This window comes from Hemibagrus wyckioides, linkage group LG13 (genome assembly GCF_019097595.1).
Source record: "Hemibagrus wyckioides isolate EC202008001 linkage group LG13, SWU_Hwy_1.0, whole genome shotgun sequence".
Taxonomy (NCBI): Eukaryota; Metazoa; Chordata; class Actinopteri; order Siluriformes; family Bagridae; genus Hemibagrus; species Hemibagrus wyckioides.
In genome coordinates, this window is record NC_080722.1 from 20,898,630 (window position 1) to 21,023,629 (window position 125,000).

General features: G+C 39.6%; 10 protein-coding genes across 13 annotated transcripts; 5 read left to right on the forward strand and 5 right to left on the reverse strand.

Moving 5' to 3' along the window:
• Window positions 1-24,082: 24,082 nt before the first annotated feature.
• On the forward strand, window positions 24,083-38,219 carry LOC131363815 (cadherin-20-like). Of its 2 annotated transcripts, XM_058406719.1 has the most exons (13): window positions 24,083-24,346; window positions 32,464-32,557; window positions 32,673-32,873; window positions 33,282-33,401; window positions 34,280-34,447; window positions 35,292-35,479; window positions 35,567-35,820; window positions 35,976-36,112; window positions 36,247-36,368; window positions 36,461-36,578; window positions 36,682-36,930; window positions 37,556-37,724; window positions 37,794-38,219. In XM_058406719.1, exons 1-13 carry the CDS (start codon window positions 24,143-24,145, stop codon window positions 38,125-38,127), a joined length of 2,358 nt encoding a protein of 785 aa, XP_058262702.1. In that variant the 5' UTR covers window positions 24,083-24,142; the 3' UTR covers window positions 38,128-38,219. The 2 variants fall into 2 exon arrangements, with proteins under 2 accessions (XP_058262702.1, XP_058262701.1); XM_058406718.1 differs by having other exon boundaries at window positions 37,556-38,219.
• A 2,121-nt stretch (window positions 38,220-40,340) lies between these two features.
• On the reverse strand, window positions 40,341-43,620 carry buc2l (bucky ball 2-like). The gene is made up of 4 exons (XM_058407117.1): window positions 43,339-43,620; window positions 40,886-42,790; window positions 40,701-40,802; window positions 40,341-40,503 (listed from the first exon to the last, which is right to left on the reverse strand). Exons 1-4 carry the CDS (start codon window positions 43,589-43,591, stop codon window positions 40,475-40,477), a joined length of 2,289 nt encoding a protein of 762 aa, XP_058263100.1. The 5' UTR covers window positions 43,592-43,620; the 3' UTR covers window positions 40,341-40,474.
• Window positions 43,621-47,135: 3,515 nt separating this feature from the next.
• LOC131363658 (bucky ball-like) lies at window positions 47,136-51,343 on the reverse strand. The gene is made up of 5 exons (XM_058406394.1): window positions 51,043-51,343; window positions 49,557-49,706; window positions 48,001-49,311; window positions 47,482-47,571; window positions 47,136-47,320 (listed from the first exon to the last, which is right to left on the reverse strand). The coding sequence occupies exons 1-5, from the start codon at window positions 51,047-51,049 to the stop codon at window positions 47,136-47,138; spliced, it is 1,743 nt and encodes a 580-aa protein (XP_058262377.1). The 5' UTR covers window positions 51,050-51,343.
• Window positions 51,344-55,049: 3,706 nt separating this feature from the next.
• kbtbd2 (kelch repeat and BTB (POZ) domain containing 2) lies at window positions 55,050-64,464 on the forward strand. Its single transcript, XM_058407042.1, has 4 exons — window positions 55,050-55,659; window positions 56,641-57,030; window positions 57,180-57,345; window positions 58,971-64,464. Exons 2-4 carry the CDS (start codon window positions 56,858-56,860, stop codon window positions 60,585-60,587), a joined length of 1,956 nt encoding a protein of 651 aa, XP_058263025.1. The 5' UTR covers window positions 55,050-55,659; window positions 56,641-56,857; the 3' UTR covers window positions 60,588-64,464.
• Window positions 64,465-66,252: 1,788 nt separating this feature from the next.
• avl9 (AVL9 homolog (S. cerevisiase)) lies at window positions 66,253-76,303 on the forward strand. Its single transcript, XM_058405813.1, has 16 exons — window positions 66,253-66,465; window positions 67,269-67,386; window positions 67,489-67,574; window positions 67,723-67,794; window positions 67,903-67,992; window positions 68,158-68,224; window positions 69,061-69,101; window positions 69,231-69,269; window positions 69,367-69,436; window positions 69,653-70,113; window positions 70,431-70,565; window positions 70,657-70,876; window positions 70,968-71,085; window positions 73,978-74,031; window positions 74,485-74,573; window positions 74,745-76,303. Exons 1-16 carry the CDS (start codon window positions 66,382-66,384, stop codon window positions 74,858-74,860), a joined length of 1,860 nt encoding a protein of 619 aa, XP_058261796.1. The 5' UTR covers window positions 66,253-66,381; the 3' UTR covers window positions 74,861-76,303.
• Window positions 76,304-77,524: 1,221 nt separating this feature from the next.
• On the forward strand, window positions 77,525-80,437 carry lsm5 (LSM5 homolog, U6 small nuclear RNA and mRNA degradation associated). The gene is made up of 5 exons (XM_058405820.1): window positions 77,525-77,631; window positions 78,490-78,585; window positions 78,713-78,740; window positions 78,823-78,895; window positions 80,176-80,437. The coding sequence occupies exons 1-5, from the start codon at window positions 77,586-77,588 to the stop codon at window positions 80,206-80,208; spliced, it is 276 nt and encodes a 91-aa protein (XP_058261803.1). The 5' UTR covers window positions 77,525-77,585; the 3' UTR covers window positions 80,209-80,437.
• Window positions 80,438-81,041: 604 nt separating this feature from the next.
• Window positions 81,042-85,949, reverse strand: psme2 (proteasome activator subunit 2). Its single transcript, XM_058405818.1, has 11 exons — window positions 85,804-85,949; window positions 84,259-84,291; window positions 84,063-84,125; window positions 83,031-83,117; window positions 82,903-82,948; window positions 82,727-82,824; window positions 82,499-82,567; window positions 81,701-81,768; window positions 81,529-81,583; window positions 81,357-81,443; window positions 81,042-81,264 (listed from the first exon to the last, which is right to left on the reverse strand). Exons 1-11 carry the CDS (start codon window positions 85,840-85,842, stop codon window positions 81,184-81,186), a joined length of 726 nt encoding a protein of 241 aa, XP_058261801.1. The 5' UTR covers window positions 85,843-85,949; the 3' UTR covers window positions 81,042-81,183.
• Window positions 85,950-86,257: 308 nt separating this feature from the next.
• Window positions 86,258-95,477, forward strand: irf9 (interferon regulatory factor 9). Of its 2 annotated transcripts, XM_058405815.1 has the most exons (12): window positions 86,258-86,415; window positions 87,780-87,937; window positions 91,537-91,642; window positions 91,856-91,912; window positions 92,211-92,333; window positions 92,563-92,743; window positions 93,010-93,161; window positions 93,273-93,357; window positions 93,465-93,524; window positions 93,650-94,030; window positions 94,759-94,871; window positions 95,088-95,477. In XM_058405815.1, the coding sequence occupies exons 4-12, from the start codon at window positions 91,856-91,858 to the stop codon at window positions 95,235-95,237; spliced, it is 1,302 nt and encodes a 433-aa protein (XP_058261798.1). In that variant the 5' UTR covers window positions 86,258-86,415; window positions 87,780-87,937; window positions 91,537-91,642; the 3' UTR covers window positions 95,238-95,477. The 2 variants fall into 2 exon arrangements, with proteins under 2 accessions (XP_058261798.1, XP_058261797.1); XM_058405814.1 differs by lacking the exon at window positions 86,258-86,415 and having other exon boundaries at window positions 87,707-87,937.
• A 711-nt stretch (window positions 95,478-96,188) lies between these two features.
• emc9 (ER membrane protein complex subunit 9) lies at window positions 96,189-102,298 on the reverse strand. Its single transcript, XM_058405819.1, has 6 exons — window positions 102,140-102,298; window positions 101,242-101,446; window positions 100,625-100,701; window positions 99,676-99,745; window positions 99,492-99,586; window positions 96,189-96,482 (listed from the first exon to the last, which is right to left on the reverse strand). Exons 2-6 carry the CDS (start codon window positions 101,443-101,445, stop codon window positions 96,302-96,304), a joined length of 627 nt encoding a protein of 208 aa, XP_058261802.1. The 5' UTR covers window position 101,446; window positions 102,140-102,298; the 3' UTR covers window positions 96,189-96,301.
• Window positions 102,299-103,974: 1,676 nt separating this feature from the next.
• LOC131363364 (putative C-type lectin domain family 20 member A) lies at window positions 103,975-107,510 on the reverse strand. 2 transcript variants are annotated; one of them, XM_058405817.1, is made up of 6 exons: window positions 107,292-107,510; window positions 107,081-107,185; window positions 106,359-106,721; window positions 105,379-105,711; window positions 105,147-105,238; window positions 103,975-104,537 (listed from the first exon to the last, which is right to left on the reverse strand). In XM_058405817.1, the coding sequence occupies exons 2-6, from the start codon at window positions 107,115-107,117 to the stop codon at window positions 104,442-104,444; spliced, it is 921 nt and encodes a 306-aa protein (XP_058261800.1). In that variant the 5' UTR covers window positions 107,118-107,185; window positions 107,292-107,510; the 3' UTR covers window positions 103,975-104,441. The 2 variants fall into 2 exon arrangements, with proteins under 2 accessions (XP_058261800.1, XP_058261799.1); XM_058405816.1 differs by having other exon boundaries at window positions 103,976-104,537; window positions 107,081-107,168; window positions 107,292-107,508.
• Between the last annotated feature and the right edge of the window lie 17,490 nt (window positions 107,511-125,000).

Here is a 125,000-nt window from a genome sequence, read left to right on the forward strand (position 1 = left end):
GTGTCCGAAACCACATCCACAGTACCACTGCTAATATGATTGTAGTGTGACAGCATTTCAGCTCTGGAAACTCTGATCAGCCCGATGCATCTCAGGTGTGGGCTGTGTTCCAAATTGAGATCATCAAGTGCTTTTGCACTGAACATCGAGAACAATGGGCCCTGAAAGCACTTCATCATGCATTTATAAGTGGAACAGAGCGTGTTTAATCAGGGAAACTCTGAACACTACCGAGCCCCGTGTGCAGCCGACATCTTGCTCTTTTGTTGGATTGATATGCAAATACCTTCTGGATAAACTTCCTAATGTGTGCTGGTTCTAATGAGCTAAGTGAAGTGTGTGTGTGTGTGTGTATGAGATGAAAAGCCTCACAGTATAAGCTATTGTGTGAATAAAGAAAAGTGCAGTTTAGCGATGGATACAAAGCAATCTGCGTCGCTTTGTTCAAAGTGTTATTTCAATTAATTAAGTGAAAAGAGAAAGATGTTGGGAGTGCAGCCATAAAATAAGAAAGAACACTAAATAGTCCATGAAAATTAGTGAGTTAGAGCTGAATTGATGACACACCGTATCACCGTGTTAGAGCCATTTGCAGCTACACCTCCACCAGCGCTGCTGTTACAGACAATGAATCAACACCTTCTGACCAAAGTGTCTTTCCTCACACTGGCTCTGTGTGAAAAAGCAACTGCTTCCTTCACTCATTATCCGAACCAAGCTGCTGAAAGGAGAAATAATAAAAGTTTACTTTCAGAACTTTCCTTGTGTAATAATTTCAAATGAAATGACAAATCCGACTTTGTCCCTATCGTCTTTATCTCCATGCTGGGTGAGTAATGGCTTTTTTCCTCCACCTCTCTGGTGAATACGTCATTATGTAACATGCACAGAGGAAGGAAAAGTGGCACAGATTGGCGGAAATGAGAGACAGATCGATAACTCAATCACAGAAAGGAATAATGTGATCTGTGAAAGAGGTTTTAAAATGCAGCCCAGGCTGCTGCGGCTGCAAAAAGATAATTTAAAAAAAAAAAAAATGTGAAGAAAAGGTATCTGTCTGGAATTATTTAGCAAACGTGGAACAAAATTGTATATCACCGATAAATCAGTCTGTGATTAGTCACTCGTGTCACAAGTAGTTTGTTTCTTGTGGGCGTGGCTTGTCCATAGTAGTAGCTATATATAGCAGTATTAAAGCTAACTAGCTAAATTTAAGTGCACTTAAAAATACCAGGCTTATGTAGCTTTTCCTTGTTCTTAGAATGTCTATGGTACTGCAACAAATTTTATCAATTTCGTTCATTCTGTAAATTTCGTAAACGTTTTTCTATTTAGCAATTCAGACATAACCCTGTCATCATGTATACTATTGCCAAAAGTTTTGGGACTTCTGCCTTTACATGCACATGAATGTAATATGGAGTTGGCCCACCTTTTGCAGCTATAACAGCTTCAACTCTTCTGGGAAGGCTTTCCACAAGGTTTAGAAGTGTGTTTATGGGAATTTTTGACCATTCCTCTAGAAGTGCATTTGTGAGGTCGGGCACTGATGTTGGACGAGAAGGTCTGGCTCACAGTCTCCACTCTAATTCATCCCAAAGGTGTTCTATCAGGTTGAGGTCAGGACCAGTCAAGTTCCTCCACACCAAACTCGCTCATCCTTGTCTTTATGGACCTTGCTTTGTGCACTGGTGTGCAGTCATGTTGGCACAGGAAGTGGTCATCCCCAAACTGTTCCCATCCCAAAACTCCCACAAAGTCTTCCCGCTCTGCTGTTCTGTCATTTCTTCAACTCCTTCAACACACCTCAGATGATCTTCTTTGGATTTCTGTTTTTTTTTTTTCTGGTAGATTTTTTGGACATGTTTATTTACATGCATTGTCTGCCACATGTTGCTAAAAACATCTCAGATATTAGCTACCTAGGTTATGTTTTTCATTAATTAATGAATATTCTCACAGATCATCTCTCTTGTGAAAAGCTGTTTATTCAAGTTATTGTTTAAGAGTGGACCAAATGCTCATGATTGTTTGGAAGAAAGCTGCTGTGTTGCGTGGACAAAGTCTGTACCTGCACAAAACTGAGGAGATATTGACAGAACATCCTTTTTTTTATTTTTACCTTTATTTGTTCTGAGGCACATATACAGTAATTGGGTTTATTCTTCTAAGCCTGAGTGACAGAGTGAAATGACGATGAAATTTAATATGGAATTTGTTACTACTGTCTGTTATTTTGTGAAGCACATAAAAACCCTCCATTGTCCTCCACAGAGACTGCATGTGCCTGAGAGTCTAGTTCAGTGAAGACAGTGAGGCGTTCTTCAGGTTCTCTCACTGTGAGTGGTGCTGGTCATGGGGATGTGTATGATAAAAATATATAGAAGAAAAATTACAATTACAATGATTCATTATTTTATATTTATCCCTTATGAGCAAGCCTGAGGCAACAGAGGTAAGAAAAAAACACCCTGAGGCAATATGAGGAGGAAACCTTGAGAGGAACCAGACTCAAAAGGAATTTATCCTCATCTGGGTTAGACCAAAGAGTTATAAATCATTATAATCACCAGAGATTGGGATTATAAATCATTATAAACACCAGAGATTGGGATTATAAATCATTATTAACATGATAGATGGATTAAAAATCATTATAAACACTGTAGAGTGGAATTATAAATCATTATAAACACCAGAGAGTAGGGATATAATTCATAATAAACACCCAAGAGTAGAATAATAAACCATTATAAACACTGGACAATGGTTATATACGTCATTATAAACACCAGAGAGTGGGATTAGATACAGTCAGTTAGATTATGTCATTATAAACACCAGAAAGTGGGATTATAAATCATTATAAACACTGTTGAGTGGAATTATAAATCATTATAAACATTAGGTACAGTCATTATAAACACCAGAGAGTGGGATTATAAATCATTATAAACACTGTTGAGTGGAATTATAAATCATTATAAACACTGTAGAGTGGAATTATAAATCATTATAAACACTGTAGAGTGGAATTATAAATCATTATAAACATTAGGTACAGTCATTATAAACACCAGAGAGTGGGATTATAAATCATTATAAACACTGTAGAGTGGAATTATAAATCATTATAAACATTAGGTACAGTCATTATAAACACCAGAGAGTGGGATTATAAATCATTATAAACACTGTTGAGTGGAATTATAAATCATTATAAACACTGTTGAGTGGAATTATAAATCATTATAAACACTGTAGAGTGGAATTATAAATCATTATAAACATCAGAGAGTGAGGTTCTAAATCATTATAAAACCATAGAGTGGGACTATAAGCATTATAAAACACTGTAGAGTGAAATTATAAATCATTATAAATATTGTAGAGTGGAATTATAAATCATTATAAACCCCTGTAGAGTGGAATTATAAATCATTATAAACCCCTGTAGAGTGGAATTATAAATCATTATAAACATTGTAGAGTGGAATTATAAATCATTATAAACCCCTGTAGAGTGGAATTATAAATCATTATAAATATTGTAGAGTGGAATTATAAATCATTATAAACATTGTAGAGTGGAATTATAAATCATTATAAACACTGTAGAGTGGAATTATAAATCATTATAAAACCGTAGAGTGGAATTATAAATCATTATAAATACTGGAGAGTGGAATTATAAATCATTATAAACACTGTAGAGTGGAATTATAAATCATTATAAACACTGTAGAGTGGAATTATAAATCATTATAAAACCGTAGAGTGGAATTATAAATCATTATAAACACTGTAGAGTGGAATTATAAATCATTATAAACACTGTAGAATGGAATTATAAATCATTATAAACACTGTAGAGTGGAATTATAAATCATTATAAACACTGTAGAGTGGAATTATAAATCATTATAAACATTGTAGAGTGGAATTATAAATCATTATAAACACTGTAGAATGGAATTATAAATCATTATAAACACTGTAGAGTGGAATTATAAATCATTATAAACACTGTAGAGTGGAATTATAAATCATTATAAACACTGTAGAGTGGAATTATAAATCATTATAAACACTGTAGAGTGGAATTATAAATCATTATAAAACCGTAGAGTGGGACTATAAGCATTATAAAACACCACAGAGTGGAATTATAAATCATTATAAACACAGAAGAGTGCGATTCTAAATCATTTATACTGTACATTTCAGTTCTTCCTGAAGATTCTGATGGACACAAGCTGACCCGAGAGCACTGACTGTAGTTTAAGACAATGTGTGTTGTTGCATTTTGTGAAGTTAAGAGAAAAGTCTTAGTGTGAAACGGTTGAGTTTGGCATTAATCTTTTACCTCGAGGTATATTTTCAGGACTGATTCAGAGCGGTGACTTTGAACCTCATCGTATTTGTCAGTTATTGATTCTGCCTTATTTCAAGGAGGCACAAACAAGGCAACAGCAATAAGGCAAAGTATTTCACAGAATGTTATTTCTTGGTACTTCTCTTTTTCAGACTTACAGTAAATCTATTACAAAAGCATTATCTCCTGTCTTTATTTGACACTGTTGTTGCAATAGTTGAAGCAAGAATCATGAGAAAGGGATAAGTATTTGGTAGAATAGGGATTCAGGCATCGATCCTGCCCCCCCCCTCACTTTTATATGAATGTTTGACATTCTGTACATGATTGATCCTTTGAAACATGCTACTGGACTGGTGTTTACTCTGAAGACGGACGATACAATTAAAATGTGTGCATCCCAAATGGATGAAATGTGATACAATAAAAATTAAGTGAAAGAATCTGTCATTTGCAGCATATGGCAGTTGGTTGTGATCATAGAGATCCACATCTGTTGCTGTGTTGCTGTTGTGAACCAGAAGAGGGCATGTGTTTTTGGTCTCAAATGACATATACTATCATGCTAATACACATTTTTGAGGGTACAAAGCTACAAGTCTTGGGATCTCCTCCCATTTGTCTCTAGAGAACCTTCCAGATTCTGTTAGGTTAGAAAGAAGCCCTCCCCGAAACATGGTGACAGTAGTACCAAGGAACTAGGTGGCTCATCAAAGATGCACTGATCAAACCAGAAAGCAAGATGTAAGGAAAACCTTCTCAACAGCAATCAAGACATTTCATGTACATTTTATACTGATTAGTGGTTTCTATCTGGCTACTTTAAGATAAAGCCTTGATGCAATGCTAAGTGTTCTTTTGGCAGATTGTCCAGTACCTCTGAAAATCTTCAGTCATGTCCATGTTCTGGCTGGACCACTCTAGGTCTTGCCTTGAAGCCTCTCCAGCATTGTTTTGGTTCATTGAGCAGATTTCCTTCATTCACTCTTCCACAACAAGCTTCCCAGTTCTCCACAGCATACTACCACCACCAGGTTTCAAGTACAATATATTGCCAAAAGTTTTGGGACACCCCTCCAAATCACTGAATTCAGGTGTTGTTTTTCAGGGATTGGGCTCGACCCCTTAGACCCAGTGAAAGGAACTCTTAATGCTTCAGCATACCAAGACATTTTGGACAAGTTCATGCTCCCAGCTTTGTGGGAACAGTTTGGGGATGACCCCTTCCTGTTCCAACATGACTGCACACCAGTGCACAAAGCAAGGTCCGTAAAGACATGGATGAGCGAGTTTGGTGTGGAAGAACTTCTCAGAGTCACCTCAACCTGATAGAACACCTTTGGGATGAATTAGAGTGGACTGTGAGCCAGACCTTCTCCTCCAACATCACTGCCTCACCTCACAAAATTGCTTCAAGAGGAATGGTCAAAAATTCCCATAAAGACACTTCTAAACCTTGTGGAAAGAGGTTCACAGAAAAGTTGGAGCTGTTACAGCTGCAAAGGGCGGGACAACTCCATATTAAATTCATGTGCATGTAAAGGCAGACGTCTCAAAACTTTTGGGAATATAGTGTATGTGCTTGTCCAGATCATAGGTCACTAGGTTGTCTATTAGGTTGATTATTCACCATGAGATTTTGGTGAACTTTATAACTTTTACTTGCTTTATCATAAAGGTCTAATGCAGTGCTGCCTCTCTATCTTCAGATTCTTCAGAGTGATCATCAGGTTCCAGGCCTCTCTCCTGCTTAAAACCCAGCCCCTTCACCACCAGGACTCAGAAGGACTTCTGCTGCTTCTGAAGTTTTGTTCCATTTATGTATGATGGAAGCTTTCTTCAGCAAGCTGCTGAAGATGAGTTTCAGTTCTCTTTTACAAACCTGTCTCAGCGGTCTACAGACAATTCCTTCAAAGGGTTGTAATCTATGACTAAACAAGTTTAATATAATAATCCTATTGATTCCACCAATAATATTAAAGTAATTCAATCAGCGCTGTGGGGATGTTGACCTGTCAGTGCCACCTGAAGTCACTGAGACAGAAAAGGTGAATAAAATGTTTCCATGATGTAAAACGTACAGAGACAGACACTGAAGGATTTCCAATAACCCGCATTATATACTGAACAGAAGCACACAGCGGGATGTGAACCATGACACATTTCCATATCTTAATCTTATATTTACAGCTCGCAAATCCTTGGACAAATAAATATTGCCATCTGTCTAATATCGATTGTGAGTCTGTCTAAGAAGAGAAACACATTTCTGGGGATTGCAGATGGTAATTCGCTGAATAAGAGAACAAAGAGATGATGATGCGAGACTGCTGATTGGACATTCTGTTTAGTAACTGATGGAGTTTGCTTGATAAGCTTTATGATATCATTATAAATGCGTGACATTTCAGCCTTCAAGCATCTTGAGCAATACAAAAGAGAAATGAAAGGGAGATTTGGCTCACCAAAGAGGCTTGTTTACTGCAGGCTGTAAATTCTTACAGTCTTAAAATCTTTGTTTAGTGCACATGTGGAGCAAATCAGGCAGGTGCCTAAAAATATGGGATTTTAGAATAAGACATTGATGTAACAAAACAAAATGAAGGAGACAGTAATTGGAGGAAGTAGGGGTAAATATTTCTGAATGCACTGTAGATGTTTATTTCGAAAAATATCTGGCTAGAATGTTATAAATATATAATTTATTTATAAGTGAGAAGGTGGGAGTCTAATATACTGTCTCTATATTGCTGCATGAGCAGTCCTTTGTTGTGATCGTCACATTAATCACAAGTTTAACGATGCCACAGGATGTTAAACTGCGCTAATGAATTCTTAACATGTGCGTGGGATGTAGACACTTTTATCATGCTTTTAATTCACTAGTTTGATTGTGTTGAATTTATTTAAATCTTTGTTAATTAAATTTGTTCTTCCGTAAAGAGACGTGGCAACGGTTCGAAGGATAAGCTGATCTAGTGCTCATGTGCTACAGTTGCAGAGAATCTTTATGTTTATTCTCAGTTGTATCCATTAAACATGTCAGCGCTCAGGACTTAGGCAAAGTCTCTAACCTTAGTGCAGAAAAAGGGCTTTTATGAGACTATTCATTCGTTCATTCATTCATTCATTCATTCATTTGTCATTTATTTATTTAATATTGGTCTTGACATGACCTGTCCACGGTGTACCCCTGCCTTTCGCCCAATGTGTGCTGGGATATTCAATTCAATTCAATTCAATTCAAATTGAATATCTCAGCAGACATTGGGTGAAATATATGTGATAGGCTCCAGAAGATCCCCATGACCATAATTAGGAAAAAAGCGGGTATAGAAAATGGATGGATGGTCTTGACATTGGATCTGTGTTTTGATGCAAAACTCAGCAGGATATACTGTGATTACATCAAACTGTCAGGTGGTGGCAGTAACCCCTCCAGCCAGTGTAAGAAAATGTACGATACGTAGGTGTTTTTGAATTTCTGTTCATTTTCATTCTCTTACATGGATTTGCCAAAGAAATTCATCATCTGACTTCAATAAAATAAAATAAAATAAAAAACCCAGATGGCTGGAGACAACACCACAGCGCACCAGGCCATGATCATGATCCAACATGGTGAAAGGAGCACGATGGCTCCATGTGAGCACTGTGGGGTTGCATCAGCATCCATAAAGACATCTTGAGGTACACTATTCATATTTAATGACCCAGAGACGACATGTTAAACCTGTAGAAATGAACACCTCAAGAGACAGAAGCATACAGCCTCAGGGCCTCCCGGAGGACTGAGAAAAGCCTGAAAGTCTGAGACTCCATGAGACTTCACCCACGTAACCTAGAGACACTTGCTCAGGCTTTGGAGACAGAGAATACAATTAATAAGAGTCTGTGTGATTTAACAGAATTGAATTGTGTAGCATTGCTAGCATTTGATGATATACGTCAAACCAACGGGCAGTGAAGAAAAACCCTTCCAGACTGACATCCGTAGGTTAGTTCATGTAACATCACTACTAGCTTTTCTTTTCCTGTTTTTAACAGAAAATCCTGCTATTAAATAACTTTCTATGACAATATAAAACATGACCTAACCTAATCTGCTTGTTGGCTAAAATAGTAAGCTAGTAAGTAGCAAATATACACAGTAGATTAATATTACAGTACATTTCCAAAGAATTCTAGCTAGCTAATATTTGACATTATTTCCAAAAACAACCTCTCTAGCTACGTAAATTTAACAATAATGTCCAAGCTAGCTAAAATTCGAGAAACACTGCAAAAGAAACCTAGCTCTATAAAACTCTATAAAAACTCTATAAAAACGTTTGGATCATACTGTCATATATGTTACACATTAAACAACTTTTTTTTCCATACCTTTATTTCTATATAAAAGGAAATACAGTGCAATGGAACTGTATTTGAAATTGTTATCATTATAGTATGCTTGTTAGATGAATTTCTAGATCAAGCAACCATTATATCATGTAGGCCACAACAGAACATACTTGGTAAAGTGCCGGCTTTTATACTTTGCACATAATTTACAAACTCTAGAAATTAAGATAATTTGAGCCAAAGAGTGAATAAATATATATATACATATATAAAACCATCACATACCACCGTTCTGCTTCCTCTTTTCCATTTCCTTTTTGATTTCTTTCAAAATAAGTCCTACGGGGTATCATGATGAAGTAATATGGAGAACATTCAGTCTTGGCCTTCAGGAAGCCCCGTAAAAATAAAAGACAGAGAGAGAACCCATAGAGGATAAAAATGTAGCTGTGAAAGTGATCAATTTCTTATTTTTTCTTTCTTAACTGCCAAACTGTTATCCTAGTGAAATGAATGGAAACAAGCCACTATATGGAGTGAATATCTTTACTGTGTATATTTCTGAGGCTGTGGTAGATGAAGCGTGAGCTCAAGTTTCTTCACGAGTGGGTGATTATTTCATATCTGATCATTTATATATTTCTGTAAAGCTGCTTCGTGACAGTGTCCATTATTATCAGCACTATACAAAAAAAAATGGAATTGAATTATGAATAAAGTTTCATTCTGAAATAGTTTAGAAAGTATACAGTTTCTAAACTCCACAGTGCAGCTCTGACTGAAATCCTCCACAGAGCACATGTGAGAATGGAGTTCAAGCAAAAAAAAAAAAAGCCCACTTCAGACTGCACTCAGCACAGAAAAGTGTAGAAGTTTCCGAAGTTATTTTTTATTCCGTTTTCTGTTTCCATTAATGGACAAATAAACTTCTGCGATCCGGACTAATTTAATACAACACAGCGGATTTGATTCAATTAACCTCTCCCAACTGATCTCTGCTGCGTCTCTCCTTACACCTCCTCAGCCTAACAGCCGAACCTGAGCCGACGCGAGCACGCAGTGTGTGTTACACACTCCAGATCGGACAAGAAAATCGTCATCATTTACAGAAAATATGGTCGAAATAAGCCGCTGGAAGAGACGATGCTCTAAAGCAGAGGGAAATTGGGTGAGGAAAGGCGTATTAGAGGCGCTTCAGTGCCATTACACGCTCACGTGATGGAATAAAATGTGAAAGAGAAGATGGTGAAGTGGGAATGATAAGAATAATAAAGCTCTGAGACGATGCTGGGCCTCTCAGTGTCAATCAATCTGTCTAAAAATGACCATTTGCCATCGATCTCTCTTCAGCTCAGCTCAGCACAGCACAGGCAGTTTCTGCTGTTACACACTGCATGGCCACCACACACACACACACACACACACACACACACACACACACAGACTCGCTAAGCTGTTGCACTTTAACATTCCTTTTCTCCTACTATTTTCTTAGATATCATTCTTTCTAATTTTGACATTAATTTCAATTCTTTTTCCATTCTTTTTTTAAAGTATTGCTTATGAAGTATAAACCTTTGCTTTACTAGATAAGTTCTCAACCTTAATGTCACCCGAGATACGGATCGGGATCGGGTGACAGGAGACCAAGCTTTATTTATAATGTAGTGCTAAGCTTAGAAACTGGATTTCTGTAATATTTAATAATATCACTATCTAATTATTCTAATTTAGTTTAGCTTTCACTCTGTTTGCCTTCATCTGCTCTCACGCCCATTGTAGAACAGCTATTTAAACTAAAACTAAGCCTATTTCATATATAAAGCTCTGGAAAAAAAGAAGAGAGCCCTGCCCAATCTCCAGATTTGAACCCTATTGAAACCCTCTGGAATGTCATCAAGAGGAAGACCATGTAGAGGTCATCCAGCTGTTTGCTTTATTTTGCAGAAAGAGGGATATAAAGTTCCCCAACAGCAATGTGAAAAACTGGTGGAGAGCATGGAGCCAAAACTCATGCAAATCAGGGTTATTCCACCAAATACTGATTTCTTAATGTTATTTAGCCGAAGCATTATCACAATTTGTTTACAAATTATTTGCATTTTGTTTTATTTGAGTTATTAAAGCTCTGCAAATACTGCATGATCTTGGGTTATTTTGATGTGTTGTCATTTCCTTTAAATATACACGCTAAATAAATTGAATTTAGGAGAAATATTGTCAGCAGTTCACAAAAAATGAAACAAAACTGTTCATCTCACCAAAACATGCACCTGTAAGAAAAAAACACAAGAAACTCATTATTTTGCAGTGCTCTCTTATTTTTTTTCCCAGAGCTGTATATATATATATATATATATGTATATATATATATATATATATATATACACTATATGCTGAAGACGGCCGAAATCCACAATAATGTCCTTTGAACAGTTGATATTGAGATATGTCTGCTACTGATGCTCTGTAAAGCCTTCATAACGGCTCTAATCTGAGGTGCTGTTAATTGGTGATTTCTGAGGCTGGTAACTCTAAATGAACTTCTCCTCTGCAGCAGAGGTCAGTTTTGGTCTTGCTTTACTGGGATGGTCTTCATGTGAGCCAGTTTCATCATGGTGCTTGATGGGTTTTGCAAATGCACTTGACAATACTGTTCTTGCAAGAACTATTCCAGAACATCTGACCTTCGTGTCTTAAAATAACAACTGACTGATTTTGGTTGTCATTACATATGGATTACTTAAGTCCATGTGTTGTTATTTCATAGTTTTGAAATCTCCGGTATTGTTCTAGAATGTAGAAAATAAATCCCTAAACAAAAAACACTAAATTAAAAGGTGTGATTGATTCATCACAGAGTACAGAATGATATATCTCTCAGGATTAACAAATGTTATTGGATCCAATGCATGTGTGTGTTTACAGATTTTTGCATATTATATTCACTGCAAGAAAGCTGTGCGTAGGCTGTGATGCTTTTGTTGTAAAATGTTTTATTTTTATTTTTTTTGGTTGTGAAAAGGGCAGCATGGTGGGTTAGTGGTTAGTACTGTTGCCTCACAGCAAGAAGGTTCTGGGTCTTGGGTTCGAATTTCCTTTCTGTGTAGAGTTTGCATGTTCTCCCCGTGACTGTGTGGGTTTACTCCGGGTACTCCAGTTTCCTCCCACAGTCCAAAAACATGTACATTAGGTTGATTGGTAATTCTAAATTGCCCATAGGAGTGAGTGTGAGTGTGTGTGGTTGTCTGTCTATATGTGTGGCCCTGTGATGGACTGGTGACCTGTCCAGGGTGTACCCCTGCCTTTCAACCCAATGTGTGCTGGGATAGGCTCCAGCAGACCGACGTGACCCTAATTAGGAATAAAGTGTGTATAGAAAATGGATGGTTGTGAAAATATTATAATTCACCAGCTCATATTAAAGGGATGCATGCTTGTTGGATGCAACACTGAAGATGCTTGATTTTGAAGATGTGCACTCTCCATCACTGTGATGACTTACAAATAAAATCTGATATTTTCTTTCCATTTTTATTTGCTTATTGAGTTTTAAAATTATAAAGTTTCATAGCATCTGTCATGTATCCTCCTTCTGTGTGAAGTGTTTCTTCACAGTCCTGTCTCAGCTGCTGTCTTGTCTTGTCGAGTGTTACCTGCTTGTATTCACCTGTTCTGTGCTAGCTCATTAATTACCCTACTGTTTCTTAGTTTCTTCACAGCGTCTTATTGGAAATTTGCCTCTTTAATGTCATGTCTTGGTTTTTCCTGCATTCACTGACCTTTGTTTCTCATCTGATGTTCTGATTTTGACCTTTTATACACTTACGTTCTGCTTTCACTAACTTGCATCATTCAGTGGATTTGTGCACTTATGCACTGTGAATTTTTAAAGCATTAGGTCTATACATTAGGGGGAATTATTTAGAAATACAAATAGGATCAATACTAAATATTGTGTCCATTTATAGCAAATAAAAGCTGGAGGAATAGTGTGAGGAGGAGTCATATGTCTCTGTCATATATTCAATCGTTGTGGTGACATTTTATCAATAAACAGGGATAAACACACACACGCACACACACACACACCAATATGACAAATTCATACACTTGTTTGTGTGCACTTTGTGGTTTCTTGTAACATGACAAGCTGCTCTGTTTTGGTCTTACTCTGATCAAGAAAGAGAAAAAAGAGAGAGGCTGGTGAGAGAAAAATGCTATGCTATAACAACCCCATATCATTAAATGTAACTATAAATGGACAAAAAGTTATGTCATTCTTTAATCATGTTTTTTTTTCTCTTTTAGATTTTTTTATTCCATTTATAAATGGTCCATTACTTAAAAATCACATTTGTATTCTCTGTAATATTGATTTTAAACAGCATGTGAGACAAACTTTATATAAATTGCTATAAGAAAATACACATTAATAAATTAAAGTATAAAAAATACTCATTAATAAACTCCAAAGGTACTGTACTTTTTTTTGTGTGTGTGTGTGTGTGTGTGTGTGTGTGTGGTTGCAGTTAACAAACGCTGTGAGATGAAAGAGCACTTGAATAGTTCAGGTATATGCTGCCATCTAGTGTCTTACACATTCATGCACACACACACACACACACACACACACACACACACACGCACACACACACACTATAATGCAGGTGTGGAGTTTTGTTGTTTTAGCTAGGCAAAGGAAGACAGATGCACTTGTATATAACTGTATTATTATTATTATTATTATTATTATTATTATTAGAAATTTCCTGTCTCTGCGGCACGGTGGCTTAGCGGTTAGCTAGCACATTTGCCTCACACCTCCAGCATCCTGGGTTTGTGTCTCACTCCCACTCACTGTGTGTGTGGAGTTTGCCTGTTCTCCCTGTGCTTGGTGGGTTTCCTCCGGGTGCTCCGGATTCCTCCCACAGCCCAAAGACATGCTGCTAGGCTAATTGGAGTCTCTAAATTGCCCGTAGTGTGTGATTGTGTGAGTGAATGAGTGTGTGTGTGTGCCCTGCGATGGGTTGGCACTCCGTCCAGGGTGTATCCTGCCTTGATGCCCAATGATGCCTGAGATAGGCACAGGCTCCCCATGACCCGAGGATAGATCGGATAAGCGGTACAGACAATGAAATGAAATGAAAAAAAATTTCCTGTCTCACTGGAGGTCCAGCAGCAGGATTCCGCGGTCTAACCGCTGTGGCCCGGTCTCAATTCCCAGGTAGGGAACCAACCCAGGCACTAAGGGGTTGACTATTAGTGTCAGCCACAAGCTCAATCAGCGTAATAGTCTACCTTTAGAGAACATAATAATCCTATATTTAATACTGTAGCAAAAACAGGTACACCATAACTTCATAAATCATTTCAATGACAAACCTTTAAATATCTGTCAAGTATTTCAGACTAATAATTTAAAGCCCAATCGCTTGATAGCTACCTACATGCTGATGACAATAATACCAGATCAGATAAGCAGTTTGAATGTTTTACTCGCCTTCAAGAGATTTCCTCAAAAAACAGTCCACTACTAGATAAATGTTGTTTTTAAAAAGAATGAATGTAAATCTTTTAAACTAGGAGTCATCAAACCACTGATTTAAAAAACCTGACCACGACCCCTCTCAGCTATCCAAATATAGACCAATATCAAGTACTGGCCTCTGATCAGTGTTGTGTTGGAGCTTGTATTGTATGATCTTGGCGCAGCTTTTCACACCATTGATCACAAAATGTTGCTGGAGTGAAAGGAACAGCCATATTCTGGTTTTATTTGTCTGTTCATTTTAGTAGACGTAGATACACATGATGACTTCATAAATACTATGGAAAAGTTCCACAAAAGTCTGTTTTATGCCTCTTTTTAAATGTTGCCTCTGTGTAAAATTATTCATAAAAATAGTATTAGCTTTCACTGTTATGATAACGACATACTTCAGTGGTGTGTGTTCAAATCCTATTTTTGCTTAAGCTGTATGAGTTTTTGTCTCCAAAAGGCTTTGCACAGGTTGTGGCTTTCATGCTGTACCTAAGCATGAAACCTAAGACAGTGATCCAACATGTAGCATGCTGCTTCCCAAACATCTTAATTCATATGATCATATCCCACATATTTTCTATATATCCAGTTAAGAAAAAGGGTTAGATTTTTCCAAAAGAATTTGCCTTGCTTGTTTGAACACCGTAGCCCTATTAAGAACCTAGCTACCTAAGAAATAGATTGGTCCATCTGGCTTAGGAATAGTCCGATTCTACACTAAACGTTTTGAGACACCCCTCCAAATCATTGAAATGAATTAGAGCAGAGACTGTGATCCAGGCCTTCTCATCCTACATCAGTGCCTGACCTCACAAACGCGCTTCTAGAGGAATGGTCAGAAATTCCCATAAATACACTCCTAAAACTTGTGGGTTGAAGCTGTTATAGCTGCAAAGGGCGGGACAACTCCATATTACATTCATGTGCATGTAAAGGCAGACGTCCCAGTTTTGACCTGGCTCACAGTCTCCACTCTAATTCATCCCAAAGGTGTTCTATCAGGTTGAGGTCAGTTCCTCCACACCAAACTCACTCATCCATGTCTTTATGGACCTTGCTTTGTGCACTGGTGTGCAGTCATGTTGGAACAGGAAGGGGTCATCCCCAAACTGTTCCCACAAAGTTGGGAGCATGAAATTGTCCAAAATGTCTTGGTATGCTGAAGCATTAAGAGTTCCTTTCACTGGAACTAAAGAGCCAAACCCAACTTCTGAAAAACAACACCTGAATTCAATAATTTGGAGGGGTGTCCCAAAACTTTTGCAAATATAGTGTAGGTGTCTCCCTTCAATTTCTATGACAGCACACCACATGCCTCAAGACATGCCTACAATAAACAAGAGAAGTAGCCATAGTTTGCTCATGAAAAAAACAACTTCTTTTTGTAACCTTCGATGCACCAGACAGAGTAGAGAAATACAATTGTCCCATTCCCTGTGACTTTGGCCATCTCACCACCTTTAAAAACTTCTGCCAGAGGGTAGTTTGCTCAAAATACTTACGGCCAGTGATCTTTCAAGAGCAAAGGCCATGCCTTAGCTCTCTAATCAGCTGGAAATGCCAGCTAATTTCTTTTCCATCACGTCACATCTGCTCTCTTCAATTTCTATGACAGAACACAGCATGCCTACATACCTACACTAAGCAGCAAACTAGTTTAATCGCGGAAAGAAAATGACTTCCCTTCATAATCTGTGTAGAAAATGGAAAACCCAGGACATGGGGAGAACGTGGTCTGAGGGACCCCCAGTACTGCAAATAACACAGGGTCGAGCCTCCTTAGGGAACAAACTCAGTCATGTTTTTACAGGATTGATTACTTTGTACAACCAGCCCTGCCATCTGCAGATGGTAAACAGTGGTGCAAATCAAATTTATCCCTAATAATTCATATAGTTCACTAAAAGTGCATGACATATTGTCAGTCAGGATCTCTATAAGAGACCTGATTCATAACATGGAAGAGAGCAAATTTCCAATCATTGAAAATGGACCATGTAGAGGTTTTTTGTGTTAAAGCATAACCATGGGATTATAATGAACCGTATGGAATGCCATTTCTCTGCAGCTCCTCAGTACCAAAAATTGGTTGTTTCTTCCTTATGTCTTTCTTCGTTTGAGTGTTTTGCATCACACAATATACCCAATCATTTATAAACTAAAAATACAGGTGAGCAGACCAGACATGCCTCATCGTCTCATCACCATGTGACTGGAAATCCCTGAATGGAATCCTAACAAAGGGTGGTGAACACTGGCACCACCTCCCCTGCATATATTCTACACCGTGCCTAGCTTACAGCAGGACCCATCCACAAACACTTCTCATACTAACACCCAGAACCTTGGCCAAATTTTTCCCAAGAAATAGTGGATGGGTGAGACAAGGACTAACCATTTTTAAACTAAAGACTTTTTATAAGCAACTTGCATTTAAGGACACTTGGGAGCATCCACATGTACACGCCTGCACTTCACCATTCATTTGATGGATGATTGAATACTAGAGATGTTCCTTCTTACTCCACTGACAACAACCCTCTGCCTCCTTGCTCTACTGATCACTCCTCCCCTTTTGGCATTGTGAAGGATGTTGATCCCCCTTCTGTCTCATTGGACTTTGCTTCTTGTGCTACACTTTGGCTGTAACACCACCCCTTAGCTATGCAAAAGAGAATGCTCTACCTCACTGTTTTGTGGAGGATGAACTCTGTTGGCCCATGGTCCCTTATCAGCTAAGAGACATGCTGGGATGTGGTACGCTATGTTGCCAAAAGTTTTGGGTACGTCTGACTTTACATGCACATTTAATGACATACTGTACTTAATCCGTAGGGTTTAATATGGAGTTGGCCTGCCCTTTGCAGCTATAACAGCTTCAACTCATTTTGGGAAGGCTTTCCACAAGGTTTAGGAGTGTGTTTATGAGAATTCTTTACAATTCCTCTGAAATCACATTTGTGAGGTCAGGCACTGATGTTGGACGAGAAGGCTCCTCTCTAATTCATCCCAAAGGTGTTCTATTGGGTTGAAGTCAGGACTCTGTGCAGGCCAGTCAAGTTCCTCCACACCAAACTCACTCATCCATGTCTTTATAGACCTTGATTTGTGCACTGGTGTGCAGTCATGTTGGAACAGGAAGGGGTCATCCCCAAACTGTTCCCACAAAGTTGGGAGCATAAAATTGTTCAAAAGGTCTTGGTTTGCTGAAGCATTAAGAGTTCCTTTCTTCAACTAAGGGGCCAAGCCCAACCCCTGAAAAACAACCCCATACCATAATGCCCCCTCCACCAAACTTTACACTTGGCAATTCTCCTGGCAATCGCCAAACCCAGACTCGTCTATCGGATTGCCATTCCAGAGAACCATGGCTCCACTGGTCTAGAGTCCAGTGGCAGCATGCTTTCCACCACTGCTTCCAATGTTTTGTATTGTACTTGGTGATGTAAAGCTTGGTTGCAGCTACTCGGCCATCAAAACCCATTCCATCTACGCACTGTTTTTGAGCTCATCTGAAGGCCACACAAAGTTTAGAGGTATTTACTTATTGACTCTGCAGAAAGTTGGTGACTTCTGCACACTGCGCTTACCCCATTCTGTGATTTTACATGGCCTACCACTTTGTGGACTGAATTGCTGTTGTTCCCAATTGCTTCCAGTTTGTTATAATACCACTATAATACCACTAACTAGCAGAAATTTCACGAATGGACTTATTGCACAGGTGGCAACCTATCATGATAGGTGATAGCTTTCACAAATGTTTGTAGAAGCAGTTTGCATGCCTAGGTGCTTGATTTTATATACCTGTGACCAGGGAAGTGATTGGAAGACCTGAATTTAATGATTTGGAGGGGTGTTCCAAAACTTTCAGCAATATAGTGGTTAAAGTGTTGGCCCACTGATTGGAAGGATGTGAGTTCAAACCCACCAAGCTGTGGATGTCCACCAAGCACCCACCCCTGGACCCCTGAGCAAACCCTTTAACCCTCGATTTCTCAAAGATAAAAAATGTAAGTTGCTCTGGATAAGGGTTTCTGACAAATGCCATTGATGTTGCCTGGCTGTCCAAGACCCCCTCTTAAATTTATTTTGCGTGTCCAGAGCCACACATTAAGGGGTTTTCCTGTCAGGGTAGCACCAATAGACACAGTATTACCCTGCCTATCAGCCCCAGCACATTGCTGATTTCACTAATCATTCTCACCTGTGTCTCTTATGTCTTGCTAGCACCACAGTTTTAGCTTCAGTCTTTCAGCATCTCAGCATCAAGCTTTTGTGAGCTTTTCTGACATATCCTGCACGAAGCATGTACATAGCTGCACAGTAAAATGAAAATGTTGGTTGCCAACGTAGCTGTATTGTGACCTTATTTTTCTTTATTAAAACTTTATCCTAGCTATTTTGAGTAGCTTGTAGAGTTACATGTATCAAAGTAGCTTCCACAACACTGGCTACGAAACACGATGTGACGCAACGTGTAAAGGACCAAAAACCATACAGAGAGCTATATTTAATTTTAATAACATGGCTAATCAAGCTTTACCGTGCTTGTCGCATCAGAAAAATTTAGATTCATTGCATCACATTATGAAGCTAAGAGTGAAAAATGAAGCACAGAAAAATAAATGAATGTTTTATATATTACGGATCACAGCATCATACAGTGTTATTCATCTTAATGACAGCTTCATAAGGCACATGTAAAGTAGGTTCAGAGGCAAGACCCTCGACGTAGCACCATTAAAGCTGTGTGAAGTTCAGGAGCTGGAATTTTTTTGTTTGCTTTCTGTCAGGAAGAGCTCGTTTAGTGCAACTGTTCAACCTTTCAGAAGTTCAGTTACGCTTCATCAGACTAAGAGAAGCCTCGTTTAGCTCACTAGCAAGAGAAAGCTGAGAGAGAGTGAGAGAGAGAGAGAGAGAGAGAGAGAGAGAGGAGGAATAAAATCTAACCCCAATCTCCACAGAAGAAGAGTTCAGCCTGGTTCGTCTCAAGGTTTCTTCATCACATCATATAATTTTTCCTTGCCACCATTGCCACCACAGGCTTGCTCATTAGGAATAAAATAGCATAATAATTTAATTTAATAATTTTTCCCCCTCCTTTCTCTGTTCTCTTCTTTTGTAAAGCTGCTTTGAGACAATGTCCATTGTGAAAGTAAAATTGAATTGAATGATATGTAAATATTCATCAATAAATAAGGTAAGAAGTGATTTCATTCACATTCTTTACATCTCTTTTTAAAAATGAATGTATGATCTTGAATGTATTACTAATACAGTGAGCTAAATACAATACACGCAAAGTTAATACACAAAAACTAATCAAAAATGTTTACTTTAAAATTGTTTAAATGATTTAAAAAATGTTTACTTTTAAACCTCATTTCAGAATAACACCATGTACAATAAAAAAAAAAGAAATAATAAATCGATAAAGCGATAATAAATAATGAATATTAATAATTAATGACGTATAGAATTTAGCATAATTTAGGTACAGTTTACAGAAATTATTAAATAAATTTAAAAAAAAAAGTTGCAAAAACGTTTCAAATGTATGCTACAAAAGTTTAAAGATTGCTTATAGAAATGTCATCTATAAACATTTTTTCCATGATATATCTAAAATTTAACCTGGGTTCACATGAAGCATTTACATTAACAGTTGTTTCTGATGATAGAATAAGCAGCAGGATTGCTGACGGTTATTATGGCCACTTTAAGACAATTAAGAGAATAAATTGCTTCTTGTTTCCTTATTTTATTGGGTTCCTGTGTGCTTGAGCTGCTCTTTAAAGGGAATTGAAGTGAACAAAGTGCCTTCTTTATGAGTTAAGTGTGTGTGTGTGTGTGTGTGTTATGGGCCTTATGAAGAAATATTAATGAGCTGCTTTCTCTACATTTACCTGCTGCTAACAAGAGAACTTTAAAATCGTGTTTCAGTGCAATGTGCAAAAAGAAAAAAGTGTCTCAGATAAAAATAAAATCAGAATTCTGACATAAGTGGAAAACCATACTAACCATACTGTTAACCATACTAACTAGTTAGCTAGCTCAGCTAACGTATGAAGTAAAACAGCACTCCTGCACAACGTGTGAATATTAACAATATTTTATTTTTATTTTTAACTGATGACACTCAAACACTTCTGTGTGGAATATTTTCATGCTTTAAGTTCAGAAAATTGATGATGGTGTAGCTCTAAAATCCGTATCCTCACAGCCTCGTACGGATTACACCGCGTAGCTAATCTATTTTTACGCTAGCTAGCGCTGCTTTGTCGCCGTCGTGTTGTTGCACACTCCTTGACCTTCGACCCTGGGAGCGAGCTAAGGCATTAGTTATGCTAGTTAGCGCTTTCCCTCAGGATCTGGATTCCTGTGGACGGTTTGCTTCTTTTTTCTGAGAGTAATGGAGCGTGCTGTGACAGATCGCGACAAGGCGCTAAGCAGCCGCACTGAGGAGAATAAAGGACACAAAGACGGAGGAATTATAGCGTCAAAAGGCAGGGAGCGAACGAGGGAGGGAGCAAGGGGCACTGACTGAGGGAGAAAAACATCTGCTCTAACTTCTGCTTGTAACACTTGTGTAAAATTTAAAGTGAAGTTAATCACCATTCGCCAGTGACACACTCTGAGCGTCCACATTGTCACACCCAATTTCACGATTAATCGGCGATTTTACATTTTAATAAAGCACACTGCACTCGAAGACTTGCCCTAAACTGAGGGGAAGACGGAAGGAAAATAATGGGGTGCACACAAAATGAGTACAAGAAATGTCTATGATTTCTTTCTTTTTTTTTCTTTTTTTTTTTATCACCCAAGGCATTTATTTTCGAACTTTATTTTCACAAATGAAACAAAAGAGAGTAAGCAAAAAATGTCTGCATACAACTCCGGAGAATTTTGGGTCGAATTAAAAATTATAATTACATGTAATGTGTAATTTAGTGTAAGAGGAAGTACATTAAAGAAATTAAAGAAAAAGAAAAAAGAAATCACCTGCTTGTTTTAAACCTAAAAACAATTTAACCCCAATTTGACAGAATGTATTTTCTTTATTTAATAAATAAGTAAATAAATAAAATAATAATAATTATTATTATAATAATAAAAACAGTTATTATTATTGTTGTTGTTGTTATTATTATTATGATTATACCAGATTTTCTTAAATGTAACAATTTACACAGTAGCCTGTTTTCATTATTTAAATCTACTTTATAAAATAAAGAGATTCAAGATTCAAGAAGCTTTACTGTCATTTCAACCACATATAGCTGACGCAGTCCATAGTGAAATGAAACAACGTTTCTCCAGGACCTTTTTCAAGAAAAATGTTGAATTCTAATTCAAGAGAATTAATATTATAAAAAGGTTTTGTTCTGCATAGTTTCCCAAAGAAGACATGTGTACTGTGTTAGATAGATAGATAGATAGATAGATAGATAGATAGATAGATAGATAGATAGATTTTCCCAAACACAAGTTTCTTTTCAACGCAGGGCATCAAAATTATTTCATGTATTCATGCAGACTGCACACAGTCACGCTGTGTTTTACAATTTAACGCTTAAATGTAGCATTAGTGAAGAGCTACATGCATCACATCAGTCTGTGTGTGTGTGTGTGTGTTCCCAAGTCGTTACACTAAGTTAAAATAATTTCCATGCTAATTGAACTGAGTGTTACCTCTTTGCCCACACACACACATGAACAGACACACACACACCATTTTGTCACAGGGCCCACTTATTGACTTGCAAATTAAAAATGAAGTGAGCAGCCTGCCCCCCCCTCTTTCTCTCTCTCTCTCTCTCTCCCTCTCTCTCTCTCCCTCTCTCCTCATTGGTCCTCGGAGACTCCGTAAAGGCAGTACGTAGAGAATAAGTGGAAGTGAAATGATGCAGTGAGTCATTAGGGACGATGCAGGAGGTCCTGCTCACCATCAAGTGACCTTTAAGAGGAAGAGGAAGAACACAGAAAGAGAGAGAGAGAGCGCAAAAGGTAAGGAGAACTAATTTTCAGAAATGGTGTGTTTTCTTTTAATAAAAATAAGAGTTCTTACTTATTATCTAGCAGTAGGAAAGTAGTGCACACTCACACAAACTCTGCTGAGAGCAGCAACGTTTACAAATAAATTCTAATTTAATTATTTTAATCAAAAAGTTATAATATTTATACAAAAATGTTCCGAAATTTAGCAATTCACTGTGTGTCTGAGTCTGTGTGTGTGTGTGTGTGAGAGAGAGAGAGAGAGAGAGAGAGAGAGAGAGGTGGAGATTACCGTGAAAAGACTTGATTAACACACACAATAATGCAGCATGTCAACTCATTAGCCGTGACAAAATGGTGTGTGTGTGTGTTTGGGGGTGCAGAGGTTCTTGAGGTTTGACCTTTGACCCTTGGATCTCATTGAGGTCATTTAGGATGCTGTGGTTTTCTGGAGAATGGGGCCCATGGGAAAGTGTATTTTTATTTATTTTTTTATTTAACTAGAAATTGGGGGTGGGAGGTGGGGGGTTGGGGGTCATTTGCAATGTAGGTTTTAATTATTGATTTATTTTTCATTAAAATGTCATGTAAACCAGTAAAAAGTCTGAGTGAGTGGTCATGTGACTAATAGGTGGTCATACAAAACACATCTTAAACATCATCTTTTAGCTGCATGTTTATACTGACTGTAATGGAGCAGAAATGGAGCTAAAACCAGTCTAAAACGGCTGTGGTGTTTGGGGTTGTTAGAAAGCTACTAAAGAGCTCTGTTTAACCGTTAAAACGTGTAACTCGTGTTAGTTTTTGCAGTCTAGAGTGCAGATCTGGGAAAGTTTCAATGGTAGAATGTGATCATGTGACCAGCTCGCTCCCATGGGTTGTGCAGACTGGGACGTCTGGTATTCAATCAGTGCAATAACATTCAGTAATAAAACACTAGTCTAACATCAACCTTCTATTATTAACTTAGTGGAACTTCTGCCTTTATTTTAAATAAGTTGATCCATGATCTATTACGTTCAGCGTTTTAAATCAAGACATGCCATGTTTTATTCCTTACTAGTTAAGTAGTAAAACCTACTTAACTAGTTACTTGTGCCCTGCTACCGAGGAGCAAGAGGCGCCGGAATGTGCCGCGTAAAATGCTCCAGTCATTGAATTTGTAAACCGCACGGCTCTGTAGGACACCTACGAAGGGTTAAGAGTCAAACGGCGCTGAACAGAAGCACTGGAGTGTGTGAAAGAGCGGCTGTTCCCTCTGTAGTGAAGATGAAGTGCACACTAAAGCGCTGATGGAGTGTGAGACTCGGAGATGAACTGATGAATGGTGGGAGGAGATGTTTCTCTCCCTCACTGCTGCTCTTTTGTTTAAGTGCATTATTCTCCTGCTCTCTTTGAAACACACACACACACACACTGTGTTTTGCTATGTGTTAACTCCACAGTGAGCAGATGGTGTGTGTGGTGTGAGTTAAAATAGAGAGAACGAGTCTAAAAGGTCATGAGGTCTAGTTTAGAGATGAAGAGAGAGAGAGAAGAGAGACAGGGAGAAAGGGAAAAGGGAAAAAAATGGAAGACCAGACATTAAGGAGAGAGAAAAGGAGAGAGAGAATGTAAAATAATAGAGAAGAAATATAAAGAAAGAGGAAAAAAATGAGAGAAACAGAGAGAATGAATGAAGAAATCTTGAAAAAGACGAGGGAAAGTGGACACAGGGAACAGAAAATGGGAAGTGGATTGGATTCTTGTCAAATGTTACTTCCTGTTGTGTTCCACGTACCTCTTTTGTGTGTGTTTAAACAGGTAACCGGTGGCGGCAGTGGACGAAGGACAACTACCGAGTGAACGAGAGGAGTGAGAGATCTATCTGCCCTGCCATGGCACTCTGGTACCTGAAGCAAAGTGCACCCTTCTTCAGTGCCATGATCACAGTTATGAGCTTAGTGACAGTGACTCACGGGGACGCAGGGGACATGGGGATGAGCGTGAGGCCCCTGAGGAGAGAGAAGAGAGGATGGGTGTGGAATCAGTTCTTTGTGCTGGAGGAGTACGCTGAGGACAAACCACTCTATGTGGGAAAGGTGTTAACGACTAATATACCATCACTGTATACCACTAATGATAACATACTAGCACTATTATATACTATATACTAACACTTCAACCACTACCACATCTACATTAATTATACCAGTATACTACACTACCACTACCACATCTACTACATCTATATCAATTATACACATATACTACACTACCACATCTACTACATCTATATCAATTATACACATATACTACACTACCACATCTACTACATCTATATCAATTATACACATATACTACACTACCACATCTACTACATCTATATCAATTATACACATATACTACACTACCACATCTACTACATCTATATCTATTATACCCGTATACTACACTACCACATCTACTACATCTATATCAATTATACACATATACTACACTACCACATCTACTACATCTATATCTATTATACCCGTATACTACACTACCACATCTACTACATCTATATCAATTATACCCATATACTACACTACCACATCTACTACATCTATATCAATTATACCCATATACTACACTACCACATCTACTACATCTATATCAATTATACCCGTATACTACACTACCACATCTACTACATCTATATCAATTATACCCGTATACTACACTACCACATCTACTACATCTATATCTATTATATTAGTATACTACACTACCACATCTACTACATCTATATCTATTATACCCGTATACTACACTACCACATCTACTACATCTATATCTATTATACCAGTATACTACACTACCACATCTACTACATCTACATTAATTTTACCAGTATACTACACTACCACATCTACTACATCTATATCTATTATACCCGTATACTACACTACCACATCTACTACATCTATATCTCTTATATTAGTATACTACACTACCACATCTACTACATCTATATCTATTATACCAGTATACTACACTACCACATCTACTACATCTACATTAATTTTACCAGTATACTACACTACCACATCTACTACATCTATATCTATTATACCCGTATACTACACTACCACATCTACTACATCTATATCAATTATACCTGTATACTACACTACCACATCTACTACATCTATATCTATTATATCAGTATACTACACTACCACATCTACTACATCTATATCTATTATACCAGTATACTACACTACCACATCTACTACATCTACATTAATTTTACCAGTATACTACACTACCACATCTACTACATCTATATCTATTATACCCGTATACTACACTACCACATCTACTACATCTATATCAATTATACCCGTATACTACACTACCACATCTACTACATCTATATCTATTATATTAGTATACTACACTACCACATCTACTACATCTATATCTATTATACCAGTATACTACACTACCACATCTACTACATCTACATTAATTTTACCAGTATACTACACTACCACATCTACTACATCTATATCTATTATACCCGTATACTACACTACCACATCTACTACATCTATATCTCTTATATTAGTATACTACACTACCACATCTACTACATCTATATCTATTATACCAGTATACTACACTACCACATCTACTACATCTACATTAATTTTACCAGTATACTACACTACCACATCTACTACATCTATATCTATTATACCCGTATACTACACTACCACATCTACTACATCTATATCAATTATACCTGTATACTACACTACCACATCTACTACATCTATATCTATTATATCAGTATACTACACTACCACATCTACTACATCTATATCTATTATACCAGTATACTACACTACCACATCTACTACATCTACATTAATTTTACCAGTATACTACACTACCACATCTACTACATCTATATCTATTATACCCGTATACTACACTACCACATCTACTACATCTATATCAATTATACCCGTATACTACACTACCACATCTACTACATCTATATCTATTATATCAGTATACTACACTACCACATCTACTACATCTATATCTATTATACCCGTATACTACACTACCACATCTACTACATCTATATCTATTATATCAGTATACTACACTACCACATCTACTACATCTATATCTATTATACCAGTATACTACACTACCACATCTATTACATCTATATCTATTATACCCGTATACTACACTACCACATCTACTACATCTATATCTATTATACCCGTATACTACACTACCACATCTACTACATCTATATCTATTATATCAGTATACTACACTACCACATCTACTACATCTATATCTATTATATCAGTATACTACACTACCACATCTACTACATCTATATCAATTATACCCGTATACTACACTACCACATCTACTACATCTATATCTATTATATCAGTATACTACACTACCACATCTACTACATCTATATCTATTATACCCGTATACTACACTACCACATCTACTACATCTATATCTATTATATCAGTATACTACACTACCACATCTACTACATCTATATCTATTATATCAGTATACTACACTACCACATCTACTACATCTATATCTATTATATCAGTATACTACACTACCACATCTACTACATCTATATCTATTATATCAGTATACTACACTACCACATCTACTACATCTATATCTATTATATCAGTATACTACACTACCACATCTACTACATCTATATCTATTATATCAGTATACTACACTACCACATCTACTACATCTATATCTATTATATCAGTATACTACACTACCACATCTACTACATCTATATCTATTATACCAGTATACTACACTACCACATCTACTACATCTATATCTATTATATCAGTATACTACACTACCACATCTACTACATCTATATCTATTATACCAGTATACTACACTACCACATCTACTACATCTACATTAATTTTACCAGTATACTACACTACCACATCTACTACATCTATATCTATTATACCCGTATACTACACTACCACATCTACTACATCTATATCTCTTATATTAGTATACTACACTACCACATCTACTACATCTATATCTATTATACCCGTATACTACACTACCACATCTACTACATCTATATCTATTATACCCCTATACTACACTACCACATCTACTACATCTATATCTATTATATCAGTATACTACACTACCACATCTACTACATCTATATCTATTATACCAGTATACTACACTACCACTACCACATCTACTACATCTATATCTATTATACCCGTATACTACACTACCACATCTACTACATCTATATCTATTATACCCGTATACTACACTACCACATCTACTACATCTATATCTATTATACCCGTATACTACACTACCACATCTACTACATCTATATCTATTATATCAGTATACTACACTACCACATCTACTACATCTATATCTATTATACCAGTATACTACACTACCACTACCACATCTACTACATCTATATCTATTATACCCGTATACTACACTACCACATCTACTACATCTATATCTATTATACCCGTATACTACACTACCACATCTACTACATCTATATCTATTATACCAGTATACTACACTACCACATCTACTACATCTATATCTATTATACCAGTATACTACACTACCACATCTACTACATCTATATCTATTATATCAGTATACTACACTACCACATCTACTACATCTATATCTATTATATCAGTATACTACACTACCACATCTACTACATCTATATCTATTATACTCGTATACTACACTACCACATCTACTACATCTATATCTATTATACCAGTATACTACACTACCACATCTACTACATCTATATCTATTATATCAGTATACTACACTACCACATCTACTACATCTATATCTATTATACTCGTATACTACACTACCACATCTACTACATCTATATCTATTATATCAGTATACTACACTACCACATCTACTACATCTATATCTATTATACCAGTATACTACACTACCACATCTACTACATCTATATCTATTATATCAGTATACTACACTACCACATCTACTACATCTATATCTATTATATCAGTATACTACACTACCACATCTACTACATCTATATCTATTATACCAGTATACTACACTACCACATCTACTACATCTATATCTATTATATCAGTATACTACACTACCACATCTACTACATCTATATCTATTATACCAGTATACTACACTACCACATCTACTACATCTATATCTATTATATCAGTATACTACACTACCACATCTACTACATCTATATCTATTATACTCGTATACTACACTACCACATCTACTACATCTATATCTATTATATCAGTATACTACACTACCACATCTACTACATCTATATCTATTATACCAGTATACTACACTACCACATCTACTACATCTATATCTATTATATCAGTATACTACACTACCACATCTACTACATCTATATCTATTATACCAGTATACTACACTACCACATCTACTACATCTATATCTATTATATCAGTATACTACACTACCACATCTACTACATCTATATCTATTATACCAGTATACTACACTACCACATCTACTACATCTATATCTATTATACCAGTATACTACACTACCACATCTACTACATCTATATCTATTATACCAGTATACTACACTACCACATCTACTACATCTATATCTATTATACCAGTATACTACACTACCACATCTACTACATCTATATCTATTATACCAGTATACTACACTACCACATCTACTACATCTATATCTATTATACCAGTATACTACACTACCACATCTACTACATCTATATCTATTATACCAGTATACTACACTACCACATCTACTACATCTATATCTATTATACCAGTATACTACACTACCACATCTACTACATCTATATCTATTATACCAGTATACTACACTACCACTACCACATCTACTACATCTATATCTATTATATCAGTATACTACACTACCACATCTACTACATCTATATCTATTATACCAGTATACTACACTACCACATCTACTACATCTATATCTATTATATCAGTATACTACACTACCACATCTACTACATCTATATCTATTATATCAGTATACTACACTACCACATCTACTACATCTATATCTATTATACCCGTATACTACACTACCACATCTACTACATCTATATCTATTATATCAGTATACTACACTACCACATCTACTACATCTATATCTATTATACCAGTATACTACACTACCACATCTACTACATCTATATCTATTTTACCAGTATACTACACTACCACATCTACTACATCTATATCTATTATACCAGTATACTACACTACCACATCTACTACATCTATATCTATTATATCAGTATACTACACTACCACATCTACTACATCTATATCTATTATATCAGTATACTACACTACCACATCTACTACATCTATATCTATTATATCAGTATACTACACTACCACATCTACTACATCTATATCTATTATACCCGTATACTACACTACCACATCTACTACATCTATATCTATTATATCAGTATACTACACTACCACATCTACTACATCTATATCTATTATACCAGTATACTACACTACCACTACCACATCTACTACATCTATATCTATTATACCCGTATACTACACTACCACATCTACTACATCTATATCTATTATACCAGTATACTACACTACCACATCTACTACATCTATATCAATTATACCCGTATACTACACTACCACATCTACTACATCTATATCTATTATATCAGTATACTACACTACCACATCTACTACATCTATATCTATTATATCAGTATACTACACTACCACATCTACTACATCTATATCTATTATACCCGTATACTACACTACCACATCTACTACATCTATATCTATTATATCAGTATACTACACTACCAAATCTACTACATCTATATCTATTATACCCGTATACTACACTACCACATCTACTACATCTATATCTATTATATCAGTATACTACACTACCACATCTACTACATCTATATCTATTATACCAGTATACTACACTACCACATCTACTACATCTATATCTATTATACCAGTATACTACACTACCACATCTACTACATCTATATCTATTATATCAGTATACTACACTACCACATCTACTACATCTATATCTATTATATCAGTATACTACACTACCACATCTACTACATCTATATCTATTATATCAGTATACTACACTACCACATCTACTACATCTATATCTATTATACCCGTATACTACACTACCACATCTACTACATCTATATCTATTATACCAGTATACTACACTACCACATCTACTACATCTATATCTATTATACCCGTATACTACACTACCACATCTACTACATCTATATCTATTATACCAGTATACTACACTACCACATCTACTACATCTATATCTATTATACCAGTATACTACACTACCACATCTACTACATCTATATCTATTATATCAGTATACTACACTACCACATCTACTACATCTATATCTATTATACCCGTATACTACACTACCACATCTACTACATCTATATCTATTATACCAGTATACTACACTACCACTACCACATCTACTACATCTACATTAATTATACCAGTGTACTACACTACCAATACCACATCTACTACATCTATATCTATTATATCAGTATACTTCACTACCACTACCACATCTACTACATCTATATCTATTATACCAGTATACTACACTACCACTACCACATCTACTACATCTATATCTATTATACCAGTATACTACACTACCACATCTACTACATCTATATCTATTATACCAGTATACTACACTACCACTACCACATCTACTACATCTATATCTATTATATCAGTATACTACACTACCACATCTACTACATCTATATCTATTATACCCGTATACTACACTACCACATCTACTACATCTATATCTATTATATCAGTATACTACACTACCACATCTACTACATCTATATCTATTATACCAGTATACTACACTACCACATCTACTACATCTATATCTATTATACCAGTATACTACACTACCACTACCACATCTACTACATCTACATTAATTATACCAGTGTACTACACTACCAATACCACATCTACTACATCTATATCTATTATATCAGTATACTACACTACCACTACCACATCTACTACATCTATATCTATTATACCAGTATACTACACTACCACTACCACATCTACTACATCTATATCTATTATACCAGTATACTACACTACCACTACCACATCTACTACATCTATATCTATTATACCAGTATACTACACTACCAATACCACATCTACTACATCTATATCTATTATACCAGTATACTACACTACCACTACCACATCTACTACATCTATATCTATTATACCAGTATACTACACTACCACATCTACTACATCTATATCAATTATACCAGTATACTACACTACCACTCTATACTATTGTTACCAGTCGAACAATAATAAAATACTCTGTACTAATCTGCTTTTATTAATACTACATGTACTATATTATACTATACCACTACTAATACTTGTGATGGTAATACTATAATATGTACTAATATATAAGTATATATTATTGATATTCACTGTATACTATACACTCTGCTATTTAAGATAAGATAAGATAAGATAAGATAAGATAAGATAAGATAAGATAAGATAAGGAAATCCATTTGCCAGAGACTGCTTCAGATTACATAAACCAAATTATATATTATACTACTAATACTAAAGTGTATTCATTCCACCACTGCTTATGCACCATAACACTATTACTCATAAACTACATTTGCATTTCTGGCATTTGGCAGACACTCTTATCCAGAGCAAATTAGAATTTATCTCATTTTATACAACTGAGCAATTAAGGGCCTTGCTCAGGGGCCCAGTACACACAGCTTGGTGGACGTGTGATTCAAACTCACAAACTACTGATCAGGAATCCAACACCTTAACCACTAAGCTACCACATCCCCCTAAATCTAATAAGTATATTACTGTATATTAGTGTATGAAGACAGTGAGAATAAAATGCTATGTGTTTGTATGTGTGTTTGTGTGTGTTTCAGCTTCACTCAGATTTGGATAAAGGAGATGGATCTGTTAAATATATTCTATCAGGAGAAGGTGCAGGAACCACGTTCACACTGGATGACAGCACTGGTGAGGAAACACACAGAGAATTTATTTTCTCTGACCTAATAATTATTGCTAATAATAATAATAATAATAATAATAATAATAATAATAATAATAATAATAGCATATGTGTGTGTAGGTGATATCCACGCTGTACAGAGGTTGGACCGTGAGATGAAAGAGCAGTACACCCTGCGTGCTCAGGCCACTCATCGCCACACAGGCCGTGCCCTCGAACCCGAGTCCCGCTTCATAGTCAAGATCCAGGATATTAATGATAACGAGCCCAAGTTCCTGGATGGACCCTACCAGGCCACCGTACCTGAGATGTCTGCTGTTGGTAGGTTTTACTCTACTTTCAGTGTGTGGGTGTGCATGTATATGACAACATACTATATACACTGGGAGGAAACAAGAATTAATAACATTGCAGCTCAGAGCAATTACAAGACTAAAGCCTAAACAAAAGTTTAAAAGAATTACGTTTTCTTCATCAATGTGTTTTCTTTGAATTCATTTATTTCTATCCTTTAGTTTTATTTATACTATCTATCTACCTGCTAAATGAGCACACATTCAAGTCTCAGGTGAAACCTCTGGACAAAAACTATAGTGTTCATTGGCCTGTTTATGAGACATCTCTTTTAAAGAGCTTGAAAATTTGATTTAATTTAATTAAAGATTTGTATTTATATTTGAAGGTTTTTTGCAAATTGCAACCGTTTGTGTTTATGTTCTCTGATTATAGGTACGCCTGTGATTCGGGTGACGGCTACAGACGCTGATGATCCGTCATACGGTAACAGCGCTCGAGTGGTGTACAGTGTTGTGAAGGGGCAGCCGTATTTCTCTGTGGACCGACACACAGGCAAGACAGACACTAAAATATTACATTTTTATGTCATTTTATGTCAAAAAAAACAAAAACAAAAAAAAAACAGGACGATAGCTAACCTTTTGCTAAAGATAAATAAGTAAATATACAACATATTAGCTGATAAGCCCATGTAATTGGTTATTATATTATAAAAAAAGACGTCTATTGTGGAGCCATCAAGTATGTAGCTTAGCTAGCTTAGCTAACTCGCTAGAACAGAATTGTCTCAGAGTTGATTACATTACTTTTTCTTCAACACTGTTGTTTTACAATGTCATGGGTTGTGTTAAAAACCGTCAATACAGAGGGGTAAAAACAGCATAAAGATTTATTTTAGTCAGTCAGCTTCAGGAAAACAGGAAAAAAAGTCACTTTGATAATGACCACTTGATGGCGGCGTGCTTCACGTTTCCTGAAAAAATGGCTTCTTAGTTCTGTTAGCATTTAGCATTATTACATGATTCCCTGCTGTAGAAAATGTGTATGATATCAAATATTTTGAATTCTTTTACTATAATCAGTGAGTATTATAAGATAACTATTTTTTTTTTTTTTACTTTTTTGTGTTTAAATGTGTTTAGCATTAGAAGCTTAATGCTACCAAATTTACCAGCATGTTAAATGATGTTTTTGTGCTTGTGAGTAAAATCTCATTTAGATCAATAAGAAAGTAAAGTGTAATAATCTGACCTAGTTATTATTATTATTATTATTATTATTATTATTATTATTATTATTATTATTATTATAAGCGTTAGCATATAGGTAATGATGTAATGGAAAGAGAACAGAAATAATAATATCAGTGATGATGAAATCTGCCATACGGTGCTTGTTACACTCCTGTTTTCCTCTCTGTCTGACTGTAGGTGAGGTGCGTGTGTCATTGCCTGATATGGATCGAGAAGTCAAGGGTCAATATGAGGTCGTCATTCAGGCTAAAGACATGGCGGGTCAGCTGGGAGGTTTGGCCGGAACGACAACGGTCAACATCACTCTGAGCGACGTCAATGACAATCCTCCACACTTCCCTCAGAGTGAGAACTTTACCACTAGTAACTCTAATAATCAGAGGCACTCTTACCACCCTGATGTTGATTGTTTTCCTCTAACAGCATGACCCCAAGTGTTCTTACTAGTCTTATGCCATCACAGTTTGTCAACTGTTCATAAAATGGCTGTATTATACATTTACAGTTATATCTGCAAAACACCTTCGTTCATGTTCTCACTTGTGTTATAGCAACAATCATTCCCTCAGCAGTCTCCTTTTTCTGTCTCTCTTCTTTGAGGTTAATAAGACCAAAAAACACATCTTTTCCTCTTTCTGGAAGTTATCGGTAAACTTTAACAGCTTTATATCTGATTGTTATAATGCCCTGAAAAGCACTGAAGACTCCTTCATAAACGTTTAATAAACACACTTCTTACTTTGCTTAATTTCACCATATCAACAATTAGACATGTTTTATGTGTATTGTCAGTCATACACGCCCCTGTAAGGAAGTCGTTGCTATAGAAACACTAATGTATTAGAACAAGCACATGAATATCAGAGCTACTGTTATAGAAAATTAATCGACACTTTTTGACCAATCAGAATCCAGAATCCAACAGCATTGTGGTGTAAATAGTAGCTAGCTTGCTAACATTTAGTTTCTTTCAAAAAGAGGTGTAGCAAATAGCAATTCAACACACACCTAATTTAAATATAAATCTGAGGACAGTGTTGGTTCCAAACTCAAGGCAGTTTTTTCAGAGTAATCCTAGATGTAAAATCAAGTAAAGAATGGTTTGATTAAGGGGCACTGTTGATTTTTGTTTGTTGTGGATTTAACATGCTATTTAACTGCTATCCTCTTTAATCTCCCCTTCTCTCAGAGCTGTATCAGATAAGCATCCCAGAATCCGCTCCCATCGGTTCTGTCGTGGGACACATCGAAGCTCAAGATCACGATCTAGGCATCAACGCAGAAATGCGCTACAGAGTGGTGGACGGGGATGGACTGGACATGTTCGACATCAGCACCGACTCCACCAGCACGTATGGGGTCATCACTGTCAAGCAGGTACACAGGAAGCACTATCTTTGACTTGTTCTAACTGCTAACGTTAAATCGACTCTCCTCAGTTCTCATCATGTGTCTGTGTTTCAGCGTCTGGACTTTGAGACGAAACGTATCTACACTCTGAAAGTGGAGGCCGCTAACACACACACTGACAAACGTTTCTCTGCTAACGGGCCATATAGTGACATCACCACGGTGCAGGTGAGCGTTGAGGACGTGGACGAACCACCCCAGTTCAGCTCCACGCTTTATTACGCTGAGGTTCGTGAAGACGCTAAAATCGGCACCGCGCTGATCACCATCTCAGCCCGAGACCCCGACGCTGCTAACAACTCCGTACGGTAAGAAACGCTACAGCAGCATTCCAAACGCTCAGTGTTTGTAATAAAAGTATGATTGTGCCAGATATGCTAATGAGCTAATTTATATCACTCTGTGTGAACATTTTGAGATCTCTAAATATAGTGTCTTTCTGTCTGTCTGTGTTTGTGTGCAGGTATATGATCGATCGCCTCAGTGATCCGGATCAGTATTTCTCAGTGGGCGTGTCCAGTGGTTCTGTGACGACTGTCCTTCCTCTGGACAGAGAAGAAATCAGCTGGCATAATCTCACTGTGGTAGCCATGGAGACAAGTGAGTGCACACAAACACACACAAATCATGAATCACTAAATTTGACTCTCTAATCACTGATTTTGAGTCTCTCTGTAGTTGTGCTTTAACTGCTATATAAAATGGACTAATGTGAAGTGTGTGTGTCGTGTTAGAGAACCCACTGAAGACAGCGAGTGTGTTCTTGACTATAAGAGTTCTAGACGTCAACGATAATCCTCCATCAATATCTCACTATCACGAAGTTTTCCTGTGTGCCAGCGCAAGAGCAGGGCAGGTATACATTTTTGGACGTAAATACACCAACATGAATATGTAATGTGTTTTGAATTTCTGTACCTGAGGTGTGTGTGTGTGTGTGTATCTCAGCTGGTCCAATCAATAAGAGCCAAAGATGCGGACGAGCCAATAGGAGGACAGCGTTTCCGGTACACACTTTCTCCTGAAGCGAAGAAAAATCCCAACTTCACCCTCATAGATAACCACGGTAACTGTCTCACTCTCTATAAGTCTCACTCTGTTTTGCTCTCACATTCCACCTGTCTGTCTGTCAGCTTGTCTCACTATTTGTCTGCCTGTCTGTCTCACAGATAACTCAGCGAGAGTCCTGACACGGCGGAGTAGCTGGGTGTCTCCGAGTGTGTACCATCTTCCCATCACTGTGTCTGATGGAGGAGAGCCAATGCAGTCCAGCACACACGCCCTGACCATCCGAGTGTGTGAGTGTGATGCAGACGGGGATGTTTCATCCTGTCGTCATGCTGAACCTCACACACTCCCAGCTAACCTTAGCACAGCAGCGCTAACCACCATGCTCACCTGCGGCTTCATCGTGCTTGGTACTGATTGGAATATGTATTTAGGGTTTAGGGTTTAGAGTGTAGATCAGGGGCATCAAATCTTATCTGCAAAGGGCCGATGTGGGTGTAGGTTTTCATTCCAACTGAGCAGAAGCCACACCTGAGTCTACTGAAAGCCAAAATCAGTTGATTAAACAGGTGGAATTAGGTGTGGTTCCTAAAAAACCTGGCTGAAAACCTGCACCCACACTGGCCCTTTGCTGATAAGATTTGACACCCCTGGTGTAGAGGGTTTTGGGGTGTGGGGTTTGTTTTTTTTTAGAATGCAGGGTTTAGAGTTAAGTGTTTAGTTTGTGGTGTAGGTTTCAGAGTGCAGTATTAGGCAGCAGAGTTTAGGGTGTACGGTTTAGACTGTAGAGTTTGGGGCAGTATTGTAAAGGGTGTAGAGTTTGGGGCAGTTTTGTGAAGGGTGTAGAGTTTGGGGCAGTGTTGTGAAGGGTGTAGAGTTTGGGGCAGTGTTGTGAAGGGTGTAGAGTTTGGGGCAGTGTTGTGAAGGGTGTAGAGTTTGGGGCAGTGTTGTGAAGGGTGTAGAGTTTGGGGCAGTTTTGTATAGGTTTCAGAATGAAGACTGTAATGTAGTAATGATGGTGTTTCCTCTCTGCAGTGATGCTGGTGCTCATGCTGTTCCTCAGCAGCAACAGCAGTAAAAAACCTTTTCCTCGTGATGAGGAGGAAAACGTGCGGGAAAACATTGTCCATTACGATGATGAAGGTGGCGGGGAGGAAGACACAGTGGCATTCGACATCACCAAACTGTGGAAGACGCACACAGAGCCGCTAAGCTACGCTGAACTAGTGCTTAATGGCAATAAACCACGACATGTTGATGATGTAAAACCTAGCAATGTTAAACTACGACAGGAAAAGCAGCCTGAGATCCAGAGTTTGTCGTGCTACGTGTCTCAGACAGACACTAAGTACAGCACTCATGCTAACAGCAGTAACGTGTACGGCTACATGCTGGCCAAGCTCTGCGACGTGGACCTGGATGAGGAAGCACCGCCGTATGATTCAGTGCAGACGTATGCCTATGAAGGCGAGGGGTCTGTGGCGGAGTCGCTCAGCTCACTGCAGTCCGACGACGATAACGAACACGATTATGATTATTTAGACAAGTGGGGGCCGAGATTTCACACGCTCGCGCAGCTGTATGGCACTAGCGAGAGTAACGTTTAGCAGAAATGTGCAGAAGCATTCTGTTGCCAAGGAGAAATGGCGAATAATAATTTTGACATTCGTAAACATCTGTAACGTTGTTTACGGATTCAGTATAGTTTTAATCGATTTATTGATTACTTCAGTACATCATGAAATCTCAGACTTTACAATCATGAGATTCAATTATTGCGATTCAATTACCATCATGTGATTCAATTCTGATTCTTTTGAATCAACTTAAAGTGGAGCATTACCTTTACAACTTCACCCGAATCTGAATTGAGTTATTTGGAAGCATCTGTAAAAATGAAGAAAAATCCCATCCCACTTTTCCAAATTCTGTTATTCGTTTAGAAACGTAGAATTAAATCTGTCATTGATTCAGCTACCATTTGATTCAATTGAGTCGATTCAGAATCATTTAAAAACATAAAACAGATCAAGAGATCAGTTTAGCTTTAGGAGAAAAATAGAATACATAAATTGTTAGATATAAGAAGTTAGCCTCAATGAAAGAATGCAGATCTGGAAAGAGATTTAATTTGTGTTATTTATTATTTTTGTTTAAAGTTTTAATAAATTATTTCATTGTAAATGTGCTCACCTGAACTGTGAGACTGAATGAAGGTGTGTATCTACAGTTTCTATCTGTATAGGCAGTGGTTGATATTCAATGTATTATGGATTTTTAGCATTAGCATCACTGAAAGTGATTTTTGATGCAGCATGCCAATATATATTTTAACGTAGATGTATTTTTGTATGCTTCATAATAAAAGACTTCCCTCACCTGGGATTCATCACTTGTGTCATTACTTTAGAGCAGATTTGAAAACTTGGTCTCAGCTGAACACAGTAATGTGATGGACAATGTCATGTACTTAGTTTTTTTTTTTTTGCACGCACACTAGCTTGCTGCCTCATCCAGGGAGTGCCCCTAGCTTGTGCCCTGAGTCCCCTGGGATGGGTTCCAGGCTCTGTGTGTAATACAAGCAGTTCAGATAACACTATAAAACACCATTTTTGTTCCTGGGTAGTGAATGACAATTTCCAAATACTCTTGATGGAAAATGATAAACAGCCATTAAGCCCCTTAAAGCACAAGCTAATAAATCTACGATTCACTCACTACTAGTTACATCGGTTGAACAAATGACATTCTACAGTCACATTAAGAAATGAATGGTGCAACTACCCTGGGGCAGCAGGAGAGTGTTGGGGGCATTGCTCAGGGGCCCAGCAGCTTGAAGGTGCTGGGGCTTGAACCCTTATCTTCTAATCAACAACCCAGAGTTTTAACCACCTGAGCCACCACTGTCTTAACTGTTCAACATGTACTTTAGGACTGTACACTCACTGACTAATTGAACACATCAACCACCAACAAGCTGCTGGAATATATACATATAGCAATCCTGCAGCTCTCTAACCTCACTTGAGCGAAGGGAAAGGAACTGTCTGCAAGTAGTTAGGAGTTATTGGAAATAAACAGGGTAAGACAATGAACATGCTGGACAGAGCTGAAATAGGACCCCTGGCTACCACAACATTTTGAAGAGATTTCTAGGCCTAGATCAGGTTCTAGTAACCTGAAGTTAACAAAAATAATTATTCAGCTACCACTAAATTGCCAATAGCCATAAATCCAACAAAAGGCAAGTGGCTTACAGTCTTAAACAATTCATTTAACTTTCCACCATGGCACCATGAGACATCCTATTTGTATCCCCTTACACCCCCAATCAAGTTAGTCCTCATGTTACACACTACATGTTCAAGTAAGCATTCTACATTACAACAGCCTAAACCACGGGGACAGACAACTCAAGCTCTCCATTTGTTGCTGGAAACCATAACCAGTATCTTGTGTACAAGAACTTTAAGAATCAAACTAAAAACCCAAACAAAACACATTTCAAAGTTACTACATCATAAATGCACATTTACAGCTACTGCACAATACTTCAAGCAACCAGATGGTTCATATAGCTCAAGAGGTCAACAGGGAAGTGTCTAGAAATAAATTAGCCTTAAGCTTAAAGTGTAACCTAAAACTAATTTAGTTTAGTCTTGGCTTTAATCACAGCAAGTTTAGGAGCTTGTAAATAGCAATATAATGCTAATTTTTTTATGCCTCAAGAGTCAATCACACTAATAAACACAGTTTAAACAGGATGTGATGTGTGCAAGAACCACACGAAGCCAAAGAATAAGGAAAATGTGGTTTATTTAAAAGTGCTGTATTCACTGTATAAAACTGTGCAGTGCTTTTTCTTAAAGGAAGTGGGAAAAATTACTTGTGATGTTTAAAACGTGATCTTAAAAACGTGCCCTTGTCCATTCGGTCATTGTGCAAATAGTGTCTTCAGTATCTTGTGTCTCTTCTGTGAACTTCTGGAAGAGGGGGAAGAAAAGAGTGCATGTTGACACCCCAACATGAGACTCCTTCCACAAATTTTAAAACATTTCCTTACAAAAAAGTAAGGTTTGTGCAAAATGTTCAACATCCCCAGGATCAAGCACAACAAGTCTGATTCAAGGTTACAAGGATCCAGAATGATCTCCCAGGTTATCACACAATCTTTACTTACCTAGTGATTGTGTGCGTTTTGGTTTATTGTGGGTCCTCATCTTTCCTCCACTTTTGGTACTCTCACTATCTGACCCATGCGTACTTCCTCTCCATGACTTCTCTAAGGAAAGAACAGCAAATTAGATTAGCAAAAGGACAAAAATTCCCACAATTAGTATGTAGGTCAACTTGAAACCTTCCTACCACCAGTGAATCTCTGCTCGCCATCCGTCCATCTGTTCATTGCTGAAAGAGCCAGGTTTTCCTCATTTCTTTCCCAAGTGAGGTCGTTATGCTGGCCATGTCCATTCTTGTTCCATGCTGAAGTGGAATGTAAAGCTTTCATATCCTCACACAAGCAATTCTGCTCCCTCAGCTTGGACTGGTGAGACATGGGGCATTTCTCCAAATGTTTACCCAAATGGGGATTTTGAACCTTGTACAAATTTTTTGAGCACATTTTTGAAGGATATACATCATTTTCAGAGATTTCATTGTTTGTGATGTTTGACTCTGTATTAACAGCAGCCACCTTGCACCTAGGTTTTCTCTCAGGAGCGCACACACATGTGGCACACAACGGAACCTTGACCTTATCTCCCGCTAAAAGAGCACGAGAAACTTTGTGCCGCTTGAGGCAGGCAGCCTTGCTGCTTGGACTACCAGAGCAGATGTCTGCACTGCGTTTCACCGAACAGCTTTTACACATACGCATTTTGTTTTTGAGAGGTGACTCTGGAAACATAGTCACTGCACAATCCTCCCGATCATTAAGACCAACCTCGGATATCGCAACACTCTGGTTGATGGTCTCCTCTTTCAGTTTCTTAGGAGCAGCATTAGGACTTTGGTGTCCCGTCTGGACTCTGGTGTTCTGATGGGCTTCAGATTGTCCCTTTGCCATGTTATCAGGGTTGCTGACCTTCTGAACATTAGTGGATAATTTATTGAAATACGCATTACCAAACTCTGCTAGTCTACTGGCCGAAGGAAGGAATGGTGGAAGGGATTCGAGTGAGGTCATCGAGTCATGTCCATCAAATTCAATCACTGTTCCAGCTTCCAGCAAAGATGGTGTTGCATCTGCTGGTGACTGAGTTGAGTGTATAGCACTCTCAGCAGGAACCTCCATTACTGTGGGAAGGGATGGTTTCCCAGGAGTCATCAGGCTATTTTGCATCATCCACTCTGATGTAGGCACATAAGGCATCAAAGACTCTACAGACCAAACAGAGGCCTCCATCTGCTGCAACTCTTCCAGACACTGCAGCTCAAGGGGTAATCGCAAGATTTTGAAGTGAATGTTCTTGGGGTTTCCACACATATCCTGGGCATTTTTTACCAAGCTGGGATCCCCTTGAACCAGTGTACTGTTGACCGGTTCTACAGGCGCAACAATTGAGCCTTCTAGTGTGCTCACAGAACCATTTGAGGGACAAGAAACCATTAGAATATCAGGGCAAGGGTCCTCCAAATGGCTGAGGTTTTTTGTACCTTTCCTTTCCTCATCCCCAAAAGGCACAGGCTGGAAACACCTCAGGACAACATCTTCTGCAGATCCCACATTACACTGCAAGAGCTCACCATCAACATTGCTGGCTAGCTCAGTGGTCTCCTTGGAATGTGTGATCTTCACTGCAGAAGGGGAACCACTACATTCAATCCGAACCTCCTCTGCTTGGAAGAGGATACCGCCATTATGAACAGTAGAAATTTTGGCTGTATCGCCACCCATTTTACTTGACATCACTGCACAGCCCTTTTCAGGACAAGCAGCTTGGTCTTCATTTGGTATAGATGAGAGAACACTAGTGTCAGTACTTCTTCCAGATTCAGAGATGCTTTCGGTACTTGTTACAACATTGCAGCCCTGTCGTGAAGAGTTGACAGAAACAGGTTCAGTTTGAACTTCTGAACTAACCATGACTCGACCAGATGGCGTTGTGTGCTGGTAGCGGAACCTGCGTGCCTGGTATGCCATCGCAGGCGCCAAATGAGGGGCCATCATGCGTCTGTAGTCGACCATGTGCAGCTGGGTGTGGGGAAGAATGTAGCCAGGAGCTTCAACATAAGAAGCAGGAGGGAAAGGTGGCAACACCATGCCATACCCTAGGACAAAGAGAGAACAGATTAAAATGTTTTCAGGCAAAATAATCCACTAGATTTAAGGTTACATTTGGCCATATTCACAAGGCCACTACAGGAATCGAAAGTTTTCCTACCCGAACATGTAATCTTGTTACAAATCACTTTAAGGGTACTACTATGCATTTGACTTTTTTTTTTTAAACCCTGTAGGTGTAAACAATTTTGCATGCAACCCTAAAAAGACATTAAGCCAAAAAGACAGTATTTGCAAAATATAAGTGACTTAATTTCCAGAGCCAATCAAAAAGCACCAAAATTCTTTATTCAGCTGGTAAGAGAAATATCCCTGGATTATTTTCCCAGGATAATCTGCAAGTTATGCAAGACAAAGCAGAGAAATATCAGCAAATAGCAGCACACCAACCACTTCATGAAAGCATATACAAGTAGCCTTTAACTAGCTGAAGGAAGCTAGGCAAGCTAGCCAGACCTTTTACAGTATAAAAGCACCATAACACTCTTGCAAAATGCAGAAAACCACACAGTAACCAAAACAGCAGTGCACCTACCCAACCCAGGGAAGCCTCCATAGGGAACATAAGGCATCGGCATGGGCCACTGGCATGTTACATAAGGCTGTGAGGGTTGAACATAGAAAAAAGGCCAGTTGCCTTGCTGTTGACGGTCCAGGTGACTTGGATTGGGGCCTCTGTAAGGATTTGGGCCAGCATGTCGAGTCCCCTGAGCTGAAGCCATCCCAGAAGGAATGCCTTGAGCATGAGGTTCAAAACCAGGTGGGTGCTGGGAAGCTGCAACAACCATATCTTCAGCTTTTGAACAAGAGACAAGCAGGAAAACTGAGGAAAAACCAAACAAACTGTTAGTCGTTATTAGCTTGCAAAGCTACTAGAACAAACAGCTGCATAAAGTATAGGAAAGTAAATGTGAAAACAGGAAACCAACAAACAGGTCATACTCACTCAAATAGTTTGCGTCTTGAACAAAGAAAAACACCCAAAAAGGCTTCGTCACCCAAGTTTAAATAAATAAGGCTGTGTCAGTGATTGGCCCAAAGCAAGCCGTGTGATTGGTTGAGCTCTGGATTGAATGGAGCCATATTCCAGCCAATCAACAAGGCCTAAATTTTCTTTGTCGTCTTCAAAAGGAAGTCTTCTTGACTTTAACAGGAAGTCTACAAATTTTCACAAAAAGATTCACTTTTTCACACATGCACTATATTGCCAAAAATTTTGGGACACCCCTCCAAATCATTGAATTCAGTTGCTGTTTTTCAGGGGTTGGGCTCGGCCCCTTAGTTCCAGTGAAAGGAACTCTTAATGCTTCAGCATACCAAGACATTTTGGACAATTCCCAACTTGTAGGAACAGTTTGGGGATGACCCCTTCCTGTTCCAACATGACTGCACACCAGTGCACAAAGCAAGGTCCATAAAGACATGGATAAGTGAGTCCTGACCTTCGGGAACACCTTTGAGATGAATTAGAGTGGACACTGTGAGCCAGACCTTCTTGTGCAACATAAGTGTCTGACCTCACAAATGCGCAGTCAAGTTCCTCCACACTAAACTCACTCATCCATGTTTTTATGGACCTTGCTTTGTGCAATGGAGCGCAGTCATGTTGGAACAGGAAGGGGTCATCCCTAAATTTATCAGTGTCTTGGTATGCTGAGGCATTAAGACTTCCTTTCACTGGAACTAAGGGGCCAAGTCCAACCCCTGAAACACAAAACCTTAATTCAATGATTTGGAGGGGTGTCCCAAAACCGAGATACATTTTTGTTGATTTGTCACAAAATTAGCTTCTCAAATTCTCAGTGAAACTCTTAGTGATTATTCTTTTAGATAGATTTCAAGTTCTGTTAAATTTGAACTTATACCACTGATGTATTGAACTATTTTAAATGAGAGTGAAGTGTAATTTTGTCTAGACAAATAATCTCAGGTGGATGAAATCACCTGGAAACTGTAGATTTTTTACCTAAGAGCTGCTGTTGTGATCATAATCATGAAGACTGACCTGTACTCATCCCTGGACTCTACTACTATCTGTTCATACTGAACATCCCGTAAACACAGTCTTAACCACTTCTACTTCAGTATACTGTAATGATTTATATTCACACTATCCGGTGTCATCCAGATAAGGACAGGTTCCTCTCAGGATTTCTTCACTGTCTCAGGGAGTTTTTCCTTTCCAGTGTCACCATTCTCTTGCTCATTAGGAATCTAGATTTCTGTTAAGATACTGATGTTATTAAGGACTGAACGATTACAGATATTTCTGTTGCAGCAATATGGAGCTCACATGGATAAAGATATTCCTACCCAGTTGATAAGGCTCTCCTGTTCCTTGTTGTTGCATGGCGCAGCTTTTGTACCTTAAGTGGTATAATACCTTATACCTTCATTAATATTATACCTTAAAATAACAAAATATGGTATAGAATTAGTTCTTAGGGACTGATGCACCTTCTCAGGTAAAAGATATTACAATTTGGTACCTTTATGCCTGAATGTAAAATGGATCTGTTGCATTTTTAATTGTTTCATTTGTTCAGTTTTGTCTTTTTTCTGTTCTTCTCCACATAATATATTTAGCTTTATTTAACACAAATTACAAGTGAAACTCAGGAGCATCACCCATATAAATGCTTTATTGTACAGAGAATCCAGACATCATTATAATCAATATTATTATTAGCTGTGATGAAGATTTGGAAGCACTTCACCTGCAGGGACAGTGACGAAATAAAGCGGCTGAGAAAAGAAAGAGGTTTAATATGAACACAGAAGGTGCAGGTCGTATTGATGCGGTGAACTGTAACCATAGCGACTGTGCAACCCAAAACTCACTTTATTCAATTCCAAACACAAACATAACACGTGCGTTTACTGCCTCTCTGGAAGATGATGTGAACTTTTAGTGATGTTTAGCATCGTGCTCCGCCTCTTTTAGTGGTTCCTGTAAAAGGAGGAGAAAAACATTCCATCAGAATGTAAAGGATTACAAATTACATTAGTGTACTTTTGCGTGAGAGAGAGAGACAGTGATAGTAAGATAGAGAGAGACAGAGGCAGTAATAGTGAGAGAGAGTGATAGTGAGAGAGACAGACAGAAATAGTGAGAGAGAGAGACAGTGATAGTGAGAGAGAGAGACATAATAGTGAGAGAGTAGTGAGAGAGACAGCGATAGAGAGAGAGCTCTGAGAGAGAAAGACAGATTGAGAGAGACAAGATTCAAGAAGCTTTATTGTCATCTCAACCACATATAGCTGACAGTACATAGTGAAATGAAAACGTTTCTCCAGGACCTGGTGCTACATAAACAAACAACAAAGATCAAAACACAAAAAAACACCACAGCTAGGACCAAAGTTTTTTTGTCCTAGCCACATAAAGTGCAAAGTGGCACTTTAGTAAGATAGTAAGAGACAGAGAGGGACAGAGAAAGAGAGAGTAGAACTTCTGACAAGGAGACAAACAGAAAACAAAATAAAAATGAAATTGGAAAAATATAAAGTAAATAAAGAAAAGGCTACAAGGGGGAAAAATCCTCAAATAAAGAAATGATTTTGCTAATTAATAAAGAGTAAAGAACAGCAGCAAGAAAGAAATGTGTAGACTGTAGCTTTCACTAATTCTACACAATCCGGTCTCTATGTAACTCTAGGAAGAAGAAACAATATAATGAATATTAAAGAATTTTTATTCGTTTTTTTTTTTTTTTTTTTTTTAAAGAAAAAGCCTATAAATGAGCACAAAAATAATACAGAATTTGTTGGAAAGAAATTTAATGTGCATCCTGTCTAGAAAATACTAAAACAGTAACATACCAGGCATAACATTATGACCATGTGCCCAGTATTGTGTTGGTCCCCCTGTGTATTCTGACACCTTTCTATCAGAACCAGCATTAACTTCTTCAGCAATTTGAGCAACAGTAACTCATCTGTAGGATCGGATCACACGGGCCAGCCTTCGCTCTCCACGTGCATCAATGAGCCTTGGCCACCCATGACCCTGTCTCCGGTTCACCACTGTTCCTTTCTTGGACCACTTTTGATAGATACTGACCGCTGCAGACCGGGAACACCCCACAAGAGCTGCAGTTTTGGAGAGTCTCTGATCCAGTCATCACAATTTGGCCCTTGTCAAACTCGCTCAAATCCTTACGCTTGTCCATTTTTCCTGCTTCTAACACATCAACTTTGAGGAAAAAATGTTCACTTGCTGCCTAATATATCCCACCCACTAACAGGTGCCATGATGAGGAAATCATCAGTGTTATTCACGTCACCTGTCACTGCTCATAATGTTATGGCCGATCGATGTATACAAGTTATTCAGCATATCTTTTTGTCCATAGCTGGTGCTATATGAGAATCACACTTGCCTTTTGTCCTGTGGTACTGAAGCACTTCCTGCTCTTCCTCTTCATCCTCATGCTCATCATTATCATCATCTTCCTCATTTCTGGAGCCCTGACACCCTGGTGGTTTGCAGCGAGCTTTTCTCTGCCCAGGTTTTTCTGCAGAAATAAAACAGTGTTAAACATTAAAGCACATTTTCTCATTAACCAGCATAACAGTCACATGACCTATATTATTCATAACTAATATACAAGACTATTAGTATATGTGGGTGTGTGAGTTAAATCGAAGATAAAGTAAAGGAGTAAGCATCGTTTACGTGGTCGTTGTGGTAAGGGTTGAGCTCTACATGCTTTTGCTCTCAGTCCGTCCCTCAGCAGCTGATCCGAGGTCGCCCTGCACCGCCGTTCTGCAAAACAATCGATCGTTAGCAAGACGCTATAAGCTAAATTGCTGGATTTTAATCCATCAGTGGTCAGACTAGAATTTATATATTTCCTGTACTACAAAGTCCGAGGTTGTGCATAATTAGGAGCAAAGAGAGGATCGGTTCAGACGATGTGCTGCTGTTCTCTCAAATATTAACTGCAAAGGTACCAATAATTTTGAAAATCAGCATTTATTTACTTAAATATACAAAAAAATATTTAAAATATATCTAAATTTGCATAAGTTAATTAAAATTTATATACATTTTAATACCATCTTTCAATATTATTCTAATGCTACCTGAAATTTCAGATATAAAATCATTGTGAAGCCCAAGATTTATAAGTCTGTTTCAGGACTAAGTGTGAGTGAGCTATGTACTGCTTAGTTAGCATTCCCTCAGCTTTACCTAGGCGAGCGTTAGCTGCTCTGGGGGTCTTCTCTGTTGAGCAGACGCATGTCTCACAGCATAAATGCTCAGAACGGGACGATTCGTGCTGACTTTCTGCCTTCTCTCTGTGATGCTCAGCTCGGAGTTTGTGTTTTAACAGCGAGTGCGTTTTCCTGCTTGTGTGACCTTTTCCCGCTGCATTTCTGAGACGGCGTTCAACCTCGACCTCGTCTGAATCTTCCATGTCTTCATACCGGCATGTTTTGGCCCTGCTCAGCTCTTTGAAGGTGTGTGAACCGCACATGGCACAAGTCAGTCTCTTGGGATAGAGCAAGCACAGATCGGCACTGTGGCATCTCCTGGACGCGACCTCGGCAAGTTTCCCTCTGGTGTAGATTCGACTTGGGAACAGGTCAATGTCGTCTAAATCGGTGGAGAGCAGCTCATCGTGAGACGAAAGCTCGTCCAGGGATGGACTTAGGACGCTGACGCGCTCGTGAGCTAGCTGAGGAGGATAAGTGTAATTTAACGGTGAGCCAAGGGATGGAGGAGTAATGCTGGCTCCATAAACGCCAGAAGAAATCACCTTCTCAAACGGTAAGTGGAGGATGCAGCACGAAATATTTTGCGGTTTTTGGATTACACTTTGATCTTCAGTCTTTCTGGTTAAAGAAGAGCGTACAGGAGAGGACTGGGATGAAGGTCGACTGGCGATGCATCCATTCCACTCCATCTCTTCGTTGGTTTGTTCCACCTCTCCATCTTGGTCCTTCTCATCCTGGTTTTTCTCTTGACAGCTACCACTGGGTGAGTGACTCTGAGACAAGTCTGAGTGGCTCTCTGAGCAGTCGTGATACACTACCTCCTCCTTTTCTTCTTCTTCCCTTCCTGAAGTCAGAGATGAATCCTCGTCTTGAGTGGCTTGTTCGCCACAACTCGTATTTCTATCGTCATCAGCCATGTTGGATTTGCTAATCAGCTCCTCTCCCATGGCTCCACTTTCTTCCCCACACTTTGGTTCCTTGGTTAAAGGTGACACACTTCCAGACGTTTGGGAACTGTCACTGGCACGCAGTTGATCCAGACATTCAATGAGTTTATTTAAGGCTTCGCTCGGATCCGTTTGTGCTCCTACACACGCCATCTCTCTCGGGGCAGCTTGGCCGTGTTGGTACTGTCGAAGTGAAGCGTCACATCCGGGGGCGTGCGGAAAGCTTCGCTCGTGTACCCTGCGGTAATCCACGGGATGCATGGCAGCGTGAGGCATAACGTAACCGGGATATTGCAGGTAGGAATAAGGGAGCATGTAGGGGCGACCAAAATGAAAGGCTGGGGAAGTAAATGACAGCATTCACTAAAAAACACGTCTTATGTGATACTAAATGTATTTAGTATTTAACATGCAAGTGGATCTTTCCTTTGTAACATGTAGCAATGTGTTCTATTTGTATTGCATAAAATGTAAGGAACCTTCAACTCATCATCACCAGTACGTTAATGGTGAACAGCTGCTAATAAACTCTGTGTTTCCTTACTAAATATCTTCACGGCTCTCATGGTTTGCTGTGTCTTACCAGATCCGGGGAAGCCATGCTGGCCATAAGGGTGATTCATCTGCCATTGATAGGTATAAAATGGCTGCACCGCTGGTTGAACATAGAAGAATGGCCTGGGATGACTGCCGGAGCGTTCACCAGCTGCGGGCTGCGAGGGTTTACTTGGTTCTGTTGTACAAACACATTTTTTTGCATTATTTTTAAAATAATTCCATTAATTTTTATAATACAAAACACCACATCTGAATAAAAAAATGGAAAACAATGATTGCATGGTTTCAGCGATCTCTTTCAACTCTGTAGTAACAACTTGTTTGGCACTAACCAGAGAAATGTTTCATTATCTAGCAAAATAATCTGTTATACAAGTACTACAAATACCTGTGGTCTTTTTTTTTTTTTTTTACAAAAGCATATTAAGATGTAACTTATTCTATGTCATCATAGACTCTCAGCCTGACAGAGATTAGTTGGTCTTCCAGGTACAGCCAGGCAGTAACTGTCCAAACCTCTCTAAAGATCAAATCAAACCAGCCTGATAAGCAGACTAGACAAGTGGACCAGCAAGAATAACCCTCTAATACCATTAAACCAAAGAAGCCAGAACCAGCCCTCACCAACCAGGCTAACCAACCAGACCAGCTTGGTCCAGCACCTCTAAGACCAAACACACCTGACCAACCAGATGCAGCCTGACCATCCAAAACCAGCCTTCATGTGTTCAAACCCCAAAAAAATAAAACAAGCCTGACTTGCTAGAAGGAGCCTGAGCAACTGGACCTGCAACAACTAGTCTAACCTGCAAGTGTTTAAGTCCCTCTCCAATATCATTACACTAAACACCCTGACCAGCCAGGATGAGCCTGACCAGCTAGAACTAGCCTTACCAAACAGGGCAGTTAGTACCCATAGCCTCTAATCAAACAACCTTTTGCAAACAAACATATGCGTACCCCCAAATAGTCCACTAACCAGTCTGACTAGCTTAACCCAGCCTGTGTCACAAACCCCTCTAAAACCAGAGCAGGAAACTGTCTCACAATGTATTTTTCACAAGGGTTTTCCTACAATTAGGCTAAGCAGCTAGTATTTAATTCACTACTTTCATACATTAAATTGCTATTAACTATTAGAACACAAAACACCCACATTGTTTTTATATGATTTTTTTTTTTCAAACACTTAACTCAAGTAACTTTTATTTACTTCAACTTATAATAAATGTTGGCTAAATAAGTGTGTTAGCAACGTGCTAAATAAAAGGCAATCTCTATGCAGACATATCGCGAGATTCCACGGGACCACCGGTTGAGCTCCTTCACAATGAAATATTTAACACAGAAAGGATGGTTTTGTTCTGTAAATGCTACAAATCGTCATCGCCAGCTGAAAAATCTTTACTTAAATAGATCATCTCTCAAAAAAGGATAAGTGAGAAGCTAGGAAAGCGGTGTGGTCAGTATTAGCCGCTCCGTTAATTGAAGTAACAAACTGTAGTATTTACCGTCCATGACTCTGGAAAAATAAGTTCCTTTCAGAGCAGTATAAAGTTACAGATGCCACATAGGAACGAATGTTTTCCCCACCATGCCCAAACCAATCCAAAAAGTGAAATTATTTTGCTAAGCAGCGTGGAAGAAACGCGCCCACAGGCACCGAGACCGAGGTGTGTAGACTTTATGATTTCCACCTGTGAGTACTAATGAATACACCGAGCTTCGTTTAACTAATAGCAATAACTCTTATATTTGTGCGTTATTTTTCATCCAGGTGAAGTTCGACATGAAAAGATAAACTAATTATTAATCCCAAAACTAATAATACATGTAGAAAGTCCTATTTTCTTTGCTGCCCTAGACTAAATATGGGTAAGGTATCGTTCGTGAAGGAGTCGGCTCTATGAGTCGGTTCTCTTAGGTGAACGTTGAAAGCCGACTAAAACGCAGACGGAAAGTAATGTTTTGTTAATAAGAATAAATGTTCTACGTTAACAGCCAGGTTTGCAACCACTGGTGGAAAATATCGCGTATTTTGGATTTGGTTTTAAGGAAGAATAAAAAGAAGCTGAATGAGAGAGTCAAAAGAGTCGATTTGTGAGGCTGAGCCAAGTGATATGAACCACTGAAAAGAGCTGAAATTGCCCACCACCTACTGTTCTCCCTTCTAAAGCATGGAGAAAAGAAGCCGATCATAGTTAAAAATGCATGTAAAGGATGTCTAGATATATAGCTGGGTGAGTGGCGCCCCATGGTGGGGGAATATGTACAGTCTTTTTTTCTTTTTGTTTAATTCTTGCTCTAACAAGCATCTCAAGTCGCACACTACGACCCAACACATAAACCTACTCTCAGTATAGAAATATGTCCAAGATTAAGTGGGTTCTTTCACAACCTTATTTTATTAAGTTTATTAACATCTAAACTTGTGGCTTGGTCCAGTTTGAGCACGCGGAGGAAGCCACAGCAGGTAGCACATGATTTTCACCTGTGTGTGAGATCACAGAGAGTTGTCTTGTTTTATTTATTCATTTTTTTCCCCTGAGTTTTTGTCTTTCCAGAATGCATGTGCAGAATAGATTAAAATAAAAGGAGCATGGAAGAGTGAATACTTGAAACCTTTGTGCAATTCTAATACTTCACATTTTTGTGTAAACATGACGTTGTTGTTTTTAAGTCACATTAACTGAACTGCTTGAATCACTTTTCAGTACAAACTAAGCAAATGATATGATGTCTGCCAAAACTAATATGATGGATGCTTTGAGCTAGCATAGTTACGTCATTATAAACAGTTTACTAGGCAACCCATGTACACTTATCAGGCATACCATTATGAGCAGTGAGAGGTGAACTCTGATTATCTCCTCATCATGGCCGCTGTTAGTGGGTGGGATATATTAGGCAGCAAGTGAACATTTCGTCCACAAAGTTGATGTGTTAGAAGCAGGAAAAATGGACGTAAGGATTTGAGCGAGTTTGATGAAGGGCCAAATTGTGATGGCTAGATGACTGGATCAGAGCATCTCCAAAACTGCAGCTCTTGTGGGGTGTTCCCGGTCTGCAGTGGTCAGTATCTATCAAAAGTGGTCCAAGGAAGGAACAGTGGTGAACTGGAGACAGGGTCATGGGTGGCCAAGGCTCACTGATGCATGTGGGGAGCGAAGGCTGGCCCGTGTGATCCGATCCAACAGACGAGCAACTGTTGCTCAGATTGCTGAAGGAGTTAATGCTGGTTCTGATAGAAAGGGGTCAGAATACACAGTGCATCACAGTTTGTTGCATATGGAGCCGCATAGCCGCAGACCAGTCAGGGTGCCCATGCTGACCCCTGTGCACTGCTGAAAGCACCAACAATGGGCACGTGAGCATCAGAACTGGACCATGGAGCAGTGGAAGAAGGTGGCCTGGTCTGATGAATCACGTTTTCTTTTACATCACGTGGATGGACGGGTGTATGTACATTGCTTACCTGGGGAACACATGGTACCAGGATGCACTATGGGAAGAAGGCAAGTGTCATGCTTTGGGCAAAGTTCTGCTGGGAAACCTTGGGTCCTGCCATCCATGTGGATGTTACTTTGACATGTACCACCTACCTAAGCATTGTTGCAGACCATGTACACCCTTTCATGGAAACGGTATTCCCCGATGACTGTGGTCTCTTTCAGCAGGATAATGCGCCGTGCCACAAAGCAGAAATGGTTCAGGAATGGTTTGATGAACACAACAATGAGTTTGAGGTGTTGACTTGGCCTCCAAATTCCCCAGATCTGCTGGACAAACAAGTCAGATCCATGGAGGCCCCACCTCACAACTTACAGGACTTAAAGGATCTGCTGCTAACATCTTGGTGCCAGATACCACAGCACAACTTCTGGGATCTAGTGGAGTCCATGCCTCAATGGGTCAGGGTTTTGGCAGCAAAAGGGGAACAACACAATATTAGGCAGGTGGTCATAATGTTATGGATAATCAGTGTATGTCAAATGTGCTTAGTGACATGTAACTTCTAATTTAATTTTATGGAACTTCACATGCACTAAATGCTAATGAATGAAAAACAGTATTAGTTATATAAGGAATAGCAAACAGCAGACCATGCTGTTAAACTTGGGTTGTGGGGAGGGAATATATTACACTATATATCACACTTCCTGAGGGGTGAAACAAAAAATAAATGTTTCCTGTATATTTTGTGATTATTGTTTACATTACATGTTCACATTGTTGTTGGAAGTTTAGTTCTTCCCAAATTGGTTTTCTCTACAACCGATTCGACACCATGTTGTGAATGAAGTGTGATCTGATGAAGGAGTGAGTGACAAATTTAGTTTCCATAGAACAGGGGTGTCCAATCTACAAAGGGTCGTTGTGGGTGTAGGTTTTCATTCCAACCGAGCAGAAGCCACACCTGAGTCTACTGAAAGCCAAGATCAGTTGATTAAACAGTTGGAATCAGGTGTAGCTTCTGCTCAGTTGGAATGAAAGCCTGCACCCACACCCCTGCCGTAGAAACTCACTGCGATTATTTTATTGCTAGCATCACCCTGATAAACTAATCGATCCGAATAGTGGTTTTGATTGTGTGAATTGTCTGCCACACCAGGCCCTGTGTTTGAGTGGTTACTATGGAAACATAAACTTTATTGCAAAAAGTTTTGGAACATCTGCCTTTACATACACATGAATGTAATATGGAGTTGTCCCACCCTTTGCAACTATAACAGCTTCAACTCTTTTGGGAAGGATTTCCACAAGGCTTAGGAGTATGTTTATGGGGATTTTTGACCATTCCTCTAGAAGCACATTTGTGAGGTCAGGCACTGATGATGGACGAGAAGGCCTGGCTCACAGTCTCTGCTCTAATTCATCTCAAAGGTGTTCTATCAGGTTGAGGTCAGGACTCTGTGAAGTTCCTCCACACCAAACTCGCTCATCCCTGTCTTTATGGACCTTGCTTTGTGCACTGGTGTGCAGTCATGTTAGAACACAAAGGAGCCATCCCCAAACTGTTCCCACAAAGCTGGGAGCATGAAATTATCCAAAATGTCTTGGTATGCTGAAGCATTAAGAGTTCCTTTCACTGGAACTAAGGGGCCGAGCCCAACCCCTGAAAAACAACACCTGAATTCAAACATTTGGAGGGGTGTCCCAAAACTTTTGGCAATATAGTGTATACTAGAACAAGAGCATTAAATAAAATAAAACCAGAACTAGTGCACCATGCTCAGCGGTATAAAAGTACAATAATGTGTGTCTTTGTAGTGTAATGAACTAAATTTCTACCATGACGACTGTATTTATATGAAATTGTATGACATTCTGTGACTTGAAAGTCTTAGTATGCGTACATACTAAGTATCGGGAAAACACTGAGCTTCTCAAACCATATGTATACACACCTGACTATTCCTATTATGCTTCTATTATTTTTATTATTATAGGAACTGTTCGAAAAAAACTGCAGTGTTTGCGCACCCTCCTTTTCCCCGACGCATGCGCACTACTCCAGCACGGCAGGAACCGACTCGTTTTGCTCGACTCCTTGAGTCACCTCGTTCTAGCTCAATATTATTACTGTTATTATTAATAATCGTTCTGTTCATTTAGCTCACTTCATCGGCATACTTTCGTCCCGACTCGTGGAAAGTTTACATTCTGTAACGTAAATATAAATACAATACAAACAAAACGCAGAATATTTCACCGGATCACGTTATCGTTTATGGGGTTACATCTTTTCTTTTTTTTTCGAACTAAACCGAGTTAGCTACATTTCTAGCGTTAGCACTTCCTGAAAGAATAAAAATAAACAAACCGACTCTGTTTGCGGTTTAGTAAATCACAGTTTATAAGCATGAATCGTTTAAGGTTACTGTTATTAGCTGAAACTCGTATATATGCACGGTTTGCCTTTAGCTAGCATTAGTTTATTTTTGCAATTGACAAAATTGTTTGCTAGCAAACAGCTAGCGCGCTAACTGTTGTGCATTAGCTGTTATTGCTAGCTTGTGCGCTCCGATTGGATGACAAAACAGTAAAAATAGATTTTATAGATTGATGTTTTTGGTTTGAAACGCTATTTGTTTAAAGGATTTGGACCGCTTTTGTGGATCACTGAGGTAAGATAACGCGGTGTGTGCGTGAATGTGTGTGGGTTTATGAAACTAAGCTAACCGACTAGCATGCTAATATTCCTGTACCGCATAGGATGTGTATAATAACCACGCTTTATGTCTCAGCTACGTTGAGCCCGGGTTACACTAACATTCGCTTTATTTTGGTTAGGAAATCTGTGTTTTTCTGTGTATTTATTTTATAATTTCGTCTAAAATGACATTTTCCGAGAACGTTTTTATTTCTAACTCGTTTAGCTGTCTCAGGGCGAGCCGCACCTACTGAAGCTAATTCTGGCGATTTGGGGGGAAAAACTGCTGAAAAAGACGAGTTCAGTATATTTAATCTCTTCACCCTGTAGGTGTTTAGATGACATGTTGGATTTTGGAGTATTAAATCAGAGAAAATGGCGGTTTTTCAGTCACATATTTACTGACTCACTTAAAGCAGCGGTTTGTTTTTAGCTTTAGGGTCACAGAGCTACCGAGTTTTCTAACGGGGCTTGAATAAATTGATTGAATAATTTAGTGAAAAGCCCCGTTTTAATGATTCCACTGTCCCTGAATATCATAAATGAATATTTTATTCGTGTCACGTGCTGATGGACTTCTGCGGTTAAAGGCTGAAAACATGTTTTTAATATCAGGGCATCACTTAATGTGTCGCCCTGTCTTCTCTCTTTCTCTCCTCTTTTTCTTCTATTTGTCTTTTGTATTGCTTTTTCAGACTAGTGTCCTCTGTCTCTTGCCTCTTCTTTCTGTCTGTCTGTCTGTTTCCTGACCCTTCACATACCTGGTCAGGTGAATCAGGTGTGTGTTGGGCAGTTTAGTGATGGTTATAATGTTCGCTTTATCTACGGAAGTTCCATAAAGGTTCATTTGACAAAACTCTGAGCTGTGCAGTGTTCATGTGCTACTGATAAAGAATGATTTGTGTGCGCAATCATTGTTCTGATTTTTTTTTTCTTTTTCCATTTCTATTTGCAGACACACCGGCCCTCACACAGCACTGATGTAGTGGTTGTCTCGCCCCCTACCTCACACACATTCTGCAAAGAAGACAAATAGACCAACTTCCCACCTTTTGTTTTTTTTTTTTTTACCTCCCTTTATTTCCCTGATCAGTGACTGTTGAAGAATTTTTCCTCTGGTTAAAAGTTGAATTGTGAAGTTTTTCTGGGTTTTTGACTGATGGGACGTGAGGATGTCGGAGGAAGGGGAAGCCCGCTCAGCGAACTCGCAGTTCGCTGTCTCTGTTCTCGACCAACTGAAATTGTTCTATGAGGAAAAGTTACTAACTGACATTACGTTGCTGGTGGAGGACCATGAGTTCCACTGCCATAAAATCATTCTGGCTACATGCAGCTCTTACTTCAGGTAGGATAGTAAGGAAATGTGTGTCTGGGGGAAAACACTGGTAAATTGTGTCTCTGAATGTCTGGATCTTTCCTGATGTTTAGAACAGTAGAAGCTCTTTCCAGTGAGGCAGAGTGCTGTAAAATATCTTTCTCCTTTGTGTGTTTCAGGGCAATGTTTATGAGTGGACTGAGTGAAAGCAAACAGTCGCATGTCCACTTGAGGAATGTGGATCCCATAACACTGCAAACCATCATCGCATATGCTTACACAGGAAACCTGGAAATTACACCCAGTACAGTGGAGTTACTGTATGAAACAGCTTGTTTTTTACAGGTACAACACACACACACATTTACTTACCCAATGACTGACTAACCTGGTTAGTTAACTTAGTAACAGACTGTCTTTGTTACTTAGCAAGTGGCTCCTATTAAGATAATTTGTGGCTGACTGACTTGAGGGAGGTCCAGTTTCTCATTTGCTATGTACTCTTAATGAGAAATGTAATCTTAAAAGTGCTAGAATAAATAATAGCTTAAACTGCACTGGACAGATGAAATTGTGCTGAGAATGAGATGTTTGGTTACCAGTCATATTTCCAGTGCTGGTGATATCCATATTCCCTCTGCAAAGCTGCCAAATCTAAGAAGTTAGAAACTAGTCTCTCAGTTATGCTTATAATAGACATTAAGCGTTATAGAAACCCCACACAGTTTACCTGGTTATTTGCTTTAGCGGCTGTCTGGTTATTTCCCTAGAGACTGTCTGACCTGGTTTCTTGTCTAGGGACTGTCTGTTTTATGTTGTGGTGGTGGTGGTTGTTTAAATTGTCTGTCTGAAATGTTTAGCCATTAGTGACAATCTACTCTGCTTACTTGCTTGGGGACTGTCTGATCTGGTTACTTGCCTGGGGACTGCTTGTTCTGGTTACTTCTGTAGGGACTGGATTGGGAACACACCAAGTGACTGTCTGCTCTGGTTACCTGCTTTAGTGACTGTCTACTCTGGTTACCTGCTTTAGGGACTGTCTGTTCTGGTTACCTGCTTAGGGACTGTCTGCTCTGTTTAACTGCCTAGGTGCTATCTGTTCTGGTTACCCGCCAAGAGACAGTGTGCTCTGGGTAGCTGACTAGGGATTGTCTGGTTATTTGCCTAATAACTGTCTGCTCTGGGCACTTGGATAGGGATTGTCTGCTCTGGGTGCATGACTAGGGATTGTCTGCTCTGGGTACTTGGCTAGGATTTTGTCTGCTCTGGTTACCTGCTTAGGAACTGTCTGCTCTGGTTACCTGCTTAGGGACTGTTTGTTCTGATTGCCTGTCTGGTTTAGTACCTGTGGACTGTTTGGGTTGGTTACTTATCTAGTGGATATGAGTTATTACTTGGCTAGGGACTGTGTGACCTAGTTTCTTGACTTGGGGCTATCTGCTCTGGTTACTTGCCTAGGGATTGTCTTTTCTGGGTACTCACCTAGGATATGTGTGGCCAAATTACTTCCTTATGGTCTGTCTGGTACTTTTTTTTTTATTTTTTATTACTCGCCTGTGTGACTGTCTGTTGTGATTACATGGGATCATTCTGAGTTGGTTAATGGCCTAAGGACAACCTGACATGGTCACTTACCTAAGAACTGTCTGACCTGATTGCTTCCCTAGGGTACTGTCTGTCCTGGCTACTCATCTAGGTACAGTCCAACCTGATTACTTGTCTAGGGACTGCCTGGCTTGGTTACTTTTCTAGAAACTGTTTGAATAGGTTACTACCTAGTGACTACCTGGCTTGGTTATTTACCTAGTTATTGTCACTCTGGTTACTATCTATGGTTTGTCTTTTTTTTGTGCACTGAGCTGCTTTTTTAAGTTAATGAATTTCAGTGTTTCTTGTTAAACTAATTGTTACATAAATGCCATATACATGAATTAAGAATGCTTTCTCTGTTTCTTGTTTCTGTCTCTAAGGTGGATGGTGTGGTGTGTGCTTGCCGAGATTTTCTCCTGCGCTCACTCTCTGTGGAGAACTGTGTACGTATTCTAAGTTTGGCTGATGCTTTTGGCTGTGCAGAGCTGAAGCGCAGTGCCCAACGTGTGGTGGAATTGAACTTTCGCCATGTGTGTCGAGACGAAGCCTTCTTGCAACTCCCTCACACTCTGCTGTTGGAACTTCTGGGCAGTGATGCACTGGATGTAGAACGCGAAGAGACCGTGCGACAGGCAGCCGCGCTGTGGCTTGAGCATGATGCTGCACACCGAGAGCGTCATCTGTCGGCTGTTCTTAGCCTTGTGCGTGTTGATGCCTTGGCTGAGATCACGCAGCGTGCCTGGTTCCGTGGCTTACCCCAAAATCACAAGTCAATCGTCATACAGGGGCTATACAAATCAATGCCCAAGTTCTTCAAGCCACGATTGGGCATGACAAAGGAGGAAATGCTCATTTTTGTGGACACCGATTCATCAAGCGATTACAACAATCATGATTTGCATCACCCTGCTAGTGAATTTAACAATCTGCATTTGCGCCACTCACCTAGCAATAATAATGATGATGATTTACCTTTACATCACTTGCCTAGCAGTAACGATGATTCACAACGCTCGATTACATGCTACAGCCCCCAAGCTGAGAAAGTTTACAAGCTAACCAGCCCTCCGGATGACTTGCGCAGATTTGGAATCCTCGTCACACCCGATAATGACGTGTTTATTGCTGGAGGTGAACAGCCAGCCAAAAATGGCAAATGGAAGGCAGTCCAAAGTTTCTACTGGTTGGACGCACAGCAGAACGCATGGGTGGCAAAAGCAGCCATGCTAAGTGCACGTACACGCCCTACACTCGTCTTCTGTCACGGATGTGTCTATGCCATTGGAGGAGGTGGCTATGATGACATGGGTGGAAGCCATGATGTCACAATGGAATGTTACGATCGCAGAAGAGACGAATGGAGTGCGACAAGCCCAGTGCCGACTCATAGCTCGTTGAGCCAAAACAATATGGCTGCTGTAGCTGCTAACGACCACATTTATATCGTTATCCATGATGCCATGTTTTGCTACTCGCCTCGTAATGACGTCTGGACAGAAATAATGGCACAGAGAAGAAGAAGCTGTTTAGGTTCCGCTTCCTTTTTCTCAGGCGCTGCCACTGCTGCTGTTCTTGGTGACCTCATTTTCTATGTTAGCGGAGGAGGAGACAGTACTATGGAGATTTATGATACGAGTAGGGATGAATGGCGCACAATTGCTGCGGTGCCTATTGCTGATGGTGATGGTGCAGCTGTATCAGACGTGTGTGTGCGGGCTGTAGTTCTGCTCGATACATTATGCGCATTTGTGCGGGAGCGTCATGGAGGATATGCACTCGTACGGTATGATTCAACACGAGAGCGGTGGCTCCGTCCACAGCCCATTCCCCACCGTGCCCTAGGTCGCCTCGGCAATCGCTTCCGCCTTGCCGTTGCCAAGCTCTATCCGTCCTGCCTCACTGAGTTGCCGTGGAAACCACCAGCATGCCCATTCCCAACTGACGATGAAGAAGAGTTTAACACGGATGGAGAAACTCTAGAGTTGCCAGATTTATAAAGAAACAGTGGCCATTTTTAAATCTGGACAAAAAGATGATTGATGTGCTCTAAATGGTGGCCATCTTCAATCTGAACAGTGGCCATTTTGAAACGTTTGGATGTTTACCTTTTAGTAAAGGTTATCTTCATATCGGAGCCTTTGTTTTTGAGGTGACTTTCTGATTGAAATGAAAACCTTTAATGATGTCCTAAGTAATCAGCGTGCATCTGTCTTAGTGAGCATGTTGGAGGAGAAACACTCACTGGCTGAGACCCGGAAAAGCCAGCCAAGGTGTTTTAGCGAATAGTGATCATCATTTTATTAAGTTCTGAGGTGTCCTGTATTACAAGGAGCGAGTACTCACGGCATCCATCTTTTAATCCATCCCATGATGTTTAACTTATTTGTGAGGTGAGGAGAAAACATCTAAGATGACCCACACATGTAGCATAAAACGTAACGTGTTTTGTTTAACAGGTTTGCTGAGGGATAAAAACTATGAGAAAGGGGGGAAAAAAATCCGAGGTAGCAAACGGTCGGACTGTTACTGTGCAGCGAACTATGTCCATCTTGAATCCACAATGAGGCGAAAAGACTGCGAGGTTCTAAAGATGGCACCTGACACCTAGACCTGAAACCTCTTTAAGAGGACTACGGTGTTAAGCAGATGGAGATCAAGCAGCCATTTTGGATTAAAACTATTAACATTACACAGGTAGAGGAAATGTATAAATTTCAACGATTTGGAGACTTTACTGTGGAACTGGCTGTCCTCTGCGATGGCCCCTCCCCCCACCTGTGATGTCACCACTGACTGTGTGTGTGATGAGGCAATCAATGGTGTAGAGCCGAGCTCATCATCGCTCCACATGCTGATTTCTACTGTTCATTAATGCATTATTACTATTTCTCTCAATGGTTATGTTGATGCACTTGCTTTTGAATCTTCCATAATATGGCTGCCGTGTACAGGTGTGTGTGTGTGTGTGTGTGTGTGTGTGTGTGTGTGTGTGTGTGGCTCTTTTTCTTTTTAAATGAGCAGAGTGTGACTGCAGGTTCGGTCATGTAAATTTTTTTTTTTTTTTTTTTAAGATAAACCGGTCAGCTCTGATCCTCATGGTGTGTATGCATGTGTGTTTGAATCTAATGACCTGAGTGGACTTACATACTTCGTCTCATGCTATCGTATTTCCATCAAATGCTTATTACCAAAACATTTTAGTGTGAGGGGGATTTTAAGAAGTTTACATTGAATCAACCAGTAACAAAGTTGTGACATCACAACTAGCCTTTCTTTTCATGTCTGTGGCTACATGTTAAAATAGCGTAATTTGTACAAGTGAATGGTTTATCAGCATTAGTGCACACATTACCTAGATGCCGCACTAATGTTAGCCTGCTATCAAACTTGCTTTGCTGAGTTTACGGCTTCTTCTCCAGCTTGGCCTCAGCAGGAAGACACAGTGACATGTCAGGCTTTTCTGATCATAGTGTACTTGCTGTTTAGAGACGTTTTTTTTTTTTAAACAATGGGTAAACGTGATTGCGTGATCTCACTGCATGAAAGTACGTGGCCATGTTTAGTGACCAAAAGTACCAGGTTCTCCAGCAACTGCCTGAAAACTGACCTCTGCCATTCCCGCAAAGTCATGTACCCTGGCCTCCTAGCCATTCTCTAACATACAAGCTATCTCTAAGCTAACATATGATGAAGTTACAGTCGGTGCCTAGCTGATGAGCTGAAAAGCTAGCCGTGATGTCACTTCAATTTGAATTGAAGCCTAGCCCCCTCTACACATTAGGAGACTTGTCACTTGACCAATTTGGGATATGCTGAGTGTTGGTAGAGTGTTATAAAGTGTAACAACATGACATGTCTCCTGGCTTTGCTGAAGGACGTGTCCTAAACCAGTGATATAGCTGAGTAGTGCATACACTACAGTAAGTTAATTACAAAAGTTACAGTAGCGGTACTACTGAATCTACTACAATTCAATCTAGTATCCTGTTTTAGATGATGAGCATTTTCTTACAGTTCCATTGATTAACTTTTGAGCATTACACTTTAAGCATTGCATTGATTAATCAGGTCATTTCACCCAGAGTAACCGGGGAAGAGCTTGGTGTCAGATGTGGGTTTGTTAGCTGATGCTTGTCCTCAGGCCTCAGGTACTCTAAACGCATTTCTGTTATCAAGTAGCTAGTTGGTTGGCCAACATCCATAACCAATAGCAAAGTGTTTTTGTTTATGTAACACAAGATGAGAAGCTTTGTTGTGTCTTTTTAGTGGAGGCGTTTTAGCCACTTACACATTTTCACAAGTGTTTTGACACACCATTTAACCTTTGTTTACTTGATACACCAAGTAAAGCAGGATGCAATTTGGGATCCAACTCAAACCTGCCCAATGGTAGAGCTGTCCCGGATCATGTCTTTAGTGATATGAAATGCCACCACAATGGAGAAGACTACTTGTGCATCAGATATGAGCTATACTCCATATGAAAGTAATAGCTTTAGATTAACCATTGTATATTTCTTTGTAAAATTTATTACACTCACTACACACCATGCTGTTTGAGATAAAATGTCCATCACTCATTTGAGTTCTATTTCCGAGTTGCTAACAAAAATGAACGTTGGGATGTCGGTTTTCCCACTTCATCAGCAACACAATTCAGTCTGGAGAATTACTGTTGAGGATTTAATGCAGCATTGTATTTTCTTTACTAACTATATCTGATCAGTTCCATGTCTCAGAATTGATCTTTGAACCTTTCTTTGCTAGGAGTTCAGTCTTATTATTATTATTATTATTATTATTATTATTATTATTAATCAAGCATTAATTCTTCTTACTTGTTCAGCACTTCTGCATGGCCAAGCCAAAAACTAAACAGATCATCATAGTAACCAAATGGCTAATCTGTAGCTAGCTGGACGGCCGACTTCGGTAATCAAAGAACAGTGGAGTTTCATGGTTGGTTAGCTGCAAACTAGCTTTGCAAATAGTCTTGTTTTTAGTGGTCAGTTGTTTTAAACAACAGTTTGGGACACAGCCCATGTCTGAGTCTTCAGGGTATTCAGAAATTTATTTTTCTTTCTTTCTTTTTTTTTTTAATGCTAAACACCTAATGAACATGTTTACTGTATTTTGTCACATGATTCATTACAATGCCAATTTGGTGGTTTGGGGCACAGCCCGGTACATGACATCTGGTTTGGGACACTTCCCAAGTCTGAGTCGTCAGACCAAAACACTTTGCTTGCCAAGCACTCAGCTGTCTTCAACTTGACATTATAAAGTATGAGGGCATGTGGTTTGGGACACAGCCCATGACTCCATAACTGTAACAAGTCATCTTTAGTGTAATGTGACACCTTGTTTTGAGACGAAGCCCGTGAGGCCCTTTCCAGAATGTTCTACAGTACAGCAATTGATGGAAACACACATTTCTGTAAGATAACTGTTACCATAGTGTCTGTCTGTGAGTGTGTGTGTGTGTGTGTGTTCTGTTTTTGGGGGGTTTTGTTGTCAGAGCCTTTGCCACTATAACAGAGGGATTATGGGTAATGTGGGGTATAACTGGTTACACTGAGTGATGTAGAGTTCAGACATACACTCAGCCTGTCCCTCAGCACTGTACTGCACACACACCTTTAATTTATTATTAAACACCTCACAAACACCCCGCCTCTGTCTTTATTCATCCCTATAACATGGCTAGGTGCAAAAGTTTATGTTCCTCTTCAATTTCTAAATGCAGTTTCTTGATAAAACAGAATTGTTTGTTATTTTTTTGTGATTGCAAACTAAATGTTTTATAATGTTTTTTAAATAATGTCTTAAATCACTAAATAAATAAGTGATGCAGTGCTCACCAGACTCACAGGACAGCTGCAAATGCCACATTAGATGGAACATATCTTAGGAAAAATAGGAACTATTTTTTCATTAGCTCACTTTGAAGGATGTTTGTGCTAACACCAGCTCATTTCCTGCATGAACCGATTCCCGGATCATGCTGGATGACATAAGCAGCATATAAATGTTTTCTCTTGTCACAGGTCTATCGTTAATGGAGCATTAGTTATGACCACTGACATGGATAACACATGTTAACCTTTTAAACAATTCATCCAAGATTTAATCGGGCTCCTATACAACATGACAAATAATATTCTTAAAATACAGCCGAAGTCCAACCGTTGGAAAACTGATCTACGTCTAGTTTATTTATGTAAATGAGCTTCATTAATGTGTGAATCAGTCACCATGTGCTCACTCTGTTGAAGTCTTATTTAATGTTAAAAACAGGCTCAAATCTTCAAGCAGTCAAATTAGCATCAATAAGAATAAACAAGACTTGTATCCTAAACTGGAAATATATAAAACACAGGAAGGCATCTAAAACAGGCTTGGCCTGAGTGCTAGAAGTAAGAAATAAAGTGTGTGTGTGTGTGTGATACAAAATGCTGAGTGACAGGGTGGTATAATCAAGCCCTAAAGTTCATTATTTTCCTATAACAGCACACCCTCATGGTTTATTCCGCTTATACCTAGAACAGTTTTTAAGAATCTATTTAAACCGCCGTTTAATCCATCGACACTCGCATTTAATGTTGTGGAACATCTGCAGAATTTAGTTCCTGTTCTCACTTTTGTTAAAGCAGGTGGAAAGAGTCAGACAAAAATGTCTGGACAAACCTGCTTGACTTGAAAGAACTTCTATAAATCTAAACTTGTAAGTGAACATCTTGGAGGATTTACTGATGGGAAATTTAAAAGTCAGGTCATAGTAGACTCTTTCTGCTCCAAAGTGACACATTTGTGCCGAGTTATGGTTGATGTTGTTTCGTGAAATTGTTCTACCAAAATAACAATACCTTGAATCTAACAATCATAGCAGCAAGGCACAACTAATCACAACGTCTACCTCTATTGTGTCTGTGATTCATTAAGGAGATTAATTTTTTTTTAAATTTATGCTAATGATCATGTGATAGAAACATTTCAGCAAGAATCAAGGGGACAGTTGTGAGACCGGCCATGCTGTATGGTTTAGAGACAGTGTCACTGAGGAAGAGACAGGAGTCAGGCCTTTCTGTGTGGAGTTTGCTTGTTCTCTGCGTGCCTGCGTGAGTTTACTTTGGGTACTTGTTTCCTCCCACAGTCCAAAAACATGGACATTAGGTTTATTGGTAATTCTAAATTGCCCATAGGTGTGAGTGTGGTTGTCTGTCTATATGTGTGGCCCTGTGATGGACTGGAGACCTGTCCAGGGTGTACCCCTGCCTTTCACCCAATGTGTGCTGGGATAGGCTCCAGCAGACCCCCGTGACCCAAATTAGGAATAAAGCGGGTATAGAAAATGGATGGATGGATATTTTATGGGTTATTTCATGTAAATGCATGATGTAGGTGCATGACGTCTGACGCCATTTATATAGAAACTGTGTATTGATGAGAGTTAATGTATATAAAGAAATCTATTGAATACAGAGCTGTGTGCTTGTAAGTATTATATTTAAGTCTTTACACATTCGACAGTGGTTTAAATTGTGGTTTTATTTACGAAATTACGACTAAGTAGATCTGATTGTTATGTTTTTTAGAGTAAGCTTCACGCTGTCCCATCTGCCGGGAATGAGTCAGCCAGAGCCAGTGTCGTCATGGTCACGAGGGCGGAAGCGGAAGTGATCTGTTTGTGTTTGTTCATCAGTAACAAATCGATGAGGGGAGGCAGAGACATCGGTTTTTATGATTTTAATCGTGATTAAAAGTTAGCTTTTGTCCCCTTCACACACGGCGATGGAGTCCGGCGGTAAGGACGGAGTTAAAGGAGCCGTGCTGCACATCGTGGTGGTCGGCTTCCACCACAAGAGGGGCTGCCAGGTATGTTAATGCTAAGCTACCCTAACACAGGTGCGTTGCCTGACGTTTTAGCCTCCAGACACGCAAAGCTGGCTGTCTGCAGCACCGCTCAGTTATTTTTGTTTGTTCAGAAATTAATGTCAGAGCCAGAGATATAACACGTACGCGAGAGTAAGGTAAATGTCATTGGAAAGAGAAAGAAGCTCGTGGTAAACATCTAAATATTTCATGGTTGTTAATTATTTAAAAAGTTGCAGTAACAAGAGACTGCAGTTCAGTGTGTGTGTGCTCTTCTGAATATACATTGACTTTTTTACTATTATGAGTTTATTCGAACTTTTTCGAATTGTTCTGACTGTAATAAACTCAGTGTTCAACCTGAAGTTTATAAGTGATCTCAGTAGCCCCGCCCACAAACAGCTGTCCCATTTGATCATAGGTCACACTGGACACCTCTGGCTCAGCAACCTAAGCCCTTGATTGTGGTGGTGTTCAAAATCCAAAAGTTGTAGTGTTTAAGTGTTTTGATTGGCTCCCTGGTTGTGGCATCCTGAGCAATTTGATTGGACACTCTTTTGAGTCGTTCCAGACATTCTGATTGGGCAGAGTGTTGTATTCCTAATGCTTTGATTGGATGGCAGTTCCAGACATTGATGTTGGTTGAATATTGTTTTGTAATCGTTTTGATTGGACGCTGAAACATTGTTGAAACATTCCAAAAGTTATGATTGGGTGTCGAGACACATTTTGTTTGGATGCCATGTTGAAGAAATTTCAAGATTGTTTTTTAATAGATCAAAGTGTGTGTGTGTGTGTGTGTATAGGTGGAGTTCTCATACCCCCCCATCAGTGATGAAGGTCATGACAGTAACTTGTTACCTGATCAGTGGAAGTACCTGCCGTTCCTTGCACTGCCCGACGGAGCGCACAACTATCAGGATGGTAAAGACACTCGATACGCTGCACACATCCCTCTGTGTAACACTAAAGCTAGCTAGCAAGTTACACAAAATTAATATTATATTTTTATCTCTGCTTCTTCAGACACAGTGTATTTCCTCCTGCCCCCACTGAGAGAGGACATGAAGTGTGTGTACGGCGTTTCCTGCTACAGACAGATTGAAGCCAAGGTCTGTATCCCTCATTAACACCGCCGCTAACAGTGTAAAGAATTAGTACACACACACACACACACACACATACACAGGTAAATTTGCAGCATTCAGTGGAATTACCTGCCTCAGGTGTGCCGCGACAGATGGCTGTCTTCTGTTTCAGATGCTGAAGGTGAGACAGGCTGACGTTACCAGGGAGACGGTGCAGAAGAGTGTGTGTGTGCTCAGCAAAGTGGTGAGCAGCACTTCTAGCCTTCAGCCTGTGTGTGGTCATGTGGGTATTTGTTTTAGCTCAGAGACTGTTTAGGTGTAATTGACTGTAGCATGTTTTATCCGGTTTTAGCCAGTTTTCGGGCTCATTGCAGCAAAACTGCAGCTCATCACACATGCCTACTTTGAGGAGAAGGACTTCTCTCAGATCTCCATCCTGAAGGTGAAGTCCATATTCCTATCTAAATCTGAGTGTGTGTGTGTGTGAGGGCTCTCTTTTTCATTATTCCCTCCTCTCTCTCCCCCTCTGTGTGTGTGTGTGTGTGTATGTGAGGGCTCTCTTTTTCATTATTCCCTCCTCTCTCTCCCCCTCTGTGTGTGTGTGTAGGAGCTGTATGATCAAATGAATGCTTCTCTACGGTTCCCAACACTGGAGGGATCGCAGCTGTATCTGGGTAAACAATCAACCACCATCTCGACATCACCCTCACACACACACATACACATTAGTTTATTTGCATTTGCTAGCCTAAGATTAGTATTGGACAGAGGGTACTCTGAGATGTGCATTATCATGGGATGGAGGGTACTCTGAGATATACATTAGTCAAGGCATGCTTTACTCTGTGATGTGTGTTAGGCCAGGATATGAGTTGGATGAAACATGTGTTGGCCCCAAACTCAAGCACTGACCTGAGACATGATGCATGTTGGCCAAGCAGTGATTTGATATGTCTTGACTTGTGACACACACCATCCCCTCTGAAAGTATTGGAATAGCAAGGCCTGTTCTTTAATTTTTGTTATACTCCCAAAACACAGAGCTAACACAACACAGGGGAGAAATAATGGAAGGTTTTAGCCTTGTTTTAGTGAAGAATAGACTGAAGGGAGAAACCCCCTGAAGCACACAACTACTGAAAGAAGCTGTGTGACAAACCTGGAAAAGCATCACAGAAGAAGAATGGAGCAGTTTGGTGATGTTGCTGAGTTTTAGTTTTGATGCTGTTGTTATTGCATGTGAAGGAAATGCATCCAATTATAATGTGTCATTTATTTGAAGACTAACTGTTCCAATACTTTTGCTCACTTAATTATTGGGTGGTCTGCTACTCACGGTCTGAACTCTTCTGCTTTATCATCTAATAATAGATGAAGATCTCTTCAGACTATAGTAAAAACAACAGAACTGGCCCTGGAGTTGGAAAGGGAATATAAGTCACTGTATTGTGACTTTCTCACCAAGTCTCTCTCTCTCTCTCTCTTCCCCCCCTCGTCATTTTCTTTGCAGGTTTATCTGCACGAGATTTAATACTGCACTTCAAACACAAGGTAATACAGGATGCCTGGTTACAGGATGTACCGTAACATTTCATCTCTCATTATTACTCCTCATTATTACATCTCATTTGAAACTATTAAATAATAATAATAATAAGTGTGTTTACTGTGTGTGTTTAGGTTCTGGTGCTGTTTAAGTTAATTCTGCTGGAGAAGAAGGTCAGAACACACACTCTCTCTGTTTATCTCTCGAGTATATCTAAGCTGTCGACTGAAATTAAATACTGTGTGTGTGTGTGTGTGTGTGTGTGTGTAGGTGCTGTTCTATGTCTCTCCTGTTAACAGATTAGTGGGGACCCTGATGACCGTTCTCTCCTTGTTCCCTGGTGAGATGCACCACACACTCGCACACACACACAGTGCTAATATGATGTGTTATGAAATAGAGAGGTGTGTTTTGTGAGTCCATATATGGAAGAAGGAACCATCCATGTCACAGTGACCTGCAGTTGTGCTGTTATGCTATACAGCTAGCTATTGATTACTTCATAAGTGTACTGTTAGAGAGTGAACTCTGTTCAGGAAACCGTGTGTGTGTGCAGGTATGATCGAGCGTGGCCTGCCTGACTCGTCCCACTATCATCCTAAAACCAGCCAGTCGGAGAGTGTTGACATCATCAAGAGCGTAGACCTCACAGAGAACACAGAAGTGTTCATAACTGAGCCCACAGCCAACCAATCAGAGGGTTCTTCTGGTGCTAAGGTGACTCCAAGCTCTCCTGATTGGCTGGATAGCGAGTGGGAGAATCTGGACCCAAGTGTGCTAGAGGAGGATGAGGAGGAGGAGGAGAAGGGGAAGCAGGAGGAGGGAGGAGGGGGAAGAAGGGCACAAACGGAGTGTTTAGTGTCCGAGTCGAACGTGCCCATCACTGTTCAACCCAAGGCCACGCCTCCTCAAACTGACTCACACACACACAGTGCTACACACACACATGCTACACACCCCCACACACCCCTGCTGGAGGAAGACCAGTGCGGCTTGCCGCCCGCCATCTTTACCAAGGTACTCGCTCCCATGAAAAATATTTGCTGTGTGAAAAAGTAATTACCCCCTTAGTTGCTCAGTTACCCACAGTATGACAACTTTTGGAAAACATTTTGCTAAAAAATAAGTGTTAATTTCCCCTACACGTGGAGAAATGCTGTAGACCAGGGACACTGGTAGAAAGTCCAAAAAGAGAAAACGATAACGGAAGGAAACTCTTAAGAACGCGAAAGAATTAAGAAAAAACTAATTGATTTTTATCAGCTACTGGAATGCCCATTAGGACCCACTCACCTTACTTATTATCTGTATACTGTGTGTGTGTGTGTGTGTAGGGTTACCTGTGTTTGCCCTACATGGCTCTTCAGCAGCATCACCTACTTTGTGATGTAAGAGTTCGGGGGTTTGTTGCCGGAGCAACCAACATCCTGTTCCGTCAGCAGAGACACCTGAGTGATGCCATCATAGATGTGAGACACACATACCATGGTTAATGTTCTTCCTGTTATTAAATCCTGACTGCATAGAATATTTGTGATGTGTGTGCGTGCATGCACACAGGTCGAGGAGGCTGCGATCCACATCGCTGACCCAGAGTTGCGGCGTGTCCTCAGCCTGACCACAGCTGACCTGCGTTTCTGCGACTTTTTGCTGAAGAGTGTGTGTGATCAAAGCGAGGACGTGTTTCTAGACGGAACCGGCTGGGAGGGAGGAGACGAATGGATCCGGGCTCAGTTTGCACTCTACATTCACACACTATTAGCGTCCACACTACAGCAAGGTACACACACTGTTGATTAACAGTGCCGTGTGTGTGTGTGTGTGTGTGTGTTGTTGATGGCTGACCCTGTGTTAACTGCTGTCTGTGTCAGATAATGAGAAGCTGCTGGCAGACTACGGCTCTGCATTCATCTCCGCCTGGAGGATCACGCACAACTACAGAGTGTGGTCAAGCACACACCATCCGGCCATCACTGAGATTACACCAGGGTGAGAACATGGGCTGTGTCCCAAAACTGACACCACAGGATAATACTGCTGTTAATAACAAGTGACATAGTGTGGAGAGAAGAGGGACACCAGGGGAGGAAAAAAGGGTAGATAGAGGAGAAGGGAGAAAGGGGATAAAATAACAAAGATAGAAAATGAATGAAAGAGTAAAAAGGAATAATAGAGAATAAAAAAAAAAAAGAAAATCAGTAAAGGGGTGTGTCTTGTGTGTCTGTAGTGTAATGAGGTGAGTAAAGGGGCGTGTCTTGTGTGTATCAGTAGTACGATGGGGTGAATAGAGGGGTATGTCTTTTGTGTATCAGTAATGTGATGAGGTGTATAAAAGGGGCGTGTCTTGTGTGTATCACTAATGTGATGAGGTGTATAAAAGGGGCGTGTCTTGTGTGTATCACTAATGTGATGAGGTGTATAAAAGGGGCTTGTCTTGTGTGTATCAGTAAGGTTCAAGGGGTTCAAGGGTCTTTATTGTCAATACTACCATATGTGCAGACATACAGAGGAATTGAAATACCGTTTCTCTTCTCTCGTCAGTATTAATATTGTAATTTCAGCCAGTGCAACAAAGAACAGATTTTTGTGATGGTACCAGCAGTATACTTGTAATAAATAGATATAAATAAACCAGTGAAAAATAAATTGAACATCTGAATGGATATATATCTAAGTAAGTGTAAACAGTGAATTCTATTAAATATACAAATATATTCTGAGGTGCAAATAAGCTGAAGATAGATGTAAACATAAACATGAAGATAAATGTAAACATTCAAAAAGTTAGAAGCAAAACAGCATGTACAATAGCAGCATTATGAGTAGTGCAATACAGTTTTGGATTGAAATAGTTTGTGTATGAAACGCTGAAACATGTAATGTTTGAACAAGTGTTTGTAAACAATTCAGTTTGTGTAGAATTTTGTCGACAGTATAAAGTGTCTAATGTGCAATGAAGTGTGGGTGAGCTGTAGTTTCAGAGTTCAGGAGTAGGTATGGGAGGAGGGACATGATGGACAGAGTTCAGCATCCTGACAGATTGATGGATGAAGCTGTTTGAAAGTCTTGTGGAGCGAGCCTGGAGGCTCCGGTACCTTCTCCCTGAAAGCAGGAGGCTTAAGTAGAGGTTTGATGGGTGTGAACCATCTGCTGCAGGTATGCAGGTATGGGAGGCAGGTATGGGAGATATCCACAAGGGAGGGCAGAGAGACACCGATGATCTTGCCGGCTGCTTTCACTATGCGTTGCAGAGTCTTTCGACAGGAGGCAGTGCATCCTCCATACCACACAATAATGCACCTGGTGAGAATGCTCTCAATGGTGCCCCGGTAGAAGGAGCACATGATAGGAGGTGGGACTTGTGCTTTCCTCAGTCTGCGAAGAAAGTAAAGTCGTGACTGAGCTTTCTTGGCCAGCGATGTGGTGTTCGTCATCCAGGAGAGGTCCTAGGAGATATGTACCCCTAGGAACCTGGTGCTGTTCACCCGCTCCACTGCAGCACCGTTGATGGTTAGTGGGGGGTGCTGTGGTGGTCCTTTCCTGAAGTCGATGACAATTTCTTTGGTCTTCCCCACGTTGAGGAAGAGATTGTTGTCGGTACACCACTGGACCAGACGGCTCACCTCGCTCCTGTCGTTGGCCTCGTAGTTGTTGGTGATGAGGCCCACTACAGTTGTCGTCTGCAAACTTGACGATGTGGTTGGTGTTGTAGCTGGGTACACAATCATGGATCAACAGGGTGAAGAGCAGCTGGCTGAGCACGCATCCTTGAGGCAACCCTGTGCTCAGTGTGATGGTCTTAGATGTTTTTCCGCCGACTCGTACATTCTGTAGTCTCTCTGACAGGAAGTCCACAACCCAGTTACAGAGAGTGGAGTTGATTCCCAAGTGTCTTAGTTTGTTTATGAGCTGCTGGGGGATAATTGTGTTAAAAGCTGAGCTAAAGTCCAAGAATAGCATACGCACATACGAGTCTTTGGAGTCCAGGTGTGTAAGGGCTGGATGGAGAGCGGCTGAGATGGTGTCTTCAGTGGACCTGTTGGTTCTGTATGCAAACTGGAACGGGTCGTGGGAGGGAGAAAGTATGGATTTTATGTGCTGCATGATCAGTCGCTCGAAGCACTTCATAATGATGGGGGTCAGTGCAACAGGCCTGTAGTCGTTATGGCTGGATGGGTGTGGCTTCTTCGGGACTGGAATTACTGTGGTGGCCTTGAGACACTTGGGGACAACTGCTTGACTCAGCGAGATGTTAAAGATGTCAGTTAGTACATCCTTGAGTTCTGCAGCACAATTCTTTAGAATACGACCAGGTATGTTGTCTGGTCCGGCTGCCTTGCATGGGTTGATCCTCATCCTAATGTGATAAGGTGTATAAAAGGGGCGTGTCTTGTGTGCATCAGTAATGTGATGCGGTGAATAAAAGGGGTATGTCTTGTGTGTATCAATAATGTGGCGAGGTGTACAAAAGGGGCGTGTTGTGTGTCTGTAGTGTAATGAGGTGAGTAAAGGGGCGTGTCTTGTGTGTATCAGTAATGTGATGAGGTTAATAAAAGGGGCGTGTCTTGTGTGTATCAGTAATATGATGAGGTGAATAAAAGGGGCGTGTTGTGTGTGTAGTATAATGAGGTGAGTAAAGGGGCGTGTCTTGTGTGTATCAGTTATGTAATGAGGTGAATCAAGGGGCGTGTCTTGTGTCTATTAGTAATGTGATAAGGTGAATAAAAGGGGCGTGTTGTGTGTGTCTGTAGTGTAATGAGGTGAGTGAAGGGGCGTGTCTTGTGTGTATCAGTAATGTAATGAGGTGAATCAAGGGGCGTGTCTTGTGTGTATCAGTAATGTGATGAGGTGAATAAAGAGGCGTGTCTTATGTGTCTACAGTCACCCGTTCCAGGGTCAGTACAGCGTGGCGGACGTGAAGCTGCGTTTCTCACAGTAAGTCTGCTGAAGCTCTTCTTTCCTTTATCAGTTTATCTGCAGTCATTACAACACAAGCAGTAGAGAAGCAGCGATACTGATGATCATACGGAGGCAGCTGGTGGGGTTCAGACTTCCTGATCCTCACCACTTACAGCTGAGCAGCTGATGGTGAACCTCCAGTGACAGTCCTTTTTTTTCCTTCAGCATCTATATTTATCTGTATTCTTTATTTAAATAGACACATGCTATTGAATAAAATGAGGTGTAGAAAAAGACATTGGTTACTTGCTGTAAAAAATGAATATGTACTTAATTGCTAATTAAATCTGTATGTACTTTAATAAATATCTTTACTGGACACAGTGTCCAGGAGAATCTGGATCTGAATATATGTGTGTGTGTGTGTGTGTGTGTGTGTGTGTGTGTGTGTGTGTGTGGATTTAATCTAATTTTGTGTGTGTTATGTAGCTCAGTACAAAACAGCGAAAGGGGGCGGAGACTGGGCAGCGCAGTGATGAGCACCAGCAGGAGTGTAGTGCAGACTGGCAGAGCTGTAGGTCAGTATCATCTGATTAGTAAACACTGACATGAACCTTATCCTTTGTTGGCTTCATTTCTTGGTGGTCAAACACGAGCATGTGCACCCAACACAACACACAGTGTAAACACTCTCTCTCTCCCTCCCTCTCTCTCTCTCTCTCTCTCTCTCTCTCTCTCTCTCTCTTTAGGTCAGTCTGTAGGTGGAGCCCTGAACAGCGCCAAGTCGGTGATGTCATCGTGGTTTTCGACACTTTCTCAACCAGCGTTAATATCAAACCCACAGTCAACAACAACCAAGCAGTGACTGCGTCTTGCTCCACACACACACGCACTCCGTCATCATTTCACATACTCACAGATCTCACACACTACCAGTGTACTGTGTCTGGTGTGTCTTTACTTGTCTGACCAATCAGCATGTAGTGCTGCCTCACCCTGATCTGAGTGTGTTTACCTGAAATCAGCGGCCTTAACTGTCTGTCTGTCTGTCTGTCTGTCTGTCTGTCTGTCATGGGGAGTTCAGGACTGATTTAATATGTAAAATACATAAAGATATATAAGTATATAAAAAATATATATAATTGTAATTCTACAGTCCAGTGTTGTCTGTCTCTCTGTCTGTCTGTCTCTCTGTCTGTCTGTATATCATCAGTTATACATTGATGCATCAGTACCCTTTTTGTTTTAATTCCTTCTCTTCCCGGACCAGGTATGAGTACGAGTACAGGTTTACTCATTGACTGATACTAAAATGAGCAACATCCTTAGTATTAAAGGGTCAGGGATATCAGTGTCTGTATGGGTGCATCCTTTATCTATTCATTTCTTTCCTTCCACCTATACCTCTGCTGGTCTTTCTGTCTGTTTGTCTGGTGTTAAAATCTGTTGTCTGATTTGTCCAATCAGAAATGCTGCATATAAAAAAAGATAATATATTAAATTATATTAATCAAATAAATTTGTACATTAGGTGATAGATCTAGCAGAGTAGTTGTCATATGACCTGTAACAGGAAGTGATCATTATTCTTGTGTGTCGATGAACACAAACGTAAATGCTGAATGTTCAGTGCTTTTTTTTTCCAGTGCTTAGTAAGCTGTTAGCGTCACTCGCCTTGTAGCGTTATGCCGCACACACTACAAACATTACACACCTGAACTAGACTCCCATCATTACAACACTGCGTCTCAGAATCACCTCATGGCCCACGCACTTAACATCAGACTATTTACTTCTAGCATGTAGCTTAGCATGTGAGTGGGCTAATAGTCATGAGATTTAAAAAAAAATATTTTCCTTGCACCACAAAGGCGGAGCTTAAGTCGAATTTGAGCTTGTGACATCACTACTAACCAGTTCCAGGAGCCCTTCAGACATCTAGCTGACTAAATAAACTGTTCTGCCGTCTGATTGGCTGCTCCGACGTAATCCGAGCTCCGCCCTAATCGTGATCCCGGGACCGCTCGGTTTCATCCTTCATCTCTCTCTTGATTTTGAAGCTCTACATCCGTGTGTTCTGTGACTGAAGCTGTGCATTTTGTTTTTAAACACTGGTTTATTTCCGTTTTTGTTGTTTTAGTGGTTTTGCTGTGTCTTCATTTTTATTTTCCATTTCAGCACGGTTTACATGTTTCTCTGAGGTACCTTTTTGGTTGTTAATCTTAATAAATCGGAAAGGAATAGTTTCTATGACTCCAACACTCGTCTTTTAGTTTTTGTGATTCCTTTTTTTTTTAAATCTATATTTCTACGTGCTGTGAAAATAAAGTGGTGTTTTTTTCACTAACAGAGGGGAAAAAAACAAGTCATTTCTACAAAACCTTTAGCTACATATACATTCATTCATCGTCTTCCACTTATCCGGAGCCGGGTGGTGGGGGCAGCAGTCTAAGCAGGGATGCCCAGACTTCCCTCTCCCTAGACACTTCCTCCAGCTCTTCTGGGGGGATTCCGAGGTGTTCCCAGGTCAGCCGAGAGACATAGTCCCTCCAGCGTGTCCTGGGTCTTCCCCGGGGTCTCTTCCCGGTGGGGCATGCCCGGAACACCTCCCCAGGGAGTTGTCCAGGAGGCATCCGAAACAGATGCCCGAGCAACCTCAACTGGCCCCTTTTGATGTGGAGGAGCAGCGGCTCTACTACGAGCTCCTTCCCAGGTGACAGAGCTCCTTACCCCATCTCTAAGAAGGTTTCCTCTACAGAGGAAACTCGTTTCGGCCGCTTGTATCCGGGATCTCGTCCTTTCAGTCATGACCCAAAACTCATGACCATAGGTAAGAGTAGGAACGTAGATTGACTGGTAAATCGAGAGTTTCGGCTCAGCTCCTTCACCACAACAGACCGATACATAGACCGCATTACTGCTGCCGCTGCACCGATCCATCTGTCAATCTCACGCTCCATCCTTTCCTCAGTCGTACACAAGACCCCGAGATACTTAAACTCCTCCACTTGAGGGAGGAAAACCCTTACAGCCTGGAGGGGACAAGCCACCTTTTTCTGGTGCATATACATTTATTTCCTAATGTCTGACATAGAGACACAATTTTAAACAAATCAGGAAGTTGCTTTCTGTTTAGACATATGTCTGTGTGTCAGCAGCTGTAAACATTCACTCCCTCACTTCCAGCATCTCTTTCTTCTCTCTTTTCGAGTTAATTAAAAAAAAACCCTGCAGGTTCTCGAGAAACTATGTACGGAAAGTATAAACATTGCTGCCATGAAGACTTTTCTGTGTTGGGGGAAAGAAAAACCCTGCGAGTTACAAAGCACTGGTACTGGAGACTCCTTCCATCCCTTTTATCAGCCCTCCCTGTTTGTTGGAAAGACATTTATTTATTCATTCATTTATTTATTTTTATTTCCTACATTAGGGATTTTAGTATGTAGTAAAATTAATTGCGCGTATAAATAGTTGAATACCAATTTAAAAATAAATAAATAAAAAATCGAAAGCGTCCACAATTTCTCAATTCTACTTCCGCTGTACGCCTCGGCTCTGTCAATTCCACATCCGGTCGAGTTGTTTGCAAAATGGCGGCAACACCGGCTTCAAACCCGTCACACTTGTTACCCCTCGGTAAGAGCACGGTTATATACTTTATTCATATTATTATTTTATCTAGCACTTTGACTCTCTGTAATGGTGTTATACGTGTATTTTTTCCCGCATGTTGCTTTGTTTTATACCCAGCGTGCTTTGTGCTAACACAAGACAAACGAACGGTAGCGTCCCAAATCGCGTGTTAGTGCACTACCTGTGATCCCTACATAGTACACAAGTACATCAGTAATACTGCGCGCTATTTAGTGCTTCAGTGTGTTGTTTGGGATGTAGCCGAGAAACGCATGTTTAGCTATTCCCAATAAGCTTGTTTATGTAACTCACTAATGTTTATTCACACCAGGATCATTAAACTCTAATTATGACTTAAATTATATAGACTTAAATTACATCTTATCGTGTTGGTTTGGCTGTATTTATAAAATAAGTAGAAAGTTTTACCTCTAGGGTTGCAAAATTCACGGAGCTTAAATGTAGTTGAAAAAACCCTCAGGATTTACTACAGGTAGCTGAAATAAAATATCTGGATATGGAAAATTATCAGTTTTTCAGGTTTTGTTCCTCTTATTTTCTTTTAATAACTCATTAAAAATCAATTGGAATAAATAATTGACTGTAATAAGTATTGTGAATTTGTTTTGCAAACAAACTGGCTGTAAGTGAAATGCCTGGCTGAAATGATGGAATCTGATTGGTCGAATGGAAATATTTACTACAATTCTATATTTATATTTACGTACGATATCTAACAGAACATATATTAAACTGATAAAAAAAATTCATTTGACCAATCAGATATTGTAAAACATCTAGCTTGGTGAGAATTGTTAATGTTTACTGTGTTTTGATTTTTGCTTCGTTTTGTTTTTACAGAGCTGGTGGATAAATGTATCGGCTCCCGGATCCACATCGTCATGAAAAACGATAAAGAGATCGTGGGAACCTTGCTGGGGTTCGATGATTTTGTCAGTATCCTTTTCAACGTTTCTCCTGAATTAGCAAGAGTTTGCTCCTTCAGAATTTGCAGATTGTTTTTTGTTTGTTTTTCTTTCTCCTGCTTGTTTGTTTGATGTGTCCTTGACCAGGCTGTAATCAGACATGGTGCTCGAGGATGTCACCGAGTTGTACGTATCTTTTTATAAATAACTAGATTATTTTTTGTGTAAGATCTTGGAGTTTTGTCTCACACTGCTTGTCGTTGCACAGTGAGATCACACCTGAGGGACGACGGATAACAAAACTGGATCAGATTCTCCTCAATGGAAATAACATCACCATGGTGAGTCCCAAAAACTGATGGACTGATGTTCTAGGAAGAACATGAATTAAGGACGAAGCCCAGATTTGAGACAAAATGGCTGATGTTCCAAAAAACAAACAAACCATGAATTAAGGAAGAACACTGAGTGCCTTAAAATTGCTGATGTTTTAATAAGAATATTAATTAGGGAAAATCACTAGCATTTGGGACAGAGCCCTAAAAAGGTCTTAGCATTGTCTGTGGTTCTAGTTAGATGAATGATATGGAGAGAAGCCCTTTAATAGCTACCATACTATTGACGATTACACTGATCAGGCAGAACATTATGAGTAGTGAGTGGTGAAGTGAATAACACTGATGATCTCCTCATCATGGCACCTGTTAGTGGGTGGGATATATTAGGCAGCAAGTGAACATTTTGTCCTCAAAGTTGATGTGTTAGAAGCAGGAAAAATGGTAATGATTTGAGCGGGTTTGACAAGGGCCAAATTGTAATGGCTAGACGACTGGATCAGAGCATCTCCAAAACTGCAGCTCTTGTGGGGTGTTCCCAGTCTGCAGTGGTCAGTATCTATCAAAAGTGGTCCAAGGAAGGAGCAGTGATGAACCGGCGACAAGGTCATGGACATGGGGCGCGAAGGCTGGACCATGTGATCCGATCCAACAGATGAGCTACTGTTGCTCAAATTTCTGAAGAAGTTAATGCTGGTTCTGATAGAAATGTGTCAGAATACACAGTGTATGATTGGTCAGGGCTGTTTTGGCAGAAAAAGGGGGACCAACACAATATTAGGGAGGTGGTCATAGTGTTATGCCTGATTGGTGTAATTAGAGAAGTATGTTTTGGTAAGAACACTAATTAGGGGAGAGTGCTAGCAAGAACACTAGTTAGTGGGAAAATGGTAGAAGTTGGGACAGAGCTGACATCCTAGTGAAAAGATTAATTGTCAGAAATCTTTAGTAAGAACACGAATTAGAGAAGAATGTTAGTGTTTGAGACAGAGCCCTAAAATGGTAGATTTTCTAGTGAGAACACGGAGTACGGAAGTGCACGAGCAAGTACACTAGTTAGGGAAAATTTTTAGATATATGGACAGAGCCAAATGAATGGCTGACAGTTCAGTAAGCATATAAATTAGAGACGAAGCCCTAGTGCTAGTAAGAACACTGAGTAGGGAAGTGCACTAGTATTTGGGATGGAGCTGGCGGTTACCCCTGAGAACAGTGATGAATGGTGAGTGATGTTAGTGTATGTTATGTGATGCAGTTGTGCTGATGATAAAACACTGTGTTTACAGCTGATCCCTGGAGGAGAAGGACCAGAAGTGTGAAGAGATCCACAAGAGATCATCGTTCATTTTTATTTGTATTTTTTTCCACATATATTTGAGTGATGTATTTTTTTTATATATATATATATGTATAAAACCCGTCCTCTGTCTGAGTTAGTGTGATGTCTGATTGTGTATCAGAATGAAGAGTTGAGTTACTCATTACACACTGGACACGGTTCTGTTCGGTTATTATTAAATAAAGCTCAAAGACTTTTGTGGAGTCTGACTTTTTGTTCTCATCACTTGGTCTAATGTAGATGTTCTTCACTTTTCACTTATGGGAAAATTATTACAGGTTTTTAAAAATCTCCTTATTGTACTTGTGTATGCCTCGTCCCCAGGGGTCACTACAGCTCATTAGCAGTAAAACTGGTTAGTCCTCCAGCACATGGTGGAGCTTATTTGTTTGGAAGCAGCGTCTCGTCACTATCTTAAAAGTTTAAATCCACAAAGCCTCCTCTCTTGCTAAACTTTTGCTGGTTTGCTAAGCTGGTTTCTTGCCCTTCAACACAGTCACTGACTTCCTGGTTCAGAAGGAAACTAAACGCACCAAATCAAAGCTCTCGGGGTCTTCAAAAGGTGTTTGTTACTGTTTCATGACAAAAATGTTTCACGCAAAACCTATGAAGATTTCTAAATAATAAAAAAAACCTGAAAATAAACCTCTAAAATCACACCTTTTATGCTTGGCAAGAAAGAAAGAAAGATATTTGCATACTGAAACCTGATTGGCTCACGTATTTGATGATGTAACACATCACCGTGATTTTTTTTTCAGGAGGATGTTTGGCTCCGGTTTTGTGCTGACAGAAAGAGGCGGAGTCACCGGCTTAATATCAAACGCTAGGGTTGTATTTATTTTGACATGAGTGTCGTTACAGTGTGTAGTCGTGATTTGGTCAGAACTATTCGACAGAAACAGCATTTCCAACAGACGAAGTGAAAGGGGTGTGAGGACGATGCGTCTCGCTCTCAGTACATGCAGGGCTTCTCTTCTCCTTTCGGGTTCACCACCTTCTCCAGGTTCTTGCTGATGATGTCATACAGCTCCGCCTGCAGACACCAGTACAGGGTGTTAGACTGTTATATATCAAGAAATGAAACACTCATGATAAAGTGCTAACACGGTCACACGGAATACAGACGTAATAGCCACGGATGTCCAGTAAGATGACCCGGATCTCGCAGTACGCCGCTTCGTCTTTCTCGTGGACGAGTGAGCGGTAGTCCATCTGGAATCACACACAGCATGGGTTAATGAAGGTGCAGAAGTAAAGAAGCACAGCTAACGTTAGGACACGGAGCTGCTTTTCTCACCACATGCATGTCTTTGGAGGCTTTGGCCACGGCGTCGCCTCTCTCTGAGAAATATCTACACACACACACACATATCACAGTCACTACAGTGTTTTATTTTAGCTAAACATAATGATATACATATATCAAATATAATGATATATTATAACATGACATGTGAATTCATTCATACTTGTTAATGTTGGTCTGAAATCCTTCTAGTTTGGTTTTCACAGCTGCAATTCGCTCCAGGATTTTCTCCTGGAAAAATAAAAACATGAATTATTCATAATTTAATAATGTACGCGGCATACTGTCTAATGTACAGTAACGTCCCAAAATTACATTTTGGAGCACTGGCAGTACAATCTATTCCACAGACTAGGTAAATCTTTGCTGTTACCGGGGTTGATTTTAAGAATAAATCCATCATTCAGGAAGATTAGATCATGTGTTATTTCTCAACATGAAAGCTTTCCACAAAGGTTCACGAGGCGGCTGGTTGAGACTAGAGGCGTACATCAGGACTGGAAAAGTCACGTGACTGGGAGGTGTTGGGGGTCAGTCAGGAGGCAGATATGAAGCTCACGCTAAGATGAGTGCAGCGCAGTAAATCTACAGCTTTCACTGATTCATCCTTAATATCTGCCTGCTCAGGGTTTCAGTCTGGCATCAGTGGGTGTAAAAAAAAACTTTCCCACACACACATCTCTAGTGGAGACTGGGGTGATGAAGATGAGCTGACGGAAAAAAACCCTTTCTGTTTAGGCCACACCCACTTTGGTGTACAGGCACTATAGATGTATAGATATACTATAGGTATTAAAAAAAGGACTAGAGGAAAACATGTTGAACATATTTGGACAACAGCTTTGAACAATCCAGGGTCATGTCAAAATCGTCATCATAATCTGTGTTCGAGGAACAGGGCCCATGAACTCATGTCCTCATTAGTTACTGTTGGGTTTATAACGGCAGCATGTGAGCAGACCTGAATCGCGACTCCAAAGTCGTTTCCGTCCTCAATCTTAGGAATCAGCAGTGAAATCCAGCAGGAAACCTGCAACAACAAAGACACAAGAGGAACGTCCTTAATTCGCATCAAGAATGGGATTATATTAAAACACATACTGCTTTAATATTAACGCCTTGTTCCTGTGGGAATGCTCTCAGCCCTGTCTGACCCCTGTTATCCGACTGATTATTCATCTTGACTCACAGTGATGCATGTCTCCTTAAGCCCCGTGATCTCGGGCTTCACCACATCCAGCAGCTTCATGATCTTCTCATTTCCTTTGATGAAGCCACACACAGGACCTTTAAAAGGAAAATGAATTAAACTCAACAACATGGAGAACGTTATACCGAGTTACGGATACTGTATGTGGGACCTACGTTTCTTCTTCTTCTCATCTTCTTCATTTTTGTCTGTCTCCATTTCCTGTTTGGAGGAGAGAATAAAAAAGAGTTTAAATAACATGAAAACAAAAATGACACGAGTTACTCATATTAGCGAGGCTAACCTCCTCTTCCGGGCTTGGAGGATCGGGGATGGGGATATCAAGTGCTGCATGGAGGGAAGAGAGTTCCGAGACGCACAGTTCCTCCTCCTGAAACAGACAACCATGTGAGTGCTGGACGCTGGGACGGTATCGAACCCTACTACTCACACTGCTACCACAACCATGATGTGTGTTTATTCATCACTTTACAGATCTGTGATATTGTTACTTTACATTTCACAGCACTGTTGAGCTCTGGACTCCGATTGGTCAGCAGCTCTGACAGTAGCTCAGGTTTATATTTATACACTCGTTCTATTGCATTACCGTTTCTATAGCAACAGCTCATTCACTAGGACATGTATCTTATACGACAGCTGGTCCATCCACACAGATTTTAAAAAACACATGTATATATGCGTTTATTTAACATTTATAGGAGGAGTCTCCAGTGTCAGAGCTCTGTAACAGTCAGAGGCTGATGAGGGAACGAGTGTTTATAGCTGCTCTAACAGAACTCATAATATTATGACCACCTGCCTAACATTGCAATGGTCCCCCTTTTTGCTACCAAAACAGCCCCGACCTGTCGAGGCATAGACAAGATGTTAGCAGCAGATCCTTTAAGTCATGTAAGTCCTCCATGGGCCCTACCACACAACTTACAGGACTTAAAGAACAATTTTGATAGATACTGACCACTGCAGATCGGGAACACCCCACAAGAGCTGCAGTTTTGGAGATGCTCTGATCCAGTCGTCTAGCCATCACAATTTGGCCCTTGTCAAATTCGCTCAAATCCTTACGCTTGTCCATTTTTCCTGCTTCTAACATCAACTTTGAGGACAAAATGTTCACTCGCTGCCTAATATATCCCACCCACTAACAGGTGCCATGATGAGGAGATCATCAGTGTTATTCACGTCACCTGTCACTGCTCATAATGTTATGATTACCCCCGATCGGAGTATGTATTTAGAAATGGATATATGGTGTTGTAGAAAATTGCTTGACTGTATTGTCAGAGGAATAAAAGACATCACGATTGTTTACCTGAATCAGATTGTCCAGCTGGGAAATCTTCTTTGGGATATGATTTGAGAAAAGATCTTCTGCCTGAAAGAAAACATAGATATGTATATAAAATACACAACTACAGAGACACACACTGATAAAGAACATCTGTAGAAATATATGTGTGTAGTTTATGTTTATGCAATTTTAGGTCAATCTCCTGAAGATCTTCTACCTTCTGATACAGCGAATGGCGGAAGTTTTGAACCTGCAGAGAAAAATGAAACAACAATTAAACATAGAGTTCATAGATCAGCTGATCAGTAATGACTGGTTTAAAGTGAAGTGTTATGGTTTTGGTTTGGCGAGTAAACCAGCTGATATAACACACATGAACCATGCAAGACAGTGTGTGTAATGTGTGTTATTAAAATTGTACATTTTAAAGATAAGTTTTATAAGGTTATGGTTGCAAATCGGCATCTTAGGCAAAACTGGAGATCAGTGTAGGAAAAAGGTCAAAGATTAAGTTTAAGAGTTTTAGTGAAATGGGTTTAGAGGTTTGGGTTTAAGACTAAGCGTAATATTTGTTTAGGTTTTTGTTTTAATTTTGCTGTGATCTAGGTTGAAGGTGAAAAGTTTATTTCAGTATTCATTGCTCTTTTAAATTAAATCTGGTTTTAAGAATTAAACCCAGGTTTAGTTTCAGTGAAGTGTTTAGTGTTTTTTTAAGAAACTAACTTTGTCTGTAATTGTAAAGGAGCCTCTAGGTTTACAGTTAAGCCAGGGATTCATCCTTATAGCTTGGATACTTAAATTATGGATTCATTTTTTTTCTATTCATTTAAGAGGAATTTTAAGTTTTAGATCTAAATTCAGGATTTGTTTCATTTTTTGGTTCAGTGAAAGCTGGAGTTTGATTTAGTTTATTTTAGGGTTTGGGGTCTAGGTTTGGAGTTTAGTCAAGTTTAGTGTAGATTCATTTCAACTGAAAAGCTCTGATTCAGACTCAGGGAAAAACCCAGGTTTAGTCTAGTTGTAGTTTCAGCTAGAGAAGTAGTTTAAGTTTTAGGTTAAACACTGGTTTAGTTCAGGTTACTTTTGGTGCTGTACTTGGTTTAAGTGTTAAGTTTAAACACAAATGAAAGCTGTAGGGTAAATCCAGGTTTCATTTAGTTTCAGTGAATGTTGGCGGATAAGTTTATTAAAGCACTATCCTTGTAAGAGTTCATAATCAAATGAAAGCAAACTAAAAGTACATTTTGTTAATCTTGCTATCTCTCTCTCTCTCTCTCTTTCTCTCTCTCATTGGGTGTGTGTAAAACAGAATTTTCAGTATAAAACCTGAATATTAATCTTCTCTTGAGATGAACCTACATTACAGTCTCTGGCAAAATAATTTCCTTCTGGATTAATAATGCTCAATCTTATCTTATCTTAATCCACAGGTATCTTATTGTCCCTATGAGGACCTCTTATTGGCCTGAGAGTCACTGCCACTAATGAGTCCTGAACATAACCCTGACTCTAACCTCAGTCCCAGTAAAAGTTCCAGTTTGTGTTAACACGCCACTTTCCTCGTGGGGACCAAACAAAATGTCCTCACAAGGTCAAAACTTTTATCGATTCCTGTCCATGATTGGCTGGTCCCCATAAAGCTATGAAAACCCGCCCACATATCCGTGCCGATCCCTGCTGTTTTTAATTGCGGTGCTAATTAAAGTCAGTAAGATGCAGGGAAATGTGAGTGTGTGTGTGTGTGTGTGTGTGTGTGTCTTACCTTGAGCTCGTTGTCGCGGCTGATCTTAAATTTGGACATTTTTGAGGAGTTCAAGTCGGATTAGATGAGTGAGATGAATGCAGTGAGATGAGCTCGAGGACTTTTCCGATCGTTTCCTCTTGCACTTTCACTTTCTTTCTGCTCCGCCCTGGTGGCTCTTAAGGTGGACTTTAAAGCACATGATCTCTATTTATATGCTTAAAACGATATGTTGTTTGCCATAATTCATTCATTGTCCTCATTCTGTTAACGTTAACGTAAACATCATTTAGAAATTAATTTAGTTTTCATTTTAAAAGCGTAAAATTGGAACGCTTTCGGTATAAATCCAGTCCACCTTAAATGCAACAAAAACCATCTTAAAAACCTGTAACTGCTCTGAGGCTGTTTATTTCAGAGGTCTAGTTTGTGTGAGTGCGCGTGCGTGCGTGTGTGTGTGTGTGTGTGTGTGTGTGTGTGGCATATACGGATACGACAAAAATAAATAAGCATAGAATTACAAAAAAAAGACACAGCAGTTTTATTCAACTCCATAACCTGAACGCATTAACCCCATAATGTAAATATTTGGAATATTTCACACATCTAACAAAGATTATAGAAAGAAGAAAAGTAAGATCTAGCTACTTTTTCCTTTTTCTTTATTTTCTATGATATTGTGATATCAAGTGATTGAAAGTCTAACCATTTTACTTGCATGATGTATAATAATCACTGTTATTTGCTTCATCTGTAACGAGTCATAATACTGTATAACTCGTTGTTTTAGACTGAAAGTACATTTTTATCCATTAATCTTCAGTAAGAGCTTTGTTGTGTGTAACACTGGGGACAGGGTGTGAGAATCTAACACAATGCATTGTAGAGACACACACTTACAGCATCCTCGCATATCCAGTCCATCTACTTACAGGTTTTTGGACAGTGGGAGGAAACTCTGTAATTCATTTAGGAGCACTGAAATACAACATGTCAGCAAAGAAACCTTAACCCAAGGACTGACATGTTTTTAATAGTTAAATGCACATTTTCTTCTATTCAATATGAGAAAAATGTTCAAAAATGTAATCAGTCACATAACCAGGACCTGTAACACCATAAGCATGCAATATTTCGTCATGAATTTGCAAAGTGATTCTCATTTTTGATGCAAACTTAGTTGTTTTAGTTGTCTGTCCCAAACTCAATAAAAAAATAAACATTTTAAATATCCTTTTATCTTTATCTTTTAAATATACACCAATCAGCCATAACATTATGAGCACAGGTGAGGTGAATAACACTGATTATCTCCTCATCATGGCAGCTGTTAGTGGGTGGGATATATTAGGCAGCAAAGTGAACATTTTGTCCTCAAAGCTGATGTGTTAGAAGCAGGAAAAATGGGCAAGAGTAAAGATTTGAGCGAGTTTGACCAAGGGCTAAATTGTGATGGCTAGACGACTGAATCGGAGCATCTCCAAAACTGCAGCTGGACAGTATCTATTAAATATAGTATCTATTAAAAGTGGTCTGAGTGATGAACCCGGTGACAGGGTCATGGGCGGCCAAGGCTTGTTGATGCACATGGGGAGCGAAGGACTGGCCCGTGTGATCCGATTCAACAGATGAGCTACTGTTGCTCAAATTGCTGATGAAGTTAATGCTGGTTCTGATAGAAAGATGTCAGAATACACAGTGCATGATGGGTCAGGGCTGTTTTGGCAGCAAAAGAGGAACCAACACAATATTAGGCAGGTCATAATGTTATGCCTGGTGGGTGCACCTTTATCTTAAATCTACGTCCTAATGTCCTTATTTTAAAAGCATAAAATATACATAAATATACGTATCGATTATAACAATATCTTACATTATTATTACAATATCTAAACAATTCGTTATTAATTACATACCGATTACACTTGCTTACATAAAACACCACCAGCTTTAACGCATGACGTTCATTTTTGTTTTTGTCGCCCTCTGGCGGCGAGGATAAAAGGTTCAAGCCAAGATAGCAGTGATCACGTGATTTCTCGGAAACTGGGAACAGCCGTGTGTGTATGTGACCGGAGCAGCAGCGATCACCCACCCACACACACACACACACACACCCTTTCACCACGGAACAAGACAAGTCGATCGACAGAAGGTAAACGAAACTTAATTAACAAACGAATCTCCTACTGCGGTTCACGTGCCAGATTATAAATAAGTGATTTAAATTTGATCAATCTTTAGCTTTTAATGCTTTTATAAAAGAGTCATTCGATTGCATTTACTCAGTTATTGTGTCATGAACACTGATCCTGATACTGAAGTTTTGCTGGTGTCGTTTCTGGAATGGAAAAAACAATGTAAGGGAATGAAGACAGTGTGCACGCGCCACATATTAAAACATTATAAGTCAGGAAATATAATATGGTTTGATCTGTTATAGTTGTCTGGAGCGTAACACCGACCTATAGACTGAGTTAAAGTCTTTCTCCTTCCTCATACCTTATGAGTAATAAATGAACCTGAACCTATGTCCCATTTCCGGTCAATAAAAAACAAATGCTCATATATTTCTATAATTAACAGTTAAGGATTTGAAATAAAATATATTCAGAGTAAACAGATTCTGGTGATGAGATTCTTTCTCAATGTGCTGTAATGTTTCTCTTTCTTCTATTAGGAATAGAAAAATGACCCAAAATATCAGATAATTTGTCTTTTACTCATTCAGTGTGGCTCCAGTTGAATGTTTTGCCCCCTGCCTTGAAAACAAACTGGGCATCAGAGATGGCACTTTTGTAACTGGTTGCTCAACCGCATATGTGTGTGGGTGTGTGTGTTTGTGTTTGTGGTCATTTCCCCCTCCAAATTCTTTGTTCTGGCTCAAGCATCTAATGTTTTTTAGCAGCGCTAACTGCCATCTATGCAGCGAGGATTACATGAGGAACCAGTTAAAGGACCAATCTGGTTACTCGGGGGGAACTAATTACAGCAAACTATGAAAGACAAGGGTTACAGGGTTGAAATATCGCCCCTGCAGAAAGTATAGGAAGTTTGTTGGTTTTGAGATGAACATGAGATGCTAGATTTCTTGATATTTACTTCTAGATGTTTTCATCTACTTAGGACATGGCACCTTTGTGGCAGAAAACAGTTTTATGGCGCGCAAACGTAGTCTGAGAATAAATAACATTTGTTAATCAAATTGTTTGCTTGAATTTCCCTCACATCAAGCTGGCGATCACCAAACTGCCCCATTTTCCTTCTGTGTTACTTTTAGTTTTGGTTTTAGTCTTCAGGAGGTGAACTGCTGCTCAGCTGGGTTCAGATGTGCTGATTGGCATGTTCGGTCCAAAACCTTCCAGTTTGTTCCTCTTTGTTGTTTTGGATCATTATCTTGCTGCATGGTGAAGTTCCTCCTGATTTAAATTGGCAGACTGACAAATTGGCTTTCTGCTGCTACTATCATGAGCTCCATCATCTGTAAAGATTAGTGAAAAAAGCTTATATGTTTTGCATTATGGCGTTATTCACATTAACTACACTGTAATGGTGCTCACACTAGTCAACAATGTCATCAGTACAGTTTTCTAGTGTGGGAGTGTTGTTTTGAGATCTAGCCTGTATTCTATTTGTGTTCGTGTGGCAAAGACGAGAAGACAGCATGAGTAGTATCAGACTCTCTGTTTATTGGTTTAACAATGTAGGGTTTAACCCGACAAGAGGGACGTGATGTTTTGGTGTGTTTATTGACTTTGTACAAGTGGCCTTTGTTGTAGTAGTAACAGATTCAGCAGCCTTTGTCTGACAAGCCTTTGCTGAAAGAAATGGAGCTTGAACTGCTGCATCAGATTTACTGCAGCTGGAGTTGAAGCTGAGGTCAAGGCCGTCCAGAGCGCTGCTAGAAGTGCCGCTACCTTGAGAAGTCTGATACTGAGTTTCGAGGAAGTTCACACTGTGTTTGGAGCACATTAAAAAAAGATTGCATGGGTGCATTAAGATGCATTAAGTAACTATAAATTTAAATTAATTATGAGAAAGAAGAGTGACTCTGAGAAATTTACCCATGTTGTCTTCCAAATTAGAATTAGCCTGTTTGACAAAAAGCAAGCTGGAAAAACCCCAGCAATAGGGACCAGAAATGCCTATATATATATATATATACACTATATTGCCAAAAGTATTCGCTCACCTGCCTTGACTCGCATATGAACTTAAGTGACATCCCATTCCTAATCCATAGGGTTCAATATGACGTTGGTCCACCCTTTGTAGCTATAACAGCTTCAACTCTTCTGGGAAGGCTGTCCACAAGGTTTAGGAGTGTGTTTATGGGAATTTTTGACCATTCTTCCAGAAGCGCATTTGTGAGGTCACACACTGATGTTGGACGAGAAGGCCTGGCTCTCAGTCTCCGCTCTAATTCATCCCAAAGGTGTTCTATCGGGTTGAGGTCAGGACTCTGTGCGGGCCAGTCAAGTTCATCCACACCAGACTCTGTCATCCATGTCTTTATGGACCTTGCTTTGTGCACTGGTGAACAGTCATGTTGGAAGAGGAAGGGGCCAGCTCCAAACTGTTCCCACAAAGTTGGGAGCATGGAATTGTCCAAAATGTCTTGGTATGCTGAAGCATTCAGAGTTCCTTTCACTGGAACTAAGGGGCCAAGCCCAGCTCCTGAAAAACAACCCCACACCATAATCCCCCCTCCACCAAACTTTACACTTGGCACAATGCAGTCAGACAAGTACCGTTCTCCTGGCAACCACCAAACCCAGACTCGTCCATCAGATTGCCAGATGGAGAAGCGTGATTCGTCACTCCAGAGAACGCGTCTCCACTGCTCTAGAGTCCAGTGGCGGCGTGCTTTACACCACTGCATCCGACGCTTTGCATCGCACTTGGTGATGTATGGCTTGGATGCAGCTGCTCGGCCATGGAAACCCATTCCATGAAGCTCTCTGTGCACTGTTCTTGAGCTAATCTGAAGGCCACATGAAGTTTGGAGGTCTGTAGCGATTGACTCTGCAGAAAGTTGGTGACCTCTTCGCACTATGTGCCTCAGCATCCGCTGACCCTGCTCCGTCAGTTTACGTGGCCTACCACTTCGTGGCTGAGTTGCTGTCGTTCCCACTTCCACACTTGCACGTTCTTATAATACAGCTGACAGTTGACTGTGGAATATTTAGGAGCGAGGAAATTTCACGACTGGATTTGTTGCACAGGTGGCATCCTATCACAGTTCCACGCTGGAATTCACTGAGCTCCTGAGAGCCATTCTTTCACAAATGTTTGTAAAAACAGTCTGCATGCCTAGGTGCTTGAATTTATACACCTGTGGCCATGGAAGTGATTGGAACACCTGATTCTGATTATTTGGATGGGTGAGCGAATACTTTTGGCAATGTAGTGTATATATATATATAGTTTGCCTAATTTGTCTTCTTACACCGACCAGGCATAACAATATAATGCCTGATATAATATGCCTAATATTGTTTTGCTGCCAAAACAGCCCTGGCCCTGATCTTATTTTTTTCCAGATCTGTGTGTATATATATATATATATATATATATATATATATATATATATGTATATATATATATATATATATATATATATATATATATATATATATATATATATATATATATATATATATATATATATATATATATATATATAGTGTTGCTGCCATGAGTTTCCTCATTTTTGTGCTTTCTGTTGAACTTGCTGCTTTTTTTTTCTCACAGGCAACCAGGCAACATGGTACAGTTGTAAGCGATACAGACTGCTCCGTTTGTTTCATTTCCAGTGTAATTCATCGCCGAATTCTACAGTGTACTGAGAAAAAGAAGAGTAAGTGGCATGTAACTTGCAACTACTGTGTTAATATACCTTAATATACCTTAACCACTTGAGCTACCACTGGCCCAGTGGGACAGGGGTGCTATTACTTTTTGACTTTTTTATTACTATTACTGTCCAGATCTGCACACCAAGTACCGCTCACATACCCCTCAGAAAGTGTACTTTTCACCGAGTTAGTAATGTTTGCTTTTGTTGTTTCAGATGGCGCCGGGTAAAACCCGCTGTACACGCCGGCTTCGCTCATGGATGGTGGAGCAGGTTAGTGCATTCTTTCTTTCTTTCTTTCTTTCTTTCTTTCTTTCTTTCTTTCTTTCTTTCTTTCTTTCTTTCTTTCTTTCTTTCTTTCTTTCTTTCTTTCTTTCTTTCTTTCTTTCTTTCTTTCTTTCTTTCTTTCTTTCTTTCTTTCTTTTCAGCCTTTTCTTTTTCCCACATTCAATACCACACTGTGTACACGAGAAACAAGGTGTATAAACATAAACACTGCTTTCTTATCATAAAAATTAAGTTCTTATCATAATGGTACTAATATTTATTGTGTGTGTGTGTGTGTGTGCAGGTGAGCAGTGGGAAATACCGTGGTCTTGTATGGGATGATGAGGAGAAGACTATGTTTCGTATCCCGTGGAAACATGCTGCGAAACACGACTTCCGCTGTGACGAGGACGCTGCTATCTTCAAGGTCCCTGTTCTGTTTTCTTTGACAAAAGAACTGAAACTATTTTTTCCAAAAGGTGTTTAATGCCATGTGCAACATCATCATGTGCTGGTAAAACCGTTTATTTTTAAATTTCTTAAAGTTTTATGACCTGCACTTCTGCTTTCATAAGTATCGTTATGTGCTGGCAAAAAGACACAGGAACTCAACATGGCCTGTGACCGTGTGTGTGTGTGTGTGTGTGTGTGTGTAGGCGTGGGCAGAGTTCAAGGGGAAGTTGTCTGATAGCGAACCGGCCGGTCCCGCCTCATGGAAGACGAGGCTGCGCTGTGCTCTGAATAAAAGTCCTGAGTTCTGTGAGGTCACAGAGAGGTCACAGCTTGACATCTCCGAGCCCTACAAAGTGTACCGCCTCGTCCCGCTCGATGAGCAGGGTGAGACACCCTGTTTGTTCATCTGTCTGTCTGTCTGTCTGTCCATCCATCTGCCTGTCTGTCCATCTGTCTGTTCATCTGTCTGTCTGCCCATCCATCTGCCTGTCTGTCTGTCTGTAGGTCTTTCTTTCTTTCTTTCTTTCTTTCTCATGACTCATATTAGTGGGTGAATATTGTTGAAGTGGTTCGCAGTGAAATGTGATGATTGTGAAAGTATTTGACAGAAACCCAACACATGAGTTGAGTGAAGATTTTTCCCTGCACAGGACTGACTGAACTGAAGAAAGAAGAAGAGGAGAAAGACTTGCGGAGGAGCAAACACAGGAAGAGGAAGAGCAGCTCGGAGATAAGCAAAGAGAGTCCGAAGAACTGGATTAAAATGGAGGAGGCAGCTGTCGCAGTCCAGAGCATTACCAGGGTGAGAGATAAAGAAGAGTCACTGACGAATGAGTTTATAGTGAAGTGCTGTTAAATTCTGGATGCATTAAAAATATACTTTTTCCCCCTCTTGTGGTTTGCTGACCTACAGGAACTTGAGGCCACTACAGGAACTAACATCACTCTTCATCCAGATGAACAAACAGAGCATGTTGATATGACGAAGAACGACGAAGGTGAGAGAGTCATTACTCGCAAAATAGTTCAGTTCACTCAGAGATGATTCTGACTCTAAAACGCTGATTCTTTTTCTCGCTAATGATTATTTATTTCTCGTCTCCAGTCATTGATGAGATCCAGTTAAACCTCACAGTGGAAACCATCCCTCCTGGACCCGTCAGAGGTAAAACAATAATTAATCATTTAGTAGTGATGTTGTGTGAGTGATGTCACGCTCATTAGTAGAGTCTTCATATCTGTTCAGCAGTTTCTTGTCTGATTCACCACTGATTCTTCTCTTTGTCGTAGAATGCCCCTCATTCTCCATAAGGGCTTATTACCTTGGAGTGGAGGTGCTGAAGAAAGAGGTGATGAGCGATGATGTTCGCATCGCTTTCTTCCCGCCATCCCCAGGTCCGCCCTCTATAAACAGTGCGAGTTTCCCTCGAGTTCCTCTTCCTCCTCCTCCCTCCAACTTCACCCCCAATCAGATTAGCTCCCTTTCCACCCTGATGCCGTACATGGAAGGTGGCGTTGTTCTCACCACGTCCAGCCGAGGTGTTTACGCCAAACGTCTCTGTCAGGGACGGGTTTTCTGGAAGGGACCGCACACGCTCACGGACACGGCAAGCAAGATGGAGAGAGGCGTGAAACCGACCCTGATCTTTAACAAACAATTCTTCAAACAAGGTAAATATAATCGGGGGAAAGTCGAGTTAGCATCACTTTAGGGAAGTGGGTGTCCTATTGGTCTTGTTGGTAATTGTTGGGGTAGCATTGTAAAGTACAGTGGTGTTGCACCATTCTGGGTAAGGTCTTTTGACTTGGCTAGGTTAGCGCTGGAGGCAGTAAGGTGTTGAGTAATCTGAGAGCCTTAGGAAAGAAACTGGTGTAGAATCAGGTGGTGGTGGGAGCACAGATGTTCTAGTTCCTTCTTCCAGGTGGCAGAAGGGTGAAGAGTCCATGTAAGGGCTGGGAGAGTTCACATCCCAGCATAAGCTGCCACAATTGGGTCCTTAATCAAGATCTTCATCATCAGGGTTTGTCTCAAATTGTGTCTCAGTTGGAGCTGGCTTTGAGGAATCAGCGATGGAGTCTCGAGATCTTTAGCGTTAGGGTGGTACAGTCAAGTATGGTCATGGTCGCATTATTGGTTATGCTCTGCAAAATGTCCAGACCAGAGGTCCTACAACCAACTAAAACCTCAACAGGTCTGACTGAGATTAAGTGGAATAGACTCTTTCACACTTTAAAGGCTTTATAGGCTTTCTCTCAGCCTTGAACCATGTTTCTGACTGGTTAAACTGGTCAAGCCTTTCTTGTCCAATCACGATTAATTATCTCCAACGTTATTTCTAATTTATAAGTAAAGCACATGCCATTAAATATCCTGTTTTTCTTCTGGTTTTTACTTTCAGAGTTGGAGCAGTTCCATAATGGAGGAAAACAACCTGAAACTGAGATCACTCTCTGTTTCGGAGAGGAACTTTTGGAAGGCGACGACATTTCTAAGAAACTCATCATCATTAAGGTAAATCTGAGTAAATTTTGAGTAAACAGAGAAACTGCTGTGTCTTCGAGGGTTTACACGAGTCACTTGCTGAGAGCAATGATGCATATCATGTTTTTTTCTTTTCAGGAAGTGCCGCTTCCTGTATTATTCATCTTATTTCATTTTGAAAGAGACGCAGTATCAATACATCTCTCTCTATCTCTCTCTCTGTCTCTCTCTCTCTCACACACACAGATCAGTCTACCCTGGGCTGAGAAACAGAAGGGAATGCACGCATTGACACAGTCCATCTCCTTGCTGCAGAGTTTAGCTCAGCAGTCTCCGTCAGGAGAAATCACCCTCAATCTGGTGGAGCTTCCTGAACAGACGTTCACCATGCTCTGATTGACTTCCTGATCCCCTGCAGTCTGTCTGGAGGTTTGTGAGGGATTCGGAGTCTCACTACACAGAGCGTCGCTCCTGAGGGTTCCTCCTGAGGTTCTGCAGAACTGTAATCATGTACTCTCTTCATTGTTTTTCTAGTAACTAAAACCCAGTCTTGTGCTTCTTCTTGTAAAACACTAATACACGATTAGAAAACACCATTGTTAGCAATGTTACCTATTAAACTATTGTTTAAACAGAGATGTGCTCATGTTCTTTAGGGGGCAAGTGTTTCATGAGTAATGTTTGAAAAGGAGACATTAAAATTAAAAAAGGCCATGAGGATCGTGTTGTGATGAAGCAGAGTTACTGATCTCACCCCAAAGTTGATCAGTTTCCTATAAAAGCATGTCATAAACTGTTTTACTCAAAGAAATTTGCCTATTTATTTATTTGTTTGTTTTATATAAAAACAACACATGTACAAGGATGTAAATAAGGCACAAAATAATAACAATATTATATATATATTAATTATATTAATATTATATATATTTATATTTACTATAATTAATTAATAAACAATAATTTCTATTATTATTATTATTAAAAAATTAAATAACAATGAATAGTTATAGTGGATCTGTGAAACAGGATCTGAGTAATGCAATGAAAATTTTATATTCATTTCTTAAAATTTATTCGAAAATCAAGAAAAAAGCTTTTAACACAAATTCATTAGTTAATACTGATGCTGTGGCATTTAATACTGCCACCCCTAACTCATGCAAAGATCAATAAATATAGAATGATGTAATTAAGTAATTATATAGGCAAATTATTTAAAATATAAACATTTTAAAATAGTCTTAAAAATTAGTCATTATAATATTTCAGTGTACATAAGAAGAGGTCAAAAATGAATAAGTCTTACTTATTATTAATAAAAAAAATAGCAGGAAGACTGAATAGTTACATTTATGGATTTAATTAATATTCCAAATAATCTGTCCATTTCCCTCTCATGCTTTACGACATCGGCATGACAGTGAGTTTATCCTCTGACACATAGACAACACCGATGTTCACATGCTGCCGTTAGCTGGACAGACGAGCTCCATGATCTTAGCATTGAGTTTTTGATTGGTCCAGTCCTTTGTGATGTCGTCCAAATGGCTATCGAAGTCTACCAGCAGCGTGTGATCTCTGGAGTTCAGTAACTGAGAGGTGACTGCTCGAGTTTCCTCCCACTGCCGGAGCATTATTCTATAAGAGAAATTAACAAAAAGAGACTGACAAAGAGTTCAACAGGTTACGACTTCCTAGTCTTCCGACTAGCACATCGGCTCTGTTGCAGAGGCTGGAATTTATTGTGAATTAGAGGATTGGAGATTGTGTTTATTGGGTGCTCTTTAAATTCACAAGTGTTTCTAAAGCAGGCTTCAGACTTTATTTGGGACATGGGCAATATACTTGAGAGTGTTTGGGACATGGGCAATATACTCAAGAGTGTTTGGGACATGGGCAATATACTCAAGAGTGTTTGGGACATGGGCAATATACTCAAGAGTGTTTGGGACATGGGCAATATACTCAAGAGTGTTTGGGACATGGGCAATATACTCAAGAGTGTTTGGGACATTGCCCTTAGACTCAAGAGTGTTTGGGACATGGGCAATATACTCGAGTGTTTGGGACATGGGCAATATACTCAAGAGTGTTTGGGACATGGGCAATATACTCAAGAGTGTTTGGGACATGGGCAATAGACTCAAGAGTGTTTGGGACATGGGCAATATACTCAAGAGTGTTTGGGACATGGCTCTTCGACTTAAGAGTGTTTGGGACATGGGCAATATACTCAAGAGTGTTTGGGACATGGGCAATAGACTCAAGAGTGTTTGGGACATGAGCAATATACTCAAGAGTGTTTGGGACATGAGCAATATACTCAAGAGTGTTTGGGACATGAGCAATATACTCAAGAGTGTTTGGGACATGGGCAATATACTCGAGTGTTTGGGACATGGGCAATATACTCAAGAGTGTTTGGGACATGGGCAATAGACTCAAGAGTGTTTGGGACATGGGCAATAGACTCAAGAGTGTTTGGGACATGGGCAATAGACTCAAGAGTGTTTGGGACATGGGCAATATACTCAAGAGTGTTTGGGACATGGGCAATATACTCAAGAGTGTTTGGGACATTGCCCTTAGACTCAAGAGTGTTTGGGACATGGGCAATATACTCGAGTGTTTGGGACATGGGCAATAGACTCAAGAGTGTTTGGGACATGGGCAATATACTCAAGAGTGTTTGGGACATGGGCAATATACTCAAGAGTGTTTGGGACATGAGCAATATACTCAAGAGTGTTTGGGACATGGGCAATATACTCAAGAGTGTTTGGGACATGGGCAATAGACTCAAGAGTGTTTGGGACATGGGCAATAGACTCAAGAGTGTTTGGGACATGGGCAATATACTCAAGAGTGTTTGGGACATGGGCAATATACTCAAGAGTGTTTGGGACATTGCCCTTAGACTCAAGAGTGTTTGGGACATGGGCAATATACTCGAGTGTTTGGGACATGGGCAATAGACTCAAGAGTGTTTAGGACATGGGCAATATACTCAAGAGTGTTTGGGACATGGGCAATATACTCAAGAGTGTTTGGGACATGGCCCTTGTAATCGGGAGTGTTTGGAATATGGGCAATAGACTCAAGAGTATTTGGGACATGGCCCATAGACTCAAGAGTGTTTGGGACCTTGCCTTTAGACTCAAGAGTGTTAGGGACATGGGCAATAGACTCAGAATTGTTTGGGACATGACTCTTAAGACTTGGGGGGTGTTTTGGACAGGGCCCTTAGTCTCAGGAAGATTTGTAACCCAACTTTGGGGATTTGTGGACTGTGATCTCTTGCGCTCTCTATGTTATTGTCTGGGGTTGCTGCAGTTTGCTTTGCCTGCAGATTTCTAAACAATCAGATGTGTAAAAAAAAAAGGACTTTGTGCATGAGCTAGGCCTTAAGAGGAATAAATGGTAAGAGGTACATGAGCATGGAGCTTGGTTGACACCTCATTTACATATTATATAAAGCTTATACAGCTAAATATGAGTGGATACATTTAACTCCAGGAAAGCATACTTGGAGGGAAGGAAGAATGATAGCATTAGCACAAGCAGCCAGCGTAAAAGCCTTAATCTAAGAGACAAATTTTTTAGTCAGTAAAAAACTAAAGAATGCTGGTATCATAACTGACAGTTTTCTGTTTATCAAGCACTAACACTAGATCAGCAAATGGATTTATAACAGGAAGAGGAAAAGGAATGCCTATAGATCTTTTTTTTTTACAGTTTGGAAATGATTGCACAACTTGGCCTAGCCACACTAACAAAAACTACCAAAGGAAACGGTGAGGGCGATAGATTATCACAGGGTATAAACACTGGCTGGAGGAAAATGACAGCAAATGTAGACACTGCAGGAGAATTTATGACCATGGCCCATAAGTCTTGGCGCAAACAGACGGCAGAAGGAACTCAGTGACAGAGGGTAAAAGGGGCCCAGGCGCTTATTGTTGCTATAAGGAAAGCATGAGGAGAGATGATCTGAATCTTGTATGAAATAAATCCTAACACTAGCATTAAAACTCCAGCTCTATGGATAGAGGCATGACTGAATATGGCAGGTCATATGGCAATATTTCCTGTGAGTAGTAGAGATAAGAGTTATTATTATATACACTAGTGGTGTTTAAGCATACTGGTTTTATTATGTTTAAACCAGTATCGAGAGCTACAAGTACCCAAGCATACACAGCACTTGGTGGAATTTTTTATTGATCAGTTTCCCTGATAGACATATGAGAGAGAAATGATAATGCCGGTCATGTAGGTAGATGTGAAAGTAGGTGAAAATCATGGAATACAGAGGTGGTCAATAGAGATCAGGTCAGTCAAGAGACGGACTGTGTATAGTATGCTTGAGATCATAAATACATGTTTAAAGAGCAATAATAATTTTGTTTGTTCTTTGTCTACATCACAGGCAGGAACAGATAAGACCTGTTATTGAGATCAAGCTAAGGAGGGTGTTGAGATTTGGATAATTTCACTTATCCCTTAAAATTGTGAAGCTTTCCGATGCGATCCTTAGACTCTGGTGCATTAGGATGTGGTCTTTAGACTGGTAAGTTTCTCATAAGGACAGTGCTTTGAGGCTTAGTGTGGGACTTTAATGATGTATATGTATTAACGGTAACTTACGTGTGTTTGTCTTTTAAGATCCACCGTGAGTCTTTATGTTCGTACATCACTATCGGAGGAACACGATATCCGGGGGACATTTTCTTGCCGTCAATCTACAACAGACAGAGAGTTCATTTATAAACAATATCAGACATCTCATATCATCAGTGAAGTGTGTGTGTGTCTGTGTGTGTATGTGTACCATCAGTAACACTGCATTGCTGCTCTGCTCCAGGATTTTGTCTGCCATTTTGAAAGCACATGCAGTTGGACTGTAAACAGAAAGGTGGGAGACAGACACAGATCATTTTTATGACCTTCATACCATGTATATTCCACACCAGTGAGCTTATTTCTGCTCTGGTTTACATGTCGCTAGGTAATTTGCTGTTAAAATGATTATACAAGCGCTGTTGTTGATTGTTTTAGAAATACGACTTTATATTCTAAACATTATAAAGTGCACATTTGTTTGAATAATAATATTTTATATAATGGGTTTCAGTACTGAGCTTATTCACGTCAGTTCCTATATCTGCCACCAGGAGGCGACAAATCCTCAATCAGCACCAATAAACATCCGATGAAATAATTATGAGATGAGACACTTGTTAAAAGTTATACATAATCTCCAATAATATTGTTTATTAAACATTAATCAGATTCTTTCTTATCAAAAAGATGTAACACTTTGGTCAGTTGCTTTTCAGATTTTGAATAAATCACATCTATAATTTTTTAAAGCAGTAATAAAAATGGCAAAGTGCCACATTAAGTAAATTCAAAGATGGCTTTAAGCCACGCCCACTTCACAATTGCATCATGTTATATAGCTGGTACCCAGAACAGTTTATTACAATTTCCTTTATAAACTAATTCATAAAATCTAAATATCTAACTCTGAAATATTAACAATTGGTGAATTTAATGTTAAACTGTGCTTGTGTTGTATCACCTTGATTTTTAAAAAATAATTAATAATAATTTATTAGTCATTAGTCAAGCCCTCATTTGCATGAGTAAACATCCTAATACAAGTAAACATGTTAAGATTGAATGTGATATCAAATGTTTTAAATATATCCACGTTACATTACATCTGTAGCATATTAAGTGCCTCAGTAATGAATGACAGGCTAACAGAGCTTCACCTGCTGTCAGACAGATTAGCGTTAGCCTGGTAATATCCCACAATCCTCTGCTGCGTCTGAGAACACCACACATCCACCTGCATGAGAAATGGCAGTCGTGTTATACTCCTGATTTAATATTACAGGAAGACCATAAGCCTTGTTAGCCTTGTTCAAAGCAGGCACTTGTGGAAAAAAAAGTCATAAGCATCATCTGAACTCCAATAAAACAGTGTCTTTTAGTAATCTCTCTCTCTCCCCCCTCCTCCCCCCTCTCCCTTCCTCCCCTCTCCTCCCCACCCAGCCTTCCTCCCCTCCCCCGTACTCTGTCGCTCCCTTCCTCCCTCATCCTCTCTCTCTCAATCTCTCTCTCTCTCTCCCACCCTCCCTGCCTACCCCCCTCTCTCCCTCTTTCTCTCTCACTTTCTCTCTCTCCCTCTCTCTCTCTCACCCTCTCTCTCTCCCTCCCTCACTGCCTACCCCCCTCTCTCCCTCTCCCTCACTCTCTCTCTCTCCCTGCCTATCTCTCTCCCTCCACCCCCCCCTCACTCTCTCACTCTCTCCCTGACCCTCCCTCCATCCCTTCCTCTCTTCCTGCCTATCCCACACCCCCACCCGCCCAACCTGTGTGTGTGTACCTGTGTGAGAGCGAGCTGAGCGATCATGGCCAGTGGAAGGTGAGAGTGCAGTAGAGGGACACAGTCGGTCACACACACACCTTCCTCACCAAGTCCTCCTGCTGCAGGTGCTAACAGCAGTCCGTTTACGCTGCAGCGCGGATACACACTCGCGTGCAGGAACATCTTCACACACGCCAAGCATGATAACTCCACCTCGGTCATCCTTTATCACACACACACATCATCATCATCATCATCACATGTCTCCAGTCACTCCAGTCCTAAATTTGCTTTACTTATTATTTTTTTATTCTTATATTTCTCAAACCATTGTGTCCTTCATCAAGGTTTAAATTTTCCAAGGTTTTTTTCCTAGGTGCAACTGTAATTTCTGAATGCTTTTAAAATGTTTTAATATTTATATCACGTCAATTATTTCTACCTATCTCTAATAATTAATATTATATTGGGGACATTGCAATCATAATAATAATAACAGCAACAACAACAATAACAATAAACACAGCAATAACTACAAATAATAATAATAATAATAATAATAATAATAATAACAAAACAATAATAATAAAAACAGGAATAATAACAAATAATTATAACAACAACAACAGCAATAATAATAATAATAATAATAATAATAATAATAATAATAATAATAATAATATGTATATTTTGTTGTATTCTACGGACAGAACCCTGTGTATGATGTCACCTACATGTGTACAAGAACAATAATATGTATATTATAATCTGTTTAAAGCGCCACATTAAAGCGTTATAACGCGTTTATAACCAAAGCCACTCAGCAGCTGGGGTTTAAAAGGACATGAAGAAAACACCGGCTTAAAGATGAAGAAAGAAAGAAACACTGAAGGGTAAAAACACACAAGGAACTTACTTTCTCCTCTTAAGCTCGCAGAATGAAAGAGAAATGAAATAAAATCAGACAGAAGGAGAAGATTAAAGCTAAAATAATCCAGAAGAATGAGAATTATTCACACAGGGATGAGATTTCTTCTTCTTCTCCTCCTCCTTCTTCAGGCGGTGTGAAACACTGCGCTTCTCTCCTACCACCTGCAGGTCAAACACAGGTACTGCACCGAGAAGTGCTCCGTCTGCAGGGAGGAACTTTTAATCATTTGCCAAAAATTGATTGAAAACAGATTCGTTTTCTATGTACTTGTGTACTTTTCTGCTCAACATTGATGTTGTTGTTTCGGCTGCTCTCTGTTCAGGGTCACCACTGAGGATCATTTGGTCCACATGTTTCAATTTGGCACAGGTTTTTGCCCCGGATGCCCTTCCTGACACAACCCTCCCATTTTACCCATAATAATAATAATAATAATAATAATAATAATAATAATAATAATAATAATAATAATAATAATAATAATAATAATAAATAAAATGTCAGTCAAGCAGTTCATAATAAAGACACATTCAAACTGATACGATAAATTGCGAGGGCACACCTTAAACACTTTCAAGGTGTTTTAAGAATTATGTTGACTTCTTGAAATCACAAAACAATCACAAAACAATCAGGGCGTCCGGATCATCTTCCTTTTCTCTCACGAATGACAAGATAACTTTTTAAATTTTAAAGAGAAGATGAAAATGACCAGTAGAGGTGACAGCATCATTTTCACAGAGTAGAATAATCCAGCTATTTTAAAGTGCACTTAATTTTTATTTACTGGGATTTTGAATGATGATTTGACTTCATAAAAATGAGGCAGATTTTAAAGAGTGTTTAAACAGAGTGGTCAAACTCTTTGATCAACAACGAACAGCATCCTTTACCTCTGAGCTATTTGTTTTGGTTAGGCATTTAAAAGGCAAACGCAACTGGACAGAAGAGAGACGAATTTTGCATGCCAGGAACATAATAGCATACTTGCATCTTTAAGTGAGCTTTTAAAAAGGCCTGATTTGAATATTCTTAAGAACCTGAGGAGCACCTTCCACCAAGACATTACAAAACACATTTGTTAGATCCTGTTTGAGCGATTTAGAGCCTCTGCAGTTGTTCACTCATCAGCTTCAGTTTCAATTTTCTTATCTTGTTTCTTAAAAAAGAAATAAACAGAAAACCTCCACAGTTTATCATGTAACTAAGCGACCTGGAAAGAGTTCAACTCCTTTGTCCTGAAGACTCGAGTCTCACGTACAACCCGTGATGCTTAAAGCAAGATGCTTCATTTTTTTTACATAAATAAATAAAGAGTTGAAATTGTTCACACCGTAAAGGAATACTTTCTTGGAGGATGTCTGTAATGAAATGTTATCTCCTCCTCCTCCTCCTAATAATAATAATAATAATAATAATAATAATAATAATAATAATAAAAATTAAAATATTGCTCAGTCATTTATTCCTGTTTTTTTTCTACATACAACTTTAATTTCTGAATTCTTTAAACTTTAAAAAAAATATATCTATTACTTCTATTATTTCTGACTATCTCTAATAATTATTTTTTTAATTAATTATTAGAAAATAATTATTTTTAAATTATATTAGTCTATTGGAAACATTGTAATAATAATAATAATAATAATAATAATAATAATAATAATAATAACATCAATAATAATAATAATAATAATAATAATAATAATAATAATAATAATAATAATAATAATAATTAAAATGTTTGTTTTGATATCACCCAGTGATATCACCCAAACACACAGTGAAATGTTTATATTTCTAGATCATCACATTTATTCATATAACATTTAACAGCTTTTCAGTAGCAGTAAAATAGTTAGAGTGCATTTATTTCATTTATTATAGTTAATAAAAGTCCTTGGTCCCACTGTAAGCCACCCAAACACACTCCAGTTCTTACACTGAGACAGTTTTGGAGTTCAGGGGAAAAAACCCAGAAAGTAATCACAAAGTCACGTGACCTGCACTATACTCTTACACACAACACACAGCACATAAGCACTAATGCAAAAGACCGCTAAAGCTTTGTGGTAAATGATTTACCATGTGGTAAATCAATCAATATTCATAGATCTGACTTTTTACACATGCATTTTTTTTGGTGGGCACTGAGTAAAGAAGCTCATGAAGGCTAACAGTATTGTTTCAGCATATAGCATATTTTCAGAGGATTATGGGTGAAGGAAACAAGTGTAGATATAACAAAGGTCAAGCCGTCGAGACATCGCTCTAATCCATTGTCTTATTTCTCCTTGTGAAACACCAGACCATCTGCCTGTTGTCTCCACCAAACTCTGATGTTATCTGTCATCCCATGATCCTTCAGCTTCTGTTTTATCTAAAGAACATAACAAGAGCAGTCAGATTCTGGTTCAGTTCTGATGAAGACTCTTTACAAGGAAATGTGTGTATATGAAAATTTCACCACAGAAACAGATTAAACACTACTACCTAATGCTTCATACACCCCCCCCCCCACACACACACACCATAATGCAAATAAACATCAGAGACTACTACTACCTAATCCTTCATACACCCACACACACCCACACACACCCACACACACCTCAGTGCAAATCAGTTAACATCAGAGACTTCAGTCTACCTCAGCGTTAATTGCACACACACATACATTCTTCTCAATGCAAATAAACAACACAGACCCATCTGCTTCTACAGGACTTTGCACATGCATGTCTTCTAGGTTTCACTTACAATACTTTTTTATCTCTTGCATTTTGCACTAATAGTAATTTTTAAAGTTACGCCTTGTGTATTCTATTCTTTCTTATGCCCTTAATTTATCCCTTTAAGGCTGCTGGAGGATTCACAGAGTAAGAATTTCATTGCAAGGTGTAACACACTGTTTTCTGTACATATGACAATAAACTCTTGAGTCTTGAATCGTGACATGATGGAGTATGAATGAAACGATGACACTAACCTTATCCAAAATGCTCGCCTGTGCTGCAGGATCATTTACATCCTGACTGGACATGACCTTCAGTTTTAGATTTTGTTTTTTGTCTGTAATGACTGGATGCAGAAAGACATATGGATGTATGCACACACACACAAACACACACACACACACACACACACACAAACACACAATTAGCCTTCTAAACTCCATTATAAGCAGTTTAAATCTGAGCCTGGATACAGAATTAACTTACATGAATAACAGAAGAAAGGCAATGAATTGGTACACTGAGCATCACAAGCTTGATTATTAAATATATATCCACAGTCCTGATGTCCCAGGGCATTATCAGGTTTCTTAGGCATCCATGCAATGGTGGAGAAGTTGGTCCCATCTGCCCACTTCCAGAAGTCTCTGAACAGACCAATCCAAGAGAACGTAGGAATCTTTGACTGTACATTGGATAGTTCAGTTTGGTTTCTGGTAGAGGCCAGGTCTGTGTGATACTGTCTGCAGTAACTCTGAGCCCCGGGCCATGTCATCTTAGTCGCGATGTAAATGTAGCAGTCAGTGCCGGTGTACCTGGCTGTGAGCAAATATACAATAGAACAAATTCTGCCAGGAATATTTCAGTGCAATAGAGCAAAGTAGAAAGCTAAACAGGTTGCAGGATAAACACATGCACTCGTTATGGCCAAGATAAATTCTTCATATGGTCCTCAGTGAATCTGTGTAAAATCAGCAGTAAATCTCCAGGTCTGCTCTTCCCTGTCAGCGTGACATCTATGCCAAACGATACGGTTACGAGAGCTGCTAAAATCATCAAAGAGCCATAAAGAGCAGAACGATGGCTAAAACCGAAAAGCTTAGGAAGAGTTTTTCTCTTAGGCTACCAGACTCCTCCATACATTCAGATCCTTTTGGACTCCATAAAGATCTTGACATTGTGCACTCAGGCAGAATGCCACACACACACACACGCACACACACACACTGCACTTTGTATTGTTACTACATGTAACACATCTGTATATCCTCTCACTTTCCTATTTTTGCACTTTTCTTTACACACTGCTTAACTCTCATTATTTTCAGCTGGATCCTTTGTTTTCTTTCGATTTTGTATTCTTTTATTCATCGCTTTAGTTTAATGAGCAGTCTAAGAAGGAGTAGGCCAGGTTCTTGTTTAACAGCTAGTTACATACACACAAATAGTACAATGTTGTTACTCACCATCAAAACATACAACAGGAAGCAAAAGGCTACATGATGCATCCAGCCAACCGTAACTATCTACCCCACCACATATTTCATCTCCTGCCCCATTGTTAGGCTGCGCCCACATTGCAGCCCACAATGCTGGACCTATCGGGTGATTATCAAGAGACCAGCGCCAGCTGTTTATGTCATTGTACATTCCAACCCAAGCCTTGGAGCTGAATTGTTGCCTCTGTACTTCACTCTGAAATCGGATCAAGTTGTCAGCATTGTCGATGATAGCCAGGTCATCATGATTGGCTCGGCAGTAAGTCTGAGCACTATTCCATGTCATCGCCTGCTGAATCAGATAGTACCTGCGTGGGGCTGAGAGGACACCTGTGGAACATAACGGTTTATACAGTAACAAGACTGCAAGCAGGATTACGTTTTCCTGCCCGAACCCTAGGCCTCTGGGTTGCAGGTTGGACGTGTATGTTACACTACAGTACATTTAAGTACTTGAAGTAATTGAACTGATTGGCTGCATGAATTTACAGCGCTGAGCTTGTTACAGCTGTACTTCAGTTTTATATTTGGAAATTGTTCACAGTTATCGGGGTCATCGAGGGCATTTTTAAAGTACGTGTCATGTTTGCTGATGAATATTCAACTTAAAAAAAAAATTAAAACAATCAACATTATCAGTCTAAGGTTTGAACACAAGTAAATTCACACAGAGGAATGTTATCTCTCACCGGTTAAAAACAGGATCATGAACAGATGCTTCTCCATCCCTGACGATCAGTAAGCAACAAGAACTGTGATGAGCCTCCGTCAGCGGTCCTGAAATAAAAGACTGACTTCACACCACAACAATATTCTAGATATGACTACAAGAATTGGTCAAATTAACATGAAAAAACATAAATATTTAGAAAAAGAAACAAGTAGCACTGCTATATATACCTGAGCTGTAAAGGAAGGTCAGTCTTGTACCTTCATGTATCCATCCAAGAGCTTTCTGACAAAGCGACCTTTTGTTTGCTCGGGTGTAATAAGCTATGCAAACTGGTCCTTATTTCCCTGCTCCACCAAGCAAAAAAAACAACAACAAAAAAATGGATGAAAGTGATTGCTGACATCATTCAGAGAAACATGTCGAGTCACTTGAGGTTGCTTTTGTGTGTAATCTGAGAGTCTAAATGATTTGATCACGTTTTCTCAAATTGTTTGTCATCCACCTCCCATTCCCACTCATGTACACAAAGCCACGCCCCCCCAACATCGATCAGTTCAATCAGAGTAACCGTGGACTCTCATTACATCAATTTAAAGCAATGAGATTTTAAGATATTTCTTTGTTAAAGGAATTTTCTGTCTTGCTTCTTTAGCTATAGGCTCAAGTGGTTAAGGCTCTAGGTTGTAGATCAAAGGTTTGGGTTCAAGCACCAGCACCGTCAAGCTGCCACTGATTAGGCTTCTCATCCTGGAGCTGCCCCTGTGCTCTGACCCCCAACTACCAATACTGGGTTATGCAAAGGAAATACTTCTTCTGTGCTGTAACGTGTGGCAATAGAAAGATGACTTCTCCTTCTAAAACTGTTGAATGTTTCTTTTAACGGATTAAGAAAACAAGCTGAAATTCAATACAAAATCAACACAAAAAAATACTGGATGCAAATTTGCGGCAGTAACATTAAGCCATCTTTTGAAGACAAGAAGCTTTTATTATCATTTCAGCAATAACTGACGCAGTATAGTGAAATGAAACAACCTTTCGCTAGGACCATAGTGCTACATGAATCAACACAGAGCTAAGGACTGAGAATGATTATTTTATATTATTATGGGATTATTTTGAGACTGCATTTTGTACTTTTTGGTAAAAAACCGCCAAGACAAACATACAAAACAGAATCCTAATCTCATTTTGCTCATTTGTAAGACGTACTCCTCTACAGCCCATATTAGCAAATCCTCCTGCATGTCCTTTGCATGTGTTATCAAGTTTGCGTTGTGTTTTCTACACACAATTCTTTTGGACCTCACTGTGCTCACATGTTATAACACATGATTAAGTTGTGGAACTAGAATTAATTTTTTTTTTTAATATCTGAAGAAACTATCACATGAAACCAGCAATAGATCTCGTTACTGACTATAGAAAGGGAAAGGTGGTGGTGGCTCAAGTGGTTAAGGCTCTGCACCGCCAAGTTGCCACTGTTGGGCCCTTGAGCAAGGCCCTTAATCCTCTCTGCTCCGGGAGAATCTACAACTATTAGTTATTAATATTTAGTTAATATGTATTTAATAATAGAATTATAGATCTTATTTTGTTATAATTGTTTTTCTCACTTTTCAGTAGCAGTACAAGAGGAAGAGCACTTTTATTACAACGTAAAAGTCTTGCATAGTTAATAATGCTTCACTTATCCTCCCACACACATTGACCAGTTCTGATTCCGCACATTCTCATTCTCACACCGTAAATCTCATTTACAAGAAATCATCTTCTCTGCATTATATCCGTTCAACATTCCTTTATGTACAAATCAACCAATGATGCCTTTGACTAATTGGAACAGATTACTATTGTGTTCTGGCTTGGTGGATTTGTTTCCTTTTTAGAAAATGTGACACTGTGTCTTTGATGGCTCTTCAATTTGACTGGGTGAAGTAGGAAGCAGACACTAATTGCAAATTGCTCTTTTCCATACTTTCTTCTCCCCTTTTTCGGTCTGGGTGCGTTTTTTTTTTTTTTTAAATACATTTAAATCCAGCTACATGGAGAAAAAAAAAAGTCAAACTTGGTCTCATGATCTGACCTGGGAGTCACGTAAAATGTGTTCAGTTCATGTTTCCCATTGTTATAAGTGACTGTTATATTGATTCCTATCTCAGTCATTCTAGGATGGATGACCTGTGTGCATGAAGTGAAAAGATCCTGTAGGTGGCAGTGAAGGTCTCCTGGTTTACTCAGCTTCTGGAAATAATTCGTGGTCGAATCAGAATTATGGATGAACAAATGACCCGCAAGTGAAAATACACAAATCTGAATTTAAAGAAAAGGAAACAATGATGTGCTGACATTTTTAATATACACAAAATCCATGAATGACTCAATACGATACGGTCTTGTCTCGATACAATACATCTCATCTTTAAAAATAAGCCTGCATTGATGTCCTAGGTTTCCTAAAATAACTGGAAGTTAATAATGGCAAATGATGAATACATAAATATGTCTGTGCACTAAGTCTATTCCAAGTCTTTCATGAAATAAATGATTTCATAAAATAAAGCAACTCCACATATCTGAGAAAACGTAAAACATAAACTCCCAAAGTCTTTAAAGTTACAGCTTTACCTCTAAACTCCTCTTCCTCAATCTGAAACTGCTTAATAAACGACAGGAATCTCTGTTTAATGGTGTGCTCTTTTTTGTTCCCTGTGATATCTGTGTGACTTTTATTTCAGTTCAAATTTAGTTCAGTTTTATTGATGAGGTAGGAAAGACAAGGCAAGAGTGTTCACAATGATTAGCATGAAATAAAATCTTCATCGTCTACTTCAGCACTGTTTCTGTCAACTCTGTATCCCTGATCGTCATCATCACCCTCATCAGTTTGATACTCATTACCAGCATTAAGCCTGAACACAGGAAGAAGGGTGATGTTGGGGGACACAGCGTGAACGCAGACACTCATGCAAACAGGCAGGTTTCAGCCCCAAAGGGTATATTTATTGACACAGTCATGGAGAAGAAGAGAGGTAGTGGAAAGAGTGCATTACACTGCTGAGTGCAAGGAGGAATATGGGATTCTGAGGTGGGTCAGCTAGGAAAGTGAGAGGAGAAAGAGGTTTATATTAGTAGTGTGGCTGTAATGCTTGGTACTCACACCTTATCTCCTTTGGCAAATGTTATTTTCTTGTCCTCTTAACCAAAAAGATGGAAGGCTACCATGTTTAATCCTGCAAAGCCCAAAAAGCATGGACCTGATCTGTAATTATTGGCCATGAGAAAGTTTTCTCCTTGGATCAAAGTCACACCCATTCTATTAGTACAGGTTCATCTTGTACATGGTTTCTGCCAGTCTCGCCAAACTGCCCTCTGCACTTTCTTCACACAAAGCTACTCCAGAATTACGATGTGGCAAAATGGGCACTGCTGCTTTGACAGACAGCAACTCATTCTCACAGATCCCAGGAAAAAAGTTAAGTCCATTTGGTCATCTTCTTCACATGCTTCAGCTTCACCCTGATACAAGAGCAACAAAGCAGATGACTAGCCTCATGTCTATGAAGGTGCACAGGTAAAGAACCCCACAGAAACGATCCTGCTGCTTCAATCAACTAGCGGATTGTTGAGGAGATGTGTAGGACACAACGTAAAGATCCAAAAGCACCCCGGAAACAATGTATGTACCTCAGAAGATGCAAGGCAAGTGTAATCCAATGGGTACCACTGGATCCTAGGGCAGCCCTGTGCATCCCAGCATCTACTCCACAAGAAGATTAGTGGTGGTATCACATGATATCAGGAATTTTGTCAAAGCCTGTACTGTCAGTCCTCCGTCTCTTAGCACTTCACATCACAGGCTTCTAAATAGGAACCGTTTCTTGTTGCTCCTGGTCTCACGCTGTGCACTCACAGATCTCCATGTGACTCAAGGTACTCAAATTACTCACAATCCTAATAATAATCCATAGATTCTCTAAGTCATGTCATGCTGTCTGTTACTTCAACCTGAACACCTCATTGCCATGGATACTGATCCAGTTATCCTTGAGCTGTGTCCTTCCAGAAGACATAAGGTGTGTCCCAAATCGCATACTTATGCACTATTCTACTCCACTGTGCATCATAAACAGTGTGAGAAAATTCAAAGAAGAAGAAGAAGAAGAAGGAGTGCATGTCAGGTACCTATGGGAAATGGCTTCCTGTGACCTGCTTGAGATGATACGACCCTTCTAAAATTCATACACTAGATGTTAGAGTACGTAGCGCATGTGTAGCATGTCATTTGGGACACAGCTATTGTCTCAGATTGAGGAGTCCAGTTCACTTTGCAATCTTGGCATTAGAAGAAAATAAAGCAGAAGAATGGAGGCTTTGGGATGGTGTTCTGTTTAGTTCGGTTCCTCTCTGCATTGACCCTGTTCTATTATGCTTATCCTGTGTTTGACCCAAAGACTGCCATGAATTAATGCTGTTTGGATTGATACAAAACCACTAGCAATTACATCTTCCCGAGCTCTCCTGAGTCACTCTTGTAACAAATATTTTTAATTTCAACACACTTTAAAGTGCGAGCTTGAGATGTGTTTAGGTGATATCTTGCATTTCAGATCAATGCTTTATGGATCTATATGGAGCTGACCGCCATTCTGTTCTGAAGTCCAAGTAAATGTAAGGTTCTTTAAGTGCATTAGAAAGCACCACGGAGAAACAGATGCACCATCCTTTTCATTTATTGATGCTGGAGTTTCTTTTCGCAGGCTCTAATGCAGACTGACTGATGCAGGAACAAGAGCGAGGGGGAGAAATAAGAGGACGTGCACAGAATAAAAGACGAGGTGGATGTGCAGAGATGTTGAACAGGGATCCAGACTGTCGAGGTGATTTCCATCTGTCCGTCCATCATGGCCGAGGGACAGGAAAAGTACGCATGGAAGGACTCGTGCAAGGATACTGATTTCCTGTCAATAGATTAGATTATGTTTGTGTAAAGCAGGGGTGTCCAATCTTATCCAGAAAGGGCCGGTGTGGGTGCAGGTTTTTATTCCAACCAAGCAGAAGCTACACCTGATTCCAACTGGCTAATCAATCTGATCTTGGCTTTCAGTAGACTCAGGTGTGGCTTCTGCTTGGTTGGAATGAAAACCTGCGCCCACACCGGCCCTTTCTGGATAAGATTGGACACCCCTGGTGTAAAGGTTTTATGGACATTTCCCCATGTCCCACGCAGAATGTTTCCTCATGATGGTTAAGGCTCTGGGTTGTTGATCGGAGGATCAAGCACCAGCACCACTAAGCAGACACTGCTGGGCAATTGAGCAAGGCCCTTAACCCTCCCTGCTCCAGGGGTGCATTAGCTGCCCCTGTTCTCTGACCCCAACTTCCTCAGCTGGGATATATGAAGAAAAGAACTCCACTGTGCTGTACTGTATATGTGGTGATAATAAAGGCTTCTTGCCCTCTGTCCTTCTTCTTCTTCTTCTTCTTCTTCTTCTTCTTCTTCTTCTTCTAAAAACTAGTTTAAAAAACATAATAGAGTATTCAGTTTTACTGAATGATTTAGTAATTCTAAGACAATATGTATTTAAGTCTAATTCTCCCTTTCTATTTTTCTTTTCTCTTAAATAAGTCACAGGTTTGAGTTTTTATTAATATTATTATTATTATTATTATTATTTTATTTTTTTTATAGAGAAAAAAATTGTTTCTCTCTCTTCTTTGGTTTTACAAATGTACTTTTTTTCTTTTTTGATTTTTAAAAAAAATATATACTATTTCTTAAATGAAAAAACAGTATAAAATTCAATATGGTTTAATTTTTTTTTTTTAGTACATTACAGATACATTAACATATGATGAATACATTAAGGCCATTCTAATGATTTACTTCAAAATATTTTTTTTTTTAAATGAATAATGGTTCTTGTGTAACCGTGTATTTTAAAACAGTTCTTAAAAAAGAATCAATATCACAATATCATTAAAAATAAAAAATATGTTTTAAAAAAAGAATAAGAAAGCTTTTCTTCTGCCCATGATCTTCAGGAAATTTGGATGATGCGACTTCCTGTTCGAACATGCGACTTGTGGAATATTCTAAATATTATAAAATTCTGTGCTGGAAAAAATATGTTTTATAACTTTTAATGGATAACTCCAATGGAAAAGTATGAGATTTTCAATGGATTTATACATTAATGCAAAAATGCAGTAATGAAAATAAATAAATAAATAAAATATATATATATATCAGTGGTGGACTGTCAGGGCCAGCAAGACCTTCTCTGCTGGCCTAAACAGCAGTGATCTGAATCACTGACTTGCATTTTAAAAGATTTTATATATTTTCAATGAATGTGTATTAAATTATTCCCAATAGTCTATTCTCTACATTTCATAGATTTTCTCTTGGTTGCGCTGCTTCCAGTAGTGTATATTTATGATAAGAGTATTTATCCAATCATATTTCAGCTAGTGGCTGACATCATGTGTCGCCAGGCCTTCAGAATCAATAGTGCAGGCGCCCGTAGCTTAAAATAAGTGGCAATGAAACTGTTCCATTAACCAATCAGATTTCGAGTTGGCATCATTGGGGACATCTAGCAGGCATACGATTACGTCAGCAATTTTCCGTCCTTTAATCGGATAATTGGAGTAGTCAGAGGCAGCGACCCGCACATGTAGATTGTTTCTATATTCACTGTGTCCTCCGGAGATTGCAGTTTGCTGCATACGGCATCAAGAATGTCTTTTTTGAGAAAAGTAACTGTAATAAAATTGATTAATTGATTATTCCTTGCGAGGTGTGAAATACTTTAGACTAATTTCTTTTTTTATTTTGTTATTTAAAGTTTGATTAGTATCTATTGCCGTGGCGTCCAGGGGCGATTCTAGGATTTTCATTTAAGGGGGGCTCGGCCCCCAATGAGTGTATAATAGTAAAAAATAAATAAAAAAATAAATAAATAAAATAAAATAAAGGTTTGACTAACAGGGTAGGATGGTTAATTTATTGCAGCATTCCACTGAATTGCATAGGTGTGTATAACATTTGAGTACTGTACAAGCCAAATACGAGTCTTCCTGATCACACACACACACACACACACTTGTCCTCTGATCCTCCCTCTGAGTCGCTGCGGTCTGCGGATTGAAGAACACGCTGAAAGATGGGGAGAAGCCGAAGTCTGCCGCCATTTTCATATGAAATTGGGACTGAGGAGATCACCAATTTGTGTACAGTTTATGGAGAATCGCAGAGTTTTAGGAGGGCTGAGTAGAAAATGGCCTAGCGACAACCATGGTGGCGTCATAATAATGGTGAAGGCCTAGGTGTAAAATGTATATATGTATAATGTATATATAATGTATATATATACTGTACACTACTGACAAAACGTTAAGGTTATTCGGGTTTCAGGAGAAATTTCAGGAATAAAATGCACTATAACCTTTACAGGTGAACTTAATTTGACCTTCTCTACACTTTTGAATGCACATGTCCAACTGTTCAGTGTTTCAGTACTTTTTGCAGAACTTGCTGTTCTCTAACAAGGTGCTTAACGGCAAAATTCACAACTGGAGTTTGATCCATGAATCGACCAATAAATTTTCTGGTTCAATTAGAATTGGTATTTAAACAGTCCTCTTCATCATGCTGTTCACATTTTGACATCAGAGACCACACCTAACAATTGATCAACAGTACCTCACCATTGCGAGGCTTCAAACAGGATGTTCTCAGAGGGAAGTGGCCACTGAGCTTAGAGTGTCACAGAGTGTCATCAGCAGGTTGCAACAGAGATACAGAGAGACTGGAAGAGTCACAGAAAGGCATAGAACGAGGGCCACATCCCACGTTGATGACTGCTTCATTGTGAACAGTGCCCTGTGGAACCGGATGATGAATGCCACTCAACTCCAGGCACATTTAAGGGAGGTGAGAGGCACCCAAGTGTCATGTCAGACCATTCAAAACCGTTTACATCAGTGTGGTCTGTGTGCTAGACGACCTACAAGGGTACCTGACCACACCACCAGGCATCTTGCATGGGCCAGAGAGCATTTACGCTGGACGAGGGACCAGTGGGCCTCAGTGCTGTTCTCTGATGAAAGTCGATTCACGTTGAGCAGAACTGATGGCCACCAACAATGTTGGAGACGTCAAGGAGAGCACTATGCATCAGCCACTGTTGTGGTGGTGTTACAGTCTGGGCAGGTGTGTCTACTCAATACAGAACTGCCCTACATCTTGTGAATGGTACAGTGACAAGCCAATACTACCTGAATAACATCATTAATCCAGTCATTGTGCCCCTGCATGAACAACACAGGCCTAATTTCATCTTCATGGACGACAATGCTCCAGCTCATCGAGGTCACATCATTAGGGAACGGCTGCTGGAAGCTGGGGTACCTCAAATGGAGTGGCCTGCACTTTCTCCAGACCTGAATCCCATAGAAAACCTGTGGGATCAGCTGAGTCGCCGTGTAGAGGCTGGTAATCCTGCACCCCAGAACCTCAATGACCTGAGGGCCGCCCTACAAGAAGAGTGGAATGCCATGACTCAGAAGACAATAAGCTGACTCGAACAGCATGAGACGCCGTTGTCAAGCTGTAATTGATGGTCAAGGGCATATGGCAAATTATTGAAACATTGACATTTTTTGTTGTGGTATACCCACCACTGTTGTTGGCTTTTGTTTCAATAAATTGTTTGAGATGAGGAAATCACTATTACATGCTTCTACTTAAATGCCCTACTTTCATGATATAATATCACTGTAGTGTGAACTTTTTACATTTTCCATAAATTTCACCCAAAAGCCAAATATCCTTAATTTTTTGTGAGTAATGTATATATTTCAAGAAGAAATGTAGATATAGTGAGTCAGGACACTGTACATGCTGTAATGATGCTGAAGGGATTGTTTGGCAGATTGTTTCATTTCCTAAAATGTTGAGGAATAGAATTCCTTTGGGAATTTAGGAAAGGAATAAAACTGTTTCCACCACAAAGGTGATTTTTTTCATATTAAAACACACCCTGAAGTGCGTTATTCTTTGTTTGCCACAAAAACGTGCCCATACTAGCAACTTTCTGAAACATATTAATCACTGGCAGACTGCTCATACTTTTTTAATAGTTATCTTTAATGTGGAACGCATAACAGTGAAAAATGCCATATTCCAAAAGCAGAGGAGTTCTTTGATGTGTTTTTTTCGGAACGGGTGAGAGGTGTGTGTAAAAGACAAGACGGTTATAAAGAGGATGAAAAGAGAGGCGGTAAAGACCTTGATCTCATTAAGCAGGTTGTCTCCGTGCCTCTTGGACTGGAGACGAGAAAAATCCTCCAGCGTCGCTGCAGCTCCTGAGCCCCAGCAACGAGATACTGCTATGGGTGCAATATTTGCTTTCATGTTTAGTTTTAAAAATCCAGAGGTCACTCTCACCATCGCGTTTGATCTTGCAGGGGGCAGGTGGAGGCAAAATCAGCCTCTTGGTGGAAGATGATTGAATGGGAATGCTGAGGAAATGCGGTACTTTGATCTCATGTCCAGCTCCATCAGAAGTGAGACCTTTCACATTAACTTCATAGGAAGTTGTAATATTCTTCGGTGTGATGCTCAGTCCTTGTGTCAGTTTTGTGGAACTGCACATTTCCTACAGCTAGATAAATACAATACAAGCTACGTTGAACTAGGTCAAACACCAAATGTGCTGGACATCAGGACTGGGGCTGAGTAACAATGTTCTGGTGTTTACTAAGCACAGATTTTTCACACCACATCGCCACATACAGCTGAGTTACCACAATATTTTCACACCTTGGAATATCTTAGTGCTATTCAGACAGGATTTATTTTCCACCCATATATCTGCTAAATAATGCTATCAGATGCTGCCTGTAGTAGTTATCATAGTCATTCACACAGAATAATGTCTTTAAATGGCCCAGCTCCATAGCAAGATGCTACCACCAGCATGCTTCACGGTGGGGATGGTGTTCTCTGATCGTGGTTCAAGCCCCAGGACCAACAAGTTGCCACAGTCTGGCCCTTGAGCAGCTCCAGGGGTCCAAAATCAACCAAAATCAACTATTTGGCCAAAAGTATGTGCACCCTTGCAATCACACCATCTATTCAATTTCTTTCCCAAACATGTGTCACAAAATTGGAAGCACACAAATGTATAGAATGACTTTGTATGTTGTGGCACAAAGATTTCCCTTCACCTGGAACAAACAGGCCTAAACTCAAAAAGAGCTCCATGAAGACATGATTTTCCAAGGTTGGAAACATCAAAAGGCCTGGAAGACTAGTGATATCTGTGATGGGTGACGTGGGATGGCAAAGAAATGGAATGTTCTGCACTGGCCAATCAATCCATCACCTGACCTGAATCCAGTTTCACACCACAATAACATGCAGAAACTGAAGCCAGATGTAATAAAAACCTGGGAGATATCACAAGGGAAGAAACCCAGCATCTGGTGAAGTCTATGATTCCAGACTTTGTGCGGTTATTGACTGCAAAAGAATTTGCAACCAAATGACAATATAGTTAATGATTATGTGAGTTTGATCTATTACTTTTGGTCCCTTAAACAATCAATATTTATGGACCAGACTGTTTATAACACACACACACACACACACACACACACAAGTATCGGTTTCATACAGCTACAATATCCCTCAGTCTCCATCTCCTAATCACTTTGTGCTATATCTAGATATCGATCTCCTCCTCTTTTATCAGAATTAAATCTGATTCCCATACAAATGGATCATCTTCATCCCACCAGTCTGCCTCCTGTCATACAAAACCACCAACATCTGCAGAAATATAATACAGTCTTCTGAAGAAATACGGAGAAAAGACCAGGACTGGTTACTACTCCTTGTTGATGTTTTATTATTCATGTAGTGGAATTTGAAAACCACAGAGTAAAAAATGTCCTCTGTCTGTCCCGAAGACTGTCCCGAAGAATAGCCCATCTAAAGTTCCAGCTTTACCTCGGACTGTTACTAAGTGCTGACACTGGAGACTCCTTCCATAAATAGACAAGATGAATGACACCCAGCACATTTATATGAACCTGGGATTTAGAGGTGCACTTCTGTCAGAGCTGCTGTTCTAAAAAATCAACACCTGAATTCAGTAGCTTTCAGTCAATAGGGGGTGCTGGGGCACTGCCTCCTTAAAATTAGCCAGAGAAGACTGTTACTTTGACAAGTTAACAATAATTATATATTTTAATAACAAAATAAAATCATTTAGTTCGAATGAAGAAAATTAAAGAATAGATGAGCTTGGAGCAGATCAGCCCAATCTGCAAATTCAGCAGCGGTCAAGTGATGGAGGTGGAGCTTCCACTCGGTGCTTTTCCAGCACTTCTTATCGAATGCATTGGCCATGCTGTCAGTGGAAAAGAGCCTGGTCACTGAGATGACTGACTTTAACGTGAAGCTCATTGAGAAATTTGCAAGCCAGAAAGAAAGGACAGCAAAATTTCTTTCCAAATAGTGCCACTGACCTGTGATTAGGCAACTTTCTAGTGTGTGTGTGTGTGTGTGTGTGTGTTTTTAATGATTACCTTCATTACTGATAATAAACCCACATTGAACTCAAATTCACTGATTTATAGTACATTTATTGCATGCTTTAACAGTTGACTTTAACAGTAACATTTTTTAATATTTTATCTTAGCAATAACATAATCCCCTGATAAATGGCTGTTTACAGTCCTGCATTACTAACAGTTTGATTTTAAGTTTGTTTGCGCCCCCCAAAATGTTTTAGCACCAGCCTTCCTGGATTAAAGGATTAGATAAAAAGTACTGACCTATCCTGGGTACTGAGCACTGATCTGGCTAATCTAACGGATACTGCTAGCTCGGATAGCATTGTTTCTATCATCTCTATCATCCATCATGACAGTGCTTTGGAGAAAATGATGGGTGTTTTAATGGGTGCTTCTTCTGCACATCATATACACTGTGGTTTAGAATATCCGCTCCATTTCATGAGCTGGAAAATCGAATCAAACCCAATCTGACAAAGATTGTAAAAATGGGGGCGGGGTTTCTAGATGTTTATCTGTCATGTTGTTCATCATTTTCCATTAGCAAGGTTTTAGACCAGGGTTCCCCGACCTTTTTTGTACCATGGACCGGTTTGATACCGGACAATTTATCCGCGGCCTGAGGGGGAGTTGGGGTGGTGTTGGGGCTGATTGATAGGGGGAGCTCTCTAGTGACATTTATTTTTGGGTCATTTTAGCCTGGGTTAGCTTGCAGACTTACTGATGTATGGAAAAACATGCGACTGCATCAGATGCAGTACTGAGGCGGGCAATTTTTTAAAAATAAAATACATATAATTTTAAGTTAAATATATATAAAATTAGAAGTTCATTGTTTCGGTACCAAATGATCCATGGCCCGGTACCGGTCCGTGGCCCAGTGGTTGGGGACCCTTGTTTTAGACATCTTTACACACACTGCCGGTCTGTTAAGTCAACACAATGTCTTAAATATTATACAAGACTTTATATTTTCCTTAAGCTACCATGAATAAGGTGAAGGTTCACATCATTTAGTTTTACTGTCTTTTCTCTTTTCACCTTCTAATATACAGAAGCTGACCACAGATTAATTAGAAACTTGATGTTGCCTCTGTATGTCTGTGTGTGTGTGTGTGTGTGTGTAACCATGGATTAGATGTCTGCTACTACCATTACCTCACTAATGAAGAAAAGCCTCAGACAGGATCTGTCATCACATCATGTTAAATGACAATGTCGTGCTGATGGGAAGTGAGTGTGCAATATGGCTGCCAGCGCAGCATTGGATTTTAATGCAAGGTAAAGAGCACTGGAGCGTTCCGGCTCACTGGGAGGTTCCCCTGATCTTTTCACAGCCTGACCTTCAAAGAACAGCTGATAGAGACCATTATCACCTGAAAGAAAAAAATCATTCAGATTGACGTCTAGAGGAAGGTTCATATTTAATTAAAAAGCTCAGATGTCCAGGAAACTTCTTTATGGGGTTATTCCTACACAGTAAACAGGAAGTCTCGATCTGCTCTTCCTGCCATTTAGCTTTTATTGTTTGTTCTGTTATTTTGGCTTCTAACTGGACGGGGTTGTTATACAATGCCACCCAAAAGTATTGGAACTACCAATAAAAAATGAGCAAAAAAGGAGTGTATAAAATGAACATTGAACGCAGTAATTTAAATGATCAAACAAAAAAAAAAACACAATATTTTTTTAACAAAAAATACGATTAAATATATTAATTAGTGAAAAATCTCAAAATTCTCAAAAATTCAAAATTATTGACCCAAATTGTCATTGAAAAATTTATATTTATATTTTTTTCCCTGGGGAATTAATATGAGGTTGTTCATGTGTAAAATATCTTTGTTATTCATTACCATGTGGACAAAATAAAACTTTCCATACAGAAGAGACATATTGTTGAATTGCACAAATATGTGTGTGTGTGTTAAGTTGTCTTTATTTGTCACATATACATTGCTGGATAGTGAAATTCTTGCTTTTCATATCCCATCCTTGGGTGTTGGGGTCAGAGCGCAGGGTCAGCCATGATGCATCGCCCCTGGAACAGGGTGGATTGCTCAAGGGCCCAATGGTGGCAGCTCGGCAGTGCTGAGGGTTGAACCCCAACCTTCCGATCAAGGACCCAGGGCCTTAACCACTTGAGCTACCACCGCCCCCTGTGTATCTATCAGTGGTTAAAACTACCATAACAAAAAGATTACATGTCTGAAATGTTGATAATTTAACCAGTATAGAGAGCTGTAATTGAGCTGTACCGGTACATAATGAAGAGGGTGGTGAGGGAACTTCCTGTTACATTCTGCCAAATACCAGAATATTTCAGCTTAACAACTGCTCCTGTGGCCAATAGTGAGAAGCTTTGTGCTATTAAATGAGCACCACTTATTGTACACGGGGCCACCAGGACAGGGTGCCAACCAGCCAAACTGTCATCAGGCTCTGGGTTGTTGATCAAAGGATCAGGGTTCAAGCCCCAGCAATGCCAAGCTGCCACTGTTGGGCCCTTGAGCCCTTAACCCTCACTGCTCTGGGGTGCTGTATCATGCCTGACCCTCTGCTCTGACCCCAACTTCCCAAGTTGGGATATGTAAAGAAAGCTTTTCGTTGTGCTATAATGTATATGTGACAAATAAAGGCTTATTCTTTAGCAGCTTTTGACATGACCAGTCATGCAATCATGATCATATCCTCACATGGGGTTTTCACACCACTGCTATGCCGATGACACTCTCCTTGCTCATGCACTCACATCTCTGCACACATCTCTGCATGTCATGGATGGCAGATCATTATCCAAAACCAAATTCCAGCAAAACCTCAGTTGCTGTACATCCCTGAAGACACATGCACATGTCAAGATCTTATGAGCACCCTAGACAACTCTCAGATCTCGCCATCTGTTTCTGCACACAACCATCTGTCACTACACACACTGCACCTGTAATCCTGGACAGATAGTTGTCCTTCTTGTCTGACATCACTAAACTGACTCAGTTTGCAGGTTTCCCCTCTACAGCATCAGGAGGATCTGGAAATTCCTATCCACAGAGGTCACTCAGGTGCTTGTTCAGTCTCTTGTCATTTCAGGACTGGACTACTGCATCCTGGCAGGTCTTCCCTGTGCACAGTCTGACCACTGCAACTAAGCCAGATTACAGCTGTGTGATTGAGTTCAACCTCCCCAGGTTCTTCCATGCCACCCTGTTGCTATGTTGCCTCCATTGGCTTTCTTTAGCTGCCGGTGTTCAGCTTAAAACACTGATGCTTGCCTAAAAAGCCAAAAACAGACCAGCTACATTAAAGCATTTACAGTTTTTCTCAGTTGCTTTGGAGCATTTCTTGAATCATCCTTAATATTTGCAAACCAGTAAGTGCATTCTCAAAACAATTTCTACAAACAGCACAACACATTGGATTTCTTGCAAAAGCATGTACTTTACTCAAAATCCTTAGGTATTCTCTCAAAAGTAAGTTTTTGTGTCAATGAAAATGTCATCGCCATCAGAATGCCAAGTCCTTTTGTCATTGTTTATATATGGTATAGTCAAAATGTTTAGTCATGTTGTCAGATTGACAGTGCATGGTTTCAGGATATAAACTATATCCTATAAAAACTGATATAAACTATGGTTTGGATTACAGTGACTGACAATGCAAAAGGCTGAATTTCTTCTGTATGGGATCTATGAATTTCAACTGCACAAATTTACACATTATTGTATGGGATATTGATTGTAAGAGACCGAACAGGATTCACACTTTTTATTGTACTTTACTAGTGGACTGAAAAAAAAAAGGAATTACAATATAACATCATATAATGTCGTTGTGATAGAAAAGAAAAGGACACAAAAGCATAATGGGGAAAAATATAAAATTACAAAAGGTAAACATAGGAAACACCTCTTAGGCAAAACTGTGCATGCCGTTGTCTGTCTATACCCCCTGACGTCCCAGTCTGTCAGGCCACAGATATCCTCACATGCTGCATCCATGGCAGCCAGAAGGGTCATCTGAGTATGTGGCTGGCAATCATAGACCTTCCATGTCCATGCTGAATAAAACTCCTCAACTGGTGTTAAGGAATGGGGAATAGGGTGGGAGGAATTGCATCAACATTCTGTTATGGGTCAAAAACCATTGCCTGATGATGTTTGAGTGATGAAAACTCACATTATCCCAAAGTATCACATATTTTGGCAAATCATCTTGAAATGGACCCCTCTCATCATCAGGGATGAGAGCCCTGTAGAGGGTTTCTAGGAAGGTGAGGAGATGCTGTGTGTTGTATGGGCCTATAAGGGGAATATGAGTTAGCACACCCTGCTCTGAAATAGCAGCACACATAGTGATATTTCCTCCCCGCTGGCCTGGCAAGTCAACAGCAGCTCTGTGGCCGATGACATTTCGACCACGTCTTCTGCTTCTGTTCAGACTGAAGCCTGCCTCATCCACGTATATGAAGGTGCAAGGTTCACTTGACTCCAATTCCATTATACGCTACAACCCAGAAGATACCCAATTAGTTATGCATTTTCATTTCACAAGATACAGTTATATCAAATGTACACACATATTGCGTGTTATTTTCCTAAAGCTATAGCAAATGTATATAGGTATATATATATGGGTAGGTAATGTATCACACATACTGTAATATATTTGTCAATATAAGAAGTTTATGTAAATTAGTTACTGTATGCACATACTGTAGATGTTTTACCTGTACATACTGGTACCGTAGCTCCTTAACTCTGTCCCCATTCTTTTCAAATGGTACACGGTACAGCTGTTTCATGGTCATGTGGTGTCTTTTCAATGCCCTGTCAATAGTTGAGATGCTAACAGATGTTTCTAAATACATTGTTGTCTTCTACAATGGCCCTCTGTATTTCCCTTAGCCTAATGGCATTGTTTGCTCTGACCATGGTGCAAATAGCCTCCTCCTGCTGAGGTGTGAAAAGGGGTCCTCTGCCACCCCTACGAAGTAATCTTTCAGTCCTGTGTGGAAAAAATACACTAATACAACTCAGATATACTTAGACATGTTTGTGTGTTACAGAATGTATATATACTATAACAGCACAGTCCACACTGGTGGATTACAGACCTGTTCTCTCGACGAAATGTTTGAATAATTGAAGAAACAGTTGATCTCCCAATATTTGGCTGTACCCTCCGACCCGCCTCAGCCATTGTGAGGCCATGACTGACAACATGGTCCACAACAGTGGCTCTAATGTCATCAGAAATGTGTCTATGTCTCTGGCCTCTTCTTCCTCTTCCTCTATTTTGCCTCCTTACCCTTCCAGCATGCATCCTTATTCTTATTCTTGGCTCTTGACCACGTTCATTTCCTGGTTGTTCATCCATTTTCAACAATTGTAAATCTGTGTTTTGCTCTTTATATAGGCATGCCAATTATAGGTTCACGAGATTCATCTCGAGAGATTGACCTGTTTTAGAGAACTAGTTGATCATTGGTTCTTCACGCCCCTTCATTAGTGACATTCAAATTTCATCTGCACAATTCGTCAATTCAAGACACATTTACAAAAAACAGGGTTTTTTTTTATTTCTTTTTTTTTTTTTTGTTGAGATTTTGACAACTGGTTTAACTATTTTGCATTCAGTGACTTGTGCAATGAACTGATGCTGAAATGTTTGGGGGGTTAAGATTATGTAGGCAATTGCACACAATCAATTATATGAATGTGCAAAAGCATTTGCAATTTGATCAAAGCAATGAGAAATGTTCATACGATGTGCACAAGTGACTAAATGATGTGGCGGTTGAATTTCATTTCTGATCTGAGAAATGCTCCAAAGCAACTGAGAAAAACTGGAATAACCCACGCACTTCACCATGCTCCATCTGACCCACTAACACTGCTTGACTGGACCTACCATCTTTCAGGGCACAAGAAGACATGCATCAAGGCTCCATCACCCAGGGGGTGGAATAAATTTTCCTTGGCTGTCTACATAAGAAGGCTGTAGACCTACCTCTTTACCCACTTTTAATACTGTACAGGGTTTTGTAGGCTGAAGGTACCCTTATTCCTTGGTCTAATGTCTATAAAACACTTCTGTAAGTCTCTGTGGATTAGGGCATCTGCAAAATACTGTAAATGTAAATCACTGCAGCTGGCCGTGATAACCGGACCCTTACAAGCCTTTTAACTTGTACCTCTTGTTCAGCTGATCTCAGTTTTCACATAAGGTGGCATGACAATGTAGTCCACATGGATATTTAGTTTGATTTAACCACCCTTAATGTTAAAAGATAGTACAAGAGTTTAATTTGTTGTTGCAAAGTCAAGCCATCTGACATACATAGCTA

Coding starts and splice junctions, on each gene's coding strand:
- LOC131363815 (XM_058406718.1), top strand. CDS start 24,143: ATGGCACTCTGGTACCTGAAGCAAAGTGCACCCTTCTTCAGTGCCATG. Junction 24,347..32,463: donor AACCACTCTATGTGGGAAAG/GTGTTAACGACT, acceptor TGTGTGTTTCAG/CTTCACTCAGATTTGGATAA. Junction 35,480..35,566: donor GGGTCATCACTGTCAAGCAG/GTACACAGGAAG, acceptor TCTGTGTTTCAG/CGTCTGGACTTTGAGACGAA.
- buc2l (XM_058407117.1), bottom strand. CDS start 43,591: ATGGTTGTTGCAGCTTCCCAGCACCCACCTGGTTTTGAACCTCATGCT. Junction 42,791..43,338: donor TGGAGGCTTCCCTGGGTTGG/GTAGGTGCACTG, acceptor TCTTTGTCCTAG/GGTATGGCATGGTGTTGCCA. Junction 40,504..40,700: donor AAAACGCACACAATCACTAG/GTAAGTAAAGAT, acceptor CCCCTCTTCCAG/AAGTTCACAGAAGAGACACA.
- LOC131363658 (XM_058406394.1), bottom strand. Junction 49,312..49,556: donor GCATGGCTTCCCCGGATCTG/GTAAGACACAGC, acceptor TTACTTCCCCAG/CCTTTCATTTTGGTCGCCCC. Junction 47,572..48,000: donor AGCAGCTAACGCTCGCCTAG/GTAAAGCTGAGG, acceptor ATTGTTTTGCAG/AACGGCGGTGCAGGGCGACC.
- kbtbd2 (XM_058407042.1), top strand. CDS start 56,858: ATGTCGGAGGAAGGGGAAGCCCGCTCAGCGAACTCGCAGTTCGCTGTC. Junction 57,031..57,179: donor ACATGCAGCTCTTACTTCAG/GTAGGATAGTAA, acceptor TGTGTGTTTCAG/GGCAATGTTTATGAGTGGAC. Junction 57,346..58,970: donor AAACAGCTTGTTTTTTACAG/GTACAACACACA, acceptor TCTGTCTCTAAG/GTGGATGGTGTGGTGTGTGC.
- avl9 (XM_058405813.1), top strand. CDS start 66,382: ATGGAGTCCGGCGGTAAGGACGGAGTTAAAGGAGCCGTGCTGCACATC. Junction 69,102..69,230: donor TACTGCACTTCAAACACAAG/GTAATACAGGAT, acceptor GTGTGTGTTTAG/GTTCTGGTGCTGTTTAAGTT. Junction 69,437..69,652: donor CGTTCTCTCCTTGTTCCCTG/GTGAGATGCACC, acceptor GTGTGTGTGCAG/GTATGATCGAGCGTGGCCTG.
- lsm5 (XM_058405820.1), top strand. CDS start 77,586: ATGGCGGCAACACCGGCTTCAAACCCGTCACACTTGTTACCCCTCG. Junction 78,741..78,822: donor CTCGAGGATGTCACCGAGTT/GTACGTATCTTT, acceptor GTCGTTGCACAG/TGAGATCACACCTGAGGGAC. Junction 78,896..80,175: donor ATGGAAATAACATCACCATG/GTGAGTCCCAAA, acceptor CTGTGTTTACAG/CTGATCCCTGGAGGAGAAGG.
- psme2 (XM_058405818.1), bottom strand. CDS start 85,842: ATGTCCAAATTTAAGATCAGCCGCGACAACGAGCTCAAG. Junction 83,118..84,062: donor AGCTGGACAATCTGATTCAG/GTAAACAATCGT, acceptor TGTCTGTTTCAG/GAGGAGGAACTGTGCGTCTC. Junction 81,584..81,700: donor TTTCAGACCAACATTAACAA/GTATGAATGAAT, acceptor GTGTGTGTGTAG/ATATTTCTCAGAGAGAGGCG.
- irf9 (XM_058405815.1), top strand. CDS start 91,856: ATGGCGCCGGGTAAAACCCGCTGTACACGCCGGCTTCGCTCATGGATG. Junction 92,744..93,009: donor CGTCCCGCTCGATGAGCAGG/GTGAGACACCCT, acceptor TTCCCTGCACAG/GACTGACTGAACTGAAGAAA. Junction 93,525..93,649: donor CCCTCCTGGACCCGTCAGAG/GTAAAACAATAA, acceptor TCTTTGTCGTAG/AATGCCCCTCATTCTCCATA.
- emc9 (XM_058405819.1), bottom strand. CDS start 101,445: ATGACCGAGGTGGAGTTATCATGCTTGGCGTGTGTGAAGATGTTCCTG. Junction 99,746..100,624: donor GCTAATCTGTCTGACAGCAG/GTGAAGCTCTGT, acceptor TTCTGTTTACAG/TCCAACTGCATGTGCTTTCA. Junction 96,483..99,491: donor ATCTTAAAAGACAAACACAC/GTAAGTTACCGT, acceptor TTTCTCTTATAG/AATAATGCTCCGGCAGTGGG.
- LOC131363364 (XM_058405817.1), bottom strand. CDS start 107,117: ATGGAGAAGCATCTGTTCATGATCCTGTTTTTAACCG. Junction 106,722..107,080: donor CATGATCCTGTTTTTAACCG/GTGAGAGATAAC, acceptor TATGTTCCACAG/GTGTCCTCTCAGCCCCACGC. Junction 105,712..106,358: donor TCCTGTTGTATGTTTTGATG/GTGAGTAACAAC, acceptor ATTTGCTCACAG/CCAGGTACACCGGCACTGAC.